Consider the following 144,179-nt stretch of genomic DNA (forward strand, 5'->3'; position numbering starts at 1 on the left):
AACCATTACAAATATCTACAATGTCTCGCACTAAAAACAAATGATCCATAATAGATCTCTTTGGAATACAATACGATTGATCCTTGTGTACAACCAAACCCAAGTCATTTATTAATCTATTTGCCAGACATTTTGAAAAAATTGTATATTCTGTTGTAAGGATGCCAGTTCTTTAAAAAGGCTAAATCCCCCTTTTTTGGTAATAATGATAAAACAGCATATTGACAGGTAGTAAGTAAAACACCATCTCTTATAGACTCACATAAAACATCAAAATAATCGTGTCCAATGCAGTTCCAAAACTTTTTATAAAAGTCTGCTGGCAGTCCATCTATTCCAGGGGATAATCTTGAACTAAGTTGTCCCACAGCAGCAGTAATTTCCTTAAGTGTTATATTAGCATCTAAGACAGTTTTAGAATCATAGTCCAGCTGAGGAAGACCTTGAAGAAGCTGTGTCATCCATTCATAATTTTTCTGCACAGTTTTCTGCAGCATAAAGACTTGAATAAAAATCCACAGCATGGTTTCTCATTTCTATGGTCTTATATGTTATCCTCCCATCAGGGAGTTTAAGACATGGCATTTGTTTTTGTTGAGCCACCTTATATTCCAGTTTAAAAAAAAAAAAAGAAGTTGGTGCATCCATTTCTGCTAAAGACATGAAACGGGACCTTATCAAAGCTCCCTTTACTTTCTCATTTAGGATCAGACTTAGCTCTCTCTTTTTCTTTTGTAAATCATTGTACAGTACAGATTTATATGCATCAACCATCTGCAATTCCATTGAATTAATTTGCTTTTCAAGTGATTCAATCACATTCTTTATTCTACTACTACAGTTGGCTGAATACTGCTGACAAAAAGTTATTTGAGTCTTACCTACATCCCACCACTGTTTCAAGTTTTCAAAAGAATTTTTTTTTTCTTTTTCTAATTTTCCCAAAAGAAAACTTATCACAAAAATTATCACAAAAAGCAGCATCCTGGAGCAATTTGACATTAAAATGCCAGTAAAATGATTTTCTAGGTCCATTTGACATGGTCATTGTCATAATAATTAGATGTTGATCAGAAAAACCTACAGGAGAAATGCAACATTCAATTACTCTACTATTAAAATGTTTAGACACATAAAATCTATCTAGTCGGGCAGCACTAACTCTATTATTAAAAGCCTTAACCCATGTATACTGTCTATCATTAGGGTGTTTTATTCTCCACATATCCAATAGCTGGAATTCTTTTATAAGTTTTGACAATGCATTTGAGGACTATATATGAGGTTCTTCAGTATTACAGTCTATAGTAAAATTTATTGTGCAGTTCCATTCTCCACCAATGACAACACATTCTTCAATGGAACACTTTTTAAGACTCTCATTAAGTATATTTAAAAAATGTAGTCGTTCCTGTCCCACTGTTGGTGCATAAATATTTATCAGAAAAACAAGCATTCCTTGAATCTGAGCTTTAACTACCAACAAACAACCCTTCACTGGTTCCTCTGTACTTATAATATCCACCCTTATGGTTGAAAAGAAAAAGATTCCCACCCCTCTACTTAAATTTGTACCATGACTAAGTATTTTATGTCCTTTCCACCACAAATTCCACTCAACTTCATTCATTAAATCACTATGAGTTTCTTGGAGAAAGACATTATCAAGCTTTTTTTGTTCAATTGTTTTATAGACTATAGCACGCTTTACACTATCCCTCCCACCATTAATATTTAAAGAGCCTATCCTCAAAACCTCCATACACAAAATTAAGATTGGAAAAAAACAGTAAAGCATAATAGGAAAGTGAAGAAAAGACACCGTGTAATACATGATTATTTTAGTTTTTTTGATTTGCTCTTTCTCCTATTCATTGCTTTACCTATAGTGGTAAGATCATACGATTGCTCCTCCTCCACATCCTCATTCAAGATGCCTAAATATGATTTTTCTTCAGTTCCATTATTTGCACTTTCCAACTGTTTAGTACCACTAGTACTGCTACTTCTTCATCAGTATTAACATCAGAAACTAAATCAGTTACTCTACTCTTTGGGCCTACGTTAGCTACATCAACATCATTTTCAGTGTCAACAGCCAGTAACTCAGCATCTGAATTAGCATCACTCACCTCAACAAGTGGAACAACCTCATCTTGGGCCGCATCAACCAGATCAACGCTATGATCTGCGACCCCATCCTCTGATCCTGCCGTGTTCTCCGCACCTGTTTTCTTATGTGGACATGTAAGGTACTTGTGTCCGATGTCTCCACACTCGAAACATCTTATGCTGCCAGTAGTTACACCATATATAATCTTCTCTCATGTTTCACATGGAAATTAATATCCAGTGTATTCTCAGGTGATTCTAGCACCATGTAAACGTACCGTCTGAAAGACACAACATGCTTCAGAGCCGGATGTTTACATCCAAGCGCAACAGTTTTAAAGGGACTAACAACTTTTCCAAAACCCGCTAACTCACGTTGCAAAATGTCATTAGATACGAAAGGCAGGATATTCGAAACTGTTACTTTCGTTGTCGATGTATACAGTGGAGAAAGTCAAAACTCTCACCACTCAGACAGCATCTCTCACCTCCTCCACCACCACTCTCACCAACTCCCAGCATAAAACAGAGAGAGAGAGAGCAAACTTATCCAAACAACAAAAGATGTGTTCTTATGTGCCCTTTATAGTCCTCCCTCTGAATCTCCATACTGTAATGAGGACCTCTTTGAATCTCTCCACAGTCAAAATAATTACTTCCAGGCCCAGGGAAGTGTGTTAATCTGTGGGGATCTAAATGCCAGAACAGGATCCCTTCCTAACTACACTACAGATAATGTGAATAACTATATTTTTGGACAGAGCTTCCCAAAAAAACATTGTAAACTCCCCAAGGTGTAACTCTGATGCCCAAGTAAATAAAAACGGGAAGCATCTGATTGAGCTCTGTCAAAGCCTCGGTCTGTACCTCATCACTGGCAGGATGAGAGGGGATTCTCTAGGGAGATACACCTATAGTTCATTTCATGGTTGCTCAACAGTTGACTACATGATCACAGATTTAGATCCATTCTCTTTCAGAGCATTCACAGTCAAACCACTAACACCCCTATCAGATCACAGCCATATTATGATTTATCTAAAAAGGACAAAAAATACTAACATAAATTCACAGCCCAGTAAGCTGTACAACATTAGAGAGAAATACAAATGGGAGCAAAACAGCACAGAAAAGTATGTGACAGCAATGGACCATCCAAAAGTATGGTCACTTATAGACAACTTCCTCGACAGAATTTATCCTCATGATGAAGATGGAGTAAATCTGGCTGTGGAGAGCATAAATTATATATTTGATTATTTAGCAACAGGGTTGGGGAGTAACGGAATACATGTAACGGCGTTACGTAATCAGGATACAAAAATCCAGTAACTGTAAATCGTTACAGTTACGTCAAAAAACGTAGTAATCAGATTACAGTTACATTTTGAAAAAAGGGGGAATACTATCAGGATTACAATGTTTTCATTTAAAACTAAATAAATCATTTTTTTGCCATAACACTATATTAAGTGCTGCTTGATTATACAGTATTTTCTGGTTCTGTTGCCAGTGATGACTCACGTGAGCCACCCGCTGGTGCATGCGCAAATAACACCCGTCTACAATCTCCTCAGACGCAGATAATTGCTGCTGCTAGTGTAAACGATGCTTCCCGCGGGGATAAACGCTTTCAATTCATGGAAATTTTGCTGCTATTTTGTTTTCAAAGAAGAAAATGCAAACAACATGGTTGTACAGTGCAAACTCTGCCTTCCAGCTACGAAAACACTTTCTTTATCAAAGAACTAAAAAATAATCTGTAATACCATAATGTAGCCACTAGATGTCTGTATAGCCCTTTATATATATATATATATATATATTTTTTTTTTTTTTTTTTTTCAGGGCTGTGTATTCCCAAGTTGTGGAAATAAGACATGATTGCTTAGTTTTAATAGGTTTTAAAAGTAACCAAAATGCTAAACATTAAAATTAAAGCAGAACAAATATGAACAGAAATGTTTGATCTGAGCTTGTTCAGTTTGTTTATGATCTGATGTCACTTTTATATTTTTAAGCTCTAAACAACAACAACAACGATAAAAATATTGCAATAGATAATTTATCAGATTTTTAAAATATTTTTATTGTTGAGACCCATTCAAAAGTATGGAACGTGTGACATTTAAAAACTTGCAGAAATTGAGAAGAAATAATTAAAATTAAAATTAAAATTAAAAATGCAATTTATCTAGTTCTTTCTTTTTTTATATAGGCCTATGTGACCTTGAAGTAATCCAAACGTAATCAGATTACATTACTTTTATATTGTGGTACTTGGATTACGTTACTGAATACTTTTTTTATGAAGTAATTTGTAACTGTAACGGAATACATTTTTAAAGTAACCCTCCCAAGCCTGTTTAGCAACTTTATCTAACCTCAAATCCTCTAAGAAAATCCATAAAACCAAACAAGATAATTAAAAATGGTTTGATTTAGACTGTAAAACAATGAGGAAAAAATTTAGACAATTATCAAATCAAAAACACACAGAACCAAATTATGCAGATTTGCGCCATCAATATTGTGAGGAACTTAAACAGTATAAAAATACACTCAGAAAAAAAGAGAGAACAGTGCATGCAAAATCAGCTAAAAACTAATAAAGAATCTGTAAATTCTAACAAATTCTGGGACAATTGGAATTCCCTGAATAAAAAACAACATGAACAAACAACCATACAAAATGGATACACCTGGAAAAACGAGTATGCTCAAAATTCCCTGCGGAAACCTGCCACTGGTGTTACACCCTTCCAGTGCGTCCTGGGCTTTCAACCGCCTCTCTTTCCCTGGTCCGGGGAACCATCCAACCTGCCATCGGTAACCGAGTGGTTGCAACGAAGCGAGGAGACCTGGGACCTGGCCCATCATCATCTTCAACGTGCTGTGAGGAGACAAGAGATACAGGCCAATCGACATCGTCGCCCCAACCCTGAATACGCCGTGGGGCAGTGGGTCTGGCTTTCAACAAGGGACCTGCGCCTAAGACTCCCATGCAAAAAGCTCAGTCCCAGGTTTGTAGGGCCTTTTCAAATTACCAAACAAATTACCCCTGTATCATTTCGTCTTGACTTACCTGCTAACTACCGTGTTTCTCCCACTTTCCATGTGTCGCTGCTGAAACCCTCTGGTGGTCCGAGAGGAGAGCCGGAGGGAGCCGACGCCCACGACCCCCCGCCCTTGATGATCGAAGGTGAGGAAGCCTATCAGGTTCGAGAGTTACTCGATTCCCGGCGCCGGGGTAGAAAACTACAATACCTAGTCGACTGGGAGGGGTACGGCCCGGAGGAGCGATCCTGGGTCAATGCGGATGACATCCTGGACCCATCACTCGTGGACGAGTTTCATCGAGCGCATCCGGAGAGACCGGCCCCTCGACCACGTGGTAGACCCCGGCGCCCGCTTCCTCGCGTCTGGAGCCGCTCGCAGGGGGGGGGCTCTGTCACGAATGTGGCTCCCTCGCCTCCTCCTCCGCACCACCGGAGGGAGCCATCACCCGAATATTGACTGTTCCCATTCAGACTACGTTTCCCATAGGCCCTCATTCCTGGGACTGATTGCACACACACCTGCACCCCATCACGCTCACACTATTTAAGCCGCGCACACACTCACCGCGAAGTCTTGATTTGCCCCGGTGATCATTTCTGAGCGTTTTCCTGTGGATTGTTTATTCTGTTACTGTTGGACTGTTTACCCGTTGTGATTCTCTGCTGCCTGCCCTGAACTGCGCCTGTTTACTGGACTGTGTTTGCTTGCCGCCTGCCCTGATCTCTGCCTGTGACCCGTTACTGTTTGTCTGCCGCCTGCCTCGACCATTGCCTGTTCCTGTGTATGTCTTTGCCTTTGCCCCTGTCTGCCTTGGTGTTTAATCTAATAAAGCTGCAAATGGATCCCCATTCTGCCGACCTATCATTACAATGTGTATTATTTGTGTATATTTAGTAGTATAGCCTCTGTATCCGTAGTTTCATATATTAAATACATTATATTCATGCTCGATTGTTTCTGCTGCTCATTCAGAAAACCAAGTCACTTCTACGTTGATTCTGCAACATTGCTTTATGCTTTAATGCTATAATAGGAAGTTATTCTCGTGGCCAGAGAATAACATTTCTTTTATAGTAGTCTATGAAAAACCCATAGTTTTATATTCGCACATTCGGACTTGTAGCATAGGCTACAATAACTTTGTACACTACATTGGACATTCAGTGGACGTTCGCAAGTAAGTATGCCATTAAAATAATACTTGCCCATTTTGATCGATTGTGAAAAATGTTGTAGGGTTACAATCGTTGGTTGTAAATATCATGTCGCTGTTCAGAATTTGCAAACATTTACTTTATTGCACATTATTAGAACGTTCTTAAACGCGGAAGTCCGAATGTGCGAATATAAAACCAAATTTACCCAAGTTTATTCAGCGTGATGTAGCTATGCGTGCAGTTATGCCCTTAAAATTCAAGATACACAAGCATTTTTACACCGACGAGTTTTTGTCATTATATCATATTATATGATGTAGTTGACTTTAAAAATGTGCAGCAACCCTGAAAGAGAAAAACTAAATAAACAAAGTAAAATTTATTTAGACTGATACATTTTTTCTCCCAAGGATTCTATAGATGTCGCGATATATCGATATTGTGAATTCTTTTGGCCACAATAACCGTGGTGTGAAAAATCTAATATCATGACAGCCCTAGCTCTTATGAACTGTCACTGATATTACTAAGATAAATATAAGAATCTTTTAAACTCCAGCCAAGCTCAAGATCACAGTGGCATTGAGAAAAAGATGTTCCATAAGCAGGCTTTTATTAACAAGTCTCGTGGTCAAACAGGCAGTGGTCAAACAGGGGCAGACAGGTACAGCAGGGATAAGGCAGAATTGTAGTAGTAAAACAGGCAATAGATCAGGGAAGGCAGATATCAATCACAAGTACAATAAGTAGTAAATAGTCCAAGGGCAGGCAGCAGAAAATCGTAATCGGGGAACAAACTGGGTCAATAACGGGCAGACAATCAGAATAGTAAACGCTCAGAAATGCAAACCGTAGTAATACAAGACCTCACAGTGACTGTGAGGTTGAGAGTGGCTTAAATAGTCCAGGTGATGCACAGCAGCTGGGTGTGGTGATTAGCGCCAAGGTACGGGGCTTGTGGGAAATGTAGTGCGTGTGTGTGAAAGTAGGAGGGAATCACGGAGTTCGTCTCTGTGACAATGATGAAGTTGATCTGACTGAGATTGATATTCAAACATTTAATACATTCATTTAAATTCATACAGTGTTCAGTCTCAGCTTCACAGGGAGTGTCTTGATACTTGGACCTGAAAGATCATTTACATTCATATATTTATGTCATTTGTAATTCAGGATAAATGCTACTGAATTAAATTCAAGCCTGTGTGTGTGTGTGAGTGCGTGAGAGTGTAATTGTGTGTGCGTGTGTGTGTGCGCGCGCGTTTTTGTGACACGACACAAATGTGTATAATGACATGGGTATGACATAGGTATGACAAGAAGAGGTGACATATGAGGACATTACCCCATGTCCCCATTTTTCAAAAGGCTTATAAATCATACAGAATGAGTTTTTGTGAGAAAGTAAAAGTGTGCACAGTTTCCTGTGATGGTTAGGTTTAGGGGTAGGGGTAGTGTAGGGGGATAGAAAATACAGTTTGTACAGTATAAAAACCATTACGCCTATGGAATGTCCCCACAATTCACAAAAACAAACGTGAGAGAGTGTGTGTGTGTGTTTGAGTGTGTGTGCGTGAGAGTGTAAGTGTGTGTGTGTCTGTGTCAGTGTGTGTGTGTGCGTGAGAGTGTAATTGTGTGTGCGTGTGTGTGAGAGAGGGAGTGTGTATGTGTAAATAATCTTCCTGATCAGTTTCATCGCCTTAGCATACCAGAAAGCTTAGAAGACCTCGATGTTGTAACAGAAACTATTGCCTCTGTCTTTTCCAGCACATTAGACTCAGTTGCTCCTTTGTGTTTAAAAAAGATTAAGGAAATTAATCCAATGCCATGGTACAATGAGCACACTCGGGCCCTAAAGGTAGCAGCCAGAAAAATGGAGCGCAGCTGGAAGAAAACAAAACTAGAAGTATTTCGCATTTCGTGGAGAGAGAGAATGATTAAGTATAGAAAGGCCTTAAAATCTGCTAGATCTGCTTATTTTTCAAAACTTTTAGAAGAAAATAAACACAACCCTAGGTATTTATTTGATACAGTGGCTAAATTAACAAGAAATAAAGCTTCAACTTCTGATGTTTCCAAAGAGCACAGCAGTAATGACTTTATGAACTTCTTTACTTGCAAGATTGATAATATTAGAGGAAAAATTATAACCATGCAACCGTCTATTACAGTATCGCGTCAGATAGCGCATTGTAGTGTCCCTGAGGAAAAATTCAATTCATTTACTGCTTTAGGAGAGGAAGAATTGTCTAAACTTGTTAAATCATCAAAATCAACAACATGTATGTTAGACCCTATACCGACTAAACTATTGAAAGAAATGCTTCCAGAGGTTATAGATCCTCTTCTTAATATCGTCAATTCATCTTTATCACTAGGACACGTACCAAAAACTTTTAAGCTGGCTATTATTAAACCTCTTATTAAAAAACCACAACTTGATCCTAGAGAATTAGTCAATTACAGGCCGATCTCAAATCTCACTTTTCTGTCAAAAATACTAGAAAAGGCAGTATCATCACAGCTATGTTCCTTTTTAGAAAGAAATGGTATCTGTGAGGATTTCCAGTCAGGATTTAGACCGTACCATAGTACTGAGACTACTCTCATTAGAGTTACTAATGATTTGCTCTTATCATCAGATCGTGGTTGTATCTCTCTATTAGTGTTACTGGATCTTAGTGCTGCATTTGACACTATTGATCACAATATTCTTTTAAATAGACTCGAAAATTATGTTGGCATTAGTGGAATTGCATTGTCATGGTTCAAATCATACTTATCTGACCGTTATCAGTTTGTAGTAGTAAACAAAGAGATGTCATATCGATCACAAGTTCAATATGGAGTACCGCAAGGCTCAGTACTAGGACCGTTGCTGTTCACTCTGTACATGCTACCCTTGGGAGATATCATTAGGAAGCATGGCGTTAGTTTTCACTGTTACGCTGATGATACTCAGCTCTATATTTCTTCGCGCCCTGACGAAACTTACCAATTCACAAAATTAACGGAATGCATAGCTGATATAAAAAATTGGATGACCAGTAATTTCCTACTACTAAATTCAGAAAAAACAGAGATTCTAATTTTTGGACCAAAAACTTCTTCACGTAATAACCTAGAATACTGTCTAACACTTGATGGCTGCTCTGTTAAGTCTTCGTCGTCAGTTAGGAACCTGGGTGTGCTCTTTGATACCAATCTTTCATTTGAAGGCCATGTTACTAGCATCTGTAAAACCGCATTCTTCCATCTTAAAAATATATCTAAACTACGACATATGCTGTCAATGAAAAATGCAGAACAGTTAGTTCATGCGTTCATGACCTCAAGGCTAGATTACTGTAACGCTCTACTGGGTGGTTGTTCTGCTCGCCTGATAAATAAACTACAGCTCGTACAAAATGCAGCAGCTAGAGTTCTTACTAGAACTAGGAAGCATGACCATATTAGCCCAGTTCTGTCAACACTGCATTGGCTTCCTGTTAAACATCGTATAGATTTTAAAATCTTGCTAATTACTTACAAAGCACTAAATGGTTTAGCTTCCCAGTACCTGAGCGAGCTCTTAATGCATTATAGTCCTTCACGTCTATTGCGATCTCAGAATTCAGGCCAGCTGATAATACCTAGAATATCAAAATCAACCGCAGGCGGTAGATCCTTCTCCTATTTGGCACCTAAACTCTGGAACAATCTTCCTAGCATTGTTCGGGAAGCAGACACACTCTGTCAGTTTAAATCTAGACTAAAAACGCATTTCTTTAACCTGGCATACACATAACACATTACCAATTTCTATTTTCAAATCTGTTAAAGGATTATTAGGCTGCATAAATTAGGTCAGCCGGAACCGGGAACACTTCCTATAACGCCTGATGTACTCGTTACATCAAAAGAAGAATGGCATCTACGCTAATATTAGTCTTTCTGGTTATCCCGAGGTTCACCGTAGTCAACCGGATCCGGGCCGTATCCAGGTGAGACCAAGGACCTGCACCTTGACACGACCACAACGCAGCCCTGACGTATCAGCAGAGATTGAGTCAACTAGATCATCCACTGTGAGGGCCTCATCGACATGACAGCCACGACACATTTCCTCAACAACCGTCCATACCGGCGTGATGAATACGATCCTCAATTGGATGGAACTGGAATAAATACTTTGAATGTTGCGATCCTATTGGACTTATGATAGCTGCCTGAATCGTAACAAAGCACTGTTGGCCAGAGGAGAACTGGCCCCCCGACTAAGCCTGGTTTCTCCCAAGGTTTTTTTCTCAATTTGAACACCAATTTGCCACTTGTCTGCCACCTAATGTCACCTGATGGAGTTTGGGTTCCTTGCCGCTGTCGCCTTTGGCTTGCTTAGTTGGGGACACTTGACATTTGACTTGACATTTGATATTCAACAGTGCTTTGATCTGCCTGCATTGACACTATTCTTTTAAGAGCTGCTGTGCAGCCAAATAATGTACCAGTTATCAATGTAAAGCTGCTTTGACACAATCTACATTGTAAAAAGCGCTATATAAATAAAGGTGACTTGACTTGACTTGACTTCAGCCAGGAGCTAAGATTGTTTCACGTAAAAAGTGCGCCAATGTACACACAGGGTGCCGCTGCACTTCCTTTTCCAGACTTCAAAATAAAGGCATGTGTGGTAAAAAAAAAATGTAAATACTCTTGTAAAACAAATAAGAATACAATGTCCACATTAAGTATGCAGCGAGAATTATTAGTCAACTAAAACAAAAGGTTTTTTTTTTGTTTTGTTTTTAAGTAACATTTTCAATAATAAAGTCCTTTCTTGTGAAAGCCTTTCTCAGGTATTCTATGGCAACACTGCCCTCTATGGTTGGAGGTAAAGATGACGGCCTACTTCAGAGATTGGGAATTTAATGGTCATTTACACAAATTATTTTTTGATTATTTGTTTAACACTGAAATTAATTCCAACCACTGCAGAAACTCTCCTCAGTTCACAATTCATATAATTGATATTTTTATTGGATTGTATTTCTAATCCAAAGAAAACTACTAACAACATTTTTTATAACCCAAGATTGACACTGTGTCCTATAACTTTAACATTACAGTTCCTATTCATAATTCGTATTTCAATTGAAGACCTGTAATACTGTTACTCTCCAACCCTGCTAATTTTGTCAGGTATGATCGCTTACAGTCATACTTTTAAATTTCAGTTTTCACAGTTATTTATTCAGGTCTCTCTCTCTCTCTCACACACACACACTCACACACACACACACACTATAGATATCGTCTTAAAAGACGAGTGGGAAAGGTTAGACATATTATGGTATATATATTGGGAACACAAAACTCCGTGTCAACATACTGTATGACTTGTAATCCCTCAATTGCCGTACACAATAAATGTTACATCGCGAATACGGAAATGTTTGGATTCTTCCCGAATGAGAGAGGTAGGCTATGTGAGCCCAATTCAGTTTTTCTTTAAATAAATTCATTTCTGCTTTATAATGAATGCCACTATAGCCTAATTTGTGTTTCAATATATAGCCACTTATTTTTATTCTTATTCTGTTATGAATAAAATAAATTTAAAGGACTTTCTGTGGAGTGAGGTACTAAAATAACCAAGTTTATATATATATTAATAATGTTTGTAAGTATTTAGTTTTATTTACCGGTAGTATTATTATTTAAATTAATTTTATTGTTTGAAATTACGAGGTGGAGTAGTGTTTTTAGAGTAAGATACATTTATTTTTCATGCGATTACTTACTCTTCATGGCCGGGTTACGTTTCTCTGTGTCATAAACTATAGGGCAAGACTTCTAAAATTTGGGGCGTGATATTTAAATGACGATTGTTTTCAGACCCCACATTTATCGGTCATTCGTGCGATGGAATTGGCCGCTTACGAAAGTTTAATGAATCACACGTGAGCATTGTCGTAAGCGGATTTTTCCGTTCGAATGTACGCTGCTTTCTACGTTCGTTTGATAAATGAGGGCCAGTATGTTGTAGAATATCCTCGCTCCAGTACAGCAGGTGGCAGTATGCAACTGTTCAGCAGGTTCGAAACCAAACCTGTGAAACCAAGAAGAAGAGGAAAACGAAAGTAACTTCACATCACTGTAAACAACAGATCAACAGAGATACGAAATAAACCTGTTGCTCGCTGGATTTGATCCATGCGATGTTCCAGAAAACATTTTTACAGATGTCAGATGTTGATACCAGCAAGAGATTCTGAGAACGACTAGTGCTGACAGACAACAAGCGTAGGACGTAAAGAGTTTTTAAATACTCATAAATTCTCTTCTTTTAGTGAACAAGTAAAACATTTCTTCTGCCAGAAATTACAATCTTTTGAATGCTACGGATGTCTAAACAGGTTTTTTGAGAAACGGTTATTGAAAACGAATATTTTTCTGAAGGTTTCCTCTTCCGGTTTAGGCTGTTGTTTTTGTGATGCGAAATCGAAAGTATTTTTGAACCAGACATTTACAGACATGTAGATGAAGCCTAACGGTTTTTTTGTTTTGTTTTGTTTTTTGTTTTTTTTTATTAAATTGAATATTTCGGTTCATAATATGACCATTATAATTCAGGTTACTTTTACTAAATCAGTTATTTTAGGATCATTTGAAAGTAATAAATTCAACCATCGTGAAATTGAAGTAATGTTTAAATGACGATTGAATAAGTAATAAAGATTGGGTAAATATGATTGTAAAATTATATTAAACTGCCATAGAAATTTGGTTTAAACAGTGTAAATTTCTGTTCCCCAGTGAATTCATATTTAAAGTCATGAGTCAGTTAAACTCATTAAACAATCTGAAATTATTAAGACCATTCAATTATTTTACATGACAATATATTTGTAACTCACTTTATTTTATTCATTGTTTTTGCTGTTGTTTCTAACTCATCATTCTTCATTATTTTCTTCAGTAACTGCCATGTTCTTCATCTCTGTAAAATCTTGTCATTTCCAGGTCCTGCTGAACGATTGATTGTTTTCTCAAACCAGTGCTGATCAGAGGAGCGAGGAAAGGACTCTCTCTCTAAGATGAGTCTCTCAGAGAAACACAGGTAAGACTGCGTCTGTTTCACACAATCATTTTAAACTACTGGAGTTTGTTTTTTCCTGTGAATAACAAAACTTTAAGCATTTTTTTATATTTGCAAATGCTTTGTATACCTTCAGTTTTAAACTTCTTAAATTAACTCTGACATTGTCTATAAAACTGTTTTTCACAGGGCTTTATAGACAGTATCACAGTTAATAATTTGTTAATTACCTTCTAGACGCGACCACACTGAATTAATCCAAATACATGACTTTGGTTTTTAGATCATAAAATTTTTGAAAGACATTAGGAAACAACTATACACTAGATTGAATTGAAGTATGCTAACAAAACAGATATTTCATCAGAGTTGTCACACAGACATTTCTGCTCTCCATTTTAGTCAGTAAACAAAAACTTGACATGTTCTCTTAAATTAGTTAAGTTTTTTTTTAATATATACTCATGTATATTAAAGAAATCATTAAACCAATGTGAGCCAGTAAAATAAAATGATCGATAACTATAAATTGTGTGAGTGTGTGCATTTCTGTGGAGGATTAGATAAAGACACAGATGTGTTTCAGACACAGTTTACTAAAGTGTTTTTCTCTGTTCTTTGTGTCATTAGTGTAAGATCAGGATCACATGTGTCCAGCTCTGTGTCTCTGAAGAGTGACCGGTCAAAAGAAGGAGAACCACCAGAGTTCAGTGAGAAAACACCATCATCTAAAAAAAGGTATTTTGTGTGTTTACATTATAGTGTTGCATTATTTGCCCACAGTGGTGTATGTGACTGAACTTGACTGAATAAAACAATAATTCACAATAAACTTAATTCCTGGGAACCTTATGAAACTCATTCCAGTAACACAGTTACACAGGCAGCTACAAGGAGGCATAAATTCACTATGGAAAATAGTTAATGCAAATATAAACATGTAAATATCCATCCATCCAGCCATAGTCATAAATGGACAAATGCACAGCTATACTGCATTTAATTACTATTTGCAACATTAAACCTTTTCAAATGAGACTAAAGTATCTCTTGTAATAAAGTGTTTTTCTCTGTTCTTTGTGTCATTAGTGTAAGATCAGGATCACATGTGTCCAGCTCTGTGTCTCTGAAGAGTAATCGGTCAAAAGAAGGAGAACCACCAGAGTTCAGTGAGAAAACACCATCATCTAATAAGAGGTATTTTGTGTTTCTAATTTTTGGTCACACGTTGACTGTTAAAAGTTGTATCAGTGAATACCAATCATGAAACATTTTTTTTTTAGATCAAGTATTTATCAGAGTATTCACAGCTAATGCTTTTTTCTCTTTCTGTAATATTCTGTCTGGGAAATCAGTATTTTATTGTATTTATTTGATTACAGGCTTCAATATGAGACATTAGACTCAGACGTTCAGACTCACGGGAACCACACGAATTTCAAAGACAATCTCCTGTGGATCTTCCAGGTAGGAAAATACATTTTCATAAATGTTTAATATTTTTGACAAACAAATATGTTATTGAATAAAGAAATTGAATTTAATTCCTCTAGTTCACTTATTTTTCCTTTTAAGCAAATTTTTTTATTTGTTTTTTTAAACAAATAATATAATAATTGAATAAATAGTGTAGACCAAATGTAGACGTACGACTTGGTTTAAATTGTGTTATTCTTCTTTTTTTCCCCTTACATTTGTTTGTAGGATCTTGAGAGCAAAATAATTAAATTTCTGAGGAAAGAGCTGGAAAAGTTTAAGAAAATATTACAAAATGAGAACACAGAAAACTTTGTGAAGGACTTTAATGAGAATAGATGCAGTATCAAAGCAGCAGCTCTTGATCTCACACTACATTACCTGAGAGAGATGAAGCAAGATGAAGCTGCTGATGCTCTAGAAGGTCAGAGACTCATGACCATCTGTCAGATTGTCACTTATTAATGTAGACTAACTATAAAACTATAAATTAAGACTAAAACTATCTATTTTTTGTTCCTGTGTTTAGATGAGCTGCTCTTCATTCATCAGCTAAAATGTGGCCTAAAGAAGAAGTATCAATGTGTGTTTGAAGGAATTGCGAAGCATGGTGACTCCATACTTCTGAATAACATCTACACAGATCTCTATATCACTCAGGGTGGCAGTGAACAGGTCAATACTGAACATGAGGTCAGACAGATTGAAGTTGCTTCCAGGCGTCATGAATCACAAGAGATACAGGTTGAATGCAGAAATTTGTTTGAAGCTTCTGAACAAGACAAGGAGATCCGAACTGTACTGACAAAAGGAGTCGCTGGCATCGGAAAATCAGTCTCTGTGCAAAAGTTTGTTCTGGACTGGGCTGAAGGAAAAGAAAATCAAGATATCAGCTTCATATTTCCTCTTCCATTCAGAGAGATGAACTTAAAGGAGAAAGAAAAACTAAGTTTGATGGACCTTATAACTAAATTTTTCCCAGAGACGAAAGGACTGAACCTTACAAGAAGGAATCAATTCAAAGTCCTGTTCATCCTTGATGGATTGGACGAATGTCGCCTTCCTCTGAAGTTTGATTGTAATGAGAGGTGGAGTGATGTATCGTCACCAGCCTCTCTGGATGTTCTCCTAACGAACCTCATGAAGGGAAATCTGCTTCCTTCTGCTCTCATCTGGATCACCACCAGACCAGCAGCTGCCAGTAAGATTCCTCCTGACTGTATCGACCGGCTGACAGAGATACGAGGATTCAGTGACGCTCAAAAGGAAGAGTACTTCAAAAAAAGATTCACGGATCAGAATCAGGCCATCACAATCATTGATCATGTTAAAAAATCAAAGAGTCTCTTTATCATGTGCCACATCCCAGTCTTCTGCTGGATTTCAGCCACTGTTCTCCAGAACATTCTGGAGGAGAAAAGAAATACTGATGTGAAAAACAATCAGGCTGATGAGATCTCTAAAACACTGCAGGAATCAAATACTGAAGACACTCCCAAGACTCTGACACAAATGTACACACACTTTCTCCGCTTTCAGATCCAGCAGAGCCGCAGAAAATATTATGGAGAATATGCAGCAGATGTTTCCTGGGATAAAGACGCCATCCTTTCACTGGGGAAACTGGCATTTAATGAGCTGGAAAGAAACAATGTGATCTTCTATGACACAGACCTGGAAGCCTGTGGTATTGATGTTTATAAGGCATCAGTGTACTCAGGCATGTGTACCCAGATCTTTAAGGAGGAAACAGGGATCATTCTTGGTACCATGTACTGCTTTGTTCACTTGAGCATTCAAGAGTTTATTGCAGCCCTTTATGCACATCTGTTTGTAAACATCAACAAGACAAATGTGCTTGTTGATGAGTCTACAGAACAGGAAAACGAAAATGAAACCATGATTGATTTTCTCAAGACTGCAGTGGACGAAGCGCTTGAGAGTGACAATGGACACCTGGACCTTTTCCTTCGCTTCCTTCTCGGTCTGTCACTCCAGTCCAATCAACGACTCTTACGGGGTCTGTTGACACAGCAGGAGGACAATGACCAGAGCAACAAGGAAATAATTCAGTACATCAAGCAGAAATTAGAAGATAATCTGCCTGCAGAGAGATCCATCAATCTGTTCTACTGTCTGAATGAACTGAACGACCAAACTCTGGTGAAGGAGATTCAGACCCACCTTAGCAAAGGAAGTCTCTCATCTGGTGACCTTTCACCTGCCCAGTGGTCTGCTTTGGTCTTTGTGTTGTTGACATCAGAGGAAGAGCTGGAGGAGTTTGAGCTTCAGAAATTCAAGAAATCAGACGAGTGTCTCATTAGATTATCGGCAGTCATCAAAACCTCCAGAAGAGCTCTGTAAGTCATTTAACATGTTTTGTCATGTTTTGCTCTCATCTGAAAAATGCATTTATCTACATTATTCTATAGTGATTCCCCATCATGAACATGAACTTAAAGACCCCGATATACTTCAAGCGAAGTTCTTTTTCAATCTTCGTTTAGGGGTAAACGAGGTTCGAAATACGTGAGCAGTGATATACTGTAATCGAACATCTGACTCCACCCACACTGCTGAGAGTGACGGTTAAATGAATATGTACAAATGTTACGCGCTTTCCTCTCAGTAACAAAATAAACACAATAAAATTGAGAAACTAGCAAGGATTTGTGGATATGTTTGTTTGCACAAGCTCTGTAATTCGGCACTCCAGCAAAGTCACGTTGCATTTATATTATAAAAGTGAAAAGTGAAAGTGACACATGAAGGCCAATTAGAACACTTTATATATTCGTTTCGGCCTGATTTTGTTTGAAATGACGTCACATCATTTCATTTGAAGTGTATCGGGGACTTTACCCATTAAAGCCTGACATATGAAACTAGATGAAAAAAGTTCGTTGAGACAAACTTTAAGTTGGCTTGAAAAAGCCGGTTCAGAAAGTTTGAAGCAGTTATAAAAGTTTTAAAAGTTTTCAGTTTGAAAGTTTCAGTTTTAGTTTAGTAGTTTTGTTAGTTAGTTGAGTTTATGAGTTTCAATGAGTTTAGATAGATTTAGCATTTTGCTAGCATGATTTAGCACATTACTATCATGTTCCTAGCATGATTTAACATGTTGCTCGCATTATTTAACACAATGCTAACATCATTTAGCATGTTGCTAGCATGATTTAACCTGTTGCTAACATGATTTAACATGTTGCTAGCATGATTTAGCATGTTGGTAGCATGATTTAACATGTTTCTAGCATTTTTCTAACATGATTTAACATGTTGTTAACATGTTGCTAGCATGATTTAACATGTTGCTAACCTGATTTAACATGGTGCTAGCATGTTGCTAGCATGATGATAGCATGTTGATAACATGATTTAGCATGTTGATAGCATGTTGCTAACATGATTTAGCATGTTTGTTAGCATGTTGGTAGCATGATTTAGCATGTTGGTAGCATGATTTAACACATTGCTAGCATGATGCTAGTATGATTTAACATGTTGCTAGCATGATTTAGCATTTTGTTGGCATGTTGCTAGCATGAATTAACATGTTGCTAGCATGATTTAACACATTGCTAGCATGTTGCTAGCATGATTTAGCATGTTGCTAGAATGATTTACCATGTTCCTAGCATGTTGCTAGCATTATTTAGCATGTTACTAGCATGATTTAACATGTTGCTAGCATGATTTAACACATTGCTAACATGATTTAACGTGTTACTAACATGATTTAGCATTTGCTAGCATGTTGCTAGCATGATTTAGCATGTTACTAGCATGATTTAACACATTGTTAGCCTGTTGCTAGCATGATTTAACATGTTGCTAACATGATTTAGCATTTGTTAGCATGTTGCTAGCATGATTTAGCATGTTACTAGCATGATTTAACACATTGTTAGCATGTTGCTAGCATGACTTAGCATGTTGTTAGCATGATTTAACACATTGTTAGCATTTTACTAGCATGATTTAACACATTGCTAGCATGTTGTTAGTATGATTTAGCATGTTGCTAGCATGATGCTAGCATGATTTAGCAAGTTCCTAGCATGTTGTTGGCATTACTTAGATATTAGTTAGATAGTTATTTGTTAGATATTAGTTAGATAGATAGATATTACATAGATAGATAGATAGATAGATAGATATTACTTAGATATAAATTACTTAGATAGTTATTAGATAGATAAATAGATAGTTATTAGTTAGATAGATATTAGTCGGATAGATAGATATTAGTTAGATAGATATTACTTAGTTATTAGTTAGATATTAGTTAGTTAGAGAGTTAGATATAAGTTAGATAATTAGATAGTTAGATATTAGTTAGATAGATAGATAGATAAATAGATTGATAGATAGATAGATAGAGATGAGTTTCAATGAGTTTCAATGGATTAGAAATAGTACATAGAATGGCAGTTTAATTGAGTCTAATGGGCTTCCGTAGTCTTGGCTCATTTGAACAGTTCGTCAATGAAAATCAATGGGATTTTTCCGAGTTTTAATAGTCACTTTTAGGAAAACCGTAAGTCGGATCAGTTAGAAAAGATATAGCACACCAAGTCAGAACAGTTTGAAGGTCTGACCCAAGTTTGGAGTTTGTGGAGTTAAAGCTCTAGGAGGAGTTAGAGTTGGAAATTTACGGTAAGAAGAAGAATAACTAGAATGTACATTTCCTGAAGAAAATGTGAATGGTGCTTGCAGTGGCAAAATTCGACACTCTTGATTAGCATGAAGCTAACATGATTAGCATGTTGCTAGCATGTTTTTAGCAAGATGCTAACATGATTAGCATGTTACTAGCATTTTGCTAGCCTTGATTACCATGTTGCTAACATGTCTTAGCAAGATGCTAACATGATTACAATTTTGCTAGCATGTTTTTAACAAGATGCTAACATTATTAACATGTTGCTAACATGATGGTAACACGATTAGCATGTTGCTAGCATGATGCTAACACAATTAGCATGTTGCTAGCATGGTGCTAACACGATTAGCATGTTGCTAGCATGGTGCTAACACGATTAGCATGTTGCTAACGTGATTTTGGCAAGATGCTAACATGATTAGCATATTTGTTAGCATGATGCTAACATGATTAGCATGCTACTAGCATGATGCTAACACAATTAGTATGCTACTAGCATGATGCTAACACATTTTTACTTGTTTGTGTCATGTATAAACCCAATATAATTGCTATTAGCATGTAGCTATTCACTGCTAGCATGTGTAGCATGTTGCAAGTCCAGTTTTGCTAGCATGAGTAAAAAAAAAAACAACCACCATGTCTCTATGATACTCTGATGCAGAGATATAGGTCTTTCAAAACGGTTGCTAGGGTACTCTGTTTGGTTGCTAGGGAGTGGCTTGGCAGCTGCCAATGATGATACTCCAAAGGCTGCTTGCCAATATAAACCAACCCCCATGTCTCTACGATGTTCTGATACAGAGAAATAGGCCTTGCAAAATGGTTGCTAGGGTACTCTATTTGGTTGCTAGGGAGTGGCTTAGCAGCTGCCAATGATGATACTCCAAAGCTGCTTGCTAGTATGAATGATATAAACCAACCACCATGCCTCTATGATATTCAGAATTGAAGATATCCCTCTATGCTTTGGGTTGCTAGGGTGCTCTAAATGGTTGCTAGGGCGTGGCTATGAAGTCTTGAAGGTGACTCGTGATTGGCCGTATGCTGCCCCGAGTTAAATGAGCCCACCCTCATGTTTCTATGACACTTCCATCCAAAGATATTCCTTTGATCTTTTTCAATGGAAGTCTATGGAACTTGTTGCTATGGTGCTCTATATGGTTGCTAGGGCGTGGCTTGATAGCTTCACAATGATCCTGAGAGACTGATTGGTTGCCTCAGTAAAATGAGCCCGCCCCCTTGTCTCTATGACACTGTGATCCAGAGTTATGTTCAATACAAAATCCCTATGTAATTTACCATAGTAGGAAAAACACACTGTTTCATGGGCACGGCTTCACCATAGTAAGTCTATGGGGCCACTTTGGGCAGCTCTTGTGCCCCAGGGGTACAACTTACACCCCATTTTGAGGTATGGTCTGACAGAGACTGTCAGCCTCTTGTTGTAACCCACATGTTTCTACGAAATTCTCGTTAGGAGCTATGACTCGTCAAAGTTCGTCGCAGTGTTAAGTCTATGGGATTTTTCGGCCGATTTTTCGCCCGCCGGGCGAACATCGTACACCCGATCGCTTAGAAAAGTCATAGCACACCTCTCCTCAATGAGCCGGTCAATTTGACACCTCATTCATGGGTCTATGACAAATGCTGCGGGAGGAGTAGCGCGCAGAAATTTTAGTGGAAGAAGAAGAATAATAAGTATGCAGGAGAACAATAATGATGCTTTGCCTTTGGCAAGCACCATTAATAAGTTTAAATAGCATAACAGTAAGTTGGCTTTTTCAAGCCAACTTAATAATAGTCTGAAAAAATCTATTTTTTTAATAGAGACAGTTTATCAAAACTTTAGACAAAATATAAAATGTTGTATCATATGATACAACAGATTTTTATGACTCAAATTATGTATTGGCTCATATTCCTACTTAAGGAAGGAAAACTAGATACATTTTATTCAGATGCATAAAAAAAAAAAATGTAATTTGGTACAGATGTTATTTATATTGCCAAAAAATAAAATGAAATTCTGAAAGGTTATGATATAAAACAATGAGATTTTTATATAACAGACTAAATAAAGTACAATTATATTATCAGTTGGTACTCTGTATCTCCCAATAATTTGATATTTTAAATGCTTAGTTTTATGAGTAGTACTTTAGTTTTAATTGTGTTTGTACTGCAATACGTAGATGATTGAGAGATTTACAAATCTCTCAATCATCTACCTATAAAACACATTTATCAAAAGTCTGTTGTATCATATTTGATGTATACATTTTAAGATGGTTTTCTACAAATTAGTTTTTTTATCAAGTTTAAATTAAAATATTTATTTCTAATTTAGTAAATATTAAGTAAAATAAATATTAATTTAATTTCAGCAATTGTTATTGATGAGTTTTTACTATTATTCAATTAATGATATTTCACCCATTGGCCACCCTGCTCTCTAAGATATCAGCATCGGCCATTGGTTGACCGCTATGAATAATCAAGGAAACCTAAATTGCTTTAATCCAGTAAATGTTAATCTTGAAATATTAATAACTAGTACAATTTCTTAGGTTCTTAGATTTAAGTAATCTTAGCTTTACTTAAATCATTAAAGATTTCATATCAACAAGACGTAAATATGTGAATGGAGGCATTTTTTCAGACATCACTAACCCTAACATTTACATAAATCCCGCCCCCAAGAACATGCAACAAAGGGGGCGAGGCCATGTTGGGCTGCTTTAGAGAAGAGGAAGAGTTGTTGTAGTAGAGTGTTGTTGTCATGCCGTCATTTTACACCGGACTACTTCATAAATGAGGGTCAATTCAACACTGGATTTGCACAAAAGATAAATATGACGGCACATGCTAGTCGATGAGTTGAATCAGCTCCACAGCAACTACATAAATTTATCCACTAACCGTTCAGAAACGTCCAGTTGCATTCTAAAAGTTGTAACTTCTTCCTGAGTCTCTCCATCAGTGTCTGACTCTGGTTAAGAACAATGTAAGTCTGAACACCGTTACTGACAATCCTCATTTTGGCTGCGTGAGATTCTCCAGCTTTTTTGTTGTTGAGCAACCTCAGCGTGAGCTGTTAAAGCTCCGCCTTCTTTTGGAAAGCAGGCCGTAAGCAGCAGCTCATTTGCATTTAAAGGGACACACAAAAAACGGCGTGTTTTTGCTCACACCCAAGTAGGGGCAAATTTTACAAGCTATAATAAATGATCTGTGGCGTATTTTGAGCTGAAACTTCACAGACACATTCTGGGGACACCAGAGACTTATATTACATTTTGTAAAAGGGGCGTTATAGGTCTCCTTTAAAGGATTAGTTCACTTTCAAATGAAAATTAGCCCAAGCTTTACTCACCCTCAAGCCATCCTAGGTGTATATGACTTTCTTCTTTCCGATGAACATAATCGAAGAAATATTAATAAATATCCTGACGCATCCGAGCTTTATAATGGCAGTCAACAGGGGTCACGAGTATGAGCTGAAGAAAGTGTCTCCATCCACATCCATCCATCATAAACGTGTACTCCACACAGCTCCGGGGGTTTAATCCCTTAAACCCTGAGGGTATTTTCAGAGTTTTTTTTTTTTTTTTTCTGAGTGACAAAAAAAGTAAAGACTCATAATTCCAAAACTATAGCAAGGAGAGTCAAAAGGTTGGTATTGTTTGAAAGGAAACTTTTTAAATTTTAATAACTTTTTAAATCATGCTGAGAAACTGCAAATAAACAGCAAAAATGTGTAAAAAAAATGGAAAATTTACATATCTTTCTAATTTAAAATGGAATATCTCATGAAGGAAATAAGGTAGCGGGAACATTCTTAGTTTGATGATGTTCCTCTAGATGTGAGCTGCATTTTTGTGGTGTGAGCTGTATCGTGGTGATCACATGAAGAAATCAAAAGTTACAGCATTTGGAACCAAGGTAGCCTTTTTTGTTTAGCCCTTGTCGCCCCTTGATGGGCATTTTTAAAATCGTCCTTTCACATGGAGTTACTCATGACCGACACATGGGATTATGTTGATCTTGGACTCATTTCAATCGGGAGCATCCACTGTAAGTAATGATGTGCCATTTTCTACAATCTATGTATGTTTCATGAAGTTATAACCAAAAATGCCACGTGATAGCTACGCTTTAGTTTTAGTTTGCATCTATGCGCCTGTGGGGTTTTATGTGTCATAAATGCGTGAGCAATATCACGTGATCGGCTTATTGGATTATGCTAATGTTGGACTCATTTTAATCGTAAAATAATGTCCAATTTTCCACAATCAGAGCATGTTTCATGAAGTTACGAGCCAAAACCTGCATTGGTTTATTATTTACATATGGGTCCTGCGGGGTTTCACGTACAAAGACTCGCTCAAGTTTAGTCAAAGCCCAAAACAATTATGCTTGTTGTATTCTACTCCATGAGACCTTTCAAATGACATATAACACATGATGATTATCTGAGCTGTATGATTCTTTTGACACATTGGAGTACATAGTACAAAAAATATTTCATAAATTATGATTTTTTTTTTTCTTGGTAAAGTTCAGACTCTAAGCTTTCAAATGACACCTATTTATTATTAATTTTTTTGTAGCTAGGTGGCGCCCCTGGGCGGTACACTCTGTTTTAGAGTGATGACTCATCACTCGTAAAATGGTTGGATGCATTAAACAGCTGAGTTTCTAAGCTTTAAAATGATACCTATTTTGTGTTATTCCTGTCAGTGGTTGCTTACTAATTTGATTATAAATTTTTTCATGGGGGTGGTGTCACACTTCGGGCTTAAGGGGTTAATAAAGGCCTTCTGAAGCGAAGCGACGCATTTGTGTAAAAAAATGTCCATATTTAAACAAGTTATGAAGTCAAATATTGAGCTTCCGCCAGACCACCTTCCGTATTCAACGTACAAAGAAAGTGTAAAGCTCTTGCAGTTCACAAAGCTTACACTACGTCCTATGCCTTCTCATTCAACTTTGAAAAAGTGTAACTGACGCGACGCCAGTTTACACTTTCTTCGTAACTTGAATATAGAAGGCAAAATCAATAGTTTTTAAAGAGTATTCATATTTTAGCTCAGCCTCTTTACTGTATATATGTTTAAGTAAAAATAATAATGGAAAATATATTTTATATGTAGAAAATGTATTGTATGTGTTCCATCTAATTCTGTGATGTGACTTATTTCTCTTGTAGGTTAAATGACTGTAACTTAACAGACAAAAGCTGTTCAGCTCTGGCTGCAGTTCTTGGATCAGATACCAATCTGAAAGAGCTGAACATGAACAATAATAATCTGCAGGATTTAGGAGTGAATATGCTCTGCACTGGACTGAAGAATTTAAACTGTAAATTGGAGATACTGAGGTAAGTTGAGCCACAGGAGTCACATGACAAGAGTGAGGTGCGAAGACTGACAGGATGTTTTCAGAGGCAAAAGCGCAAGAGAACTTTTGTTAATAAACATTGCATTTCTTTGTTTAATATAAGTGAGTTTGTCTTTGTTTTATTGTTGTTGTGTTTTTCATAAAAAAATAATAATGATCTACGAACTAAGCGTTCATTTTAAAATCCAAAAATGTTTTATTTATTTGTTACAATGGGTATACCATATCATCCATCTTATTCATTTTGGTTACAAAAGTCCAATGTTTAAAAAGTAAATTTGTCATTGTACTATTTTATTGTTGATGTGTTTTCATTAATAATAATGAGCCACAAACTAAGCATTCGTTTTAAATTAAGGGGAAAATACAAATACCTTTTATTTATTTGTAACAACGCGAGTATACCATGTCATCAGTGCTATTGTTTTCTTGATAAAAGTTTGATGTTTAATATAAGCGAGTTTGTCATTGTACTATTTTATTATTGTTGTGTTTTTTCATTAAGAGTAATATTGAATCGAGGAAAGTAAAGATCTAACGTTAAAGATCAAAAAGGGCTCAGTGCACATGATGGTTTCTTGGAGCTTTGGCAGTATGAGTGTGTGCATGTCTACTTCCGCTCTTACTTTTACACATTTACTGTAAGAAGAAACCTTTATATGAAACTTGGCTAGGTATAAAAAATGTTTTTTTAAATTAAAGAGAAGATGGTGGTCTATCAGAGAGGTCTATTGAGATATGCAGAGATTATCTTTCATTCTTTCTCCTCTTGTTTGTCTCCATATTCAGCTGAATGTTTTCATTCCTGTTCTAGACTCTCTAACTGCAGTGTAACAGAAGAAGGTTATAAAGCTCTGGCTTCAGCTCTGAGATCAAACCCTTCACACCTGACGGAGCTGGATCTCACAGGAAATGATCCTGGACAATCAGGAGTGAAGGAGCTCAGTGATTTACTACAGGATCCAAACTGTCAACTGAAGACACTGAGGTGAGATGGGATGAAATAATGAACATAATTAACAAAATATGCAGGCTAAATATTCATAACAAATATATAATTTTAGTCATACAATAAGTTGGACAATTTGTTGTATCTGTTGCAAAATGATCAAGATCAGATCAGATGCTGCAGGTTCTGACATGATGATGATAACCGTCAACACAGTTTAGTTGTGGTACAAGCTACAGGTCAAATAGACATTATGGGTCAGTATATGTGCTATTCTGGAGTATGGTATACCTTGACAATTAACATGCACAATTTTGATTTTGTGCACACTTCTCATAAAAAATTTTAGTACTTAAAAATTCAACTGTTCAGATCTGATTTGTGTGTCCATGCCGCTCTTTCATTTTCTGGAATATCTACATTGGTTTCTATGGCAATGATTTTGTGTTCGTAAGCATACGCCCGAAAACAACAACAACAACAACAACAACCACAGGATGGAGGGCCTTGTAATACAGATGTTGTCTTATTTACAACATCACATTGTGTAGCCGCCACGCGCTGGACTACTGCGTCTTCTGAGGCAGTGGCAGTGGCAGAAACGTAGGAGGCGGGCATGTGCGGCTTTATTCCGCACTGTCATTTCTGCCGGTTTCAAAGCATGTCTCCGTTACATTGTTATTCTGCTCGTCCAACACTTTGCAACAACACAACCTTGTTTCTGCTGCGACTTTCAGTATGTTTACATTGTACGTGGCGTGAGAAAGTCACATAAACCACACGAAATCTGATCAGAGCGGTCAGACTGAAACAGATTTCCAGAAATGCAATTTGAAAAGGTTTTTTAAACCACATATGAATGTCGTTCGAAATGGATTCGTGAAAATCACGTTTCATGTGATTTTTGGCCATTCAGACTTGCTAAATCTGATCGGATTTCAATCGGATATGCGCAAAAATTGGATTTGGACTGACAGTCTGAATGAGGCTTATGAGTCTCCAGCCTAAAAGCCAGAAAGATCTTGAGGCCTTAATTTCACACTCTGTTTTCATACTGAAAATCATGATCTAGTGAACTTTTGCCCTTCTGCTCTGTGGGACGTTTCTGTTCTTATGAGTTTGCTTTATTAGGACTGAGTGTCACTGTAGTTTCTTTTTTAAATGTCTCTGACTATTAGATTTTGTTTTCAAGTATTTGTATATTTATTTGTATATTTAAATGTTCAAAGGAAAGTGTTACATCTAAATAACTAACTAGAGCTTGTCTTTAGTACAATAATTGAGTTTTTTTATCTTATCAGTCATGTTTGTAATGCAACAGACATTTAGTTGAGAACTGAATTGACTTTTCTGCAGGTTTTTGAGTGCTGCTGCAGATGAAGCATGTCAGTATATGTGTAACGAATCGTCACACAGGCTGGGATCCATTTGCATGCTTTTATTGAATAAGAGCGTGGTCGTACAGGCAGGGTCAAACAGGAGCAGACAGGTACCAAAGGGACAGGCAGAATCGAGGTCGGGAAACAGGCAGTGGTACACAAGGCAGAGGTCAAAGGCAGGCAGCAGAGAGTCGTGGACGGGTAACAAACAGGATCAGCAACAGGTAATTAGACAGGGTAACAACGCTCAGAAATGTTCACAAAAGCAAAACAAGACTTCGCAATGAACTATGGTACACGGGAGAGCTTTATAGTCCGGGTAATGAGCAACAGCTGAGGTGGTAATCAGTCCAAGGCACGGGGTTGTGGCAAATGTAGTGTGTATGCGGGTGTGTGTGTCAGTACTCAGGAGACGGCTCCCTCCAGTGGCCAGAGGAGAGAACCATGGAGCTCGTCTCCGTGACAATATGAAGAGAGTTGTGGGTAAAAACCCGTTACTCCTGAGAGAGCTGAATCTGAGTAAACATGAACTAGGAGACACACGAGTGAATCAGATCGCTGCTCTACTGCAGGATAAACACTGCCATTTATTTAAAATATTACATTACTTTTAATGGTAATGTTGCTATAGCTGATAATAATTTTTCCTCAGTTATTTCAGTCAGAGCAGTTTTGTTTCTCAGCGTCACACAGAGCCACAACAATGTGAAGAAATACAATTAAACAGGAAATTGAAAACACACAATTAAATGGTGACATCAAGCTTTAAATATTTGACTAAGACAGTTTGATCATGGGTCAATAATTATTTCAGTTACTGTAGAGGGAGAACAATGATTTTCTTCCAGAGCTCAGAAAACTCTGAAAAATAAAATGTGAATTAGGTGCATTTTCATCAAGTTGGTCAAGCGGATGGCGGTGGTATTGGTAATTAGGGGTGTGCCAATACGATATTCAGTATCGGTATCGCTCTGATACTGCCATTTTTTGCTGGATCCAAATCCGATATTTTGTTTGTATACTATTTTGTTATTTTTATACCACACAAAAAGCACAAAAACAATGTAAAGCACCATAAAGTTTTTCTGCACTATATTCCAGGTTTTCTGAAGCCATTCCATAGTTTAATGTGAGGTACAGATCAATTTTTACATTTTTAAATTCAAGTTCACGTGAATGCTGCGGCTGTAGCGGTGTGTTTTCTGCGTTGTGTCGGAATCAAAGACAGACTGTGTAAATTCTTGCATTCAGGTCCTCCTTTTATTCTGGATAACACAAATGGCAATATATGAGGACTTGTGCAGCATATAAACAGTGTGCGGCGGCAATGCACGACGCTGGGAAAGAGAGAAAATTACAAATATTAAAAGTAACTTAAGTAAAGAAAAATAATAAATACATCTGAATGTACATCACAGAGGGGCTTTGAATCACAATCATACAAATATATCATGTGAATTCAACTGTTACATGAAACACGGCCTTAATTGAATCACTTCAAAAACTATGTGCGACCTACCGCTGTGACGTCTCATGCAGACTGGGAAGCAGCAAAGTGCGCCAACCCCCCAAGTCAGCATGGCGGCAGGAAACCCCAAATATGGTCATGGCAAGTGGAATGACAAAATAATTTTCTAAATACATAACTGCTACATTCCCCCCTGCTGACTTCCACTTGCACATGACAAAACAAAAGAACATAAAACGTCCAAATGCCACAAAGTCACCCAAGAAAACAACAACAACCAGGTACATGTAACCAAATTTGAAACAACAAAGAAAATAGTACCTAAGACAATACTGTATATCACATGAAACACTAAATACTCCAGTCTTAAGACTATTCTTCACAGAATTAGAAATGTAAGAGGGTTGCAAAGCCTCTAAACACTCACAGGAATAACATGCCTTTTACACATTACATACATTTAGTGGTCATTTTTGCACAGTATTTCATAGAATCTTATCTACTTTTTTTTGACCATTCTTAAATTCTTTTCCTTGCAAGGCACCACAATCACAGATATTCAAATTTAATCACAGAAGTTAATAACCAGAATTAATCATAGGAATTAATCAACAAATAAGATCATTTTCAAAAGAATCAAACACCTATATGCACTAAAAAAAACTACAACCCAGACAAAACCTTCTGATGCATATTCTGGATCAGTCTAGTGACTGGTTTAACCACCCTCCCACATCTGGTTCTGACAGTCAGTGACCCACCCTGACCGGAAGGAGTCCGGTTCACATGTCAAAGATCTGCATTCTGTCTCAAATGTCTGTCCATTGAGGCTTGAAACACATGGTACAGTCAGCGAAGTAGGCTGTTCATCTACACTTAGCCTTTCTGAATCTGTTTCTGTCCAGTTAACTTCTTCGGAAGCTGGGAGTTCAGACGCCCATGCTGCAGTTCTTTCATCTGGTTCATTGACAGGCAAGCTCATTTCGACAGCTTCACTAACAGACAGACTTGATGAGCATGAGGCAGCATTCTCACATGCATCAACATTAGACACTTCATTCTGGAGAGGTAGGAAGTTCACTGGCATAATGAGATTTCTATGAACAACTTTCTCAGTACCAGTCACACAATTTCTGATATGGAATGTATGGACCTCATCGTTCATTCCTGTCACTATGTAGATGTGACTCTCCCATCTATCAGCAGTTTTCCTCTTACCACGCTCACCCTTATTAGCCAGCAGCACTCTATCGCCGATGTTCACTGGAGCACCTTTCTGCTTTTTGTTGTGGAGATTTGCTTGCCTCAGTTGTTGTTTCGAAGCAGAAGACTGGGCCACTTTCATAGCTTGTGCAAGATCATCTCTCAAAGACTGCACATACTGATTGTAGTCGACCACCTGGTCATCAAGCAACACAGAGTCAAACATCATGTCGATGGGCAACCTGGGAGTTCTACCAAACCTCAACTGGAATGGAGGAAAGGCAGTTGTCTCGTGAATTGTTGCATTATAGCAAAAATTGAGAGGCTTCAACATTTGAGGCCATCTGTGCTTAGCTTTAGGTGGCAATGCACGAATCACGTTGCCTAACGTGCGGTTAAATCTCTCGACGACCCCGTTACCCATCGGGTGATAAGGAGTCGTATGGGATTTTTGAACACCAGCAAGCCGAAGCATTTCAGAAATAAGACCGCTTTCAAAACTGGCTCCCTGATCTGAATGTACTCGCTCGGGAAACCCGTAAATGCAAAAAAAGTTGTCCCAGAACTGCTTCGCAACTGCCTTTGCGGATTGATTAGGACAAAGGTAAGCCTGTGCCAGCTTAGTAAAATTGTCCGTCGCGACTAATACGTCCAGAGACTTATTGGACGAGTCTTCAGCAGACCAAAAATCCACACAAACCATCTCAAGTGGTCTTGATGTTTTAACGTTTTCAAGCGGAGCTCTCGCCTCAGGCTCTGGTGACTTGCTGACAACACATCTTCTGCAGCATCTTACGTACTCTTTAACATCCCTTTCCATCCCTTGCCAGTAGAACCGACGTCTGGTTAGGTAGAGCATCCTGTGTTGCCCCTGGTGCCCAGCTTCATCATGCACTCTCTTAAGCACTACATCTCGAAGAGTGGCAGGCACAATAAACTGAAAAGTCTTCTTCCTTGTGATGACATCTTTAGAGACTTGATATAATAAACCCATTCTTACTGATAGTTTGTTCCAGTGTCTTAGAAACCGAAGAACACTCTGCGTCTCCTTGTTCCTCTCTCTCCTGAACGGCCTATGTTTGCTCTCCACAAAGAAGAGCACTCTGTTCAGGTCAGGATCAGCGCGTTGTAAGAGCACTCTGTTCAGGTCAGGTTCAGCATGTTGTAAGTTAGCTCTTGCCTAGACAGTACTGGATCATCTGACAAATGAGATGGAATAATTGACTCAACCAGCTCTGGCAGCAGGTAAGCACATGGCTGAACTTGACTTTCCTGGTGTCTACTGCTGTCCAGTATGGCAGAAATGTTCTCCTGAGAGATACCAGACTGCCTAGATAACGCAGTATTATTCACTTCAATATCTGAACAGGGCTTGTCTTGAGCATGTACCTGAAAAGGGTGACATGACCAGCGGAACACATCTTGGAAATTCTCTGTGTTCACTATCTGAGACTCCTCCAAGAGAGCACCGTAGGGCACTCTGGTAAGATGGTGGAACACACTGGGACGCACAAACAGATCACGGCTGAGGGCATCTGCTACTACATTCTTAGGCCCAGGGATGTATTTGATGTCGAAATTATATGGAGCAAGCTTTGCGACCCATCTTTGCTCGCAAGCATCCAACTTGGGTTTTGTAAGAATGTAGGTCAGTGGGTTGTTGTCCGTCCACACTGAGAACTGCTGACCCTTGAGCCAGTGACTAAATTTGTCACAAACCGCCCATTTGAGAGCAAAAAACTCCAGCCTGTGTGCTGGATATTTGGATTAGGCATAATTAAGAGACTTACTAGCAAAGGCTATGGGGCGAGCAACCTCTCCACTTGCCCCTACTTGAGAAAGCACAGCACCAAGCCCATTACTGGAAGCGTCAACAGACAGCAGGAAGGGTTTACTAAAATCTGCATGTGCCAAAATTACTCTTTCGAGTAAAGCTTGTTTCAGAGAATTAAAGGCGTCTCTGCATTCCTGGGTCCAGTCTGAAGAGGTAAGTTTTCTGCCTGCTGTCACATGTTTCTGTCCTTTGGTATGCCTTAGTTTCCTCATGCCTGATGTTAATGCAAAGAGGGGTCTACCAATGCGAGAACAGCCTTCGATATACTGCTGGTAGAAAACCACCATCCCCAAAAACGACCTTATTTTTGTCTGTGACGAAATGTCAGTGCCATTCTCCATAAGATCCTGTTCTGTGATGTCAACAATAGCTCTGACCTTTCCAGGATCTGTAGCCACGCCGTCACAACTCACAATGTGGCCAAGGAACTTAACGGAAGGTTAAGTATTTATATACTCATTCATATAAATGAATGAGTATGCAGGATAATTTTTACATCATTTTGAAGCAAAAACTCTTAGTCTACAACCTCCATTACCCAGAAGTCTTGTGAACACAGATTTAATATATATTTTTTGGCTTTATTTCAGTGACTTAAGTTTTTTGTTTTTTCAATAACCATGCATAAACGTTATTCCTTCAAAAACACAAACATGTCCATACATGTTCCTCACATATTATGGTAGCCTATTTTGTGCTGAATACAGTGTAATGACACTTTTTCCATTAATATGTTTATGAACAACTGAAAAAAGCACAAATGTCAGGGCATGTCAAACTTCTCCAGGGCCCCGAAAATCCTCAGACCCCAGAGGGTTAATTGTTGATGGGCAAAATGCTGATCTAATTTTAGGAAGTAATGTCATAAAACATCTCATTCATGACACGAAGATATCAAGTGATTTCTGGGGCAGAGTATCTGACTTGCAGGGCAAAAATTCTGATACAGGAGCTTTGATTCAGCTTTTGTGCAATGTCGAATCATGGAGAGGAACGGACCCACCTACTAAAGTAGGAACTGTAAAACTTAAACATGCTGTCACTCTAGAGCCCATGAAAGAACATATAGTGTGGGGAAGGCTGGTTAGTGACAAAATCCTATCTGCAGGCAGCACAATCATTGTGGAGCCCAGCACAGCGCGAACTGCACCAAGAAATGTGTTGGTGGGCAGGATAGTTGTGTCCTTATGGAGGGATGGCAGTACGCCAGTTAAAGTTATCAACCCATCGAACAAGCCTGTCTGTCTGAAACGCAACTGCAAGCTGGCTGATGTGTACACCTGCATGGCTCTTGAAGACGTTGATGTTGACTGTCTTGACATGTCTTTTCAACAGATGAAAGATTTGCAGTGTAATGTAGTGGAGACTGGAAGCCAGGCTAATTGCATGCCACATGGGCTGGCTGGCTTGACGCTGTCTAGCCTTGGACTCCAAGATATTGACATAAGCTCAAATTCTTTGACAATATATTGATTTAGTTTTTGTAAGACACTTTTTGTCAAGAAACACAGTATGCGTGGAGGCGTGAATCATCATGAATAATGGGTGATTTACACCTGAGAAGACAAAAGAATCGCATAAAGAACCTCTAATGACCTGCATATTAATGAGGCCTTTCAGTCAGGTAGGCTGTGAAAAAACCCTCTGTGATCATGTCTCAGAGTGTATATCAAACATACAGAAAAAACAGCAATACTGTGAAATATTATTACAATTTAAAATAATGGTATTCTATTATATACTTTAAAATATAATGTATTTCTGTGACGCAAAGCGTCTGAACATTCATGTTACCTCTATGGCATTTCATATAGTCTTTTAGCTTAAAAGCATGCACATTTGGAGAAATATTGATGGATTCTCATATGTTTATGTCAATTTTCTATACAGAAAAGCAATATTTATTCAATACTTATTGTCATCACTGTGAGCGCTGGATACTGTTTTCAATTCATACTTGCAGCCGGAGGGCGCTCTGTACACCTTTAGTCCACAAATTACTCTAAAAAAGAACAGGACATTCAGGAACTAACGGCATGTCTTCCAGAGATCGCTAACCATGGCTTTAACATCCAGATAAACACTTTTCAAAACAATAAATACACGATTGAGACGATGTATACATGTATTGCCTCAGAATTTGCGTCTGAATAGCGCTCGCTCCGTGGGCGTGGCCGCATTAACGGATAATGAGCTGAATCACAGGCGTCTGACATGTGTCTCTTTTCATACAGATTACATAAACACAGAATATTTGTTTTCGATTTGACTTACACGATTTAAAACCTGACATTTCAACGTTTTTTTTAGACATAAGTCTCATTTTTGTGTCATTAGTATTCACTAAGTTACAGTTCATTTTCTGAGAACTATCAGATTAAACTTCGTTCAGAGGGAGACGAGAGATCACGCATCATGTTAGTTTTCTTTATTTTGCAAAAAGCACATCATTTTGTTTTTACTCTGAGTGTACACAAATAAAAGAAGATATATTTCACAAATTTTAATGGTGTATAATTCTTAATTATATGTGCAACATTGACGGAGTATTTTGAGTCTCTTTCACACTGGTAAGAAAAAAACCGAGGTGGTATCGCCGGCGTGACCGCCGACCCGAGGGAGTTAAAGCAGGTACAGTGAAGGAGCAGTCAAACACTTTCATCTGTACATCACATACTCCCAACGGGCTTGTTTTCTGACCTCCACAGTCAATTAGTGTCAGCAGTGTTGGAGAAACCTCATCTGTGGAGTATTTTTGCTGCTATGAGTTTGGACAGGGCTTGCGTACTCATAGTGCAGGCCATAGACCCACTGTCAAGCATGCCTCGCAGCAAGATAACATTGTGTATCCAAACATCAGTAAAGAACATCATCATTTGTGTTAAGCCTCTGCACATTTTGAAAAATCACTTTTGTCTTGCCATCAACACTATTGCAAAACTCAGAATACAGACTCCAAATCAATATCTCCATTACACAGGGACATAACGCATGGCCCTCCACTAGTCCCCTCCCTAGTTTCCCAACTGATCAGAGTCAGGACTGCTCTGTTGAACTTGTGGTTTGAGGGCAGTCCCAGCAGAACAAGCTGAAGCTCTGTGGCCAGAGGCATGACAGTTAAAGCACAAACGGTTTATTCGGCAGTGTGAAAAAGTGTCATGACTTGCATCTCCGCATGCTTCACATGCTACATTTTGTTTGGTTACTCCACTCCTTACTTTATGTTGAGGTCTGTTCACTCTCGTCGCATGCTGACAAGAACCCTGGTCCAAAACTCGTTCCAAAAGACTGATCATGCGACTCAAAGACTGATCCTGAGTACAGTGTTCAGTATCCTGAGATGGCGCCACTGCTGTATTCTTCTCCATACCACGACCATGAGCACACAAAACGTCTGTTGACTGAACATGACACGCAATGCCACTCACATGTACATTAGACTTGCGTTGTAGGAGCTTATTCTCCCTCTGATACTCATCCAGTCTAATCTGCACATCAGCTGCGGTCCATTCATCCAGTGGCTTACACTTGAATATTAGAGCCAGCTCTGGATCTGGGCAGTTCCAAACGAACATCACAGTGACTTCTCGTAAAGGGTCATCGAGAGTTTTTCCTTGTCTTTTTAGTCCCTCCCCGGCAATGTCAATAGCATTGTGCAGCCTAATCCAGTAGTCAAATGGTTTCTCATTTTTCAAGGGCAATGTGGCATAAAAATCTGCCAAAGGCATGCACAAATACACAGTATCACTACAATGTTGCTTGAGCAGGTCAAAAATTGGCTTTGGACCATCACTGAGGTTTAACAATAGGTTACTTCTCAGTCCAACTTTTACTACATCATGTGCTTTGCCCTTCAGCTTTGTCAGAACTTCGCCAGTTTGATCTTTCAAGGGTACTTCACGCTTTCTCAAGTACACTTTTATTGTCTCTACCCACTCGTCGACACAAATTTTCTCTTCCCCATCACCTCTGAAGTACAGGGGCTCATTAACATCTTGCTTAACAACTAAGCTGACTTTTGACAGGTCATTCATATTGAGTTGAATCACTATGCTTGTTTTGGCCAAAAATGCCAGACTCAAGACATGTAACAATGTTCTGGCCAATGCTGCTGCCTATCTGTTTCACTATATCATTAATTAGGTTCACTGGCACAGCATTTAAATCAGAGAATTGCACAGAATCATCAGAAACAGCACAAGACTGAGACACAGTAGATGTCGGCACATTAACATGTCTTGTATGAATTGGGGTTGATGAAAGCGGACTAATTTTATCAGCCCCAACTACCTGATTTGTTTCGATGAACCTCAGTACACCTCTACCTCTTCCCATATTTATCTGTCCATTTAAACCCTCCATATTAGTATCTGATTTATAAAAAAAAAAAGTTCCAATCCCTTTTTTTTTCCGTAAGGAGTGAAAAAAAAAAAAAAAAAAATCTTCAGTGCAATTAAATCCAATTATCAAAATATTTCATTTCATTCAGTTTCTTTTTTTGTTTTTCTAACTGTTCAACAGCCTTTTGAACCAAAAATATTTCAGTTCATATTCACTATGTACAAATGGCGAACCTCTCATCCACTCAGTCACGTTGCAGCGGTGCACTCGTTGGCCTATCACCCCGGAAACTTCTCCACTCGCGTGTAATGTGTCCGGTCCCACGACGAGTGTGACGTCTCATGCAGACTGGGAAGCAGCAAAGTGCGCCAACCCCCCCAAGTCAGCATGGCGGCAGGAAACTCCAAATATGGTCAGGGCAAGTGGAATGACAAAATAATTTTCTAAATACATAACAGCTACACGGCTGTCAGTCATTCTCCATTCAGCATTCAAACAGCGCGTCATGTTCGGTTACGACAGTCAACACAATAAAACTCTAATGAAAGATGATTCAATGTTCCTATTATTATACTTGATCTGTAGTTAATAGTCTATGGCTTTGCATAAAAGCACTTTATCTGGATGGAGTTTATTGCTGTTTCACATGTTACTTTCTCCCAGGTGTCTGTTAGATCACAACACTGGAGTAGAGAGCACTATAATTGTTCTTCACGCGCACAGTAACTGAAATTTAAAACTGTTGAAAGAAAAAGCTCAATACACAATTGCATAGCCATAGATATATTACACTACGCATCAATATCTCGTCCCTTTGTGCTTTGAACTTTTCAATGCGAAGCGCTGCTCTATGGAATTACCTTTGTTCCAATAAAAATGAACGTAACTTTTCAAAAAAACTAATAAAAATATAAATTGAAACTAAATAAAATGTCTTTGAAACTTAAAAAAATAAATCACAGTTGTTTGACTTTGTTTTTAATAAAATTCATGTTTTGCTAACTGTTTCTTTCACTGATCTGCATTTACAAATGTGTTTCCAAAGTTTTCATTTATGCTTCTGAAGTTTTCGTTTACGATCCCAGAGTTTTCGTTCGTCTTTCTGGCACAAATCTCTCGTGGGGGCGGGGTTAGCAGTGGTGTTTTCTCAATGGCTACTGAGTTTTTGATTGACAGCTTCTTGACCTGGAAGTGAAGACGTCAGTGTTGCGTTTACAGATAGATAAGCGCCTGTAAGCGCTTCTTATTTCATTTTAGTGATATAAAGATAGGAGTTTTGTTTTTGAATTTTATCTGTATTTATCTGCGGCTTCTACTTTGTTGACATAAGCTTTTAGGAGCGTGAGAGATCAAACGCGTGAGAAAATTAATGTCTTGAGGTTTAATTGTACATTAAAGTATATGATACTGAAAATATTGCATAATGTCCAATGTTTTCGGAGAATATTTGTTTATTCCTGATGATTCTTCTCTATTGTTGGGTCTGATTAGGTTGTGCTATTACAATTTAAAGAGAATACTAGTATCATATACATGTATATATTCAGCCGTCAAGAAAGTCTCACTCTAACCAGGTAATCAAGGATGGCAACCATGGCCATCACACTAACCATTGTTTGCATATGCACATACACCATCACAATTAATGATCACTTAATTCTGAAGAATTCAAAAAATATGAAAATTACCATCGTGGCTTGCTGTAAGATGGTATAGACCTCAAAGGGCATTTCAGTAAATATTCCACTCAAAGAATGATCTTGTTGCCATTTTTTATCATTCTGATCATTTTATTTAGTTATTTTATTTAGTTAACGTTATCATCTAACATATAAAAGTAGAAATACTTTTTTTAACAATCATCAACAGTTTCAATTGTGACTTTTATAAAAACCAGTTGAATAAATGTAAATGAGAATATGAATCAATTCAAATAAATTTAAATTCTTTATTGTCACTACAGCATATACACAAGTATCAAAGTGAAAGTGTTGGATGCAATTATGTTGTGACAGGAAAGACCAGAATCCACAAAAAACTAACTGCATAGAATTCATGTAATGCACAGTATTTTCATGATATACAGTACATCACTATAAAAATGCACAAGCACCTATATAGAATACATGTGTAAAATTCATAAAATTCATTTTATTACCATTTTTTTAAAACTATAGTGAATAAACTGTATTATTGAATGAAATGTTCATGGTATCTGAATAAATTTTGGTTTGACTGTATATGACTTACTTTCTTCTCATAAGCACACATATCTTTAAGAAAATAGTCCATCTCTGTGAGTCCATAAGTGGACTGTAACCCATACACATATGACAGTTGGTGGGAAACAATTGTTAATAATTAAAACAGTTTAAATTATTAGTTTTTTTCTTATTTATTGTTTCACTTCAGAAGACATTGATTCATCCACTGGGGTCGCATTGATTACTGTGTCTTTAGGACACAAAGACATGTATTATTTTCCTAAAAATCCTAATTCGTGTAGAAAAGAAAGTAATATGCATCTGGGATGGCATTTTTATTTTTGGGTGAACTATCACCTTAACATTCATATGTTGGTATGCTAATCCAAGATCAGTATGGACTAATAAGAATAAAGTACAACCTCTTGTGTGTTTGTGAACTGTGTTTGTTTTAATCTAGAGCTCTAAAGAAATTAAAATATTTGCATAATATCAGACCTCCTAGACTTCTTCCAGTTTTTTAAAAGGACAAACTTCTGATCAGATTTTGAAAGTTTTCTTGGTCTTCCAGTCATTTTCCATTCCATTTAGGTTTAAGAGAGCCAGGTTCCTGCTATTGCTCATGTGTAAGGAGAGGTCACTAAATACTTGCCACTTTAGCCTATAGAAGTCATTTTTTTCCGTTTTTTTAATACTGCTTACAAATTTAATGTATTTCCTGGTTATATTCTAATAAAGAATAAAGAAATAATTATATGGTCACTATACCATTGCTAAAACAACATCTAAAGAGTTTTGCACATTACTTTATATTTATTATTATTAAAGACTACTTTTCGCCTTTAAATATGATCTAATCCAAGACTGTAACTGTATGTACAGTACATAACCAGGTTCTATAATGATTGGGTTAAATCAAGACGAAACTGCTCTATAATGTGGGCTCTAAATTAGCTCTAAAATACCTCTCCACCTGAAAAAGCAAAAGCAAGTACTTATATTGATTTTGTAAACTTAAAAAATACTGACTTACAAGCGAGTATCCAGATAACTACTATGATTGATGATGATGATTATATCGAGAGATTTGTGCCAGAAAGACTAACGAAAACTCTGGGATCGTAAACAAAAACTTCATAAGCATAAATGAAAACTCTGGAAACACATTTGTAAGTACAGATTAGTGAAAGAAAGAGGAGAAACATTTAGCAAAACATGCAGTGTATTAAAAACAAAGTCAAACATTTTGCCTGCGATTTATTTTTTTTAAGTTTCATTCAGTTTCATTTTATATTTTTATTAGTTTTTTGAAAAGTTAATTTCATTTTTATTGGAGCAAAGGTAATTCCATACTGCTCGCTGTGACTCCATGTTGCTTCAAGCGCATCATTCTGCACACGAGATGTGCATAAGCGCTCAGTGACGCTCTGTATTAAGCCTTTCATATTATAATACTTTTGCGCAATGTAAGATTACTAATAGCCATTCTTGTTCTGTCTTATCTATCATATGTTGCTGTTTCATTAAAAAAAGCTGCGCTTAAAATTTAAAAGATATATCTTTTAATTTTAAGTATATTTTTATATATATATTTTTTCATACATGACAAAATCATGCGTCATGAATGGAGTCAGTCTGACTCCTGTTTATTTTGAATGTCAACCAAGCTACTGAAGCTACTGGTTTATTTGTAGTTGTTGCACTGGTGCACAATTATTTAATAAATAATTCGGTACATTTGTGTTTGTACACTGAACAAAATTATAAATGCAACACTTTTGTTTTTGCCCCCATTTTTCATGAGCTGAACTCACAAAAGACCTATTTCTCTCAAATATTGTTCACAAATCTGTCTAAATCTGTGTTAGTGAGCACTTCTCCTTTGCCTAGATAATCCATCCACCTCACAGTCAGTATCTGGTGTGATCACCATTTGCCTCACGCAGTGCAACACATCTCCTTCGCATAGAGTTGATCAGGTTGTTGATTGTGGCCTGTGGAATGTTGGTCCACTCCTCTTCAATGGCTGTGCGAAGTTGCTGGATATTGGCAGGAACTGGAACACGCTGTCGTATACGTTGATCCAGAGCATCCCAAACATGCTCAATAGGTGACATGTCCGGTGAGTATGCTGGCCATGCAAGAACTGGAATGTTTTCAGATTCCAGGAATTGTGTACAGATCCTTGCAACATGGGGCCGTGCATTATCATGCTGCAACATGAGGTGATGGTCGTGGATGAATGGCACAACAATGGGCCTCAGGATCTCGTCACAGTATCTCTGTGCATTCAAAATGCCATCAATAAAATGCACCTGTGTTCGTTTTCCATAACATACGCCTGCCCATACTATAACCGCACCGCCACCATGGGCCACTTGATCCACAGCGTTGACATCAGCAAACCGCTCACCCACACAATGCCATACACGCTGTCTGCCATCTGCCCTGTACAGTGAAAACCGGGATTCATCCGTGAAGAGAACACCTCTCCAAAGTGCCAGATGCCATCGAATGTGAGCATTTGCCCACTCAAGTTGGTTACGACGATGAACTTGCGATGAGCGTGCAGATGAGCTTCCCTGAAATGGTTTCTGACAGTTTGTGCAGAAATTCTTTGGTTATGCAAACCGATTGTTGCAGCAGCTGTCCGGGTGGCTGGTCTCAGATGATCTTGGAGGTGAAGATTTGCTGGATGTGGAGGTCGTGGGCTGGTGTGGTTACACGTGGTCTCCGGTTGTGAGGCCGGTTGGATGTACTGCCAAATTCTCTGAAACGCCTTTGGAGACAGTTTATGGTAATGAAATGAAATGAACATTTAATTCACTTGGCAACAGCTCTGATGGACATTCCTGCAGTCAGCATGCCAATTGCACGCTCCCTCAAAACTTGCGACATCTGTGGCATTGTGCTGTGTGATAAAACTGCACAATTTAGAGTGGCCTTTTATTGTGGCCAGCCTAAAGAACACCTGTGCAATAATAATGCTGTCTAATCAGCATCTTGATGTGCCACACCTGTGAGGTGGATGGATTATTTCGGCAAAGGAGAAGTGCTCACTAACACAGATTTAGACAGATTTGTGAACAATATTTGAGAGGAATAGGCCTTTTGTGTACATCGAAAAAGTCTTAGATCTTTGAGTTCAGCTCATGAAAAATGGGGGCAAAAGCAAAAGTGTTGCATCTATAATTTTGTTCAGTGTATATTGTTTTACAAAGTTAGGAAAATAATGTTTAAGTCATGCCTGATGCCTTACAAAAACGAATGATCCCAGTCTCTTCCACATAGTGAGGTATACAGTTTATTAGATAATTAAAAAAAAAAAACAGTGCTGAATTATTATCGGATCGGTATCGGACCACCCCTACATGAGGGTGAGTAATTAATTAATGACAGAATTTTCATTTTTGGGTGAACTAACCCTTTAATTCACCATCAGTGGAAACAGCTGATTAGTCACGTGGGTTTAATGTTCACTATGTCAGAAATTATTCTGCAAATGCATTTCCATCTCCCATTATTCCCATAAACTCTTTTACGCACAAGTCAAAAACCACCTCAAGTGAGTGTAAAAACATTTTTGTGACTCTGTTTCTGTTTTTTTTTCCCCCCGAAATTTGGTCTTTCCATCGCTCGTTTCTGATGCTGTACTTCAAAATGTGCATAAAAACAAGGTGATGGAAACATAGCTAATGTGTCGTCTTTCTCCATGTTACCTGCACCTGGATATCCCTGTTTATTTGTCAGCAAAAGTCTTCTGGATGAAGCTAAACAGATCATTATAGATCTGAGTCATTGTATTTTCTCTTTCTGTCTTCAGTCTGAGTGAATGCAGTATTACAGAGAAACAGTGTGTCATCCTGACTTCAGCTCGTCCTGGCCCAGTCGGAGGCGGAGCTAGTGGCACACAGATCCCTCCTCCTCAGCCACTTGGAGTGCTTGGGGCTCAGGGTCAATTTTCCAAAGAGCTCTTTATCTCCCAGCCAACGTATATTTTTCCTGGGGATTATTCTTGACTCGACCTGCATGAGGGCCATAGTCTCGCCAGAGCAATCCATAGCCATTCAGCAGCTCGCGGAAATTTTCACGCCCAGATCCTCTCTGCCGCTCAGAGCATTTCAGAGGATGCTAGGTCTCATGGGCTCAGCATCACCAGCACTGCAGTTGGGCCTACTTCGTATGCACCCACTACAGTTCTGGCTGAAACCGCGGGTCCCTCCCCAAGCCTGGCAGCACGGTCGCTGCTCACTCAAAGTGAATCAGGCGTGCACTGCAACCCTGGCTCCTTGGATGAACCCCTGCTGGTTTGAGCAGGGCGTGGCTATAGGGACGATGTGCAAGAGGAAAGTCATTTTCACAGACGCCTCCAAAATGGGCTGGGGAGCTCTGTGCAATGGTCACCCAGCCTTCAGTGCTTGGAGGAGCCAAGAAAGCGAGCTTCATATCAAACGCCCTGTAAATGATGGCGGTGTATCAAGCTCTCCAATCTTTCCTCCCTCTCCTGGTGGGACACCATGTCCTGGTCAGATCAGACAATATGACAGTGGTGTCCTTCATAAATCGCCAGGGCAGGCTCTCATCCAAGTCCCATTTTCACTCTAGCAAGAACTATACTAGAGTGGGCCCAGCACAACCTGCTCTCACTCAGAGCAGCGCATGTTCAGGGTGTACTGAACAAAGGGGCGGACATGTTGAACTCTTCGCCTCAGAAGACAACTTTCGTTGCCCAATTTATTTTTCAAAGACCAACGATGCGCTGGCCCAGCCTCCTCCTGTACGCTTTTCCCCTGGTCGCTCTGATTCCCCAGGTTATCAGACGAATCAGGGAAGGTGCCCACAGGGTCCTCCTGGTGGCTCCCCTATGGAGGAGCCAACCGTGGTTTTCAGACCTGTCTCAGCTGTTGTCCATGGAGCCATGGCCAATCCCCCTGAGACGAGACATCCTCTCCCAAGTGGGAGGGACAATTTGGCACCCCAAACCCGAGCTGTGGGATCTCCATGTTTGGCTTCTAGACAGGAGCCTTTAAACCTCCCTGAAGATGTCCTGAACACTATCTCACAAGCCAGAGCTCCGTCAAAGAGACGTCTCTATTCCTTAAAATGGTCAGTCTTTGCGGCCTGGTGCTCCGGGGGGAAGACCCATTTATTTGTGACATATCTCTGATATTGTCTTTCCTCCAGGACTTAATGGCTAAGGGCCATACTCCCTCTACCCTTTAAGTCTATGTCGCAGCTATAGCGGCCTCCCATGCTCTTGTAGCAGGGCAGTCGATAGGGAGAAACAACCTTGTTGTTCGTTTTCTAAAAGGGGCTAGGAGGCTGAACCCTCCCCGCCCCCGCACGGTTCCCACCTGGGACCTGTCTTTGGTTCTCAGAGGCCGTAAGGGCCCTCCCTTTGAACCACTCCAGACTGTCGATTTATGTCCTCTAACGCTAAAAACCGCCTTATTGCTAGCCTTAGCATCGGTAAAGCAAGTGGGAGATTTGCAGGCACTCTCCTTGAGCCCCTCCTGTCTTGAATTTGGGCCTAACGGCTCTAAAGTTGTCCTGAAACCAAGACATGGATATGTCCCGAAGGTCCTATCCACACCCTTTAGGGCACAGATGATCATTCTTTCTGCACTTCCTCCTTCCCAGGATGATCAGGAGTTGAACTTACTCTGTCCAGTCAGGGCCCTGAGGACTTACATTGATCGTTCCGCCTCTTTTCGTCAGTCAGAACAACTCTTTGTCTGCTTCGGTGGCCGTACGAAAGGTCTTCCGGTCACTAGGCCTAGATTATCCAAATGGATAGTCGATGCTATAACGCTCACTTACTCCTCCTTGGGCCTACAATGCCCCATAGGTGTTAGAGCACACTCCATGAGGGGCATGGCCTCTTCTTGGGCATGGTCCACTGGTGTGGCCATCACGGAAATTAGTGAGGTGGCCGGCTGGGCCTCGCCATCCACCTTTGTCAGGTTTTATAATCTTGACGTTCCTGCATTACAAACGCAGGTTCTCTCTGCATAAGCCTCACCAATGTGACCAGCTTATAAGCACTCATTTATTGCCCTGACCAAAGTCCAGGTAAAAACATATTTTTTCCTATTCCCTATATATGTTCCAGGCCCCAAGGAGCTCCTAGAATATATAGAAATGGGAGGACGACTACAGTGTCCTCAAGTCCCCGATCTTCCTGGATACATTATGCTATGTGCATCCGTGCAAGCCCTCCTCAGCGCTCCGCTCAGATGCTCTGTCGTTCCCCCCTTCATAGCACGACATGATTGTATAATCCCCGTTGCGTCTTACCTAAACGGCAGACGACGCAGTACGGAATGTAGTATCGAAAGGGAACATACTCGGTTACAAATGTAACCTCGGTTCCCTTAGATACGGAACGGAGTACTGCGTAATTGGCCATGCTATTCATAGGACGCCTCATGCCGTCGCTTCAGTCGAATTAAGTCAGGCGAGACGGCCGCTTATATAGCCCAAGACCCCGCCCATTTTGGCGGGCTCGCTCGCTTGCGGCTCTGCCATGCCGTCATTGGTTCGTTTACTTAAACTCCAAGAACCAATGGCCGTGCAGTTTCACTGCGTGATTAAAAAGGTTTTTAGAATCGGTGAAAACAGGAGTTTCCCTGTTGCGTCTTGCGTCTTGGCAGACGACGCAGTACTCCGTTCCGTATCTAAGGGAACCGATGTTACATTAGTAACTGAGTATGTTTTTCTTCTTATTTTCTACTCTCTCTTTTTTCTAATGTAGGTTAAGATGTTGTGATATGACAGATGAAGGCTGTTCTGCTCTGACTTCAGCTCTGAAATCAAACCCGTCACACCTGAGAGAGCTGGACCTCAGTGAGAATGAACTAGGAGACTCTGGAGTAAAAAACCTCAGTGATCTACTGATGAACCCACAATTCAAGCTGGAGAAACTAGAGTTAGTATCATTATACTACATTTACTATTTAGTTTATTTTAAGACAACAGGGCACAAGTCACATCATTTGTAGCGCTGCATCTCCATCTGAAGAAAGATTCAGAAATGGTATTAGTTAACGGGTTTGTATGTGTCATGAATGGCTGGTTGTAATGAACCTCACGACGATGGAGAATACAATAACACTGTATTTAATCACAAATCTAACACGTAGAAGAGATAAAACAAAACCACTTCAACATAAACAACACAGAACAATGAACAGACAGAACTAAGATTTTAAATACACAGACAGAGTAATCAAGGTAAAACAGAGCAGCTGCAGGAACTAATTAACAACCAAGAACACTAACTAGGGAACACACACAGGCAGCAACACCATGATAATAAAACACAACAAAACTGTTACATAAATACATTATTCTGAAATGTTACATTTATACTGGACTAATGGTACTTTTCACTAAATCTTCTTTTATTAAACAAAATGTATATTTAAAGATTGTGAATTACACTCTAAAATTACTTAATAATCGATTCAAGTATAATATTTTCTTGCATTAAAAATGTAAAAATAGACCATTTAAATGTAAATTTTTCTATTGTTTCTATATTGATCCTATATATTAATCTACAGTGATAAATTCACTTATTTTTGGGAGTGAGGACGGATCCAGACTTGGATTGTAACTAGTATCCTCAAATGCTCCTGTCTTGGTTTGTTCATTTATGTCATTAAGTTTCCATGTTTTTGCTGGCTTATTAGTGACTGTATGACATTTATTCATGATTCATTTAACTCACACATGAACTGAACATGGATTTGAGTCATTTTCTCTTTCTGTCTTCAGTCTGTATAGATGCAGTATTACAGAGAAACAGTGTGTCATCCTGACTTCAGCTCTGAAATCAAACCCGTCACACCTGAGAGAGCTGGACCTGAGCGGGAATAAACTAGGAGACTCTGGAGTGAAAAACCTCAGTGATCTACTGATGAATCCACAATTCAAGCTGGAGAAACTAGAGTTAGTATCATTATACTGTATTTACCATTTAGTTTATTTTAAGACAACAGGGCACAAGTCACATCATCTGTAGCACTGCATCTCCATCTGAAGAAAGATTCAGAAATGGTATTAGTTAACAGGTTTGTATGTGTCATGAATGGCTGGTTGTAATGAAGCTCACGACAATGGAGAATACAATAACACTGTCTTTAATCACAAATTTAACATGTAGGAGAGATAAAACACAACCACTTCAACATAAACGACACAGAACAATGAACAGACAGAACTAAGAGTTTAAATACACAGACAGAGTAATCAAGGTAAAACAGAACAGCTGCAGGAACTAATTAACAACCAAGGACACTAACTAGGGAACACACACAGGCAGCAACACCATGATAATAAAACACAACAAAACTGTTACACAAATACATTATTCTGAAATGTTACATTTATACTGGACTAATGGTATTTTTCACTAAATCTTCTTTTATTAAGCGAAATGTGTATTTAGAGATTGCAAATTACTCTAAAATGACTTAATAATTGATTCATGTTTAAGATTTTCTTACATTAATAATGAAAATATACCATTTAATTGTTGATTTTTCTATTGTTTCTATATTGATCCTATATATCAATCTACAGTGATAAATTCACTTATTTTTGGGAGTGAGGACGGATCCAGACTTGGATTGTAACTAGTATCCTCAAATGCTCCTGTCTTGGTTTGTTCGTTTATATCATTAAGTTTCCATGTTTTTGTTGGTTTATTAGTGACTGCATGACATTTATTCATGATTCATTTAACTCACACATTAACTGAACATGGATTTGAGTCATTTTCCCTTTCTGTCTTCAGTCTGAGTGGATGCAGTATTACAGAGAAACAGTGTGTCATCCTGACTTCAGCTCTGAAATCAAACCCGTCACACCTGAGAGAGCTGAACCTGAGCTGGAATAAACTAGGAGACTCTGGAGTGAAAAACCTCACTGATCTACTGTTGAACCCACAATTCAAGCTGGAGAAACTGGAGTTAGTATCATTATACTGTACAGCAGTTACAGTGTGATTGAAGTTTAATTATTTTAAGACAGCAGGGCTTATGTTTCATTCTTTATAGCAGTGCACTTTCTGGGTTATCCCTATTGGTCACATTTTATGTGCTTTTTTTAATCTACTTAGTAATTGATAACATTTCCAGCATTTGATATGATGTAATGATTGTGTACTTGTAGAAATCTGCCTTTTCCCCAGAGAATAAAGAATAGAGACATCAAATAAATAGTTAAAAATGAAAGAGAAGAAACAGTATCTTCCAGCACACAGAACTAGTGTAACTGGGTTTCAAAACAGACTATTGGAAACTAAATGCTGCTGAAGTTTTTCAATAAGATCATCATCATAGATGTGAACTATTGTTATTTCTCTGTCTTCAGTCTGAGTGTTTGCAGTATTACAGAGAAACAGTGTGTCATCCTGACTTCAGCTCTGAAATCAAACCCGTCACACCTGAGAGAGCTGGACCTGAGCTTGAATAAACTAGAAAACACAGGAGTGAAGCACTTATGTGACATACTGAAGGATTCACACTGTGAACTGGAGAGATTGAGGTCAGTAACATTCTTCACATACAAGAATCAAAATGATTAAAATCACTTTAACAGTTTAAACTAAAACACTTTATATTCAATATCTCAAAATGAGTCTGAGTTGAAGTCTGGACTTTAAATAGGCCATTCCCAAACTTTAATTTTCTAATTTTTTGACCATTTTCAGGTTGCTTGTTGTGAATCATTCAGATCAAAGACTTTCTTAGCTCTACAGTTTTAGATAATTGAAATCTTGAAAGTGATGTTGATGTCTAACATATTTGTTTGCCTCCATATTCAGTTGTCAGTTTTTACAACTAACTTTCAATACATTTGTACAAAGAACAAAATAAAATTCACTTTGAGGATTTATATTGTTCAGGTTTAACTGATTAATCAGCTGAATGTTTTCATTCCTGTTCTAGACTCTCTAACTGCAGAGTAACAGAAGAAGGTTATAAAGCTCTGGCTTCAGCTCTGAGATCAAACCCTTCACACCTGATAGAGCTGGATCTCACAGGAAATGATCCTGGACAATCAGGAGTGAAGGAGCTCAGTGATTTACTACAGGATCCAAACTGTCAACTGAAGACACTGAGGTGAGATGGGATGAAATAATTAACAAAATTAGTTATATGCAGGCTAAATATTCATAACAAATATATTATTTTAGCTATACAATAAGCTGGACAATTTGTTGAATGAGAATGATCAAGATCAGATCAGATGCTGTGGGTTCAATCATGATGATGATAACCATCAACACAGTTTAGTTGTGGTACAAGCTACAGATCAAATAGACATTATGGGTCAGTATATGTGCTATTCTGGAGTATGGTATACCTTGACAATTAACATGCACAATTTTGTTTTTGTGCACACTTCTCATTAAAAATTTTAGATAATCTTTCAGTCAAATTGTTTTCTGAACACAGTTGTTTTCCATCAAGCCCAGATTCACTGTATCTCTACAGCAGGTCTATGCGTCTTCAGATGTTCACAAACATGCAGTTTCACAAGCCAGTTTTCTCTGCTGATGTTTCTCACACCTCCTGCTTAAAAGTCAGAAGGATCTTGAGACCTTAATTTCACACTCTGTATTCACACTTAAAATCATGATCTAGTGAGCTTTTGCCCTTCTGCTCTGTGGGATGTTTCTGTTCTTATGAGTTTGCTTTAGGACTGAGTGTCACTCTAGTTTCTTCTAAATAACTCTATTAGACTTTGTTTTCAAGTACTTATACATTTATTTGTGTATTTAAATGTTCAAAGAAAAGTGTTACATCTAAATAACTAAGTAGAGCTTGTCTTTAGAACAATAATTAAGTTTTTTTTATCTTATCAATCATGTTTGTAATACAACAGACATTTAGTTGAGAACTGAATTGACTCTTCTGCAGGTTTTTGAGTGCTGCTGCAGATGAAGCCTGTCAGTATGTGAAGAGAGTTGTGGGTAAAAACCCGTTACTCCTGAGAGAGCTGAATCTGACTAGACATGAACTAGGAGACACACGAGTGAATCAGATCGCTGCTCTACTGCAGGATAAACACTGTCAACTCAACACACTGACGTGAGTATTGTTCATTTATTTAAAATATTACATTACTTTTAATTGTAATGTTACTGTAGCTGATAATATTTCCTCACGTATTTCATTAAGAGCAGTTTTTTCTCAGCGTCACACAGAGCCACAACAATGTAAAGTAATACATTTAAACAGGAAATTAAAAACACAATTTAAATGTGACATCAAGCTTTAAATATTTGACTAATTGAGACAGACTGATCATGGGTCAATAATTATTTCAGTTATTGTAGAGGGAGAACTAGAGTTAGTATCATTATACTGTACAGCAGTTACAGTGTGACTGAAGTTTATTTTAAGACAGCAGGGCTTATGTTTCATTCTTCATAGCAGTGCACTGTCTGGGTTTTTCCTATTCACAATTTTTTTTATCTAGTTAGATAAATAGATGTGCAGAAATCTGCCTTTTCAATAGAGAATAAAGAATAGAGAGATCAAATAAATAGTTAAAAATGAAAGAGAAGAAACGTCTCAGGTTACACATGTAACCATGGTTCCCTGAGAACAGGGAACTCAACACGTAAAATACGCTAGGGGAACGCCTCCACGGGAACCGGTGTGTGAAACACATATCCAATCTCGGCAATATCCTATTGACCGGAGACAGCCTATGACATCATATCAATGCGACCCGCATGTATAAAAGGGGTGCCCAAACAACATGTCATCCGCTTATCATCTGAAGGGACTGTAAGCAGGCGGGCCCCAAGGCATGGCTAAGAGACGCAGCGTCTCGTTCCCTGTTCTCAGGGAACCATGGTTACATGCGTAACCTGAGACGTTCCCTTTCGAAAGGGAAATCAATGCTGTGTAAAACACGCTAGGGGAATGATATACCCATGCCGCCATGCTGAGGGGAGTGCATGGCAGTGACAACTGTCAGAATCCGGCAAGTTCAAATGAAATGCCAGACCCACTCACCCTACGGGTCACAAATGAGCTGTCAGTGACAGCGCTCCCAGTGGTCAAAGCCTCAGCTTCAAGCCTCAAAGAGGCTTCTATATCTTACACATGAAAGCCTGCTAAGGCCACACAAAGGCCTGGAACCAACCACTTCAAAGGAAAGGGGTCCCTTTAAGGGAGCATGGCTAGGGGGCCAGAAGAAACCACAGCCAGTCACTTCTCAGGGGAACACAATCAACCCTGAATGCTACCAGGGAGGCTGACCTGGCTTCTAGCTGAACTAGTAACCTAGTCTGCCAACAACCTGTCTGTTTCCTCAGAAACAGAGTCTCTAGACACAGAAGTCTCACGAAGAGACATCCAGAAAGAGGGACTGCAGAAAGGGCAGTAGGCCAACTCAGACCGGATCTTAGACAGCAGGACCTTGGAGAGCAGGAATCAGCGAAGTGCTATCGACCTTTGCATGCGAGGGGAGTTACTCTGCTCAGTCCTAGGATCTACAAAGCACCTATGTTTCAAGGCGCTAAGGAGGCCGTGCACTCTAAAGGAACCCTCGTGAGGGGAATGCTCACAGCCTAAGAGCTGATCTAACTGGGAGGCTTCGAGGGAAGCCTTCAACCACTGACCAGACTTAGGAAGCTAAGTACTCAAGCCCACTCTCAGAGCAAAGAGAGTACCAGCTCGACCTATCAGGTCGACCAGGCTATAAACTAGAAACAAAGGTGAAAAAGGTTAGCCAAGCCAGCAACACGCAGAAGCGTGCGGTCTCAGGGAGGCCTGAAGGCCAACCACCTGATAACAAGTCTAGACTGGCAGAGAAGTAACCATACTGTGGGAGATTTGCCTCAAAAAGGGGCCTACTATGGCCACGCATCTCAATGGCGAACGTTCACTGGCTGACTGTGGCCATCGCTAGCTGCCATAAACCTACTCATTAGTGGCTGGCTCTCAGAGAGGCCTGTTAAGGCCTGCTGCTACGGCCAGCAGTCTGATAGCAAATAGCTAGCTAGCTCTCCAAAACCTACAACCTTGGGCTTGCCCACAGGGAGGCCTGCTGTCTTCCAGAGCAGCCTGCTAAGGCCAAGAAACTGAAAACAAGCAACAGCTGGATTCCAGATGCCCACACTGCTGGGGACTCATCCTCAGAGAGGCCTGGTAAGGCCTGCAGTCTGAAGCAAGTCCACTACTGCCGGGGACTAGCCTTCAGGGCGGCCCATCAAGGCAGACTGCCTGGTAGCCAGTTTTCAGTGGCTAAACCATTCTAAACAATACCCGCACAAAAGGGAGCTCGCTCACAGAGAGGCCTCTTAAGGCCTACTTATTTAAAAGCAAATCATTGCTAGCTGAGCTTTCACATACCAAAGTGCTGGGTACTCGCTCACAGGGAGGCCTGTTAAGGCCAGCTACCCGGAGCGTGTCTTGTTGCTACAACATCCACACTAATGGGGCTGACCACAGAGAAGCCTGCTAAGGCTTACTATCTAATGGCATAATAAATAGCTACCAGAAAACCCATTTACTGGGGCTGCTAACATGAAGGCCTGTTAAGGCCAGCTACCTGACAGTGCAAGTGCTGGCTGCTAGGGGCCCAACATGGTGGGAACTCACTGTGAGAGGAGGCATGTTAGGGCCTACTACCCTATAGCGAGTCTAGTAGCAGAGATAGTTTACTATTCAACAACGCCTGGGACCTACCACATCGCCAACGAGTGGTGTACTCAGTCAAAGCACTTTTTACCCTTTAAGCAAGGGGAGTACAAACATACGCCAACATGCCCTGGAGGAGGCCCACCTGGGCCTACTACTCCAGATGAACACGGGCGTCAGCTCGTGGCAATGCTGAGCTACAAGGGAGCGTACTAAATGACTAGCAAATACCGCTCAACCTGAGCCACAATGGTGCAGGGCAGATAACAGAGCTATAAGCGAAGCACTCAGAAAACACCTTGTTTACAAGGGAAACTACAGGGTGGAGGCCAACCACAAAGACTCCATCATGACAGAAATAATATCTGTACTCAGCCCCAGGGGAATAGGGGCTTTTCATAGAAAAACCACCCACACTCGACCCAACGCTTGAATGCTAGTTCAGCGGGCTTAAGAGGAGCCTAGTGAGGACCTACCTGAGCTCAACTTCCAAAATGCAGGCCGCAGCAAGCATTACTAATCACAATAGAAAAGGGAACCATCTATTCTGCCTCTACACCAATCTGCACCATGCAGAAGGGGGGCGGGCCTTGGCCAAATGACTCTCAAATGAGAGGAGGCCAGCACTAGGGATACAAAAGGGAACCTACACTCACTAATGAGGGGTCAGAGGCAGGAATGTAAAACAGACCACCTTCACTATCCCTAGTACTATCCTAGGCGAGCTATCAGGGTGGCCCGGGTGAGGGCCAGCCTATAGCACATAGATCTACCTGGCGCTCCTCAGAGCAGCGGCCTCTAAAGAGCAACTCTCAACTGAGAGGAGGCAAAATCACTCAAAATGACACTGCTAAGGTGGCTAACGAATACCAAAAAGCCTTAGCTATCCTAAATTAATCTTAGGATGAGTGACGCTAACCAGGTAACAATATCAGGTGGCCCCGTGGGCCAACACAAGACATTTAATTTATCTGAAGTCAAAGTGCTCGTCTCTTTGCAAAAGCAGCCCTCCAAACCTATAGGAGAGGAGACAAACTACTCTACCCTGAGGTGGCTATCAAGGCGGCCTGAAGAGGGCCAGCCTGCAACAGAGCAGCGGCCTCAAAACCACTCTCAAGTGGGAGGAGGCCAGCTTGCTCGCTTATAAAGAGAAAAACAATGGAGTGTGGTCTCACCAGAGAACACACAATAAGCAAAAACCAACACTCTCACCTAAGAAGACCCAAATGGTACTTCTTTCTCTCTAAAAATCGTACTAGCCAACCTACAGGGAACTTCAGGGCCATAATTATTATATTTTATAGATGCAATAAAAATAAAAACCTTCTTCCTAATTTGAGATGAATAGAATGCCCAAGCACATCCTACACAGGGAACAGTGGTCTAAATAAATATATTAGTATTTCAAATAGATAGAAGACCTGGTAACCGTTCCACCTGCGGCCACAGGGTGGCGACCTCCACCATAGAAACATGGTGTCCTCCACCCTTACAAGCCTGAAAGGATCTTCTCACTATCAAACCCAAAGGCAGACCAACAGCCACAGGGCTGATGTAAGAAGTGCCTGGGGTTGAAGAACAGAGCCTTCTGGTCCCATCCACGGCCCTCGGGTCGAGATGGGCGAGGCCCAACCTGTCTGGTTGAGAACTCAACCTAGCAGCATGCACGTCTTGAATGCCGCTGGTCTAAGTCGCTCAGCAGTTCAGCCTGGTGCATCTGCCACACAGCCATTGTGTGCAGAGCAGCACCAGCTTGACCCGTTGCTGCGTATACCCTGCCTTCTAAGCGCGATAAGAGGCTTAGATGGCAGAGTCTGAGCTTTCAGTGTCAGTGTCCGCTCCCTTAATTATTTTTTGCAAGCGCTGAGTAATAACATTTATTATTATTATTATTATTATCATTATTATTATAGTAATCAGTCGGAAGCATTGACACACACCCATATTCCTTCCACAAACCCTACACAGGGAACAGTGGTCTAAAAGAAATACTTTAGTATTTAAATAATAACCAGACCTAAAACAGTTCGACCTGCGGCCACAGGGTGGTGACCTAACAGCATAGAAAATGTGAAGGTCTTTCACCCTTATTAAGCCTAAAAAAGGTTTTTTTTTTTTTCTTTAGGAATTGGGTTCTCCCATACCGCCTCAACCTCAATATGCAGGTCAGGAAGGAATAGAAAGCTCACTTGAGCTGTAGGATTATGGCCAGAGAGAAACTGATCGTCATTCTTTGTGAATGCGTGCAGTCTCTCTCCTAACGCGCTGCCATGACAACTGTAGTCTGCCGGCAGCGCATTCCATAATCTCTAACAGCTCAGCATACGCGGGACAGGGTGGCTGAGAGGATTCAGTGAACTCACCCTCTCTATCCTCCTCAGCCATCTCCTGCTTGGCTGGAAGTGCACTCGCAGCTGGACCTGAGGATGCAGAATACAAAGCGTGTTTTACGCAGCGTTGAGTTCCCTTTCGAAAGGGAACAGTATCTTCCAGCACACAGAACTAGTGTAACTGGGTTTCAAAACAGACTATTGGAAACTAAATGCTGCTGAAGCTCTTCAATAAGATGATCATCTTAGATATGAACTATTGTTATTTCTCTGTCTTCAGTCTGAGTGAATGCAGTATTACAGAGAAACAGTGTGTCATCCTGACTTCAGCTCTGAAATCAAACCCGTCACACCTGAGAGAGCTGAACCTCAATGTGAATATAATAGAAAACACCGGAGTGAAGCACTTATGTGACGTACTGAAGGATTCACACTGTGAACTGGAGAGATTGAGGTCAGTAACATTCTTCACATACAAGATCAAAATGCTTAAAATCACTTTAACAGTTTAAACTAAAACACTTTATACTCAATATCTCACAGTGAGTCTGAGTTGAAATCTGGACTTGAATTAGGCCATTTTCAAATTTTTTGGCCATTTTCAGTTTGCTTGTTGTGAATCATTCAGATCAAAGACTTTCACAGCTGTACAGTTTTAGATAATTGAAACCTTGAAAGTGATGTTGATGTCTAACATATTAAAGTTCTCTGTGCCTTTTGTTTGCCTCCATATTCAGTTGTCAGTTTTTACAACTAAATTTCAATACATTTGTATAAAGAACAAAATAAAATTCTCTTTGAGAATTTATATTGTTCAGGTTTAACTGATTAATCAGCTGAATGTTTTCATTCCTGTTCTAGACTCTCTAACTGCAGTGTAACAGAAGAAGGTTATAAAGCTCTGGCTTCAGCTCTGAGATCAAACCCTTCACACCTGATAGAGCTGGATCTCACAGGAAATGATCCTGGACAATCAGGAGTGAAGAAGCTCAGTGATTTACTACAGGATCCAAACTGTCAACTGAAGACACTGAAGTGAGAAAGGATGAAATAATTATCTAAATTAGTTATACGCAGGCTAAATATTCATAATAAATATAATATTTTAGTCATACAATAAGCTGGACAATTTGTTGCATCAAAATGATCAAGATCAGATCAGATGCTGCAGGTTCTGATATGATGATGATAACCGTCAACACAGTTTAGTTGTGGTACAAGCTACAGGTCAAATAGACATTATGGGTCAGTATATGTGCTATTCTGGAGTATGGTATACCTTGACAATTAACATGCACAATTTTGTTTTTGTGCACACTTCTCATTAAAAATTCTAGATAATCTTTCAGTCAAATTGTTTTCTGAACACAATTGTTTTACATCGAGCCCAAATTCACTGTATATCTCTACAGCAGGTCTATGAGTCTCCAGATGTTCACAAACATGCAGGAATACTTACCTGCTTTATCTCAGCGATTCTCCTGGTCTCCGTGTAAAGTGTCTGCGTGTGTGTTCTCCTACCGTTCCTGTTTGGTCTGTCTACCTCTGCACCAGCCATCCGCCACAAGTCACTCACCTGCAAAGGAAAAGGACAGTATTACCATTCTTATCTACCATCACAAGTATCTACTTCACAGTCACTTACCTGGTCATCTGTTTATCCCACGCTGTTGTTCAATAAAGTCACTCATCATTACTAACCTGTTGTCTCCCGCTCCTCTGTCCGTAACAGAAGACCGGACCAACGTTATCATACAACGACAGTATGAGCTCACCGGACCCCTTCCAAGATCTCGTGGATGCACTTCGCCGCGCACTCATCACGAATCCACCCACTCCTTCACCAGCGCACACTTCCGCCAACAACACCGTAGCTTCTTCACCGCCGATGTATGCCAGTCCCGTGGCCAAACCAGCGCCCTTCTCTGGCTCGGTGGAGGTCTGCAACGGCTTCATCCTACAGTGCTCGCTGGTCCTGGAGATGCAGCCGCAATTATACCCTGATGATCGCTCCAAAGTGGCATTCATCATCTCCCGGTTAAACGGACGTGCTTTGCAGTGGGCAGAAACAATCTGGTCCCAAAATGGACCCGCAACTCTGTCTCTGGCGAATTTTCTCACCCACTTCAGAGTGGTATTCGGAAGGCCCGTCGGAGATTCCTCGGTGGGTGAGCAACTTTATCAACTGAAACAAGGTTCTATGTCTGTTCATGATTATGCCCTCAAGTTTAGAACTCTGGCTGCGGCCAGCGGATGGAATGAACGAGCCCTGCTTACCACCTATCGTCAGGGTCTGGATCCCAGGGTGCAGCTGCATCTCGCTGCATACGAGGACTCCATCGGGCTCGAACGATTCATTCAGTTATCCATCAGGTTCGCCACTTGTATGCATTCATGTCCTGAAGAACATCAGGACCAGCTGCTACGCACTCCATTCCTCCGTCAGCCAGAGTCCATCAGCCCTCCAGAACCAGTACCCAAACCCATGCAACTCAAAAATAATCGGCTGACTTCCACTGAACGGCAGAGGCGGCTGACCCGAGGACTGTGTTTATACTGTGGTGTAGCTGGACATGTTAAATCTACATGTCCCACTCGTCCTCCTCGTCGCATGGTGAGTGCAGTAATACCATCCATCAAAAAGATGAAGCCACTCACCACTGTTGTAACACTTACTGCTGTCAATGTTTCCATTCCAGTCTATGCCCTCCTCGACTCCGGGTCAGCCAGCAACTTTATCTCTGGTGCCCTCTGCCGTCAGCTCAAGCTCAAGACAATCCCCTCGCTGGCAGTCTACCAGATCCATTCAGTAACTGGCAAGCCGCTAGGTCGCAAACCAGTCAACCGGTGTGCCGGTTCCATCAAGCTCCAAATGGGAATTCTTCATATGGAGGATCTTCATTTTCTGGTTCTGGAGGATTCCACCGCTGATGTGATCCTAGGGCGTCCCTGGTTGGAGCAGCACAACCCCATAATTTCATGGACCACCGGAGAGATCCTGAAGTGGGGCGACACCTGTTTCCCTGACTGCTTCCCCCAACGACTCCAACGACCTGTGTCTCCTCCTCAGCACCTTCCAGTGTTCTCCACCTCCATCAAAAGTCCCATAGAGAAGCAGTCAGTGGACATTCCATACTGTTACGCCCCCTTCAGTGATGTGTTCTGCTCGAAGAGAGCCTCCAAGCTGCCTCCACACCGGCCATGGGACTGCGCCATCGATCTGCTTCCAGGTGAGTCAGTGCCCGTGGGAAGATCTACCCATTATCCATTCCTGAGCAGAAAGCCATGGAGGAGAATATTGAGGAGACTCTAAACCAAGGCTACATCCGTCCATCCACTTCCCCTGCTGCTTCGAGCTTCTTTTTCTTGGCCAAGAAGGACGGAGGCTTGCGACCTTGTATATAGAAGTCTGCATTCCCACGGCTCTCCCATGGGAACCGCAGGACCCTGTAAGACCTCTTGCTGCGCGGGATTAAATTTTGAATGAAAGGCGGATTGCGGTCGGTAACTATAGAGTGCATTAGGCGGGAGCGGGTGGTCTGACAATAACCCGGTCGCTCCCGAGATGCTTTGACATCTGCACATCTGTGCTTGAACTTGAAGTGAACAAATCTTTCTGCAGTGGTGGCGTTCACACAGTCACCAGTTCCCTGTCCTGAGAAACCTGGCAATATATGTTCTTTGCATTAGAGGTCTGCGCGAGTGCACCTTCAGAGAACATTCAACCTTTGTGATCGGATTTTGGAGGAGAGACGTTCTGAAACGGTTGTCAGTCAGCGTCATTCTGTTCTTGCGTGGATGTTAAAAAAGATTTCATTATGCAGTATAGCTAGTAAGCCAACATTTTTTCAATGACATTTTTTAGGGTGTTGACAGCATCATAGACAAATAACAAATCTTGTATATATGCAACATTTTATATTTGTTATCCCCAATCACTCTCTTTCTTTAGGGGAAGTTTAAACGCGAGATTCTGGAAACGATCTTTAGCAGGACCCGTCGGGTCGGGAAGAAAATTACTATATGCGGATAGCGGTTGAACCCAGAGTGAATTTTAGGCGGGAACGGGTTCGTGCGGAATAGAACCATTGCGGGAGCGGGACGAAAAAAACAGTCCCGCGCAGACCTCTACTTGTATAGATTACCGGGCACTCAACAAGATAACCGTCAAGTTCAGGTATCCTCTTTCCCTCGTCCCAGCGGCCCTGGAACATCTCCGTGGTGCCACTGTTTTCACTAAGCTGGACCTCCGCAGCGCGTACAACCTCATCCGGATACGTGAGGGGGACGAGTGGAAGACGGCATTTGTGACCCCTACCGGCCACTACGAATATCTTGTCATGCCGTATGGCCTGGTCAACGCCCCCTCCGTATTCCAGGATTTCATCCACGAGGTGCTCCGGGAATTCCTCCACCGATCAGTCCTGGTATCTATTGATGACATCTTGATCTATTCCCGGAGCATGGCCGAACATCGCCACCACGTTGCGGAGGTCCTCCAACGCCTCTGTGAGTTCCAGTTGTTTCTCAAGGCTGAAAAATGCTCATTCCACCAACCCTCAGTTCAATTCCTCGGTTACAACATCGATAGCAGTGGCATCTGGATGGACGAGGGGAAGGTGGAGGCTATCAAGACCTGGCCCATACTATCCACCATCAAAGAACTCCAGAGATTTCTCGGTTTCTCCAACTTCTGTCGAAGATTTATCCAGAACTACAGCTCCATAGCCCATCCACTCACCAACCTCCTCCGCAACAAGCCCAAGTCTCTGTCCTGGACACCAACTGCCAACGACGCATTCAACACCTTGCGAGAAGCCTTGCTCCTCATCCATCCAGACCCCGATAAGCTCTTCGTCGTGGAGGTGGTCGCCTCACACACCGGGGTAGGAGCGGTGCTCTCTCAGCAGCAGGGGAAACCAGCCAGACTCCATCCATGTGCCTTCTTCTCCCGTAAGCTCAGCCCGGCGGAGAGGAATTACGATATTGGCAACAGAGAACTACTGGCCATCAAGCTGGCACTCGAGGAATGGAGGCATTGGTTAGAGGGCGCCAAACATCAGTTCACCGTACTCACTGACCACAAAAACCTGGAGTATTTGAGGGAAGCCAAAAGACTCAACCCCCGTCAGGCCCGTTGGGCATTGTTCTTCACCCGTTTCAATTTCAATATCTCCTATCGTCCTGGCCCTAAGAACGTGAAGGCCGATGCTCTATCCCGGCTCTACGCTCCAGAAGAAACCAACGAGACTCCTAAGCCCATCCTCCCAGAGAACATTATCGTAAGCCCCATTCAATGGTCAGAGACCTCAGTACCCTCTACCAATGCCTCAGCCAATACTCCGCCGGGCTGCCCACCTGGATTACAGTATATCAGCAGAACTCAACGCACTCCATTAATTCACTCTTCCCACACGTCGCTGGGCACTGGCCACCCAGGGGCCAATGAAACCCTCTCTCTGCTGAGAGAACGCTTCTGGTGGCCAAACATGGCCAGGGATGTGAGAAGGTACGTACGGGGATGTAAGGACTGCGCCATTTCCAAGAGCTCACGCCATCTACCATCTGGCAAGCTTCTTCCTCTTCCCGTTCCCAACCGACCATGGTCACACCTAGGAGTGGATTTTATCACCGATCTGCCTCCCTCCGACAACTGTACCTGCATACTGGAGGTTATCGACAGGTTCTCCAAATCCTGCCTACTGATAACCCTCAAGAGTCTTCCTACGGCCATGGAAACAGCAGAGCTTATGTTTAACCACATCTTCAGGTATTATGGTATCCCCAAAGATATCGTGTCGGATCGTGGACCCCAGTTTATCTCACGTGTGCGGAAAGACTTCTTCGCCCTCCTAAGTGTGACCTTCAGCCTCTCCTCCGGCTACCACCCGCAATCGAACGGGCAAATGGAACGGAAGATCCAGGAAATCGGCCGCTTCCTACGTACCTTCTGCCATGGCCACCAGGACTCCTGGAACCAGTTCCTGGGTTGGGCCGAGTACGCCCAGAACTCCCTGCGTCAACCTACCACTGGACTCACTCCCTTCCAGTGCGTACTCGGTTACCAACCCCCTCTGTTTCCCTGGTCTGGGGAACCATCAGACGTCCCTGCAGTCAACTACTGGTTCCGGGAGAGTGAGAGGGTCTGGGACGCAGCACACCACCAACTGCAACGAGCTCTCCGCAGGCGCAAGATGACGGCCGACCTTAGACACTCCAAGACCCCCGTATACCAACCAGGTCAGAAGGTTTGGCTGTCCACCCGGGACATCAGGTTGCGCCTGCCCTGCAAGAAGCTCAGTCCCAGATTCATTGGCCCCTTCAACATCGTGAAGCAGATCAACCCCGTCACGTATCAGCTCCAACTTCCTCCTCAGAATTCACCCCACTTTCCATGTCTCTCTCCTGAAACCTCACCACCCTTCTGCTTCTATCCCCACAGGGCCCCCCCCGATCCTGGAGGATGGAGCTGCTTACCAAGTTAAGGAGATCTTGGACTCCCGGCGCCGTGGTGGTCAACTGGAGTATCTCGTCGACTGGGAAGGATATGGCCCCGAAGAGCGCTCATGGGTCCACAGAGTCGACATTCTTGATCCCTCTCTGCGCGACACGTACCATGCGGCTCATCCTGATCGACCTGCTCCCCGTGGACGAGGACGACCACCACGACGTCGGGGTCCTCGGGCCGTGGAGGGGGGGGGTACTGTCACAGACCTGCCAGGTTCATCCATCTGCCAATCACAGCGCACTCCTTCACCCGAGTACTAACCACGCGCACCTGATCCCCATCACCACACAATCACCGCCAGACACCTCGGTTCACTGTCCGGTCTCGACTGACACAAGGACTGCTACTCCCATGTTCTTGCATTGTGAGGAATACTTACCTGCTTTATCTCAGCGATTCTCCTGGTCTCCGTGTAAAATGGCATTACCATTCTTATCTACCATCACAAGTATCTACTTCACAGTCACTTACCCTGTCATCTGTTTATCCCACGCTGTTGTTCAATAAAGTCACTCATCATTACTAACCTGTTGTCTCCCGCTCCTCTGTCCGTAACAGTTACATCTAAATAACTAACTAGAGCTTGTCTTTAGAACAATAATTACGTTTTTTATCTTATCAATCATGTTTGTAATGCAACAGACATTTAGTTGAGAACTGAATTGACTCTTCTGCAGGTTTTTGAGTGCTGCTGCAGATGAAGCCTGTCAGTATGTGAAGAGAGTTGTGGGTAAAAACCCGTTACTCCTGAGAGAGCTGAATCTTAGTGAACATGAACTAGGAGACACACAAGTGAATCAGATCGCTGCTCTACTGCAGGATAAACACTGTCGACTCAACACACTGATGTGAGTATTGTTCATTTATTTAAAATATTACATTACTTTTAATTGTAATGTTACTGAAGCTGGTAATAATATTTCCTCACGTATTTCTTTAAGAGCAGTTTTTTTCTCAGCGTCACACAGAGCCACAACAATGTAAAGTAATACATTTAAACAGGAAATTAAAAACAATTTAAATGTGACATCAAGCTTTAAATATTTGACTAATTGAGACAGACTGATCATGGGTCAATAATTATTTCAGTTATTGCAGAGGGAGAACTAGAGTTAGTATCATTATACTGTACAGCAGTTACAGTGTGACTGAAGTTTATTTTAAGACAGCAGGGCTTATGTTTCATTCTTCATAGCAGTGCACTGTCTGGGTTTTTCCTATTGTTCACAATTTTTTTTATCTAGTTAGATAAATAGATGTGCAGAAATCTGCCTTTTCAACAGAGAATAAAGAATAGAGAGATCAAATAAATAGTTAAAAATGAAAGAGAAGAAACGTCTCAGGTTACACATGTAACCATGGTTCCCTGAGAACAGGGAACTCAACACGTAAAACACGCTAGGGGAACGCCTCCACGGGAACCGGTGTGTGAAACACATATCCAATCTCGGCAATATCCTATTGACCGGAGACAGCCTATGACATCATATCAACGCGACCCGCATGTATAAAAGGGGTGCCCAAACAACATGTCATCCGCTCATCATCTGAAGGGACTGTAAGCAGGCGGGCCCCGAGGCATGGCTAAGAGACGCAGCGTCTCGTTCCCTGTTCTCAGGGAACCATGGTTACATGCGTAACCTGAGACGTTCCCTTTTGAAAGGGAAATCAACGCTGTGTAAAACACGCTAGGGGAATGATATACCCATGCCGCCATGCTGAGGGGAGTGCATGGCAGTGACAACTGTCAGAATCCGGCAAGTTCAAATGAAATGCCAGACCCACTCACCCTACGGGTCACAAATGAGCTGTCAGTGACAGCGCTCCCAGTGGTCAAAGCCTCAGCTTCAAGCCTCAAAGAGGCTTCTATATCTTACACATGAAAGCCTGCTAAGGCCGCACAAAGGCCTGGAACCAACCACTTCAAAGGAAAGGGGTCCCTTTAAGGGAGCATGGCTTGGGGGCCAGAAGAAACCACAGCCAGTCACTTCTCAGGGGAACACAATCAACCCTGAATGCTACCAGGGAGGCTGACCTGGCTTCTAGCTGAACTAGTAACCTAGTCTGCCAACAACCTGTCTGTTTCCTCAGAAACAGAGTCTCTAGACACAGAAGTCTCACGAAGAGACATCCAGAAAGAGGGACTGCAGAAAGGGCAGTAGGCCAACTCAGACCGGATCTTAGACAGCAGGACCTTGGAGAGCAGGAATCAGCGAAGTGCTATCGACCTTTGCATGCGAGGGGAGTTACTCTGCTCAGTCCTAGGATCTACAAAGCACCTATGTTTCAAGGCGCTAAGGAGGCCGTGCACTCTAAAGGAACCCTCGTGAGGGGAATGCTCACAGCCTAAGAGCTGATCTAACTGGGAGGCTTCGAGGGAAGCCTTCAACCACTGACCAGACTTAGGAAGCTAAGTACTCAAGCCCACTCTCAGAGCAAAGAGAGTACCAGCTCGACCTATCAGGTCGACCAGGCTATAAACTAGAAACAAAGGTGAAAAAGGTTAGCCAAGCCAGCAACACGCAGAAGCGTGCGGTCTCAGGAAGGCCTGAAGGCCAACCACCTGATAACAAGTCTAGACTGGCAGAGAAGTAACCATACTGTGGGAAATTTGCCTCAAAAAGGGGCCTACTATGGCCACGCATCTCAATGGCGAATGTTCACTGGCTGACTGTGGCCATCGCTAGCTGCCATACACCTACTCATTAGTGGCTGGCTCTCAGAGAGGCCTGTTAAGGCCTGCTACTACGGCCAGCAGTTTGATAGCAAATAGCTAGCTAGCTCTCCAAAACCTACAACCTTGGGCTTGCCCACAGGGAGGCCTGCTGTCTTCCAGAGCAGCCTGCTAAGGCCAAGAAACTGAAAACAAGCAACAGCTGGATTCCAGATGCCCACACTGCTGGGGACTCATCCTCAGAGAGGCCTGGTAAGGCCTGCAGTCTGAAGCAAGTCCACTACTGCCGGGGACTAGCCTTCAGGGCGGCCCATCAAGGCAGACTGCCTGGTAGCCAGTTTTCAGTGGCTAAACCATTCTAAAGAATACCCGCACAAAAGGGAGCTCGCTCACAGAGAGGCCTCTTAAGGCCTACTTATTTAAAAGCAAATCATTGCTAGCTGAGCTTTCACATACCAAAGTGCTGGGGACTCGCTCACAGGGAGGCCTGTTAAGGCCAGCTACCCGGAGCGTGTCTTGTTGCTACAACATCCACACTAATGGGGCTGACCACAGAGAAGCCTGCTAAGGCTTACTATCTGATGGCATAATAAATAGCTACCAGAAAACCCATTTACTGGGGCTGCTAACATGAAGGCCTGTTAAGGCCAGCTACCTGACAGTGCAAGTGCTGGCTGCTAGGGGCCCAACATGGTGGGAACTCACTGTGAGAGGAGGCATGTTAGGGCCTACTACCCTATAGCGAGTCTAGTAGCAGAGATAGTTTACTATTCAACAATGCCTGGGACCTACCACATCGCCAACGAGTGGTGTACTCAGTCAAAGCACTTTTTACCCTTTAAGCAAGGGGAGTACAAACATACGCCAACATGCCCTGGAGGAGGCCCACCTGGGCCTACTACTCCAGATGAACATGGGCGTCAGCTCGTGGCAATGCTGAGCTACAAGGGAGCGTACTAAATGACTAGCAAATACCGCTCAACCTGAGCCACAATGGTGCAGGGCAGATAACAGAGCTATAAGCGAAGCACTCAGAAAACACCTTGTTTACAAGGGAAACTACAGGGTGGAGGCCAACCACAAAGACTCCATCATGACAGAAATAATATCTGTACTCAGCCCCAGGGGAATAGGGGCTTTTCATAGAAAAACCACCCACACTCGACCCAACGCTTGAATGCTAGTTCAGCGGGCTTAAGAGGAGCCTAGTGAGGACCTACCTGAGCTCAACTTCCAAAATGCAGGCCGCAGCAAGCATGACTAATCACAATAGAAAAGGGAACCATCTATTCTGCCTCTACACCAATCTGCACCATGCAGAAGGGGGGCGGGCCTTGGCCAAATGACTCTCAAATGAGAGGAGGCCAGCACTAGGGATACAAAAGGGAACCTACACTCACTAATGAGGGGTCAGAGGCGGGAATGTAAAACAGACCACCTTCACTATCCCTAGTACTATCCTAGGCGAGCTATCAGGGTGGCCCGGGTGATCTACCTGGCGCTCCTCAGAGCAGCGGCCTCTAAAGAGCAACTCTCAACTGAGAGGAGGCAAAATCACTCAAAATGACACTGCTAAGGTGGCTAACGAATACCAAAAAGCCTTAGCTATCCTAAATTAATCTTAGGATGAGTGACGCTAACCAGGTAACAATATCAGGTGGCCCCGTGAGCCAACACTAGACATTTAATTTATCTGAAGTCAAAGTGCTCGTCTCTTTGCAAAAGCAGCCCTCCAAACCTATAGGAGAGGAGACAAACTACTCTACCCTGAGGTGGCTATCAAGGCGGCCTGAAGAGGGCCAGCCTGCAACAGAGCAGCGGCCTCAAAACCACTCTCAAGTGGGAGGAGGCCAGCTTACTCGCTTATAAAGAGAAAAACAATGGAGTGTGGTCTCACCAGAGAACACACAATAAGCAAAAACCAACACTCTCACCTAAGAAGACCCAAATGGTACTTCTTTCTCTCTAAAAATCGTACTAGCCAACCTACAGGGAACTTCAGGGCCATAATTATTATATTTTTTACAATAGATACAATAAAAATAAAAACCTTCTTCCTAATTTGAGATGAATAGATGAATAGATGAATGCCCAAGCACATCCTACACAGGGAACAGTGGTCTAAATAAATATATTAGTATTTCAAATAGATAGAAGACCTGGTAACCGTTCCACCTGCGGCCACAGGGTGGCGACCTCCACCATAGAAACATGGTGTCTTCCACCCTTACAAGCCTGAAAGGATCTTCTCACTATCAAAGCCAAAGGCAGACCAACAGCCACAGGGCTGATGTAAGAAGTGCCTGGGGTTGAAGAACAGAGCCTTCTGGTCCCATCCACGGCCCTCGGGTCGAGATGGGCGAGGCCCAACCTGTCTGGTTGAGAACTCAACCTAGCAGCATGCACGTCTTGAATGCCGCTGGTCTAAGTCGCTCAGCAGTTCAGCCTGGTGCATCTGCCACACAGCCATTGTGTGCAGAGCAGCACCAGCTTGACCCGTTGCTGCGTATACCCTGCCTTCTAAGCGCGATAAGAGGCTTAGATGGCAGAGTCTGAGCTTTCAGTGTCAGTGTCCGCTCCCTTAATTATTTTTTGCAAGTGCTGAGTAATAACATTTATTATTATTATTATTATTATTATTATTATAGTAATCAGCCGGAAGCATTGACACACACCCATATTCCTTCCACAAACCCTACACAGGGAACAGTGGTCTAAAAGAAAAATACTTTAGTATTTACTTTAGTATCTCCCATACCGCCTCAACCTCAATATGCAGGTCAGGAAGGAATAGAAAGCTCACTTGAGCTGTAGGATTATGGCCAGAGAGAAACTGATCGTCATTCTTTGTGAATGCGTGCAGTCTCTCTCCTAACGCGCTGCCATGACAACTGTAGTCTGCCGGCAGCGCATTCCATAATCTCTAACAGCTCAGCATACGCGGGACAGGGTGGCTGAGAGGATTCAGTGAACTCACCCTCTCTATCCTCCTCAGCCATCTCCTGCTTGGCTGGAAGTGCACTCGCAGCTGGACCTGAGGATGCAGAAGACAAAGCGTGTTTTACGCAGCGTTGAGTTCCCTTTCGAAAGGGAACAGTATCTTCCAGCACACAGAACTAGTGTAACTGGGTTTCAAAACAGACTATTGGAAACTAAATGCTGCTGAAGCTCTTCAATAAGATGATCATCTTAGATATGAACTATTGTTATTTCTCTGTCTTCAGTCTGAGTGAATGCAGTATTACAGAGAAACAGTGTGTCATCCTGACTTCAGCTCTGAAATCAAACCCGTCACACCTGAGAGAGCTGAACCTCAATGTGAATATAATAGAAAACACCGGAGTGAAGCACTTATGTGACGTACTGAAGGATTCACACTGTGAACTGGAGAGATTGAGGTCAGTAACATTCTTCACATACAAGAATCAAAATGCTTAAAATCACTTTAACAGTTTAAACTAAAACACTTTATACTCAATATCTCACAGTGAGTCTGAGTTGAAGTCTGGACTTGAATTAGGCCATTTTCAAATTTTTTGGCCATTTTCAGTTTGCTTGTTGTGAATCATTCAGATCAAAGACTTTCACAGCTGTACAGTTTTAGATAATTGAAACCTTGAAAGTGATGTTGATGTCTAACATATTAAAGTTCTCTGTGCCTTTTGTTTGCCTCCATATTCAGTTGTCAGTTTCAATACATTTGTATAAAGAACAAAATAAAATTCTCTTTGAGAATTTATATTGTTCAGGTTTAACTGATTAATCAGCTGAATGTTTTCATTCCTGTTCTAGACTCTCTAACTGCAGTGTAACAGAAGAAGGTTATAAAGCTCTGGCTTCAGCTCTGAGATCAAACCCTTCACACCTGATAGAGCTGGATCTCACAGGAAATGATCCTGGACAATCAGGAGTGAAGAAGCTCAGTGATTTACTACAGGATCCAAACTGTCAACTGAAGACACTGAAGTGAGAAAGGATGAAATAATTATCTAAATTAGTTATACGCAGGCTAAATATTCATAATAAATATAATATTTTAGTCATACAATAAGCTGGACAATTTGTTGCATCAAAATGATCAAGATCAGATCAGATGCTGCAGGTTCTGATATGATGATGATAACCGTCAACACAGTTTAGTTGTGGTACAAGCTACAGGTCAAATAGACATTATGGGTCAGTATATGTGCTATTCTGGAGTATGGTATACCTTGACAATTAACATGCACAATTTTGTTTTTGTGCACACTTCTCATTAAAAATTCTAGATAATCTTTCAGTCAAATTGTTTTCTGAACACAATTGTTTTACATCGAGCCCAAATTCACTGTATATCTCTACAGCAGGTCTATGAGTCTCCAGATGTTCACAAACATGCAGGAATACTTACCTGCTTTATCTCAGCGATTCTCCTGGTCTCCATGTAAAGTGTCTGCGTGTGTGTTCTCCTACCGTTCCTGTTTGGTCTGTCTACCTCTGCACCAGCCATCCGCCACAAGTCACTCACCTGCAAAGGAAAAGGACAGTATTACCATTCTTATCTACCATCACAAGTATCTACTTCACAGTCACTTACCTGGTCATCTGTTTATCCCACGCTGTTGTTCAATAAAGTCACTCATCATTACTAACCTGTTGTCTCCCGCTCCTCTGTCCGTAACAGAAGACCAGACCAACGTTATCATACAACGACAGTATGAGCTCACCAGACCCCTTCCAAGATCTCGTGGATGCACTTCGCCGCGCACTCATCACGAATCCACCCACTCCTTCACCAGCGCACACTTCCGCCAACAACACCGTAGCTTCTTCACCGCCGATGTATGCCAGTCCCGTGGCCAAACCAGCGCCCTTCTCTGGCTCGGTGGAGGTCTGCAACGGTTTCATCTTACAGTGCTCGCTGGTCCTGGAGATGCAGCCGCAATTATACCCTGATGATCGCTCCAAAGTGGCATTCATCATCTCCCGGTTAAACGGACGTGCTTTGCAGTGGGCAGAAACAATCTGGTCGCAAAATGGACCCGCAACTCTGTCTCTGGCAAATTTTCTCACCCACTTCAGAGTGGTATTCGGAAGGCCCGTCGGAGATTCCTCGGTGGGTGAGCAACTTTATCAACTGAAACAAGGTTCTATGTCTGTTCATGATTATGCCCTCAAGTTTAGAACTCTGGCTGCGGCCAGCGGATGGAATGAACGAGCCCTGCTTACCACCTATCGTCAGGGTCTGGATCCCAGGGTGCGGCTGCATCTCGCTGCATACGAGGACTCCATCGGGCTCGAACAATTCATTCAGTTATCCATCAGGTTCGCCACTCGTATGCAGTCATGTCCTGAAGAACATCAGGACCAGCTGCTACGCACTCCCTTCCTCCGTCAGCCAGAGTCCATCAGCCCTCCAGAACCAGTACCCAAACCCATGCAACTCAAAAATAATCGGCTGACTTCCACTGAACGGCAGAGGCGGCTGACCCGAGGACTGTGTTTATACTGTGGTGTAGCTGGACATGTTAAATCTACATGTCCCACTCGTCCTCCTCGTCGCATGGTGAGTGCAGTAATACCATCCATCAAAAAGATGAAGCCACTCACCACTGTTGTAACACTTACTGCTGTCAATGTTTCCATTCCAGTCTATGCCCTCCTCGACTCCGGGTCAGCCAGCAACTTTATCTCTGGTGCCCTCTGCCGTCAGCTCAAGCTCAAGACAATCCCCTCGCTGGCAGTCTACCAGATCCATTCAGTAACTGGCAAGCCGCTAGGTCGCAAACCAGTCAACCGGTGTGCCGGTCCCGTCAAGCTCCAAATGGGAATTCTTCATATGGAGGATCTTCATTTACTGGTTCTGGAGGATTCCATCGCTGATGTGATCCTAGGGCGTCCCTGGTTGGAGCAGCACAACCCCATAATTTCATGGACCACCGGAGAGATCCTGAAGTGGGGCGACACCTGTTTCCCTGACTGCTTCCCCCAACGACTCCAACGACCTGTGTCTCCTCCTCAGCACCTTCCAGTGTTCTCCACCTCCATCAAAAGTCCCATAGAGAAGCAGTCAGTGGACATTCCATCCTGTTACGCCCCCTTCAGTGATGTGTTCTGCTCGAAGAGAGCCTCCAAGCTGCCTCCACACCGGCCATGGGACTGCGCCATCGATCTGCTTCCGGGTGAGTCAGTGCCCGTGGGAAGATCTACCCATTATCCATCCCTGAGCAGAAAGCCATGGAGGAGAATATTGAGGAGACTCTAAACCAAGGCTACATCCGTCCATCCACTTCCCCTGCTGCTTCGAGCTTCTTTTTCTTGGCCAAGAAGGACGGAGGCTTGCGACCTTGTATATAGAAGTCTGCATTCCCACGGCTCTCCCATGGGAACCGCAGGACCCTATAAGACCTCTTGCTGCGCGGGATTAAATTTTGAATGAAAGGCGGATTGCGGTCGGTAACTATAGAGTGCATTAGGCGGGAGCGGGTGGTCTGACAATAACCCGGTCGCTCCCGAGATGCTTTGACATCTGCACATCTGTGCTTGAACTTGAAGTGAACAAATCTTTCTGCAGTGGTGGCGTTCACACAGTCACCAGTTCCCTGTCCTGAGAAACCTGGCAATATATGTTCTTTGCATTAGAGGTCTGCGCGAGTGCACCTTCAGAGAACATTCAACCTTTGTGATCGGATTTTGGAGGAGAGACGTCCTGAAACGGTTGTCAGTCAGCGTCATTCTGTTCTTGCGTGGATGTTAAAAAAGATTTCATTTTGCAGTATAGCTAGTAAGCCAACATTTTTTCAATGACATTTTTTAGGGTGTTGACAGCATCATAGACAAATAACAAATCTTGTATATATGCAACATTTTATATTTGTTATCCCCAATCACTCTCTTTCTTTAGGGGAAGTTTAAACGCGAGATTCTGGAAACGATCTTTAGCAGGACCCGTCGGGTCGGGAAGAAAATCACTATATGCGGATAGCGGTTGAACCCAGAGTGAATTTTAGGCGAGAACGGGTTCGTGCGGAATAGAACCATTGCGGGAGCGGGACGAAAAAAACAGTCCCGCACAGACCTCTACTTGTATAGATTACCGGGCACTCAACAAGATAACCGTCAAGTTCAGGTATCCTCTTCCCCTCGTCCCAGCGGCCCTGGAACATCTCCGTGGTGCCACTCTTTTCACTAAGCTGGACCTCCGCAGCGCGTACAACCTCATCCGGATACGTGAGGGGGACGAGTGGAAGACGGCATTTGTGACCCCTACCGGCCACTACGAATATCTTGTCATGCCGTATGGCCTGGTCAACGCCCCCTCCGTATTCCAGGATTTCATCCACAAGGTGCTCCGGGAATTCCTCCACCGATCAGGCCTGGTATATATTGATGACATCTTGATCTATTCCCGGAGCATGGCCGAACATCGCCACCACGTTGCGGAGGTCCTCCAACGCCTCTGTGAGTTCCAGTTGTTTCTCAAGGCTGAAAAATGCTCATTCCACCAACCCTCAGTTCAATTCCTCGGTTACAACATCAATAGCAGTGGCATCTGGATGGACGAGGGGAAGGTGGAGGCTATCAAGCCCTGGCCCATACCATCCACCATCAAAGAACTCCAGAGATTTCTCGGTTTCTCCTACTTCTGTCGAAGATTTATCCAGAACTACAGTTCCATAGCCCATCCACTCACCAACCTCCTCCGCAACAAGCCCAAGTCTCTGTCCTGGACACCAACTGCCAACGACGCATTCAACACCTTGCGAGAAGCCTTGCTCCTCATCCATCCAGACCCCGATAAGCTCTTCGTCGTGGAGGTGGACGCCTCACACACCGGGGTAGGAGCGGTGCTCTCTCAGCAGCAGGGGAAACCAGCCAGACTCCATCCATGTGCCTTCTTCTCCCGTAAGCTCAGCCCGGCGGAGAGGAATTACGATATTGGCAACAGAGAACTACTGGCCATCAAGCTGGCACTCGAGGAATGGAGGCATTGGTTAGAGGGCGCCAAACATCAGTTCACCGTACTCACTGACCACAAAAACCTGGAGTATTTGAGGGAAGCCAAAAGACTCAACCCCCGTCAGGCCCGTTGGGCATTGTTCTTCACTCGTTTCAATTTCAATATCTCCTATCGTCCTGGCCCTAAGAACGTGAAGGCCGATGCTCTATCCCGGCTCTACGCTCCAGAAGAAACCAACGAGACTCCTGAGCCCATCCTCCCAGAGAACATTATTGTAAGCCCCATTCAATGGTCGGAGACCTCAGTACCCTCTACCAATGCCTCAGCCAATACTCCGCCGGGCTGCCCACCTGGATTACAGTATATCAGCAGAACTCAACGCACTCCGTTAATTCACTCTTCCCACACGTCGCTGGGCACTGGCCACCCAGGGGCCAATGAAACCCTCTCTCTGCTGAGAGAGCGCTTCTGGTGGCCAAACATGGCCAGGTATGTAAGGACTGCGCCATTTCCAAGAGCCCACGCCATCTACCATCTGGCAAGCTTCTTCCTCTTCCCGTTCCCAACCGACGTTGGTCACACCTAGGAGTGGATTTTATCACCGATCTGCCTCCCTCCGACAACTGTACCTGCATACTGGAGGTTAATCGACAGGTTCTTCACATCCTGCCTACTGATACCCCTCAAGAGTCTTCCTACGGCCATGGAAACAGCAGAGCTTATGTTTAACCACATCTTCAGGTATTATGGTATCCCCAAAGATATTGTGTCGGATCGTGGACCCCAGTTTATCTCACGTGTGTGGAAAGACTTCTTCGCCCTCCTAAGTGTGACCTTCAGCCTCTCCTCTGGCTACCACCCGCAATCGAACGGGCAAACGGAACGGAAGATCCAGGAAATCGGCCGCTTCCTACGTACCTTCTGCCATGGCCACCAGGACTCCTGGAACCAGTTCCTGGGTTGGGCCGAGTACGCCCAGAACTCCCTGCGTCAACCTACCACTGGACTCACTCCCTTCCAGTGCGTACTCGGTTACCAACCCCCTCTGTTTCCCTGGTCTGGGGAACCATCAGGCGTCCCTGCAGTCAACTACTGGTTCCGGGAGAGTGAGAGGGTCTGGGACGCAGCACACCACCAACTGCAACGAGCTCTCCGCAGGCGCAAGATGACGGCCGACCTTAGACACTCCAAGACCCCCGTATACCAACCAGGTCAGAAGGTTTGGCTGTCCACCCGGGACATCAGGTTGCGCCTGCCCTGCAAGAAGCTCAGTCCCAGATTCATTGGCCCCTTCAACATCGTGAAGCAGATCAACCCCGTCACGTATCAGCTCCAACTTCCTCCTCAGAATTCACCCCACTTTCCATGTCTCTCTCCTGAAACCTCACCACCCTTCTGCTTCTATCCCCACAGAGCCCCCCCCCCGATCCTGGAGGATGGAGCTGCTTACCAAGTTAAGGAGATCTTGGACTCCCGGCGCCGTGGTGGTCAACTGGAGTATCTCGTCGACTGGGAAGGATATGGCCCCGAAGAGCGCTCATGGGTCCACAGAGTCGACATTCTTGATCCCTCTCTGCGCGACATGTACCATGCGGCTCATCCTGATCGACCTGCTCCCCGTGGTCGAGGACGACCACCACGACGTCGGGGTCCTCGGGCCGTGGAGGGGGGGGGGGGGGGGGGGGTACTGTCACAGACCCGCCAGGTTCATCCATCTGCCAATCACAGCGCACTCCTTCACCCGAGTACTAACTACGCGCACCTGATCCCCATCACCACACAATCACCGCCAGACACCTCGGTTCACTGTCCAGTCTCGACTGACACAAGGACTGCTACTCCCATGTTCTTGCATTGTGAGGAATACTTACCTGCTTTATCTCAGCGATTCTCCTGGTCTCCGTGTAAAGTGTCTGCGTGTGTGTTCTCCTACCATTCCTGTTTGGTCTGTCTACCTCTGCACCAGCCATCCGCCACGAGTCACTCACCTGCAAAGGAAAAGGACAGTATTACCATTCTTATCTACCATCACAAGTATCTACTTCACAGTCACTTACCCTGTCATCTGTTTATCCCACGCTGTTGTTCAATAAAGTCACTCATCATTACTAACCTGTTGTCTCCCGCTCCTCTGTCCGTAACAGTTACATCTAAATAACTAACTAGAGCTTGTCTTTAGAACAATAATTACGTTTTTTATCTTATCAATCATGTTTGTAATGCAACAGACATTTAGTTGAGAACTGAATTGACTCTTCTGCAGGTTTTTGAGTGCTGCTGCAGATGAAGCCTGTCAGTATGTGAAGAGAGTTGTGGGTAAAAACCCGTTACTCCTGAGAGAGCTGAATCTTAGTGAACATGAACTAGGAGACACACAAGTGAATCAGATCGCTGCTCTACTGCAGGATAAACACTGTCGACTCAACACACTGACGTGAGTATTGTTCATTTATTTAAAATATTACATTACTTTTAATTGTAATGTTACTGAAGCTGGTAATAATATTTCCTCACGTATTTCTTTAAGAGCAGTTTCTCAGCGTCACACAGAGCCACAACAATGTAAAGTAATACATTTAAACAGGAAATTAAAAACACAATTTAAATGTGACATCAAGCTTTAAATATTTGACTAATTGAGACAGACTGATCATGGGTCAATAATTATTTCAGTTATTGTAGAGGGAGAACTAGAGTTAGTATCATTATACTGTACAGCAGTTACAGTGTGACTGAAGTTTATTTATTTTAAGACAGCATGGCTTATGTTTCATTCTTTATAGCAGTGCACTTTTTGGGTTTTCCCTATTGGTTACAATATTTTTTTTATCTAGTTAGATAAATAGATATGCAGAAATCTGCCTTTTCAACAGAGAATAAAGAACAGAGGGATTAAATAAATAGTTAAAAATGAAAGTGAGGAAACAGTATCTTCCAGCACACAGAACTAGTGTAACTGGGTTTCAAAACAGACTATTGGAAACTAAATGTTGCTGAAGCTCTTCAGTAAGATGATCATCATAGATGTGAACTATTGTTATTTCTCTGTCTTCAGTCTGAGTGGATGCAGTATTACAGAGAAACAGTGTGTCATCCTGACTTCAGCTCTGAAATCAAACCTGTCACACCTGAGAGAGCTGGACCTGAGCAGGAATAAAATAGGAAACACAGGAGTGAAGCACTTATGTGATGTACTGAAGGATTCACACTGTAAACTGGAGAGATCCAGGTCAGTAACATTCTTCACATACAAGAATCAAAATGCTTAAAATCACTTTAACAGTTTAAACTAAAACACTTTATACTCAGTATCTCACAATGAGTCTGAGTTGAAGTCTGGACTTGAATTAGGCCATTTTTCTCATTTTTCGACCATTTTCAGGTTGCTTGTTGTGAATCATTCAGATCAAAGACTTTCTTATCTCTACAGCTTTAGATAATTGAAATCTTGAACGTGATGTTGATGTTTAACATTTTAAAGTTCTCTGTGCCTTTTGTTTGCCTCCATTTTCAGTTGTCAGATTTTGCAACTAAATTTCAATACATTTGTACAAAGAACAAAATAAAATTCACTTTAAGGATTTATATTGTTCAGGTTTAACTGATTAATCAGCTGAATGTTTTCATTTCTGTTCTAGACTCTCTAACTGCAGTGTAACAGAAGAAGGTTATAAAGCTCTGGCTTCAGCTCTGAGATCAAACCCTTCACACCTGATAGAGCTGGATCTCACAGGAAATGATCCTGGACAATCAGGAGTGAAGGAGCTCAATGATTTACTACAGGATCCAAACTGTCAGCTGAAGACACTGAGGTGAGATGGGACGAAATAATTAACAAAATTAGTTAAATGCAGGCTAAATATTCATAAAAAATATAATATTTTAGTCATACAATAAGCTGGAGAGTTTGTTGAATCAGAATGATCAAGATCAGATCAGATGCTGCGGGTTCTGGTATGGTATACCTTGACAATTAACATACACAATTTTGTTTTTGTGCATACTTCTCATTAAAAATTCTAGAAAATCTTTCAGTCAAATTGTTTTCTGAACACAGTTGTTTTCCATTAAGCCCAGATTCACTGTATTTCTACAGCAGGTCTATGAGTCTCCAGATGTTCACAAACATGCAATTTCACAAGCCAGTTTTCTCTGCTGATGTTCTCACACCTTCAGCTTAAATGCCAGAAAGATCTTGAGGCCTTAATTTCACACTCTGTATTCATTCTGAAAATCATGATCTAGTGAGCTTTTGCCCTGTTGCAATTTATTATTTGCAGTTTATCGATATTGAACAATGTTAAATATAAATTTAAAATGATCATCATTGCTTTAATGTTTATGATCGTTTTGTTGTTTACCTTCACAATATGTTCAAACGAACTACATTTCCCATGAGCAGCAGCGCGAGAGATGATCGGCAGTGAATGCTGGGAACGGTCTGCTGCACGCCCTCTATGTTTTGCTTGCTAAGCGTATACAGTTGTTTTGTTTCTCATCAAACTTTGTTCAGTAAAGTTCCCGCAAAAACAAGATGCTTCCCGTCTCATTATTTCACTCCAAACTAATTCATGGTGTCGAAACCCGGGTGTTAACCGTTCCTGCTCTATCCCTGATCGTGGTCGGAGATAACAGGGGAGACTTTCACTGCTCCAGGGCCGAAGTAGCTTTCTATTTAAACTTCGGGGTTAACTCCCTTTCCCTTCGTTCAGCGGCTATAGTGAGTAAACAAATTACAACTTGATTTGGTCAGAAGACTTATTGTTTACTATAGTTGAACGGCGATTAACAGTACAGCCATATAACAGTGCTCCGGTCGCAACAACACGTTCGCTCTGCCCTCCCTCTCACTCTTCTCTAAAAACAAAACAGAAACTGCTATTAAAGGACCCGCACCGTTTTACAACACTACCCCCACTCTGGGTGGCAATTGCTTAACTCAATGCCACTCCAGCATTTTTCTTAACGTGCACAGTCCTCATTTGCATTAAGAGTCCATGCATTAGTTAGTTATTTACAACACCTAGGCGACCGAAGCATATAAGAACAATTCAAAATGAAATATCCAAGTTTACAGTAAGCAGTTTCCTATTATAAAACACTTTTTCTATGAAATAACTCTTTAACTTCAATCACTAAAATAAACAGTGTACTTTAAGCATTGCCTGACAACCTTTATCTCTGGAACGGTCCATAAACCTGATCAACTCTGAGCTACCCATTCACCAAACCTGTCAGGAGGTCTCAGTCTGCGTTTCGGCCTATGATGCCATTGGGGAAGTGGTTCTGTTGTACCACCCCCACTGTCCTGAGCATCCTCGGTGGAAGAAGATTCCATGTCGAGAGGGTTGAGGGGAAGCAAGGTTTCATTGGCAGTAGCGCTCCCTGCTGGATCTAGAGTGTTGCTGGATGGTCTTTCCTCTCCTGCATTGGAAAATAGGCCTGACAGCTCTGCAGTATCCATGTCAATGACAGGGGGTGGCACCTCCACCGGTGCCCAGGTCCCGGCCAGCTCCATAGCCCAAATGTTGTCCAGTGGTTCACGACTACGATAGGGTTTCAGTTGATCATGATGAACTACCTTTGCTTTAGTCCTTGGCCCCTTTTGTATACGATACACAAGATCATCCAGCTGTCCCAGGATAAAGAATGGCCCCTCGTATGAGGGAAGGAATTTCCTGATTTTGTTCTTGGCCCTCCGTGTGCCCTTAATGAGGTACCACACAGCATCTCCGACTTCAAACTGTGTGCGGCAGCAATTCTTGTCATACTGTTTCTTTGCCCATTCCACTGACTCACCGAGCACATCTCTGGCGACCTGATGTGCCAGCTCAAGGCGTTGTCGGAGGTGTAGGACATACTCAGGGGCAGTAGAAACTACGTCAGAGTGAGGGGGTAAACCGGCTACCAGGTCCACTGGTTCACTCACCTCCCGTCCGAACATCATATAATTAGGGGTGAGGTGAGTAGCACTATGCTTGGTTGCTCTGTAGGCCATACCTGCATAAGGAATCATAAGATCCCAATCCCAGTGGCAGCGTTCAGCTGTTGTTGCCAAGATCTGTTTTAGAGTGGAATTGAATCGTTCCACCTGGCCATCCGATTGTGGCCGAAACGGTGCGGTGCGTGTCTTTTCAATGCCAAACAGCGAGCACATTTTCTGAAACACTTCAGACTCAAAATTTCGCCCTTGGTCGCTGTGCAACACCTGTGGCGCCCCATAACGACACACCCACTCTGAAGCAAGAACTTCAGCCACGGTTTCAGCTTTATCATTAGCCAGGGGAAAGGCTTACACCCATTTCGTGAAGTAGTCCTGTATCACCAGTACATAAGACTTCTGTCGCTCCGTCTCATTCAGTGGCCCCATAATGTCCAGTGCAACACGTTCCATAGGGGCTCCTACTCTGACGGGGCTAGTTGCCTCTCTACCCCCAGTGGACTCTGCAGCTGCTTGCTGACAACAGAGTCCAAACTATCCTTCACAGCTTGGTGACAAAGGTGCTTGGGTGAGAAGCAAGGCCTGGAAGCTTACAAGGGCAGGACTGACGGCACAACTGTCTAGAGAGGCTATCTGCATTACTGTGGAACCGACCAGGGCGGTGAATGATCTCAAAATCATACTCCCCAAGCCTCTCCAACCACCTGGCGAGCTGACCTTCTGGTTCCCTCATCTTGGTGAGCCAATGAAGACTGCTGTGATCAGTACGTACAGTAAAATGACGTCCCAGGAGGTACTGTCGGAAATGTGAGACGAATTCCACTACGGCCAATAACTCCTGTCGTGTAGTACAATAATTCTGTTCGGTTTTGAACAACTTACGGCTTCAGTATGCCAATACACACTCCCTCCCTTGCTGTACTTGGGACAGGACGGCGCCAATGCCAACATCGCTGGCATCAGTGTCCAGCATCATTTCTCCCTCATCCAATGGGTAACTCAGGACTGGTGTGGTAGTTAGTAGTTGTTTAAGCTTATCAAAAGCCTTTTGACATTCTTCAGTCCACTGGAAACGGGCATATTTCCTGGTCAGGGCATGGAGTGGCTCAGCTATCTTTCACAAATCTTCGATAATAGGACGCCAGACCAAGGAATTGACGAACCTCCTGGACGGATGTGGGTGTAGGCGACTCCTGTACCTTTTGTATCTTAGCAGGGTCTGTGGTTACTCCCTGTTCAGAGACAATGTGACCCAGGTAAGCTACCTGGCGGCGAAAGAGACAGCATTTTGCTGGCTTCAGTTTTAAATTGGCATACTGCAACCTATCAAAAACTTGACCCAGACGATGCAGCATCTCTGGCACATCACGGCCCAGCACAATTATGTCATCCAAGTACACAAGGCATGTCTCCCACTGAAGGCCAGCTAACACCCGGTCCATTAGCCTTTGGAAGGTTGCAGGAGCGTTACACAATCCAAAAGGCATAACGTTCCATTCAAACAGTCCATTCCTGGTACAGAAGGCTGCAGCTCGACGGGCTCGTGGTGTCAGTTCAACCTGCCAATAACCTGAGGCGAGATCTAATGTGCTAAACCATTTAGCAGTGGAGAGGGTGTCAAGTGTGTCCTGGATCCGGGGCAATGGGTACGCATCCTTGATAGTACAGTCATTTAAAGCACGATAATCCACACAGAGACGGTAAGTGCCATCCTTTTTACGTACCATCATTATAGGTGAGGCCCAGCTGCTATGGCTGCGACGGGCCAAACCAACCTCAAGGCTCTGCTTTATTTGTTTGTCAGCATCCTGCTGCTTTTCTCGTGCCATCCGACGTGGAGGTTGCTTGACAGCAGCTCCTGACTGAGTCATGATATCATGTTGCATCAGGCTGGTTCGGCCCCAAATCACCGGGTCCAGTCGAAAATACACTGCCATAGGTGCGCAACAATTGGGACAGCTGGAGCTGTTCGTTTGGATTAAGTTCAGTTGCACTCTGTTCATACAGCTCTTGCAAATGCTGGGGAACGGTAGGTTGGCCCGACATTTGGGCACTGGCTGTAGTACTGGCAGGCTCCAAGGCCTCAGCAGGTTGGAGGAAACCCGCAATAGCCCCCCTCCTAATAGTTACAGCTGTATTTCCAGGATTAAAGATGCGAAGAGGAATACCTTTGAAGGGCTGGGCTTCCACCAGCACACAAGCAACCAATACCTTATATTTTTCCACGAAGCCCTTAGTAGGGCTCAACATCACTTCTCCTTTGATGTGGTCCTTAAGATGGGTGTTGCCTCTGACTACATATTCCAATCCAGCTTCAACCACTACTGTCCTGGCCACTCTCACTGCCCGTGTCTTTGACGTGCCCATAACTTGGAAGTAGGTTACTTCCTCTCCAAAGAGTGTGATACAGTTATTTCCGAAATCAAGACGAGCTTGAGCTTGAGCGAGAAACGGATGACCCAGGAGTGCCTCCTGACTCGCAACGTCAGCCACCAAAAAGTGTACATTCACTTGCTGGTTGTTTATCTGGACCGGAACATACACTTCACCGATTACTGGAATATCACCAGGCCCAACACCTAGTAGTGTCTTCACTACTGATGGCTGAAGCGGGGTCCTTGCGTCGGGGTGGATGGCATCATAAAGTCGTAAGGGCAACACACTCTTTCGTGCTCCGCTGTCTAAAACGGCACAGATATCTAGTCCATGGATGGTCAGATAAATACTAATTTCTTGACTGTGAGTTTTAAAATGAATCGCAGTGGGCTCTGAGCTGTTGTGGGCAACAGCCGAAGATTGACCCCTGGTTGCTTTCCTAGGTGAAGGGCAATTTCTCTTCATATGGCCGATCCCTGTACAGTTATGACAACGTATTTCTTCCCACTTAATGTCCTTATAGACTCTCCGTGAGGCTAACATGCGCTGGCGTTCAGGTACAGTTGGTTTAAAACCCACTGCTGGGGTGGTCCCTACAACCTCTGCTTCCCCTCTTTCAACTCCTTCCCTCACCACAGCAGTACGGGGCTTCCGTTCGGACAGGCCATGTACACCTGCATGTGTGAGGCTGGTGACGTGTGACGCTGCTCGCTTGGTGGTTTCATAACGGTGAGCAATGTCGTAGGCTTGGGCTAGTGTGAGTGGTCGCTTCTCTAATAACTTCTGTACGATCTCCGTATCCCCAATAGCATGAGTGAAAACTTCTACACCTATGCCATCTTGCTCTCTTTCAGTCCTATCACTATAGGCCACTGACACCTTCTCATATATGTCATCCCTTAATAAATGGAGAGATTCCCCTGGTTTGCGAACACGTTGTCTCAACTCAATGGCTACTGCAGCAGCATGTTCTGAAGAGGGACCATAGGCAATTTCGACTTCCTCTACCAGATGGCTGTAGTTCCACTGAGCCAACCGTGGATTCCTATGGACTATTGCCCCAGCTGCACCCATCAAGCAGAACTTTAACTGAATGGCCTTGGTCTCTTCAGTCCAACGGTTCGCCTTGGCACAGCTCTCAAACCGGTGAAGGAACTCCCTCCACGGGGTGGTACCATCGTATTGGCCAGGGCGCAGAGTGGGGACTCTCTCTCTAGAGTCATAGTCATCCTCACTCTCAGAGGAAGCCTAATAGTATGTGGAACGTGGCCGCCACGCGTGTGATTTATGTGGCTCATATATGGGGAGAGAGTGTTCTAATGTCTTGGTGGCATTATCACATCGATGCAATGGATGAGCATATTTAATATGCTTAAGTGAATTACAGCATGGGGTGTGCAACTGTGAGCTGGGCATAGGAGTGCTATGAATGAAATCCCCTACATAAGCAGAAGTAAAGGGGTTTGTACTTGGAGTTGCCACAGTGGCAGTTAATGGCCAATGTGCAGCTGCCAGGATGATATATGTGGGAGCATGGTTCTTTACATCGCACATCTGCCCAACAGCCTCTTTCAACATCAACTTTAAATGGATTAGTGTCCGATAATTTCAATGGCTGAGTGGGTATGTAACAGGTTTCACTTGCATTTGCATCCATCTGTCCATCACAAGAAAAAAAATTATAATGCCCCTCATTTTCGTTTCTTATTTGCAAACAGTCAGTTTTTATTTCAGTTTCCTTCACTGCAGTGAATGACATTGGACGGACAGAATGGCTGGTCACTTTTTCGAGTGAATTTTGTTTACATTCAGTGACGAGATGTGGACGGGAAGCCACCATTTTGGCTAACTCTTTAGCGCTGTACAGTACAGCACTGCTATGTTTACTGCTCACGCTCCGGCTTATTCCACCGGTTATTTCGCTGTGCGCTCACCACTGCCGGTGCTACCGTTATATCCGCGTCGGTCCTGCCGGGGTCGCCAGTGTTAACCGTTCCTGCTCTATCCCTGATCGTGGTCGGAGATAACAGGGGAGACTTTCACTGCTCCAGGGCCGAAGTAGCTTTCTATTTAAACTTCGGGGTTAACTCCCTTTCCCTTCGTTCAGCGGCTATAGTGAGTAAACAAATTACAACTTGATTTGGTCAGAAGATTTATTGTTTACTATAGTTGAACGGCGATTAACAGTACAGCCATATAACAGTGCTCCGGTCGCAACAACACGTTCGCTCTGCCCTCCCTCTCACTCTTCTCTAAAAACAAAACAGAAACTGCTATTAAAGGGCCCGCACCGTTTTACAACACGGGAGTTTGGACTTTTAACGGACTTTCACAAGAAGTTTGGAGTTAGCTCGCGGCTGCGAGTGAGTGAGTGGCAATGGCTGAACGCTACGAGCGAATGAGACGGAAGCGCGGAACGATTAGAGCTTCCACTGTAAAGCTTTTGACTCGTATAGAAGAGGAGATCAACAAGTACGAGAGAGGAAAGTTATTGTGTTATGGAAAAGACATGATTCAATGCAGCAGAGATTCAACTGCTCGTCAAAGTGACGTAAGTGCTGACAGATCACATAACAGGCAGTCAGTTAAATTGCCAAAGTTGATAATTGACAAATTTGATGGAGAAATAAGTGCTTGGCAAGAATTTCGGAACCAATATGAGACTGCCATTCACTTACATGATGCACTGTGCAAGAGAGAAAAGTTCACCTACTTGAAATCCTACTTACCTGGAGCTGCAGCTAAGGCGGTGGCAGACCTTACATTGAGTGATAATAATTATGATGCTGCAGTTACATTGCTTAGTGACAGATTTGGAAGGAAGGACCTTGTAGTGAATGCACATATGTCCAAACTGCTAAACCTTACTCCTGTGAAGACATCATTTGACATCACAGCATTAAGACAGCTGTATGATGAATGTGAGATACAGATTCGCAGTTTAGAGTCTTCCGGCATTCACTGTGATACTTATGGCAGCCTTTTCTGCCCAATACTAATGCAGCTGATTCCAAATGACACTGCACTCAGTTATACATGAAAGGCTGGCACAAATGATGTATGGAGTGTATGAGTTTATGGCATTTTTGCAGCTTGAAGTTCAGAGCAGAGAAAGAGCACAGCAGCTCACAAGACCCAATTGCGTACAAAGGGAAGCTGTTCAGAAACCATTTAACAAAGCAGTGCCAGGTAGTGAATCACGACCCAAAAGACTGAACGCTCCATCAGCTGCTGCATTGCACACAGCTTGCCCTACAGTTCCAACAAACTGTCAGAGCACTGTCCCGATTATTCAGTAGCTGCATGCAAAATAGAAATTTAAAAAATTTGGCAGATGTTTTGTGTGTCTTGGCACAAGACACATAGCAAAATACTCTAAAGCTAAGGGCTAAACCATTACATGTCCACTCTGCAGCTACCAGTACTGAGACAAGAGACATTGAACCTCCACACCTTCAGTTCTCCCAATTTTGTCATGACCAAGCGTAACACTGTAAAAATGATATTGGAAAATGTGTGGAACACACAGCAGAAAATTGAGATTGATGCTACTGAGACCCCACAAGTGTCTTCAGCCATCATGAAGGTACCTGATGATCAAATTCAAAGACTGATGAAGGAGAACGGACTGCAGCTCGCAGATTTTCTGCTTGAGGGTGCTGATCCAGAACTTCTAGTGCTCATTTGAGCAGATTTCTACTGGAAGGTTGTATCTGGGAAGATTGAGAGGTTAACAGATTCCCTTGTGGCTCTGGACAGCGTCTTTGGCTGGACCATTCAAGGTATTGTTTCAAACTCAAGCGAGATGGAAACCACATGTATGCACATTAGCGTGGCAGAAGACGATCAGATCTCAAGGCAGTTACACGCGTTTCGGGAAATTGAATCTCTCTGCATCGTCTATGACAAATCACCAAGTGTAGAAGAAGCTGAAGTGCTAGAGACATTTGAACAGACGGTATGCTTTAAAAACGGACGCTACCAAGTTGAGTTGCCATGGAAATGTGGCAGAGACACATCAGAGCTTAAAGACGATGGCAACGTTGCAAGAAAGAGGTTTAAAGCTCTCAAGAAAAGATTTAGAACTGACAATGTGCTCTATGAGAGATACAGTGATGTGATTCAAGAATATCTGCAGCAAGAGATATGTGAGGAAGTAGAGGACACACAAATAGCAGAGCAGACCAGCACAGCGAAGTATTATATGCCACACCATCCAGTAATCCAAGACGATAAGGCAACAACCAAATTGAGAATAGTGTTTGATGCGTCTTCACACGAAGAGGGTTCGCCCTCCCTCAATGACTGTTTGCTTATCGGGCCTAGCTTAAACCCAGACTTACTCCATGTACTTATTAAGTTCCGCCTTTACAAGGTTGCCTTCACAGCTGATATTGCAAAGGCTTTTCTGCAGATCGGACTGAAAGAGAGGGATAGAGATGTTGTGAGGTTCTTATGGACCTATGATCCCTTGTCGCAGAATTCTGAAAGGGAGCTTCGCATCATGAGAATGAACAGAGTTGTATTCGGAGTTGCGTCTAGCCCTTTTCTGTTGGCAGCGACAATTAGAACCCATCTCAAACAGGAATGGAGCTGCGGAAATGGACAACCAACTCCTCTGACCTGAGAGCGAGGTGGATGAAAGACCAGATTGAAAGCCCAGCAGATTCAAAGACGCACAACGTTGCATTGAAAGTGTTGGGATTAATATGGAGGCAAGACCATGATGACTTTATGTTCAACTTGCGGCAAGTGCTGGATGTTTTGAAAAGGAAAGGGACTACTAAGCGGAGTGTCCCGTATCTTTGATCCAATAGATTTCCTAACATCCTATGCCATCCGTGTAAAATGTCTCTTCCAGGAAATGTGGGAGCGAGGTCTCAAGTGGGATGAGAAACTACCCCCAGATTTAGCCCACAAATGGAAGCAGTGGTGTGACAAGTTGCCACAGCTACACCTTGTGGCCATTCCTAGATGGTATCACATCTTAACAAATCAGCAAAGTGAGACAGTCAGGCTCCATGTTTTTTGCGATGCAAGTGAAAAGGCTTACTGTGCAGTTGGATATCTGCAAGGCAAGAGTGAGACTGCAGAAATGATTTCGACTCTGGTAGCCTCAAAGTCCAGAGTTGCGCCTCTAAAGAAAATGACGCTTCCTCGACTGGAGCTAATGGGAGCCTTGATAGGTGCCAGGCTAGCCCATAACCTGTCAAAAGCTCTTAAAATCGGAGAAAGCCAGCTCCATATGTGGACAGACTCAATGATAGTCTTGAGCTGGATCCGCAGTTCGGCGCAAAAATGGAAGCCCTTTGTGGCAAATCGAGTGACTGAGATTCAGAGCCTCACTAAACCAGAGTCATGGTCACACTGCGATGGAAAACATAATCCAGCAGATCTGCCAACAAGAGGACAATCTGTTGACAATTTGATTGATAAACACTTGTGGTGGAATGGACCTGATTTTCTCCAGTCGTAGAGCTTCCAGAAGAAGAGGTAAATGCAGAACTCAGATCTAAATTCCAAGTTGCAGTGCAGTTTAGCAGCACAGACAAAAGAGAGACACTGCTTGACCTATGCAAATACAGCAAACTTAGTACTGTTCTCAGAATAACTGCTTAATTAAAGAGATTCCTCACCAATACACACTCAAGCGTAAAGGAGCATGGAGAGCTTTCTGCTGAAAAGTTAATGACAGCTGAATTGTATTGGGTCAGAATGACTCAAGAGGAGACATTTGAAAGAGAGATGAATTTGCTCAGGGAAGGACAGAGTGTACATAAAGACTCAAAAATCAAAGAACTTAAACTATTCTTTGATGAGCAAGGCCTGATTAGGGTGGGAGGAAGGCTGCAGCAATCTGATCTCACCTTTAGAGAGCAGCACCCATGGATACTACCTGCTAAACACAGGTATTGTGAACTGTTAATTCAAAACTGTCATGGGAAGGTTTTGCACTCAGGTACAATTGATACACTCATGCAAGTCAGAGACAGATTTTGGATTCTGAAGGGTAGACAGCTCGTTAAGCAGATAGGAAGGTGTCCCGTCTGCAAGAGGTTTAAGGCTAAGCCAGCCCAGCAGGCCACTGCACCCTTACCGAGGGACAGAGTCATTGAATCTCCTCCATTTGAAACAGCTGGTGTGGGTTTTCCTGGGCCGCTCATGGTGAAGACCAGTAATGGTACGAGTAAGGCGTACATAGCACTTTTCACCTGTGCTGTCACTAGGGCCATACATTTGGAAGTAGTCTCAAGTCAAAGTACGGAGAACTTCCTTTTGGCACTAAAGAGGTTTATAGCAAGGAGGGGACTTTGCAAGGTCATATACTCAGATAATGTGAAGACCTTCAAACGAGCAGATCAGGATCTAAAGGAGCTTTGGAAGTCAATCAAAGAGCCTGATCTCAGAATCTTCTTCGCTGAAAGGGAAATAACCTGGAAGTACAAAGTCAAGCAAGCAGCCTGGTGGGGAGGTTTCTGGGAACGTCTTGTGAGGTCGACAAAGTCATGCCTTAAGACAATCTTGGGTAAAGCCTCATTAAATTTTGAAGAGCTAACCACGATTTTAACTGAAGTAGAGGCTGTGCTAAATTCAAGACCCCTCATTTACGTTCACAATGAATTGGATGAACCTCAGCCATTGACTCCTGCTCATTTTCTGGTCGGTAACCGACTTACATCTCTACCACCCAAGACCATTGCATCTAACACTCAGCCAGCTGCTCTGAATCGATAAAACTTGACAAAGAGATGGAAATACAGTCAGAGGCTGTTGAATGAATTTTGGACTCGTTGGCACAGGGACTACTTGATGAATCTAAGGTCTGCTCACCATTGTGTAAACACCACGGCAGAGGTACTGAAGGTGGGAGATGTCGTTCTCGTGGCAGAGGACAAGATGCCACGACAGACATGGAAGACAGGAAAGATTGAAGATGTTTTCCTGGGGAGAGATGGATTAATACGCGCATGTTCTGTGTTGCAATTTATTATTTGCAGTTTATCGATATTGAACAATGCTAAATATAAATTTAAAATGATCATCATTGCTTTAATGTTTATGATCGTTTTGTTGTTTACCTTCACAATATGTTCAAACGAACTACATTTCCCATGAGCAGCAGCGCTAGAGATGATCGGCAGCGAATGCTGGGAACGATCTGCTGCGCGCCCTCTATGTTTTGCTTGCTAAGCGTATACAGTTGTTTTGTTTCTCATCAAACAGTAAAGTTCCTGCAAAAACAAGATGCTTCCCATCTCATTATTTCACTCCAAAATAATTCATGTCCTTCTGCTCTGTGGGACGTTTCTGTTCTTATGAGTTTGCTTTAGGACTGAGTGCTGCTCTAGTTTCTTCTAAATAACTCTATTAGACATTGTTTTCAAGTATTTATATATTTGTTTGTGTATTTAAATGTTCAAAGAAAAGTGTTAAATCTAAATAACTAACTAGAGCTTGTCTTTAGAACAATAATTACGTTTTTTATCTTATCAATCATTTTTGTAATGCAACAGACATTTAGTTGAGAACTGAATTGACTCTTCTGCAGGTTTTTGAGTGCTGCTGCAGATGAAGCCTGTCAGTATGTGAAGAGAGTTGTGGGTAAAAACCCGTTACTCCTGAGAGAGCTGAATCTGAGTAGACATGAACTAGTAGACACAGGAGTGAATCAGATCGCTGCTTTACTGCAGGATAAACACTGTCGACTCAACACACTGAAGTGAGTATTGTTCATTTATTAAAAATATTACATTACTTTTAATTGTAATGTTACTGTTGCTGATAATATTTCCTTGTGTATTTGAGTCAGCAGTTTTTTTTCTCAGCCACAACAATGTAAAGAAATACAATTAAACAGGAAATTAAAAACACACAATTAAAACGTGACATCAAGCTTTAAATATTTTACTAAGACAGTTTAATGATGGGTCAATAATTATTTCAGTTACTGTAGAGGGAGAACAATGGTTTTCTTCCAGAGCTTAGAAAACTCTTCAAATAAGTGATAGATTGAAAATACAGCTGCACTATAAACAGATATGTCTTTCCTAACTTTCACAGGTTAATTCTGTGTAAATTAAATATAAGTGTGTATATATTGATTGCTCTTTTTGAACATGACTGCTGAATGTGATCATGCTGGTGGATTGCTGGTGTGGAACAAGTTTTTTTGTGACATCAGAACTGTTCATAACTGCTTTCAGTTTAATGTTTGTATTTCACAAAATGTAAAATGTCTAATTTTGGTGCAGCATATACTGTAACTTTTGAACAAGTGCATTTTAAAAATCTGTGATCAGTATCTGCCTGTAATAAGATCCACCGAAGGCAAGTTGACTGAACACAAGTGCAGCTTTATTCTAGTGATGTTACTCCTGATCACGAACCATATAACACATTTTGGCGCTGTCACATTAAAAAAAAAAGTTTTTTCCTGCACCATATTTCCATTGACCAGCATGTGTCTCTGTGTGAAGCCTAGAGAAATGAACCACTTTTCAAAATATCTGGCTGAAAAGATTCAAAGCTTCATGAAGCTTCATCTCACCATCACTACTTTATTCAAGTAATCATGAACAAAAATTAAAATAACAAAGACTTGACTTGACTAAGGAACATGAAAATAAACCTCACCAACAGCATTTAAAGGGAACAAAGACAGACAAAAAACAATGATAACATGAGGGCTATATATACACACAGACACTAATGAACAAACAAGAAACACCTGAACACAATGAACCAATCAGAACATGACACATGAACATGGGGAGCACATGACAAGATCACATGATGAGCAAGACTGTGAGAATTATACAAAATAAAAGACATGAAAACATAAACTAAACCTAGAACAGACGTGACACTGCCTCACGGTGCAGAACTAAAGCAGATGAACCTTTTCCAAAACTTGTTTGATTGTCTTTTGCTTCAGTAAATACTTTCATTCCTTAATCTGTTAATGTTAGTTTATACAATTATTCATTGTTCATGTTCGTTCACAGTGGATTAACTAATGTTAACAGAAAACTTTTGTATTTAAAAATGTATTAGTAAATGTTGAAACTTACATTAAGGTTATTAAATGTCGTACTAGTATTGTCCATCATTGGTTCATGTTAACTAATGTAGGTAATGTTAACAAATGAAAGATTATTGTAAAGCGTTAGTGAGTCAACAATGTGTCTGAAAACAACCGACATAAACACATTTGTCCCAGTGATCAAACCAAGGGTGACATTGTTTTTGGCTTATCTGAAGGACATCACTGGACCCTTAACTGGACCCCCTGCAGTTTGTTTACCGAGCAAACAGGTCTGTGAATGATGCAGTCAGTATGGGACTGCATTATGTTCTGCAGCATCTGGACAGACCAGGCACTTATGTGAGGATCCTGTTTGTGGACTTCAGCTCTGCTTTTAACACCATCATCCCATCACTCCTCCAGCCCAGATTAACTCAGCTCTCCGTGCCCACCTCTGTCTGTCAGTGGATCACCAGCTTCCTGACAGACAGGCAGCAGCTAGTGAGGCTGGGAAAATTCACATCCAGCACCCGCTCCATCAGCACCGGCGCCCCTCAGGGCTGTGTTCTCTCCCCACTGCTCTTCTCCCTGTACACCAATGACTGCACCTCTAAAGACCCCTCTGACAAGCTCCTGAAGTTTGCAGATGACACCACACTGATCGGCCTCATCCAGGACGGTGACGAGTCTGCTTACAGACTGGAGGTTGAACAGCTGGCTGTCTGGTGCAGTCTTAACAATCTGGAGCTGAACACGCTCAAGACAGTGGAGATGATCGTGGACTTCAGGAGAAACGCCCCTGCTCTCCCCCCCACTCACCATCATGAACAGCACTGTGACTGCAGTGGAGTCATTCAGGTTCCTGGGCACCACCATCTCTTACGACCTGAAGTGGGACAACCAGATTGAGTCCTTTGTGAAAAAGGCCCAGCAGAGGTTGTACTTCCTTCGCAAGCTGAGGAAGTTCAACCTACCACAGGAGCTGCTGAAACAGTTTTACTCTGCCATCAATGAATCCATCGTCTGCACTTCTATATCTGTCTGGTTCAGCTCAGCTACTAAATCTGACCTCAGAAGACTACAGAGGGTAGTACAGTCTGTTGAGCGAATCATTGGTACAACCCTCCCCACTCTCCAAGATCTGTACTTATCCAGAGTAAGAAAAAGGGCAAAGAAAATCACTCTGGACCCCTCACATCCAGCACACTCCCTCTTTGAACTGTTGCCGTCTGGTCTACGCTACAGAGCTCTGAGCACCAGAACGACCAGACACAGGAACAGTTTCTTCCCTCCGGCAATCCATCTCATGAACACTTGACAAACACACAACACACAACACTATTATACATTATTTACTTAAAACACATACTTATTTATATTTCAAATTTGCACACATAATAACTGTACATACAAATTGCCTATATTATATATTGTTTTTTGCACTTTGTCTATCTTGTATATTGGTATATTATTCTTTTATTCTTTTTATTATCTGTATCTTGTCGTTGTCACTCTGTTGCACTGTGGAGCTTCTGTCACTAAAACAAATTCCTAGTATGTGTAAACATACCTGGCAATAAAGCTCTTTCTGATTCTGATTCTGACAAGAAACAACCTTAAAGATGATAGGAAATGAATGTGTAAACTAACATAAATAGATCAACGATTTCAACCTTTGTATTGTTACAATGTCGGTAATATATTTAAATGAACAATGTGTAGTCTTTCTCCATGTTACCTGCACCTGTATATCCCTGTTTATTTGTCAGCAAAAGTCTGCTGGATGAAGATAAACATGTTAGTTGATCATCATAGATCTGAGTCATTGTCTTTTCTCTTTCTGTCTTCAGTCTGAGTGGATGCAGTATTACAGAGAAACAGTGTGTCATCCTGACTTCAGCTCTGAAATCAAACCCGTCACACCTGAGAGAGCTGGACCTGAGCGGGAATAAACTAGGAGACTCTGGAGTGAAAAACCTCAGTGATCTACTGATGAATCCACAATTCAAGCTGGAGAAACTAGAGTTAGTATCACTATACTATATTTACCATTTAGTTTATTTTAAGTCAACAGGGCACAAGTCACATCATTTGTAGCGCTGCATCTCCATCTGAAGAGATTCAGAAATGGTATTAGTTAACGGGTTTGTATGTGTATCAGTAAAAAGAGCATTAAACTTTGAAGCATTTTAAACTTTGTGGATTTAAAATAGTTTCATATGCTGGAATCTGACAAATCTTTGCTGTGAAACAAGACAGAAGTGAGAACAGACTAAAAAACAGTATAACAAATTGTCATGAATGGCTGGTTGTAATGAAGCTCACGACGATGGAGAATACAGTAACACTGTCTTTAATCACAAATCTAACATGTAGGAGAGATAAAACACAACCGCTTCAACATAAACGACACAGAACAATGAACAGACAGAACTAAGAGTTTAAATACACAGACAGAGTAATCAAGGTAAAACAGAGCAGCTGCAGGAACTAATTAACAACCAAGAACACTAACTAGGGAACACACACAGACAGCAACACCATGATAATAAAACACAACAAAACTGTTACACAAATACATTATTCTGAAATGTTACATTTATACTGGACTAATGGTACCACTAAATCTTCTTTTATTAAGCAAAATGTGTATTTAGAGATTGTGAATTACACTCTAAAATGATTTAATAATCAATTCATGTAAAAGATTTTCTTACATTAATAATGAAAATAGTCAATTTATGACTATTTGTTAATTTGTTAACACATTTTTCATTTTTTGGGTGAACTACCCCTTTAAATGGAAACAAATCCATGAATAGCTTTGAATAAAGACAGAATTATGAACGAAATTAAATGTCACGGTTGAAATGCAGAGACATTTTGTCATATATGTATATATATGCTGTATAAAAAAATGTCCTTCCAATAAACAACATTCACATTTCCCACTCCAACATCCCAGACTGAGCATTACATTAGTCCTTAAGAATCCTGAGAAGCATTGTAAACTCTCTGTACCCCCATATATTAACTTCACACTACCTCCATTAAAAAAAAAAAAAAAAAAAAACCTTGATTCGATTTGAGCATCATACTCAGGGCACAGGTCCCTGGCCACCCCTGTTTGTCACTCTGGTACAGGAGCTTGTAGACAGGTGCTGGACCAGAGGCAGGTTAATTTTTCTATTGTTTCTATATTGATCCTATATATCAATCTAGAGTGATAAATTCACTTATTTTTGGGAGTGAGGACGGATCCAGACTTGAATTGTAACTAGTATCCTCAAATGCTCCTGTCTTGGTTTGTTTGTTTATATCATTAAGTTTCCATGTTTTTGCTGGTTTATTAGTGACTGTATGACATTTATTCATGATTCATTTAACTCACACATGAACTGAACATGGATTTGAGTCATTTTCTCTTTCTGTCTTCAGTCTGAGTGTTTGCAGTATTACAGAGGAACAGTGTGTCATCCTGACTTCAGCTCTGAAATCAAACCCGTCACACCTGAGAGAGCTGAACCTGAGCGGGAATAAACTAGGAGACTCTGGAGTGAAAAACCTCAGTGATCTACTGATGAACCCACAATTCAAGCTGGAGAAACTACAGTTAGTATCATTATACTGTATTTACTGTTTAGTTTATTTTTCAGCAGGGCACAAGTCACATCATTTGTAGCACTGCATCTCCATCTGAAGAAAGATTCAGAAATGGTTTTAGTTAAAGCTTTACTCACCCTCAAGCCATCCTAGGTGTGTATGACTTTCTTCTTTCTGATGAACATAATCAAAGAAATATTAATAAATATCCTGACACATCCGAGCTTTATAATGGCAGTGAACGGGATCAATGAGTATGAGCTGAAGAAAGTGTCTCCATCCACATCCATCCAACATAAATATGTGCTCCTGGGACAATACATTTTTGAATATCATTTTTTATTATTATTATTATTATTATTATTATTATTGTTACATTAATAATTATGATTTAGTTTGATTATTAGGATTTTTGTTCTGGTTTTAATACAATTCACCAAAAAACTATTGCACTATTAATAGTAACCATTGTAAAAGCAGTTCAAAACAATATGCCTGTTATGTTATAACAAAAGTATGACTTTACAAAAGCACTTTACAAAAAAATAAAACAACATAAATATAAGAAGATGAGATAAATAAAACGACATTTAACAAATATTTGTTTTCATTTTCACAAGCTGTTTATACTTAGGCCCTATACAACTTTTTTAAATTTTTAAATATTTTTAACTATTATTTTGCATTTTAGACACATTTTAAGCACCAAGTGTATTATTATTTACTTTATTATTACTATTTTATATATTCATATCTGATTCTACCTTCACCACGTGATATAGTTCAGATGTGTGTGTGGAAATGATACGTTGTGACTGCAGAACATTTAGAGACGTTTAAAATTGTGTAAAACAATCCCGCACCCTGTTGAGGCCCTGTTATAAAACACATACAAACAGTATTACTTTAATTTAACATGAATAGTTAGTATGTTACTACATTGAAACCATTAACAATATTTTTTTTTATAATTGATAATAATAACGCTCTGCTCTGGTCCAGGTTACGTTCTTCATGAAGTAGTGGCATAAAATTTATTTAAATTTATGCACAGCCCCCTCTATTGGTGAATATAATCACTACACGATTGCTCCGATAACCAACAGGCTGCTGTATGCTGGTTGGTCGGGCTTTTTTGCAATACATTTGCTGGTTGTTTTGAACGAGCTGTAAAACAGGGACATTTCCGGGGACAGCTCCAGTCGGGGACAGAACAAGAAAAAACGGGACCGTCCCCGGAAAATGGGGATGTCTGGTCACCCTGCCCTGGAGCCGTGTGAAGTACTTTCATTATGGATGGATGTGGATGGAAACTGCCATTATAAAGCTCTGATATGTCAGGATATTTATTAATATTTCTTTGATTATTTTCATCAGAAAGAAGAAAGTCATATACACCTAGGATGGCTTGAGTCAACTTCCTGAAATGCTATTTAAACTTATTTTTCTGAGACTAAAAATTCTGACTTTAACTCCTGCTAGAGCTTTAAAGCTAGAACTACCAAATTCGGCTCAAACCTTCAGACTGTTCTGACTTAGTGTGCTTTATCTTTTCTAACTGATCGGACTGAGCGGTTTTCCTAAAAATGACTATTAAAACTCTGAAAAATCCCACTGACTTTCATTGATGGAATGTTCAGATGAGCCACGACTGTTCAAACTCCAACTGTCAAAATTCAAATTTAAACACACTGAAGCCCATTACATTCAATTAAACTGACATTCTGTGAACTATTTCTAATCCATTGAAACTCATTCAAATTCATGAACTCATTTAATCTACACTAAACAAAATTATTAACGCAACACTTTTTTTTTTGCCCCCATTTTTCATGAGCTGAACTCAAAGATCTAAGACTTTTTCTATGTACACAAAAGGCCTATTTCTCTCAAATATTGTTCACAAATCTGTCTAAATCTGTGTTAGTGAGCACTTCTCCTTTGCCGAGATAATCCATCCACCTCACAGGTGTGGCATATCAAGATGCTGATTAGACAGCATGATTATTGCACAGGTGTGCCTTAGGCTGGCCAATTAGGCTGGCTTCACCTCCAAGAGACCAGCCACCCGGACAGCTGCTGCAACAATCGGTTTGCATAACCAAAGAATTTCTGCTCAAACATACTCAAGCATACTCACCGGACATGTCACCTATTGAGCATGTTTGGGATGCTCTGGATCGGCGTATACGACAGCGTGTTCCAGTTCCTGCCAATATCCAGCAACTTCGCACAGCCATTGAAGAGGAGTGGACCAACATTCCACAGGCCACAATCAACAACCTGATCAACTCTATGCGAAGGAGATGTGTTGCACTGCGTGAGGCAAATGGCGGTCACACCAGATACTGACTGGTTTTTGGACCCCCCGGACCCCCCCCCCCCCAATACAGTAAAACTGCACATTTTAGAGTGGCCTTTTATTGTGGCCAGCCTAAGGCACACCTGTGCAATAATCATGCTGTCTAATCAGCATCTTGATATGCCACATCTGTGAGGTGGATGGATTATTTCGGCAAAGGAGAACTGCTCACTAACACAGATTTAGACAGATTTGTGAACAATATTTGAGAGAAATAGGCCTTTTGTGTACATAGAAAAAGTCTTAGATCTTTGAGTTCAGCTCATGAAAAATGGGGGCAAAAACAAAAGTGTTGCGTTAATAATTTTGTTCAGTGTATCTATCTATCTATCTATCTATCTATCTATCTATCTATCATAGCAACAAACCAGAACACCCTAGAAACTGCAGAGTAACCACCCAGAACACCTTTAATGGGTTTCTATGTGTATCAGTAAAAAGATCATTAAACTTTGAAGCATTTTAAACTTTCTGGCTGTAAAATTGTTTCATGTGTTGGAATCTGACAAATCTTTGCTGTAAAACAAAACAGAAGTGAGAACAGACTAAAAAACAGTGTAACAAATTGTCATGAATGGCTGGTTGTAATGAAGCTCACGACGATGGAGAATACAATAACACTGACTTTAATCACAAATCTAACATGTAGGAGAGATAAAACACAATTTTATATTAATCTACAGTGATAAATTCACTTATTTTTGGGAGTGAGGACGGGTCCAGACTTGGATTGTAACTAGTATCCTCAAATGCTCCTGTCTTGGTTTGTTCATTTCTATCATGAAGTTTCCATGTTTTTGCTGGTTTATTAGTGACTGTATGACATTTATTCATGATTCATTTAACTCAAACATGAACTGAACATGGATTTGAGTCATTTTCTCTTTCTGTCTTCAGTGTTTGTGGATGCAGAATTACAGAGAAACAGTGTATCATCCTAACTTCAGCTCTGAAATCAAACCCGTCACACCTGAGAGAGCTGAAACTGAGACTGAATGAACTAGGAGACTCAGGAGTGAAGCACTTATGTGACGTACTGAAGGATTCACACTGTAAACTGGAGAGATTGAGGTCAGTAACATTCTTCACATACAAGAATCAAAATGCTTAAAATCACTTTTAACAGTTTAAACTAAAACACTTTATACTCAATATCTCACAATGAGTCTGAGTTCACATTATATTTGTGCAAATTTCTTCACATTAATGATTTGATTGTAAGATAATCTCTTCCTCTGTTTGTGTCTTTCTAGTCTATATCACTGTGGCATTACAGATGTTTCTTCTTTAACTCAGTCTTTGACTAACTCAAAAGCACTGCAGTTTTTAAAAGATCTTGATCTGAGAGAGAATATGATAGGAGACTCAAAGCAGCAGCTCAGTGACATGCTACGAGACTCAAACTGTGTCCTGAGGTGAGAAAACATCGATGTGATATTAAAGAGATCTTCATTTACCTCTGATATGTGAACAAACCTTTGACATGTTTGTGAAAGGAAATTATCATTAAGCTTTATTGCAACAAAGGGTTTGTGAAAGAACAAAATGTGAAGTTATTAAAATGTTCAAGACAAAGAAGGAAAGCACACTGTCACAGCTTTATACAACACCTGCTTTATTAACTGTGTCAGTAGTGAATCATTTCAGTTTGAAAATAGACTTGGTCAGATTGTAGGAAAACGCTGCACTCCTGCTAAAATCAGTGCGTTCAGCTTCAGCTCACAGCCGTCCAGCCTCACATGAGAAATGTCTCTGTCTCTAGTGTGTTTTTACTTTGACAAGCAACACGTCACACTACTTTACACTCACTTTACTTTCAGTTATTTACTAAGAGCCCTACAAACATGTTTAAACTAGAGGCTTTAACTAAAGGTTTTTGTTTTAATTCAGAATATCATTTGTATTTGCTCCCTGTGGTTTATTCCATACGCCATACACTCATTAGTTTCTTTTTTACAGTCACTCAATAGTACTTTACAATATTTTACAATACTCAATAGAGTCACACCAACACAAACACACATATCAACATGATTCATTGTTTAAATGTATTATATTTAAAACACAAATATCTCTGCAAGTTCATATAAAGTCAGTAATTAATCAGATTTTTTTTTACATTTTTTTTCTTTTTTTTTTACTCAAAAAACAGTTTTTTAATAATATAGTAACTTATTTGCACTTTGTTTCACTGAACACTGATTGTTTTCTCTTCTGTTTCACCTTATAGAGTAGATTATCAATTGCCAAAGTTCTCTAAACGAGATCAATCACCAAACATCCCTGATAGAGTTCAATCGCCAGAAGTCTCTGAACAAGTTAAATCTCCAAAAGTCTTTAAACAAGTAAAATCACCAAACACCTCTGACGGATGCTTTATATCATAGTGTGAAATCATCATGAGAGGAGCAGTAATCATCAGGTGATCCACAGAAGAGTCTCACTACTGTGTCTATGAGGAGAAATAAATGTGTAATTAATGTGTAAATGTGTTTCATACAGATGGAAGAGACTCAGACTTTACAATGAAATAAAGCAGCATGTGTGTTAGCATGTGTATTAGAAACGTGATATTAAATGATTAATGTTGCTTTAGTATTCAGACAAATGATGGTTTTGTTTTATTTAAAGGAGGAACAGGAGGAAGAAGCTCAGATGAGTCTGTCAGCAGAAATCTTCAGGCTCTTCAGTATCAGACCTACAAATATAATAATGTTTAAAATGTTTCTAATCATAAATGTGATTGTCAAGTATAGCACATAAATGTGTCAAAAGATATAAAGTCTACATGTTACTTCAAACATCTATGTGATCTCTCTTACATTTTAAGCACAGAATATATTTGTTTATTTTTGTTATTCTGTTTTACTTTATATTATCTATGTGTCTGTCTGTTAATGCACAGATATACACTATATTGTCTTTAACATATTGCTATATGCTGTATATATTGTATATTGTACATTTTTTAACAGTTAACAGCATTTGTGTGTTAAAGAAGTTCAGAACATTGGTTTTTGTTTCAAAAGTTCACTTGTCTGTTGTATTATTGAAGCTACATGAGCAGATGCAGAGAGATTGTCCTTCTTAAATAAAGGTGAAGTTGTAGATGTTAACCATAAAATCATATGAGCGATCTTTAGGATTGTTGGAGAAGAAATCATGCTGGGCTGCGGTTCTCTAAGCATTGTGAGTTAAGTTGAAGGTACCCCCCCCCCCAACATTCATTCAGTTGCCAACATTCTTCTTTTATTACATTCTTCTATAAAATATCTTCTTTTATGTTCCACAGGTGAAAGAGTCAGAAAGAAAAATGCAGGTTTGAAATTACATGAGGATGAATAATTAATGACAGTGTTGTTATTTTGGGTTGAACTATCCCTTTAAGGCATTAACACTTTATCTTAGCAACTTTTCCAAAGAAAAATGTAATTATAACATCTAAATTATATCATGAATTATATCAATCTATAAGGATAAGGGTTTGCCTGATGAAATGGGTTGAAATCTCTAACAAAGTAAGAGGTCCTCACTGGCGAACCTGGGGAACATTCAAGCTCAAACTGGTGCACAATGTTTTGCTACAGTTTCCGGGTTGAACGACATGTTTAGTGAGGTTCAACAATAAAAATAAAGGATCTAGAAAAAATCTGATCGTGATCAAACCAGAATTTCGCAAAATTACTGAACAAAAACAATTTCTAAAGCTAGGGCTACTAAACATTAGATCGCTGACACCTAAGGCGGTTATTATAAATGAAATGATCACAGATAATAGTCTTGATGTAATTTGCCTTACTGAAACATGGCTTAAACCAAATGATTATTTCGGTCTTAATGAGTCTTGTCCACCTGGCTACTGTTATAAAAATAAATGCCGTCCGGTTGGCCGTGGCGGTGGTGTTGCAACAATCTATAGAGAGATTCTTAACGTTACCCAGAAAACAAACTACAGGTTTAATTCATTTGAAATTCTCGTGCTAACCGTTACACTCTCAGATATAAGTAAAAAGTCGCTACTATCTCTTGCTTTGGCTACTGTTTATAGACCTCCAGGGCCTTATGTTGATTTCCTAAAAGAGTTTGCAGACTTTCTCTCAGACATATTGGTCAATGTTGATAAAGCGCTGATTGTTGGAGATTTTAATATTCATGTAGATAATACAAATGATGCGTTAGGGGCTGCGTTTACAGATTTACTAAACTCGTTTGGGGTCAAACAAAACGTCACTGGACCCACTCATCGTTTTAATCATACTCTAGATTTAATTATATCACATGGAATCAATCCTACTGATATAGAAATTCTACCGCAAAGTGATGATATCACTGATCATTACCTTGTAACATGCGTACTGCATACTGCGGATATTTGTCAAATTGCGCCACGATATCGACTAGGTAGAACAATTCTCCTGACAACTATAGATAAATTCACAAATAAACTGCCTGATCTGTCTCACCTGCTCATTGTACCCAAACACACAAATGATCTTGAGAAAATTACTAGCAGTATGTGCACCACTTTCACTAGTACATTAGATACTGTTGCACCAATGAGATTAAAAAAGGTTAGAGAGAAAAATACTGTACCATGGTACAACAGTATTACTCACGCTATCAAAAGAGAAACTCGTAATCTAGAACGCAAATGGAGACAAACTCGTTTAGAGGTCTTCAGAATCGCGTGGAAAGACAGCTCGTCCCGTTATAGAAAGACTCTAAAAGCAGCCGGAGCCGAGCATCTCTGCAAACTCATAGAAAATAACCAAAACAATCCAAGGTTCTTATTTAGTACAGTGGCAAGATTAACAAATAAACAGACATCACCAGAACAAAACATTTCATTACAGTTTAGTAGCGATGACTTTATGAATTTCTTTACTGAAAAAATCGAAAGCATCAGAAATACAGTTGTAAATGTACAACCCTTGACAGAGTTTTATGATTCAGCCTCAATTATCGTCCCTCAAGAACAGTTGCAGTGCTTTACAACTATAGGACAGGAAGAGCTAAATAAACTTATCACAGCGTCTAAACCAACAACATGTTTATTAGATCCAATACCCACTAAACTACTGAAAGAATTGTTACCTGTAGCAGAAGAGCCCCTTCTCAATATTATTAACTCGTCTTTATCTCTAGGTCATGTTCCAAGACCGTTCAAGTTAGCAGTTATTAAGCCTCTCATTAAGAAACCACAATTAGATCCAAATGTATTGGCAAATTACAGACCCATTTCAAATCTACCATTTATATCTAAAATACTAGAAAAAGTGGTGTCGGTCCAATTGTGCTCCTTCCTGCAAAAAAATGCTATCTATGAAAAATTTCAGTCAGGATTCAGGCCTCATCATAGCACAGAAACTGCGCTCGTTAAAATTACAAATGACTTACTTCTAGCTTCTGACCAAGGCTGTATCTCAATACTAGTGCTACTTGATCTCAGTGCTGCGTTCGACACTATAGATCTTAAAATACTCCTAGATCGACTACAGAATTACACTGGTATTCAGGGACAGGCATTACGGTGGTTTAGGTCTTATCTATCAGACCGTCACAATTTTGTTTATTTAAACAGGGAAAAATCTAAGATAACGATAGTAAATTATGGAGTGCCTCAAGGATCTGTGTTAGGCCCTCTGCTATTTTCAATATACATGCTGCCACTTGGTAATATTATAAGAAGACATGGAATTAGTTTCCACTGCTATGCCGATGATACTCAGTTATATATTTCAACACAACAGATAAACTCTAAATTATCCAATCTGACAGAGTGTGTTAAAGAAGTAAAACATTGGATGACTAGTAATTTTCTTCTATTAAATTCAGATAAGACTGAAGTATTACTTATTGGGCCAAAAACCTGTACACAGAATCTCTCAGACTACAATCTGCATTTAGAAGGATGTACTGTTACTCCATCCTCGACAGTTAAAGACCTGGGTGTTATATTAGACAGCAACTTGTCCTTTGAAAATCATATTTCATATGTTACAAAAACAGCCTTCTTCCACCTCAGAAACATTGCTAAGATACGGAATATGTTATCTGTTTCTGATGCAGAAAAGTTAGTTCATGCTTTCATGACGTCTAGACTAGATTACTGTAATGCATTACTAGCTGGTTGTCCTGCTTCCTCAATAAACAAGCTACAATTAGTACAAAATGCAGCTGCTAGAGTTCTTACCAGGTCAAGAAAATATGATCATATAACACCAATTTTATCATCTCTACACTGGTTACCCATTAAGTTCTGTATTGATTATAAAGTACTGCTAATGACCTATAAGGCTCTAAATGGTTTAGCTCCTGTGTACTTAACCGATCTTTTATTGCCCTACAATCCTTCACACTCTTTAAGATCACAAAACTCTGGACTTCTGGTTGTACCTAGGATAGCTAAGTCCTCTAAAGGAGGGAGAGCGTTTTCACATTTGGCTCCTAAACTCTGGAATAGCCTTCCTGATAATGTTCGGGGCTCAGACTCGCTCACCCAGTTTAAATCTAGATTAAAGACACATCTCTTCAGCCAAGCATTCACATAATGCATCTCATATCAGATCAATTGCACATGACTATCTTTGCTTAATGTTATGAACAGCAGCTACGCTAATTTTCCATTTGCTTTTCTGTTTTACCTCGGGACGCCCGTCCCGAGGTGACTAGAGAGTACATCAGTTTCAGTTTGGATCCAGCCTCTTAAGAAGACCTCAGATGACTAAAACTTTGGAAGAGACGGCGCCAACTCCTGCGATGACTTCAGAAGATGCAACATCTGGATCAACACGCACATTCGCAAATTTCTATATATCCTAATTATTGTTAATATGTAATTCATTTTTCCAGGAGCTCTTTGCTTCTACCTTCAATTAAATTGCTAACAGTGATTGTATATTAATTGCCTAAATTATTACATTATTAGCTACCTGCATTCTCTAAATTGTAATGTTGACATACATTCTCTGTAAAGCTGCTTTGAAACGATATGTATTGTGAAAAGCGCTATACAAATAAATGTGAATTGAATTGAATTGAATTCAGCCCTGCAGGCGTCATTGGATGTGCTTCTGTGAACCCCTAAAATGTTTTTGCCAATTTCCATTTGTTGTTTTTCTACTGAAGTTTTATCCCAATTAAAGTTTTATCCCTAAAATGTTGTACTGGTCCCCAAATTTCACATCCATATAAAAGAATTGGTTTTATTATTGAATTATATAATTTTATCCAAGTTTTAGTGGGTAATTTAAGTGACCGCATCGTGACTTTATAGCATAAAAAGCCCTCCGAGCCTTTTCGCTCAGTGTTTTGACAGCCAGACCAAAGCTTCCCGATGTCAATGCCCAGGTAACTGTAGCTGGTGCTGTGCTGTAGGACCTGGCCTTTATAAGTGAACTGATGTTTGTTTCCCTGAGATCTGGTCTTCTTCTGGAACACCATGACTCTGGTTTTGTCCAGATTGACTGTCAGGGCCCACTCATGACAGTACTGTTCCAGCAGGGACAGGCTCTGCTGGAGACCCTCAGGTGTGTGGGACAGCAGACAGCAGCATCCGCGTACAGCAGACATCTGACCTCTGTGTGGTGTAGAGTGAGGCCAGGGACAGTAGAGTGACCTCTGACCTCTGTGTGCTGTAGAGTGAGGCCAGGGACAGTAGAGTGACCTCTGACCTCTGTGTGGTGTAGAGTGAGGCCGAGGACAGTAGAGTGACCTCTGACCTCTGTGTGGTGTAGAGTGAGGCCGGGGACAGTAGAGTGACCTCTGACCTCTGTGTGCTGTAGAGTGAGGCCAGGGACAGTAGAGTGACCTCTGACCTCTGTGTGGTGTAGAGTGAGGCCGGTGACAGTAGAGTGACCTCTGACCTCTGTGTGGTGTAGAGTGAGGCCGGGGACAGTAGAGTGACCTCTGATCTCTGTGTGGTGTAGAGTGAGGCCGGGGACAGTAGAGTGACCTCTGACCTCTGTGTGGTGTAGAGTGAGGCCGGGGACAGTAGAATGCTCCAGCGCGTCTGCCAGATCATTTATGTAGATGTTAAATAGAGTTGGACTCAGACTGCATCCCTGCCTCACTCCACGTCCCTGCCGGAAAAACGCTGTTCTGTGGTTATTGATTTTCACCACACATTTACTGTTGCTGTACAGGGATTGTATTGTATCAAAAGTTTTCCCGCCAATGCCAATTTGTAGGAGTTTGTACAGTAAACCATCATGCCAAATTGAGTCGAATGCTTTTTTAAAATCTACAAAACATGCAAATATTTTCCTTTGTTTGTCCTTGATGTTTTTGTTAATTAGAGTGTGAAGAGAATAGATGTGGTCGGATGTGCGTTATTTTGGGAAAAATCCAATTTGTGCTTTATTTAAAATGTTTTGTGTGGAGATGTGTGTGACAGTCCGGCTGTTTATGATGCTGCAGAACAGTTTTCCTAACGCACTGCCCACACAGATGCCACGATAATTATTGGGGTCAAATCGATCACCTTTTTTAAATATGGGGTGATCAGTCCCTCAGACCAGATCTCAGGGAAGTTACCGGACCATAAAACCAGATTAAATCATTTGGCTAGAGCTTCATTCATGCTGGGACTGTTGAGTTTAAGCATTTCATTGCTAATGTCATCTTGGCCACATGCTTTCTTTAATTTAAGTCTTTTAATATGCTCTGTTATTTCAGATACTGTTATAAATTTATCTAATGGATTTTGATCATTTTTAATTGTTTTCTCCAAGTCTACTAGTGTTTTCTTTATTTTACTCTGAGGCTGGTTAAGGTCAGTATGTTCAATTTTTTGATAAAGATTTTCAAAAGAAGTTTTCCAAATTGTGCCACGCTGTAATGATATTTCTGATTTGGGTTTTTCAAGTTTTTTTATATAGATTCCAGAAAGTATTTTGATCTACTGATTCATCAATTTCATCAATTGGGGTTTTATAATAATTTTCTCTTTTGTTCCACATTAGTCTCTTGTAATTGTTCAGACAGTCAGAATAAGTAAGCCGTAATGTCTGGATGGACGGATCTTTGTGCTTGTTGTTAGAAAGTCTCCTTAGTTCTTTTCTGAGACATTCATCATCAAACCAAACATCCTTTTTTATTGTCTGTTGATTTGTTTTACGTTTGCGTTGTCGTTTAATGTTAGATAGAGTTGCCAATGTTTTGAATATGTAATTTAAGTTTTTTGTTGCTAAATTTATCCCATTAACATCTAAGGTGAAATTAGTGGATATAAAGTCATCCAGCATTTTTAATATACAGTGGGGCAAAAAAGTATTTAGTCAGCCACCAATTGTGCAAGTTCTCCCACTTAAAAAGATGAGAGAGGCCTGTAATTTTCATCATAGGTACACTTCAACTATGAGAGACAGAATGGGGGAAAGAATCCAGGAAATTACATTGTAGGATTTTTAATGAATTAATTGGTAAATTCCTTTGTAAAATAAGTATTTGGTCACCTACAAAAAAGCAAGATTTCTGGCTCTCACAGACGTGTAACTTCTTCTTTAAGAGGCTCCTCTGTCCTCCACTCGTTACCTGTATTAATGGCACCTGTTTGAACTCGTTATCAGTATAAAAGACACCTGTCCACAACCTCAAACAGTCAGACTCCAAACTCCACTATAGCCAAGACCAAAGAGCTGTCAAAGGACACCAGAAACAAAATTTGTAGACCTGCACCAGGCTGGGAAGACTGAATCTGCAATAGGTAAGCAGCTTGGTGTGAAGAAATCAACTGTGGGAGCAATTATTAGAAAATGGAAGACATACAAGACCACTGATAATCTCCCTCGATGTGGGGCTCCACGCTAGATCTCACACCGTGGGGTCAAAATGATCACAAGAACAGTGAGCAAAAATCCTAGAACCACACTGGGGGACCTAGTGAATGACCTGCAGAGAGCTGGGACCAAAGTAACAAAGGCTACCATCAGTAACACACTACGCCGCCAGGGACTCAAATCCTGCAGTGCCAGACGTGTCCCCCTGCTTAAGCCAGTACATGTCCGGGCCTGTCTGAAGTTTGCTACAGAGCATTTGGATGATCCAGAAGAGGATTGGGAGAATGTCATATGGTCAGATGAAACCAAAATAGAACTTTTTGGTAAAAACTCAACTCGTCGAGTTTGGAGGAGAAAGAATGCTGAGTTGCTTCCAAAGAACACTATACCTACTGTGAAGCATGGGGGTGGAAACATCATGCTTTGGGGCTGTTTTTCTGCAAAGGGACCAGGACGACTGATCCGTGTAAAGGAAAGAATGAATGAGGCCATGTATCGTGAGATTTTGAGTGAAAACCTCCTTCCATCAGCAAGGGCATTGAAGATGAAACGTGGCTGGGTCTTTCAGCATGACAATGATCCCAAACACTCCGCCCGTGCAACGAAGGAGTGGCTTCGTAAGAAGCATTTCAAGGTCCTGGAGTGGCCTAGCCAGTCTCCAGATCTCAACCCCATAGAAAATCTTTGGAGGGAGTTGAAAATCCGTGTTGCCCAGCGACAGCCCCAAAACATCACTGCTCTAGAGGAGATCTGCATGGAGGAATGGGCCAAACTACCAGCAACAGTGTGTAAAAACCTTGTGGAGACTTACAGAAAACGTTTGACTTCTGTCATTGCCAACAAAGGGTATATAACAAAGTATTGAGATGAACTTTTGTTATTGACCAAATACTTATTTTCCATTATAATTTGCAAATGAATTCTTTAAAAATCAAACAATGTGATTTTCAGGATTTTTTTTTTTTTTTCTCATTTTGTCTCTCATAGTTGAAATGTACCTATGATGAAAATTACAGGCCTCTCTTATCTTTTTAAGTGGGAGAACTTGCACAATTGGTGGCTGACTAAATACTTTTTTGCCCCACTGTAGTATGATTGTTTATGTTTTCTTTAAATTGTTCAGAGCTGGATTGGTTCCACTTTAGTTTAGGTTTCAAAGGAAACATTTTTTCAGATTCGAGTGGAGAAGTGTTGCTCCTTTCACATGGTAGTTTTAGGTAAAGCACTGTTTGGCAGTGATCGGAAATCGGGAGCTGAGGTCTGACTGTGAAGGCATTAATAAAATCTGGATCAATATCTGTTATTGAATAATTAACCACACTGATTCCTAATCTGGAGCAATAGGTGAATCTACCTAATGTATCTCCTCAAGTTCTGCCATTAATGATGTATATCCCTAAACCTTTACAGAGTTTTAATATTTGCTTTCCATTCATGTTGACTAAACTATCATAGCTGTTTCTTGGTGTGATACTTGAGGAGTGAAACATGGTGTCATTGAGTATATGGTCATTATCTACAATATTTACATAATCAATTTCTCTCCCTGTTCTGGCATTTAAATCTCCACATATGAGGATATTTCCTCTGGACTGAAAGTGTAAGATGTCAGTCTGTAGTTTGGAAAAGCTTTGCTCTTCATCATGAGGTGGAATATAGACTGCACAGAGGTAAAGATTAGACTGTGATATGACAGATTTCACTTCAAGCCAAATAGAAGATTTTTCAATTTTAACAATTTTAATCGAATGTTTCAAATTGTCTTTGTGCCATATAAGTATTCCACCCAAGTCTCGGCCACATTTTATTTTAGAATTTTTTGATGAAGGAACAACCGTTTCCTTGTATCCTATTGGACAATGTAAAGTCTCATTACTACAACACTACGTCTCATGAAAGATACAGATGTCCATATCTGTTACACTGCTGAGTAAGTCTTGGTCTGCAGTCTTGTTACCAAAGTAGAAGAGTGCAGACCCTGTATATTCCAACTGATTTTAAATCATTTCATGGATAAGTTTTTCTGTAATGTGTGCGAGTGTGTGTGTGTTTGTGTGTGTGTTATGCAGGTCCTCAGTCTGGAGCAGATGATGTTCAGTAGATGTCTTATCTGGTTGAGTTCAGCAGCTGCAGGGTTTTGTGGCTGTTGAACTGCCGCTGCGTAGCTCTTGTGTTGTGATGGAGGTCCTGTGGCCGATCAGTGGACTGACTGACTCACTCACACTCACTCTCTCTCTCCCGTTAGTCGGGCTAGAGGGACAATTTTTGAAATTTTTCGCAAATCCGACTGGGCACAGGGATATGGGGACACCGGGTTCCAGTGGTGCTAGAGCTACAAAAATCATGAAAAAAATCTGAGAACCTATTCACAACTTAAAATTAAAAGATTTTCTTTGCACAACTGAGATATAAAGAAAGGCTAATTTTCAGACTTTCTGGTGGTTTGTAAAGACTTTTCTGTAACACGGTCTATAAGGACAGTGTTGAGTACAAGGCCAGTGATGTCACCATACACACACACCGAGTATAACCTGCTTTGAAAGGACACAAGGATTATAAGACCAAAGTGACTGAGGCACACCATTATAATAATATGGAATATATTAAGAGTTTTTGTTTTCCCTGTTGACCTCTGTTGTGCATTACAATTTGGCACATAAGTTGTAAATCACATCGGGACATACTTTTCAGATAAGAGCATATCCACTAAGCATGGATAACAGCAGGAAGAGCAGCAATAACCCCCCTAAGGGTAAACAGAACAGAACCAACATAATGTATTGCAGATATCAATGTTGGTATTAAATGTACAAAATAATTCAGGAATTCAGTCTGATTCAAGGGGAATTAGAATACCAAATCCTGACTGGACAAGAGGAGGAGCTGGGGATGGAGGAGGGTAAATGAGCTCTGGAGAATGCGATAGCAGCTGATAATACTGAGGAGCTATATTATATATGTATGCTGTGATAGACGTCGTATTCCTATAGGTAGATGTGATCAGCTGACAGTCAGCTGATGCAAGCTTGACTAATGTTACCTGCCAGAACTGACGCTATACGCTTGATTTATGCTTCCTCTTTTGTTGTTTTGTGGAGATTGCGAATAGGATCACAACTTGCTGAGGTCTCATAGTATATTTAGCTCATTAGTTGATTTCATTATGTTTGCCTACTAAACTTAACATCTGCATTTCAGCTAAAAATGTTGAAAATAATAATCTAGGTTTGTCATTATTAACACACAACACAACATTTGTTGAATCACTGAACTGTATTTGGATTTAGTCACCTCAAGAATCAATTCCTTAAAAGGACAGCATTGTAAAAATTAAGAAAAATAAAAGTGAATCCTGACATTAAAAGGCCCAGGCTAACCACATAGCAAAACAAACAAAACAAAACACTGCCTGTGAGCAAAATAAATGAAGTTACCTAAACCATTTCTGAACACAGGTCACCAACTTTTAAAACATGCCTAGAAAGGTAAAGGCTCAGGCTGTCCAAAAGTGCATTTGAATGCCTTTTTAAGGCCAAGCCTCTGTTGCGTACAAAATCTTTAATGTTTTGAATGGATCTTGTTTCCAAGATAGGTCGTTCCTTTTCCTTGCACTTCAGGCACTGCTCATTGGTGACAGTGACACCATTTTCAATAAAAGGCCTCATATGTTTCATCACAGCTTGTATCTCCTCCTCAGACCATGGTCTCTTCACACACCGCCTTGATGAAACACGGAAACCTGAACGATTAAAAAAAGATTAAAAGATAAAAAAAGATAAAAGATTCTGCGAGATGTACTTGCAGGTAGGGATATTGCTGTTCAAAATTGCCAAACAAGCCGGAACTTGTGTAGACAAAATGTGTGTGAAAATAAACTGACTTTAGATCTCTGAAAATCAAGTTTGATTGTTTTCATTAACATGATATTTCATTACACTGCTTGTTAAAAACAAAATACATGCAGCTTCTTTATATGCTTTATATGTCTAACCAAACATAATGTAAGTGTTGACTGCACATTAGCAAATGTGCGTAGAGATGGACATGACACCGCATTTAAATAATACCTTGAGTAACTGAGTCAAGGAGATGAGGTGAACCAGAAGTTACACAGGCAGCGTTCCCCTGGTCATCTACAAAAAATACTGCACGGTATAAATGTATGGGCTTAAAGAGCCTGTCTGCCTACCAATCAAACACCTTGGGCATGGAGGGGATACATGTAAAACTGCAGACAGCCAATTCTATTATAATAACTATACTCATGGCAAAGTTGTTGAACCGGATGAAGTCAGGAGAGCGTGAATATGTGCAACAATACTTTGAGTGATAATTTTACTGGGAAATTGTCTTCCCTATTGATTTAATGGTGCCCTAGAATTGAAAATTGAATTTACCTCTGCATAGTTAAATAATTAGAGTTCTGTACATGGAAATGACATACAGTGAGTCTCAAACACCATTGTTTCCTCCTTCTTATGTAAATCTCATTTGTTTAAAAGCCCTCTGAAGAACAGGTGAATCTCAACATAACACCGACTGTGACGGGATCATTAATATGTACGCCCCCAACTTTTGCATATACCAGCCCATGTTCAGGGCATTAGACAAGGCAGTATTAACGTCTGGAGCAGCACAGCCGAATCAACAGACTTTATGCAGGTAAGCAAGCAAGGACAATACCAAGCATCCCAGAACACCTGAATGAGTTGAAGTAGATTATAGTGATTTCATATAGCCTAACAGGGAAAATAAATAAATAAAATATTGTTAAAAACATGCAGCTGGCATTTCAATGCTATGTTCTTCTATGTTACCTCAACTTATGAAGATTTAAAACGGGGTCATCCCTCTGGAAATGAAAGAAATGTCCAAAATCAGTGGCCTAATAAAGATTTTTGCAACCTTTTGTTATTCTCTGCCATATGTTCTCTTGACCATGTGTGACTTGTGTACCTGGATATACAATGATGATCAATGATATAAATGGACAATTTATTCTGATACACAAACATTCATTAGGCTATTTGGTATTCAGGTTGATCGGGAAACATTTTCCCAGTCATCTCAATGGCAAAAACTGTCCCAGTCAACCTGAATTCACTGGTCATTAATGTTCATAAACATACATTTTCTTCATGGGTGTAATGATGGGTCGGCAGAGCGGGGATCCAGTTGCAGCTTTATTAAGAATAGTAGATACACAGGTAGACAGGGGCAAAGGCAAGAACATAAACAGGGACAGGCAAGGGTCGAGGCAGGCGGCAGACAAACGGTATCAGGAAGCAGGCAGAGATCAGGGCAGGCGGCAAACAAACACAGTCCAGTAAGCAGGCAAGGATCAGGGCAGGCAGCAGAGAATCACAACGAATAAACAGTCCAACAGAAACAGAGTAAACAGTCCACAAGAAAACGCTTAGAGTTGATCACCGGGGCAAATCAAGACTTCGCAAAGGGCGTGTGTGTGTGTGTGTCTTAAATAGTCCAGGTAATGATCTGCAGGTGTGTGTGGCAATTGGTGATTGGTGCATGTGATTGGAAGGGAGGATTATGGGAAGTGGAGTCCAGGAACTGACAGGAACAGACAGTGATCGTGACATAACGCCCCCCTTCCGGAAGGCGCGTCCTCGCGGCGTAAATGGCACAGATAGGGAGGGGGGGGGTGGGTACATTGGAGACCTGTTGGCAGACGGGAACGGGGTCTCCAATGCAGGTCCAGGAACTCGGGCAGCCACGGGGGGTCAGGTGCCACGGGCAGCCACGGCGGGTCAGGTGCCACGGGCAGCCACGGCGGGTCAGGTGCCACGGGCAGCCACGGCGGGTCAGGTGCCACGGGCAGCCACGGCGGGTCAGGTGCCACGGGCAGCCACGGCGGGTCAGGTGCCACGGATAGCCACGGCGGGTCAGGTGGCTTGGGCAACCCCGGCGGGTCAGGTGGCTTAGGCAACCACGGCGGGTCAGGTGGCTTGGGCACCCACGGCAGGTCAGGTGGCTTGGGCAACCACGGCAGGTCAGGTGGCTTAGGCGGCCACGGCAGGTCAGGTAGCTTGGGCGCCCACGGCAGGTTAGGTGGCTTGGGCGACCACGGCAGGTCAGGTGGCTTGGGCGACCACGGCAGGTCAGGTGGCTTGGGCGACCACGGCAGGTCAGGGTCCGTAGCTGGCCACAGCAGTTCACAGGCGGTTGAAGGCCGTGGGCGTGTAAGGTCCCCACCCGCAAGCTCAAGCAATTCGGAGGCCGCTGATGATCGCGGCCGTGCAGGGTCCCCACCCACAAGCTCCCCACCCTCAGGTATATGGCCCCCCCCCAAAAAGTTCTTGGGGAATTCAACGGAGGCCGTGGCGGTTTCGTGGGTAAGGATCTCGGGTGGCGCCGGCAGGGCGAGGAGCTCGGGTGGCGCCGGCAGGGCGAAGAGCTCGGGTGGCGCCGGCAGGGCGAGGAGCTCGGGTGGCGCCGGCAGGGCGAGGAGCTCGGCGCCGGCCTCCGTGGCCGTATCAGGAAGAGCGGGCTGCTCTGGGACGGCAGCGGGCTGCTCTGGGACGGCCTCCGGGCCTACAGTGGGCTCTGGGAAGGCCTCCGGGCCTTGAGGGCTGGAGGAAGCCTTCTTCCTCCTCCTCCTCCGTTTGCATAGTTGAGGCGGTGGCTCTGTGCCTACCTCCTCGGTGGGCGCTGCAGCGGGCTCACGGGTTGGAGCGGACTCGCGGACTGGAGCTGGTTCTGGAGTGGACTCACTGGCTGGAACGACCCCTATGTTCCCAGACACTGGCGGGGCGGCCATCTTGCCCGTGGGCACTGGCAAAGCGGCCATCTTGTCCATAGCATCCAGAGAATTTGAGTGCGTCGCAACCGGCGAGCTTGAGTGCGTCGCAACCGGCGAGCTTGAGTGCGTCGCAACCGGCGAGCTTGAGTGCGTCGCAACCGGCGGAGGCTTAGGAATGCCAGCCGCTCGTACTGAAGTCAGCGCTGGATCAGCCACACTGGAACGCAACCCACTCCGCTCCCAAACAGATCCAGAGACGTGATGTAATTCTAGAGGATCAACGGAGACTTGACTTGGCTCTGGAAGATCAGCGGAGACATGATGTGATGATGTTGTGGCCGCCATTTTGTGCAGGCTCTCTTTAGAGGCAGCCATTACATGGGGGGACGAGGTGTCGCGTTCCTCCGCGACACCCACAGTAAAAAGTGAACCAACAGTAAGCAGGGCAAAGTCCAGAAATTCCACGAACGACCCTCGGGGACCATTAATAAGTAAGTAGTCCTTCAATGGTTCGTTTAATCCATAGCCAAAGAAGTCAATGAGGGCACAGTCAGGCAGGTCAGAGAAATAGGCAATGTCTAAAAACTTCTGAATGTGGTCCTCGAGTGTACAATTACCTTGCCGAAGGCGGACGAGGCGTATTGCTGGGTCCATGCTAAGGCTGGAAGCGCTTGTAGAAGCTGCTGGATCGTTTGATGGCGAAGTCTTCTGTAATGATGGGTCGGCAGAGCGGGGATCCAGTTGCAGCTTTATTAAGAATAGTAGATACACAGGTAGACAGGGGCAAAGGCAAGAACATAAACAGGGACAGGCAAGGGTCGAGGCAGGCGGCAGACAAACGGTATCAGGAAGCAGGCAGAGATCAGGGCAGGCGGCAAACAAACACAGTCCAGTAAGCAGGCAAGGATCAGGGCAGGCAGCAGAGAATCACAACGAATAAACAGTCCAACAGAAACAGAGTAAACAGTCCACAAGAAAACGCTTAGAGTTGATCACCGGGGCAAATCAAGACTTCGCAAAGGGCGTGTGTGTGTGTGTGTCTTAAATAGTCCAGGTAATGATCTGCAGGTGTGTGTGGCAATTGGTGATTGGTGCATGTGATTGGAAGGGAGGATTATGGGAAGTGGAGTCCAGGAACTGACAGGAACAGACAGTGATCGTGACAATGGGGTTTGGCCTCATGAAAATTAAAAAAAAAAAAAAAAAAAATTAAACTATGTCAAAACAAATCCTGGAATAAAGATGGGAATATGGTCTTGATTTGCTTTTGATAACTAGATGCTTTGTATAATGTGTGATGGAGTGAACATTTGATATTGTGTGAGACATTTAATGACATTTTGTTTTTGTACAAAAAGATAGGCATGGACTTACCAACAACAAACTTCAGCTACTGTAGCAATCCCTTAATATATGAAAATATGACACATAAGAAAGCTATTCTCAGATCAAAAAATTACATTTTTAGTCTTAAAGATTTTGACATTTTTTTTTACCACTCTTTGAATTTTAATGACATTTTTTTTATTTACTTAAAACTATTTTTATAACAACAAAACGTTATCTTTTTACATACAGTGGCCCCCAAATTATTTGCACAAATGCATTTGCATTAAAATACTATTCGAATGTCTGGAATCACTGTAGTTTTTTTGTTTTTTAAGAAATGAATTTCACAAGGATGAAGTTTATTCAACAAGGATTAATTAAATACATTAAAAAAAAAAAGAAGAAGGAAAAAAAGACATTTCTAATGTTACAAAATATTTCTATTTCAATAGTCTTTAAACTTGCTTTTCTGTGAATCAACAGAACAGGCACTGGATCACGGTTTCCACTTTCATTCAGCAGCACAGCTGTTTTCAGCACTGATAATAATAGCTAAGAATGTTTCTTGAGCAGCAGATCAGCATATTAGAATGATTTCTGAAGGATCATGTGACACTGAAGACTGGAGTAACAGGAATAAACAGCCATTTAAAATATATTAAAATAGAAAACAAATCACAATATTACTGTTTTGCCTATTTTTGATCAAATAAATGCAGCCTTGGTGAGCCTAAACATGAAGAATTTTATTAATCCTTTTGAAAATTAATAGGCCTCATATCAAAATGAACAAGAATTTAAGAACAATACCAGAATAGATATAGCCTAAGTCCTCAGAAACATTTATACAGGTTTATTTCAGTTGTTACAGGCAGTGATGTACTTAATGATAACAACTAATAAAATACAGAGTTTTTAAACATACATAGGAGGAAGAGCACAACGAGCTGAACTCGACAGCTGAAGGTTGCTCTGCTGTTACACAAAGTTTCTGTCATTCAGTTACAGACGACTGCACAAAACGTGCACACTAATGAGAACTTTATAAACTGTTACCTAGAAGTAAACAACTGTAGTTTAGGCATAAGTCCGCCACGACGCTGAGAATATAGTTACCTTTATGGAATAATCCACTATTGTCCTGAGATAAATGTGAACTAAAATTCTCAGTTCCACATGCAATCGCGCAGGTCTGGGAAACTCATTAATATTCATATATGCTCCGCCTTGCTTATACACAGACTGTAAAATTTAATAAGTATAGACAAACTTAAAAAAAAGTTTTAAACACATTGGTCAATGGAAAAAATTTTGCTGTTAAACACATTTTGTACTTAGCAAAATAATGAGCTGAAGAACTTAGCTGAACTCTGCAGGCAGGTAGATCTCCAGGAACAGGATCGGGCACCTCTGCAGGACAACTCAAAAAAACAAACAAACAATAACAAAAAAACTAAAATAAATAAAATAAACCTTCAGCTGTACAATTGCAGATTTTTTTTTTAAGATTAGTTTTTTTATTTTTAAAACCCTGTGACTGTGTGAATAAGTGCTTCTGAACATGCCAAAACTGAAGATCATCTTCTATAACAACTGCAGTGCTTGAAGGACTTGTGCTTTTGTTGACCACAATGACAAAATCAGTGATGTCTGGCTCTCCCAACGCCTCCTGAAATAAGCATAGAGGGTCCAACTGTAAGTTTCACTTAGTAGACTAAAAGTAGACAGTTACATTCACCGATACTAGCAATTCTGTTAATGCATTGAATACTTGAAGAATTGTGGGTCCTCCTCACAGGGACACTGAGGAGCATGGAGGGCTACAGTGTGTTTCATGTTGACATCATGCACACCCTTCAAAGTCAAGCAAAAATTAACACGTTAAACAAGCAAGCCAACTTAATTTTATATACAGTGAAGACAGTGATGGAGGTAGTAAGTGTCGACAAGTTTCAACTCACCTGAAGATCATAAACATTTAAAATGTCACGCAGAGTCTCTGAAAGTAAAGAAAGATTGTAAAGGTGTACTAATCATAGATAAAGCTACTGCTGGTTTATTCACATGAATGTAGGGATAAAATCACATTTCTCAGATCAGAGCGCTTAACAAAAAGCAGCAACAAACTTATAAAATGTAGGACTGCAATGACGGGGAAAAAAAGGTAGCTAACGTTAACATTGTTGCCCTACATTTTCTTCATTAAGATATCCTTACAAAAGCAAATAAGAAAAAAAAAAAAATCAGTAATGTTTTGCTTTACTTACATAAGTTGGTTCCAGACACTTGCGAATATCTGCCACGCTGAAAGGATTCTTCTGGTAATGTCAGTTAGGACAATGATGTGATGTGGATGACAGCAGTTTACATCGCTCAGTAAACTTAGAAATAATCATTAAAGTAGCAGCGTTTACTCAGGTTTACATTCCACCTGTAAAGAGCAAATAGTATACAAGTATCTCTTAATAAAGGTAACATGGTCTACCTGAATGTGCCAAACTTGACTTGAACTTACCAACTTTCTCATTGGCTCCAACAGCTCCTTCCTAGTTCAGTCAGAGAAGTATAATAAAGATGATGTCTATGGTCTTATTTCTTCAGGGCTTGCACTGCTCGGTGTCTGGGGATTAAAATCTGCCATTTCTTCAGCGATGATAACACTTCTCCTGATTACTACAAAACAGAGAAATATTAAAAGCAATTTATGGCATGTTATGACAAATAACCACTTATTCCTGTGCATCTTAACATGCTGAGTGAAAAAGCAACTAGTAGCAACAAAAGCTGATTGTGTGTTTGTGTTGTCCATGCTTTAGCAGTCCTGAGCATCTGTAAATGTAAAATCTGCTTACATTTAGCAACTGAGGATGATCTCAGACATACTAACGCATAGGACTGCAGTACATTCTCATCATAACAAAAAAAATCAGTGAAACTAGCTTATGTATTTACAAACCCGATTCCAAAAAAGTTGGGACACTGTACAAATTGTGAATAAAAAAGGAATGCAATGATGTGGAAGTTTCAAATTTCAATATTTTATTCAGAATACAACATAGATGACATATCAAATGTTTAAACTGAGAAAATGTATCATTTTAAGGGAAAAATAAGTTGATTTTAAATTTCATGGCATCAACACATCTCAAAAAAGTTGGGACAAGGCCATGTTTACCACTGTGTGGCATCCCCTCTTCTTTTTATAACAGTCTGCAAACGTCTGGGGACTGAGGAGACAAGTTGCTCAAGTTTAGGAATAGGAATGTTGTCCCATTCTTGTCTAATACAGGCTTCTAGTTGCTCAACTGTCTTAGGTCTTCTTTGTCGCATCTTCCTCTTTATGATGCGCCAAAACTTTTCTATGAGTGAAAGATCTGGACTGCAGGCTGGCCATTTCAGTACCCGGATCCTTCTTCTTTGCAGCCATGATGTTGTAATTGATGCAGTATGTGGTCTGGCATTGTCATGTTAGAAAATGCAAGGTCTTCCCTGAAAGAGACGATGTCTGGATGGGAGCATATGTTGTTCTAGAACTTGGATATACCTTTCAGCATTGATGGTGCCTTTCCAGATGTGTAAGCTGCCCATGCCACACGCACTCATGCAACCCCATACCATCAGAGATGCAGGCTTCTGAACTGAGCGCTGATAACAACTTGGGTTGTCCTTGTCCTCTTTAGTCCGGATGACATGGCGTCCCAGTTTTCCAAAAAGAACTTTAAATTTTGATTCGTCTGACCACAGAACAGTTTTCCACTTTGCCACAGTCCATTTTAAATGAGCCTTGGCCCAGAGAAAACGCCTGCGCTTCTGGATCATGTTTAGATATGGCTTCTTTTTTGACCTATAGAGTTTTAGCCGGCAACAGCGAATGGCACGGTGGATTGTGTTCACCGACAATGTTTTCTGGAAGTATTCCTGAGCCCATGTTGTGATTTCCATTACAGTAGCATTCCTGTATGTGATGCAGTGCCGTCTAAGGGCCCGAAGATCACGGGCATCCAGTATGGTTTTCCGGCCTTGACCCTTACGCACAGAGATTGTTCCAGATTCTCTGAATCTTTGGATGATATTATGCACCGTAGATGATGATAACTTCAAACTCTTTGCAGTTTTTCTCTGAGAAACTCCTTTCTGATATTGCTCCACTATTTTTCGCCACAGCATTGGGGGAATTGGTGATCCTCTGCCCATCTTGACTTCTGAGAGACACTGCCACTCTGAGAGGCTCTTTTTATACCCAATCATGTTGCCAATTGACCTAATAAGTTGCATATTGGTCCTCCAGCTGTTCCTTATATGTACATTTAACTTTTGCGGCCTCTTATTGCTACCTGTCCCAACTTTTTTGGAATGTGTAGCTCTCATGAAATCCAAAATGAGCCAATATTTGGCATGACATTTCAAAATGTCTCACTTTCAACATTTGATATGTTATCTATATTCTATTGTGAATAAAATATAAGTTTATGAGATTTGTAAATTATTGCATTCCTTTTTTATTCACAATTTGTACAGTGTCCCAACTTTTTTGGAATCGGGTTTGTAAATATAATAAATAAATGCAGTGACATGTTTGACCAAATATAACTAAAGCTTAAATATAATAATTCAATTTATTGCATTAGACAAATCGAATGCAAGCACATAAGAACAAATAACTAAGGCTACTAATAAAAATTAATGCAACACATCTCAAACAAGCGTTTATAACCATGCAATATATTTGTTAATTTCGTTGTGCTAACCTTAAGGTTTTTTTATGCCATTGCAGCAAGTAGTTATATGCTGCACCTTCTGTCAAAATGATGGATCGTGACCTTTGACCTTTCTGACCCCTGTGAACCTTGGGGCCACCCACAACGTTCCCCTCCCCCCCGGGCCACCCACGAAGTTTTCCCATCCCCCTACCATGGTTGACCGTAGTATCACCCCAATGACCTTTGACATTGTTGGTGATCCTCCGGGGCCTGATATGACCTTTGTCCACATATTTTGAATAGCGATGGTGCCCTGTGAACCTCTGGACATCTTCTGGGTGATCAAATGGCAGACGGATGATTTTAAGGCTTTTTGAACTCTGACACGCCATATTTGAGGATCACATGTGCATCGCACACGTGTGGGAGAACACATCTATATAAATAGACACTGCAGCATTCTGTGTAGACAGAAAAAAGAGTTGTGAAACATGGCTGGATTATACTCACCTAAAACCCCCGAGAGAGAATGGGATGAAGAGATGATGAAAAGTCTGACTCTGGCTCCGAGAAAAGAGCGCTGGCATGTCTATTTGACAAACTTTCTCCACGAGAATAAGGAGTATGCGAGAGACGAATTTACGTTGAATAGTAACCGTGTATTCGGTTACATATTCCATAAACCGTCACGAGTCGTGACGCTCTACACCACTGACAGTCCCGGTGAATTTATACCGGGAAGAGACCCCTGTCTGGTATTTCCTGATAAGGACTGGACTTTATTCTACACCTGTGTCTGGAAAGATCTGAATGACAGTAGAGAAGAACCTTTGTACATCTCAGAGTGGGATGGGGTGACACCTAATCATCGCTACCGAGTGGTCGGTGATCACTCTAAAAAGAAGCCTGATGAGTGCGTTTACATATTCTGCTGCAAAGACAAGACGAAGCTCAGCGATCGCTCAGGATTCATCCTACAAAATGAGCATCACACTATGTACGAAATGCGTTTTTTGTTCAAGTGGAGCGATCGGGATCTGCTGAGTTGTCTTTTTTCAATCATAAACAAAATGTTCAAATGGTGTGACATGCGTGATGGATACAATAAAGTTAAACTGCAGCTGTTCCACCCTGAGAGATGCGCACGCAGCAGTACATACTCTTTCACTACGCCCATAAAGCAAGTGGTAAGCCAACCCCACCCCACACAACATCTTTATAAGCCATGTCTCAAGACGGTGCTCACGGGTGCAGCTACAGCGTCTCTTTCAACCCTGGGGTTGACCCACCTGATGACAACGCTACTGATACTATTCTGACGAGTGAACCTGGGGGATCTGATACCGATAAACGATGGTTGGATAAATTCTGCAAAGAACTTGGATATCGCAACCTGAGTTTCCTAACTGGTCTGTCTGACACAGCCTCAACCGAAAAAGGGATCGATGCCCCAGACGGATGCTTCACCGACCTCAGATTCAAAATCATAAAAACTCTGATTGCTGTACTTCTGCAACATCTCATCAGCGATAAGCAAAAGGATGAATGTGAAGGCTGTGCGATAAATCATCCGAGTCAACTGCAACATTCCTGCCTGTTTGAACCACCAGCATACTTTTTCGACACCCACTTTGACGATCTGACCCAAAAACTGTTTAAACTCTACGCCCTACGCAGGTACGGGTTAAAGTCTCATCCTCAGCGAATTCAAGGAACAGCCAGAGCTATTCTGCATGAATTAAAAGACGAACCATTCATCACTGCAAAGCTACAAGAAATCAGAGACAAACTTCTGGACAAATCCTGTGAGAAAGTTGTGCACGACACCGTAGATCTCTGGCAAGGTTTCTCAATTGTGAATGGAGAGTAACCAAGCATCCCCCAGCATGGGTGCGGCATGCAGCCAAATGAACATCATAGAATTTTTGTTTAAAGGTCATTACAAAAAGCAGATGATCACAATGCTGAAAAAGATCATCGAAGATGCATCCTACGCAGATAGTGATGGCGATGACGACGAATGTACAGATGACCCCAAACGTGTGAGAAATCTCAAGAAACAGATGCGTCTTGTAAGAGGACTGGCTGAATCGTGGGTTGAATTGGTCGACATTTGCGTTGAAGGGACCGAGCCGTATAGTGTAACGATAAGAAAAGTTCTGGATGTGATGTGCGATTCCCCCGCAGACTTTCGTGTTGCTGACATCATATGTATTTGTACATATGTATCGGATGTTTGTGTGTCACTGCATTCAAAAGGTGTCGTTGCACGCTTCACCATCAATGATATTATTGAAACAACGGTCGGTTATATCCTAGACCGTGATATTAAGGGCTGCAGAGAATTTCTATACTTTCTAGAGAACCACTAATGGTATTTGATTCATTTTTACTTAGTATGTAACACAGTTTTAATTACTTAGAGCATGCTGTCATTATGTATCCTGTTTAAAATATTTTCTTTCACCATCTGTAACGTCATCATATTGTTTTCAATAAAAGATTGACTCACTCTGCTTGTATGACTTATTCTTTTGTGCATGTTGAAAACGACAACATGTCGGAGCTTATGAAAAAAGCTTATTACACGCCGTCCAACCCCGGTTCTTTAGGTGGTAAAAAACGATTGAAAGACTCAGTCTTAAAGGATAGTGGAGTACGTCTAACCGATAAAGAAGTTTCGGATTGGTTGGCAGGGGAGGATGCTTACACATTACACAGAGCCGCTCCTATAAAATACAAACGCAATAGAGTCGTCGTGTACGGAGTAGATACCCAGTTCCAAGCGGATCTCGTTGACATGTCGGCCTATTCCAAGGACAATGATAATAATACATATCTGCTAACGTGCATCGATGTATTTAGCAAGTATGCATGGGCTCGCGTGTTAAAGAATAAGAGCGGGGTCGAAGTAACTAAAGCGTTTTCATCTATACTCCAAGATGGCCGCGTACCTCAGAAATTGCAGACGGACCAGGGAAAGGAATTTTTCAACAAACATTTTCAAGATGTGATGAAAAAGCATGATATTAATCATTTTGCAACGGCTACTGATTTGAAAGCCAGCGTTGTGGAACGATTTAATAGAACACTAAAAAGTCGAATGTGGCGATTTTTAACAGCTACAAATTCCCGGCGTTACATAGATGTTTTACAAGATATTTTGCAGGGCTACAACACCAGTTATCACCGCAGTATTAGGATGAGACCGGTAGACGTCAACAAAGAAAATGAGGCATTGGTGTTTCAAAATCTGTATGGAGATATAAAGAAGAATCAAAAAGCTGTATTTAAATATAAAGTCGGAGACATAGTTCGAATTTCTAAAGTGAGAGGACCGTTCACCAAAGGATATGAACAGAACTACACAGAAGAATTTTTCACTATAGCCGCATGTATTTCGCGCCAACCACCCGTCTACAGACTATCTGATTATGAAGGGGAGGTCATCGACGGAGTTTTTTATGAAAAAGAGTTACAAAAAATAATCGTGAGCAAAAACAAAACTTTCAAGGTGGAAAAGATTTTAGGGCAGAAAAAACAGGGGAGATCCACGCTTGTTTTAGTGAAATGGTTAGGATGGCCGGCAAAATTTAATAGTTATGTAAACAAAAAAACTCTGGTGGACTTGTAATCGCCTTAAAACACTTGAACGCATACAGGGTAAGATCATTTGAGTAAACGGGGTACCATGGGCGACAATGGATTCTATGTTACACTGCCGTGCAACGCTTCTTTGTCGGTTTATCCGGAAAATCGTATCTCTAGTTATAGAACAAGGTTAGCGAGTCCTATCAACTTGAAAGGTAAATGGGAGGTCGCACTCGTTGAAATTGAATATCCTAGAAGTTGGTACTCCTTTAATGATGAAGATGGAATTTTCGCCCTAAACACCTCACCTGCACCAGTCCCAAAACATACACAACCTAGACCTGACGTTGCACCATTTAAAGAATTATCAGGGTTTTCTGTATCGAGGAAGGTACAAATAGATGGTGGGTACTACGCAAACGTTCGTGATGTGGTCTGTGCGATAACTAATGTTCTCGTACCAACGGCTGTATTGACTCACGATCTTTTAAAAAACAAAGTGTATCTGGTTGCGAGACCTAACGTCTCAGTAACCTTCTCTGGGAAACTCGCCACTATTTTAGGATTGAATCCGGATGATGCTATCGGCCGTTCGGCCTACCATAAAGATGCTGATTTTACGAGGAGTCAAACTACATACGCTCCTCATCAAGCCGATATCAACGCGGGTTTCTATACTATGTATGTTTACACCGACATTATCCAATATCAATCGGTCGGTGATTCGTATGTCCCCCTTTTGAGATGCGTACATATAACCGGTGAAAACAATGATATCGCCAGTGTTAGATACGACAAACCGCATTACGCATCGGTCAACGAGGAGCTCATCACAGATATCACCATCGAACTGAAGGACGACCAAAACCGCGAAATACCATTTTCTTACGGCAAAGTCGTTGTAAAACTACACTTTAAACCATCTAAACATTCCATTTTTTAAAAATGACGTATTACAACCCCCGCGGGATGGACGCTACGGAATATGTTAACTATTACCAAAATCAGGCCGGTGGTGGTCTACCAGGATATTCAGGGGGTAGTGTTATGTACGGGGCGGGGTTAGGGGGGTTGTTTAGAGGGCTGTTTAGGATGGCCATACCACTGTTGAAAAGGGGATTCAGTATCGCTAAACCCCACCTAAAATCGGCTGCTAAAAATATAGTATCCGACGTCGTCTCAAACGTGTTGTCAAGAACGTATAGCGATAACGCTAAATCTCAAGACGGTTCGGGTCTGATGGTCATGGCTCGTAAGAGAATGTTTAAACCGCCGGGTATAAGAAGGCGGGGTCATTCGAAAAAGAAAACAAAGCACGGACCCAAGAAACATTCACTCGCACGCAGAAAGCGTAAGAAGACTGTAAAGCGAAACGTATCAGTTAAGAGAGCCGTACAAACCATATTCTAGCATGGCATTACTCCACCGCATGTCGGGAGAGTGCATCAAGTCCGAGTTGGACTTATTTACGCTTCCTCTGACGCAGACGGTGATTGAGAAAAACGGTTATTTAGAAGTACCTCCTTTATCGGCTATATCGGACTCTTCACCTTTGGAGTTTTTTATAGCAGGGAATGGCGATGACTATGTCGACCTAAATAACACACTGCTGTATCTACGTCTTAAAATCACAAGACCTAATGGTGCCGATTTACCAGACGATGCCAAGGTCGGCCTGATAAATTACCCCGGGGCTACTATATTTTCACAAGTCGATGTGAGCCTGGGTGATCGTTTGATATCTCAGAGTTCGAGCACGTATCCTTATCAATGTATCATCGAGAGTCTGATCAACTACAGTAAAGACACACTGGAATCGCTTTTCTCCGCAGGCTTGTTTTACAAAGACACAGCCGGGCATATGGACGCGACTGACCCTAGCGGACATAACCAGGGCCTGAAAAAGAGGGCAGCCTACACAGCGAACAGCAGAGTGGTGGAACTGCTGGTGCCTATTCACAGCGATAGTTTTTCTTAAAGTACCCCATAGATCGAGTTTGTCTAAAAAACTTCTCCATACCAGCGGGGTCCCGTGTTTCAAATCAAGAAAATTTGTTTTTAGGAACACTGCCAAAATCTATCGTCCTGGCTATGATCGATAACGATGCATTCACAGGAGCCTACAAGAAAAACCCTTTCGCATTCAAACATTACAATTTGGAGTTCCTAGCAGTCTATGTCGACGGGCAGCAATTTCCCGCCAAGCCTCTACAACCAAATTTTGAATCAGGGGCTGCGGTACGAGAATTTTATCAACTGGCTATGGCATCTGGAAGACATCTTAAAAACCAAGCGCTCTCTATCGACAGGAATGACTTTCTGAATGGATACACCCTTTATGCCTTCAACCTCACGCCTGACGAAGAGTGCGGTCAGCACATATCGCTCATCAAGTCTGGCAACATCAGACTCGAGGCCCGCTTCAGACAACCGTTACCGCATACTATTAATTTATTAGTCTACGCTGTATTCGATAGTATCATTGAGGTCTCTAACCGCAGACAGGTCCTGGTCGATTACTATTGAAATGAACACCGTACAGCTCACTGGTATCATGGCCAAAATTTCATGCAACGTTCATTTTCTTGGGGTGCTCCCAAGCGATCAACTACCTGAAACGCCGTTAAGGAACTCACCATCCGCTGCAATAATTAACACTCACCCCGCACTGCTGCCGGGTGAACACTGGTTGGCTGTTTATTTACATAGCGGTGGTACCGGGTATTTTTTCGACAGTTTTGGAAATCCCTCCGACAACGACTGCTTTCCAGGGGCCATCAAAAACTTTCTGCTAACCAACGCATCTGAAGTAGTATATTCATCCAGACGAGTCCAGGATTTCACATCGGATACTTGCGGGCAACACTGTTTGTTTTTTCTGTATCATTTGATCAACGGGGCTAGCTATAACGATGTAATGAAGTTGTATAGCGATGATTATATTAAAAATGATAAAATGGTAGGGTACTTTGTGAAAAGATTAAAACCAAATGAGTGTAAAGAAAAATTCTCATGTATTCAGTGTGTGCAAACGTGTAATACTCATTTGAACCATGTTTGAGTTTTGAATTTGCATTGATTATAAATAAAGACTTAAAACTGAAATCTTTTTATTGTTTTTATTTCAAATTTTAAGCAGACAGAGCATATACACAACATTTCATGATTCGAATATTAACAAACAAGACATTTCAAAATTCTAACCATTGAGTTCGATCGACAGACGGCGATTTGAATATGGGATCTTCTGAAGCACCTGATCTACGCACTCTTTTTCTTCTTGGTTTTTTAGAAACCGTTTCACGCTCTGCTGTAACAATATCAGAAGGACTTCCATATTCCGGGGTAGCAGTGCCATGTCTTTTTAAAGAATTAATTGTCTGTCTAACAATATGATTCGGCACAGTAGAAAACGGGATGTTTAATTCGGCAAACGCGTGTATAAACTCCGACCATCCTGGGGGTCTTCTGTCATCCCTGACCTTTTGTGGTGCAGTGACATTTTTTATCAAATCGACCATGTGCGATCCAGGTATGGCTTTTCCCCTGAACACAAACTCCCCCGACTCGTTCCATGCGCTGAGTCCTTTAGCTTTAGACATTTTGTCTAATATGTACCTGCTGTTTTTCACACTTCTTGACGGTACATTCTTCAGAACTTCAGTCACAACGTCATCCGTACCTCCGTCATCTTCAACAGCAGTGTGGGGTTGATCGTCTTTACGGTCGGGTTCAGAATTCGGTAGCGACAACGTTAAAATGTTACTCTCCCGATCGCCTTGTTTAACAATCGTCAAAAACCTGCTCAGGATGTTCGTGTAGAGTTTGGCCTTTTCGTATTGATTCAAATCAGACCTGAGTAAGATTTTTCTTATGGATGTATCCAGATCGTTCTCTACAACCTGTTGAATATTTTCACGAACATTCTCATTTTTCAGCTTTTCCAGCTGATGTTGCGGTACTAAATACATTTTCTCTGCATACTCCATCCTCAACCCCGTCTAGATGATATTAAGCTGGAAATAAAGGGTACTGCGACACTAAGGAGCGGTAAAAGAAATCCTCCAGTCTGATTGAAGACTCGCTTCTTGGCAGATAGACCAATTTTTTTATTGGCAACAAATGTAATTTCCTTTTTTCTCCTTTTAAGTTTTTGGTACTGTTGCCGGTTTATAGGAATCGTACCATAGAGAATGTTAAGGGCCACTTCGCACAATGTTAAAATGAGTTCGTCGGACGCCGATTGTAAAATAAGCCGTCGTTGTTTAGGCGTAGCTTTATGTATCAGTTTTAACAGCGGTAGATGTTTACAAAGTCTGGCAGACATGACGACCGATCACGTTCTTCTTTTTTTCGGGAGATAATAAATATCCGAAAGGCCTGCTGGTAGCGTCTTGATAACACTCCATAAAGTATTTTGCATTTCCAGGGTACATTTGACGTCCTAGCACCGCTACTTGATTGGCATCCCGAGGGTTTTTAAACAAAATCATATAATTTGTGTTTAAGCTAATAGTTCTACTGGTTTTGCCTTGAGCGAATAAATTTTGCACGATATAAATAGCGCTGAGATTACGGTGATGTACAAATTGGACTACTAGCTGTGAGATATGCGAGCGGGCTAATTCCAAGCCACATATCGTCACTTCTTGTTTGTTGCTGCCGCGCTGTTTGAGTTAGAGCTCCGTCGAGTTGATTCCTAATTGCTTGTTTTTTTCTTAAAATCAAATTTATAACCTACCATTCTCTCTTTTACGGCGGGGGAACACATCCCCGACACTATTTTATATAAAAAACACTCGGATTGCCTTGATATCGCTAGTTTTATCCGACTTCTCGAACATTCGCTACTAGCTTTAGCCCGTTAGCAATAGCGGCGTGGTCACACTAGCGTTTGTACTCTTCTCACTCACAATATTATTGTTCATCAATACTAATGGCGGGCGTACCGAATGTGTCTCTATCTTTGAGTGCAGGTGAGGACACGTTCGAGCTGCATGCGGTGCAGTTGGAGCTGGAGGCCGTGGAACGACAGATCCGGACCCTTCTGGAGAAACAGGCCGAGCTACGGGAGCGGCGAACAGCGCTGGAAACATCCCGTGCTGACGCTCACCAATCCTCGGTAAGTTTGCAGCGCGATATTAACATTCCTGCTTCCTCTACGCCGTGTACTTCTCTGCACAGGGCCCGAGAACCCAGAACGCGTTCATCCCAGCCCTCGTTCACTCCGGCGCCGTCACACCAGGGACCTTGGGTTCTTCAGCAACGGAAGGCGCGAGCCAGGCCTCGGACCAGGACCTCTCCCCCTCCGCCGCCCCCGGTCTTCGAGGTCTCGACGAGGAACCGCTTCTCCCCTCTTCGTGAAGCAGAACGAGACGCCGTGGTCATCGGAGACTCCATCGTCCGTCACGTCCACGCTACCACAACCAAAGGTAAGGTGCGCAGTCACTGTTTTCCTGGTGCTCGTGTCCTCGATGTCTCTGCGCAGGTTCCCGCGATCCTGAATGGCGCTGAGAGCATCGGAGCTGTTGTTCTGCACGTGGGGGTGAACGACACCAGGCTGCGGCAGACAGAGGTGCTGAAGCAGGACTTCAGGAGCCTGATCGAGACGGTACGAGCCACATCGCCCGCGACGAGGATCATCGTGTCCGGACCGCTTCCGACGTACCGACGTGGACATGAAAGGTTCAGTAGATTATTTGCTTTAAATGAATGGTTAATGTCTTGGTGTACTGAACAGAAGCTGCTCTTTATAAATAATTGGAATCTTTTCTGGGAGCGACCTAGGCTCTTCCGTGCTGATGGCCTGCACCCCAGCAAAATCGGAGCTGATCTTCTGTCGGAGAACATCTCCAAGACGCTTCGCACCGTATGACTAGTAAGTCAAACCTCAAATCACAGTCTGTGTTCTACCCACTTAATTGATAGAAATGTGAGTGTAATACAGTCTATAGAAACTGTGTCTATTCCCCGAATAGTGAGGTTCAACTATAAAAATAAAGGATCTAGAAAAAATCTGATCGTGATCAAACCAGAAATTCGCAAAATTACCGAACAAAAACAATTTCTAAAGCTAGGGCTACTAAACATTAGATCGCTGACACCTAAGGCGGTTATTATAAATGAAATGATCACAGATAATAGTCTTGATGTAATTTGCCTTACTGAAACATGGCTTAAACCAAATGATTATTTCGGTCTTAATGAGTCTTGTCCACCTGGCTACTGTTATAAAAATAAATGCCGTCCGGTTGGCCGTGGCGGTGGTGTTGCAACAATCTATAGAGAGATTCTTAACGTTACCCAGAAAACAAACTACAGGTTTAACTCATTTGAAATTCACGTGCTAGACGTTACACTCTCAGATATAAATAAAAAGTCGCTACTATCTCTTGCTTTGGCTACTGTTTATAGACCTCCAGGGCCTTATGTTGATTTCCTAAAAGAGTTTGCAGACTTTCTCTCAGACCTATTGGTCAACGTTGATAAAGCGCTGATTGTTGGAGATTTTAACATTCATGTAGATAATACAAATGATGCGTTAGGGGCTGCGTTTACAGATTTACTAAACTCGTTTGGGGTCAAACAAAACGTCACTGGACCCACTCACCGTCTTAATCATACACTAGATTTAATTATATCACATGGAATCAATCCTACTGATATAGAAATTCTACCGCAAAGTGATGATATCACTGATCATTACCTTGTAACATGCGTACTGCATACTGCGGATATTTGTCAAATTGCGCCACGATATCGACTAGGTAGAACAATTCTTCCGACAACTAAAGATAAATTCACAAATAAACTGCCTGATCTGTCTCACATGCTCATTGTACCCAAACACACAAATGATCTTGAGAAAATTACTAGCAGTATGTGCACCACTTTCACTAGTACATTAGATACTGTTGCACCGATGAGATTAAAAAAGGTTAGAGAGAAAAATACTGTACCATGGTACAACAATATTACTCACGCTATCAAAAGAGAAACTCGTAATCTAGAACGCAAATGGAGACAAACTCGTTTAGAGGTCTTTAGAATCGCGTGGAAAGACAGCTCGTCCCGTTATAGAAAGACTCTAAAAGCAGCCAGGGCCGAGCATCTCCGCAAACTCATAGAAAATAACCAAAACAATCCAAGGTTCTTATTTAGTACAGTGGCTAGATTAACACAAAAACAGACATCACCAGAACAAAACATTTCATTACAGTTTAGTAGCGATGACTTTATGAATTTCTTTACTGAAAAAATCAAAAGCATCAGAAATACGGTTGTAAATGTACAACCCTTGACAGAGTTTTATGATTCAGCCTCAATTATCGTCCCTCAAGAACAGTTGCAGTGCTTTACAACTATAGGACAGGAAGAGCTAAATAAACTTATCACAGCGTCTAAACCAACAACATGTTTATTAGATCCAATACCCACTAAACTACTGAAAGAATTGTTACCTGTAGCAGAAGAGCCTCTTCTCAATATTATTAACTCGTCTTTATCTCTAGGTCACGTTCCAAGACCGTTCAAGTTAGCAGTTATTAAGCCTCTCATTAAGAAACCACAATTAGATCCAAATGTATTGGCAAATTACAGACCCATTTCAAATCTTCCATTTATATCGAAAATATTAGAAAAAGTGGTGTCGGTCCAATTGTGCTCCTTCCTGCAAAAAAATGCTATCTATGAAAAATTTCAGTCAGGATTCAGGTCTCATCATAGCACAGAAACTGCGCTCGTTAAAATTACAAATGACTTACTTCTAGCTTCTGACCAAGGCTGTATCTCAATACTAGTGTTACTTGATCTCAGTGCTGCGTTCGACACTATAGATCATAAAATACTCCTAGATCGACTACAGAATTACATTGGTATCCAGGGACAGGCATTACGGTGGTTTAGGTCGTATCTATCAGACCGTCACAATTTTGTTTATTTAAACGGGGAAAAATCTAAGATAACAATAGTAAATTATGGAGTGCCTCAAGGATCTGTGTTAGGCCCTCTGCTATTTTCAATATACATGCTGCCACTTGGTAATATTATAAGAAGACATGGAATTAGTTTCCACTGCTATGCCGATGATACTCAATTATATATTTCAACACAACCAGACGAAAACTCTAAATTATCCGATCTGACAGAGTGTGTTAAAGAAGTAAAACATTGGATGACTAGTAATTTTCTTCTATTAAATTCAGATAAGACTGAAGTATTACTTATTGGGCCAAAAACCTGTACACAGAATCTCTCAGACTACAATTTGCATTTAGAAGGATGTACTGTTACTCCATCCTCGACAGTTAAAGACCTGGGTGTTATATTAGACAGCAACTTGTCCTTTGAAAATCATATTTCATATGTTACAAAAACAGCCTTCTTCCACCTCAGAAACATTGCTAAGATACGGAATATGTTATCTGTTTCAGATGCAGAAAAGTTAGTTCATGCTTTCATGACGTCTAGACTAGATTACTGTAATGCATTACTAGCTGGTTGTCCTGCTTCCTCAATAAACAAGCTACAATTGGTACAAAATGCAGCTGCTAGAGTTCTTACCAGGTCAAGAAAATATGATCATATAACACCAATTTTATCATCTCTTCACTGGTTACCTATTAAGTTCCGTATCGATTATAAAGTACTGCTAATGACCTATAAGGCTCTAAGTGGTTTAGCTCCTGTGTACTTAACCGACCTTTTATCGCCCTACAATCCTTCACGCTCTTTAAGATCACAAAACTCTGGACTTCTGGTTGTACCTAGGATAGCTAAGTCCTCTAAAGGAGGGAGAGCGTTTTCACATTTGGCTCCTAAACTCTGGAATAGCCTTCCTGATAATGTTCGGGGCTCAGACTCGCTCACCCAGTTTAAATCTAGATTAAAGACACATCTCTTCAGCCAAGCATTCACATAATCCATCTCATATCAGATCAATTGCACATGACTATCTTTGCTTAATGTTATGAACAGCAGCTATGCTAATTATTCTCCATTTGCTTTTCTGTTTTACCTCGGGACGCCCGTCCCGAGGTGACTAGAGAGTACATCAGTTTCAGTTTGGATCCAGCCTCTTAAGAAGACCTCAGATGACTAAAACTTTGGAAGAGACGGCGCCAACTCCTGCGATGACTTCAGAAGATGCAACATCTGGATCAACACGCACATTCACATTCTATAAATCCTAATTATTGTTAATATGTAATTCATTTTTCCAGGAGCTCTTTGCTTCTACCTCCAATTACATTGCTAACAGTGATTGTATGTTAATCGCCTAAATTATTACATTATTAGCTAACTGCAGTCTCCAAATTGTAATGTTGACATGCATTCTCTGTAAAGCTGCTTTGAAACGATATGTATCGTGAAAAGCGCTATACAAATAAATGTGAATTGAATTGAATTGAAAATTGAGTAAAAACCTTTTCGACCTGGTTGTTCCCACCCGCTTCGTTCATTAGATCATCCAGAATCAAAAGATTTGTTTTGGTCACGGGTAATAAATCATCATCATTGAGACTCTCTGGTAATCCTTCCACAAATTTAATATCATACAATTTCAGTAATTCATAATACAGAGGTTGCCAACAACTGTAAATATATACGTTTTCAATTTTTTTAGAAATCAATTTCATCCCATTTTCCAGCAGACTTTTTACAAAATAACTCTTCCCCGAATTTGAAGGTCCACTGATTACGGCAGAGAATGGATGCTGAAGTCTGAAATCAAAATCAGAAGCATCCCGTAGTCCCCTGTGTAGCGTCGAATCAGTAGCCATAAGGAAGAGTGGTGAAATCGGACAAAAGCCGACGTTTATTATACACCACCTTAAACCTTTTAACGACTGATTTGTTGTGCAAAGTAAGAGTCTTTTTATTCCTCACAATGTTTTCAGTGTGGGCCAGGATGCATTGCGTGGTGTCACGGGCAGTCACATAGCTGTCAACCAGACCAATAAGACTCTCCAACCGAATAGCTTAGGAATTTTTAGCGTTGAGCGTTATACCCTTTGCCTTCATGCATACTTTACCTTTGGCGGTGCGATACCCATAGGATTTTGGCCCGCTAGAGCAAAATTCCTTAATATAATCTCCGTTGTCTAACTCATTTGTCAGCTCTCCCAAATGATCCCCCAGAGGTGGGTCCCAGTCGCCCTCCCTTGATACAAAAATAACTCTGTCCGTGTCTGAGTATAACAAACGGTCACCGAGTTTGTCCATGAGTTCGTACAACTCCAAGCGTGCGTGAGTTGTAGTAAACGCACCAACAAACACATTAATGTCACGAGTCTCCCGAACTTCATCTTTTGCGGAGCGATGCTGGACAAGAGCCACGTCATCCGAGACGAATGTGAAATATGACAGACTGTCGGTTTCACCAAAAACAATTCTGGTGAAATGCTCGGGGTCTTTCACAAGAGTAGTCTGAGGTAGATTCTCCCTCATAGAGAACCGTCCCCAAAGACTATTCAACAATAACTTGTTGATAGACCTCTGAGCGGGGTTGTGGGAGATCTTTTCGGGGTCGAGACGAATACTCTCTTTCTCATAATACTCACGTATGTAAGACTCTTTGTCAGCATTGGTGACAATGTTTGATGGGTAACCGGATGCCTGCTGTTTCAAACGTAAAAAAGTCTTTACGTAATCACGAAACAATGTATCCGACCTTTGTGGAAAATGCCAAACTTCATCGATCTTGGCTACCACGTAACCCTTCTCTATGGCTTTTAAAAGTTCGAGACTGACCCAGCAGCCCGTGAGCGCCCTCTCTTCATCCGTATGGCTACAGTTCGTTGTCTGGTTTTGAACGTGAGCGCATGTACGGCATATTGGAAACATCAGTTTTCCGCCGCATCTGTAAGGGAGAACAGGGTGCAGTAATTTGCGGGGCGGATAAACTGTAGCTCTGATAAGACCGTAATAATTTTCGATCGGCTCAAAATCTTTGAAAATGATTTGGGGGTGACCGATCGGATAGGTTTTCCTAGCCTGACAGAAAGGATATAAGCTTGTAAAATCTACGTAACTTATTTTCTCACCATCGGCCGTTTTGTGATAGAGTTTATAAGCATTAGTACGTCCCCCAAACAACGCGTCTCTCGGTCTCAGTCTCTCAGGGGCTGAATAAGTACTCATAAATTCCATCACAGAAGGGTCGGTCCGCTTCATCTTTTCCCATTCACACTCCCAAAGAACTTCAATTTGCAAACCGTACGCATTCCGCAGAATATCAACCTTATCGTCAAATTGACTCCTGAGAACCCCATAGGGCACTCCTGACATGGGGTGCGTCCGATAGGGTTCAAAGCGGCATTCGTGACCATGATGCAAACATCCGTTGTATTCTAGCCCATGTTTTATCCCTGACTTTTCGTAGAAACCGTCTAAAAAGAAACGACCGATTGACACTTCACCGTGGTTTACGGCATGATGAATATCCACGTCTCGAGTCTTTTTTACATACTCGAGCCATTCGATCGAAGCGTTCGAGTAGGTCTTACTCTGACGGACATAAGCCTTATTGTGCGTCAGTGCCAAAGTATCTCTTTCGAGATAATGTGTTTTGAAGACACCCATACAGCACGATGCTAAAGTAGTAAAGCTGAATGGATCAACTTCGGTACATTCTATGAACGCCTCTCTGTATTTCATGCATGCTTCACGTAGCAAGACAACATCGTTCACGCCGTATTCAGACAACTCTTTCCTGAAGTTAAACAATTTACCTGAAACTCCGGTGTACCACGCATCAAACTTTACACGGTCTTTATCAGACATGTTTAAATAGTTGTAAACTTTTTATCAGGGTAATGTCCTATATAATTCTCATTTTCCACCCTATTGAAAAGATGGGGAAAATATCCTTTTTCCGTAGTCGTTAAGTTTAGCGCCGCGGGCATCTTAGACAGAGCCATTGGTATGAATGCGTAGCTGTCAATGTATCGCTGTGCGAAAGCTTCGTCGTACATGAAGATTAATTTACAACCTTGCATTATGACATCTAACGCAATCCCTGCTTTGCAAAAATACTCCAGAATTAGAAACGAATCAAATCTGGCCGCACAATGAGCTATGAAACAGTATCCTTTGTATTGCGGCTGTCTGAAGTGTGTAATTAACTGTGCTATACAGCCGGGGCCTTCTGCCACAAATTTTTCTCCTTCAAAAGTGATTGCGCAAACAAAATTGGCTATATGTTTTCCATTTTGATAACGTGTTTCAAAATCATAGAAAATGTAATTCTTGTTAGGTTCCTTGGGTACTATGGGCTGTATGAAGCAACGGTGTAGCCCGTGATTGTGCAGATCTTCGCCGCAATGGTCGCAACGGTTGGGACTACATTTGTGTTGAGCTCTCGTACCTTGACCTATGACGTTGTATCGTTTGTTACACAGTCTGCAATATTTTATAGCGTCGCACGGTGCTTTTTCCCATACAAGGTGTGTTTTTATATGGGCATTGTAACAGTAACTCGACTTACAAAATCGCAAACAATCGGGGCAATGCATGTTTCTTTTAGGATGTTTGTAACAATCAGCAACAAAACATACATTGCAGACGTGTTTGCACTGATGATTTCTAGGGTTTGAGTAGCCTTTGAAACAAAATTCGCATACATAGGATGTGCCGATGAATGATGTCAAATTCAGAATCCTATAGTAATGATCATCGTGCAAATAGAGACATACCATTTTAGGGTGAGCTTCATTGTGATTTTTGTACGTTTCTAACGCACCAGCATTCGTCCTGTAAAACACAACGATTTTAATGTCTAAAAGACTTTCAAACGAATTTAAATCACCAAAACCAATTTTGTCTTGAATTGAGAAGCCTGCGTCATTGTGGATGGACACAGCCAGTCTTTCTAACTCATTCTCGGGCGCTTGCGGATTGAGGAAATGCGCAAGGCAGATAGAGAAGCATAATTTATTTGATATATTCATGGGTGAAAATAATGACATCTTTTTGCGTTTGATGACCTGATCAAGCGCTAAATCTGTAAGTTTACAACGACCGCCTCCTTGTCTGTTCATGGCCATGTCAACTTCGACCGCGACTGCATCGTCCGTCAATATCTGTTCATTACTTTGTAAAACTCTCTCAATTTGATCGGTAAATAGATTGACATCGTAATTATTCCGATCTGTTAAAATGGTTTGAATGGGTGATGACAGAGAAGACCCTGTAAGGGACATATTGATCACACTAGCATCACCGCCAATGTCTCTAGCAAATGCCACTATTTCGCTAAAAGCATTGTGTAAAAAAATGTGGTACGACACTAAATCTGTAGAGTTAATCTCTATCAGATTCAACGGTCTTCGCAATTGTACGCTATTGAAACAGGGTCTCGGTAATATACGGTAACCATTTACTTCCCCACCGTCACGAATCAAAGTATCAATGTTTGGTTGTGTTAGTCGTGACGTACCTGTGGGGGGTGCTGCATTGCTGGTTGACGGTCGCACCGGAACTGCAGACCGAGCCGTGACAGTAGATGCGTTACCTGTTGATCCGTGACTATTATTTAAAGCCCCGCCGTCTTGTGCAAAACGTATGTTGCATGTGTTTAATAATATCTGTAATCGTTCAGACAAATTAATATCAGGAAATTGGTCAATAGACGATTGCAAATGTTCCAAATTAGAAGTTTGTTGTAATGGTACATCATTAAAAGTTGTTTCTACAAAATCTGGATACATATTTTTCAGTTGTTGTAATCTTTCACACAAGAGATGCGGATTTGCATTTTGTATTTCAAGCATGCTCTGTAACAAGTCTGAGAGAGTTTGATCTGGTTGACAGTTGGGTGCTTCAGCTGTGGAAAAAGATTTCTCTGCATCCATTTTTAATCTTTATTTTTAGGCCAAAAACGAAAACATAATATGCAATATCACAAAATGAAAGAAAAAAACACAAATAAAGGTACTACAAACAGAAAAATCATGACATGTCTGTTCTGAAAAAGGTACTACAATCAGATGTAGCTAATACATAATCCATCATACATTTCTAACTTGGATGTGCGCAGGTAACCATGGCGCTGAGAAGACTAACGGTTAATTGTCTTTCTCTCAACTGATCATTTAATTCTCTAAGGATACGCTCATGATTCTCTTCGACACATGTCTGCAATCTATGGAGAGATTCCTCTAATGACTGATTCAGTTGATATAAACAGTCTAATATTTCAGGAACCAATGCATTAAGATGCTTCAATCTGTTATGAACTTCAAAAAACTCTGACGCTATTCTGTCACAATTTATTTGAAAGTGGTAATCCAATTTGTTATGAATCGCTAAAAATTCAGAGGCGATTCTGTTTTGATTCTCTTTGAAGTGACCATCCAATCTGATACTAATGTCATCCAATCTGCTATTAAGTTCATCAAAACGCCTATTAATGGCGGATGTACTGTTACGTTTCTCTATGGCCTGGTCATCTAATCTTTTAATGATTTCACGACACAGAGTCCAAATATCATCCTGCACATCATTTCTGTTCTCCGTCCCCCGCACTTCTTCTTTTTCAGCTTCTTCTTCTTCCTTCGTCGCTACGTAAAAAGGATACGGCGTCTGCCTGGCTCTCACTGTAGCCTCGTCGTATCGATCACTGGTCCATGACGAACGATCCCATTCGACGACCTGTGATTCCGTCCATGTTAAAATATCATCCACGCTGCTGCCGTGTCTATCTGTATAGAATATTTTTAAAAACCATTAAAAACAGATTTTCCACATTAATGGTTGTTATGCTGTGGAATACGTTGATAACTATAAGTGTAAATCTAAAAATAAGATAGTCTTACCCTGAGGAGTTTGATGTGAATTAGATCCTATTATGTGTTTACGTTTCCTCCGAGGTTCAATGACGGATACGTCAGACTCTATGTCAGAATCTGATCTGAGCTCGATTATTTGTTCAAAAACATCAAAAACTACTTTCTATATCAAAGGTAATGCTGTGAATATCGTAGAAATTTCTATAAAATAATAAAAGAAAGATAGTCTTACCATTAATTAGCTTAACCTGAGGAGTTTGGCATGTGGTAGAGTCATCTATGTTTTTCCGTTTCCTGGGAGGTACATTGACGCACACCTCAGACTCTTCGTCTGAATCTGACGTGAGGTCTACCAATTCAGCAGTACTGATTTGTTCAGCCGGAGATCTCGCTGCCGTGTAAGTAGGCAGGGCGTCTCTTATCCTATCAGCATCGCTGGTGCTAGGACCGTGTTCTTCAAAATCCTGCGTCAGATCAATAAACCCTGGTTGTGTCACTAGAAGTGCTATTTCTATAAAAGATAAATATGATTAATATTTTACATTAACATTATATAATATTATTACAAGACCAAAAAAAAAAAAAAAAAATTACCTGTGTCTGAGACATGTACGTCATCCGGGGTTCCCGTCACTGTAAACAAATAACAAATTGTTAAATTTCATTTTGTATAAATAAATAAAATAAATAAATAAAATATGCACTTACAGAGATTTATGGCAGTGAATGCATCCTGTTCAACATTTGATCCTATTAAATATATAAAAAGCCTGTTATGAATTTACACAAATAATAAGATTCATATTCAAACATTACAATTAACAATAAACCAGAATTTATCTCAATTAAAACAATGATTAAACCAGAATTTATCTCAATTAAAACAGAGCAGCAAAAAAGCAGCAGTTTGTCGCCATCTCGTGGTTCAATGTAGAAACAGCAATACAGAACCCAAGCATACTTTTAACAGAAGCAAAAATTTTATTAAATGGCTAATATTATGTTTAACATTTACAAAATGAAAAAGGTAGAAAATTAGTGTGTGAAATATATAACATTTAAAACAGATTAAACCAGAATTTATCTCAATTAAAACAGAGCAGCAAAAAGCAGCACTTTGTCGCCATCTCGTGGTTCAATGTAGAAACAACAATACAGAACCCAAGCATACTTTTAACAGAAGCAAAAATTTTATTAAATGGCTAATATTATGTTTAACATTTACAAAATGAAAAAGGTAGAAAATTAGTATGTGAAATATATAACATTTAAAACAGATTAAACCAGAATTTATCTCAATTAAAACAATGATTAAACCAGAATTTATCTCAATTAAAACAGAGCAGCAAAAAAAACAGCACTTTGTCGCCATCTCGTGGTTCAATGTAGAAACAACAATACAGAACCCAAGCATACTTTTAACAGAGGCAAAAATTTTATTAAATGGCTAATATTATGTTTAACATTTACAAAATGAAAAAGGTAGAAAATTAGTATGTGAAATATATAACATTTAAAACAGATTAAACCAGAATTTATCTCAATTAAAACAGCGCAGCAAAAAAAAAAAAAAAAAGATCACTAGCAGTTTAAACACAAGTGTAAAATCACAGGATCATTAACCCCTTGCTTAGCGTGTATGAGAAACTACATGTACAAAGCGTAATCGGAATGAAAAAACTACATTTTATCTCATAGAATTATACGTCACCATGGTCTACACACGAGTTATGACGTTGCGTTGTCTTGGTTGTCAATAACAACCGGATGGGTAATTCGTGACAAACATAACGATGCAATCTTAACAAGCTAGTCCATAAATATCAACGCATAAAAACAGAAAAGTCAAACAGACAACAAAAAGATGAATAAAGCTTTCGCCAATTATGAAAACAATTATGTTGAGTGAATAACGAGCGTAGGTCATTAAACAATAACGTTAAGAAAATGTAGATCGTCATTACAGAAAAACAATCTTTCATTTAAATATAGGCTATCGTTAGCTGGTACGTAGTATGACCTAGAAAAATTAATGATAAATCGGTAGAAACTTTTTTTTCCTCTTTTCAATGAAATACATCCATCCTTACTAAAACACATGCATTTCAAAAGCCACAGTTTAAATATTAAAAAAAGAAACTCACCGATCGTTGTCATCTTTTTCGGAGACTGGAGAAAAAGCGGCAGAAGGTTTCGTTTAACTCGCAGAAAAGTGTAGCTAAGATATGAAACAGGCCGACTTATATAAAGACAGCCCCACAGCAGGGGACGGAGGCTTGTTTTATTTTTCCACGTTGGGGGGTGAGCATGTGTTAAAGAAATTAACTCACCAGATAATTGCTTGCATATCATGTTTAGAATATTGTATAGCGATTTTTTTTTTTTAAATTTAAATTACGTTTGATCTACATTGATAGAACCCTATACCATGATATTACTATATGGAAATATATAACAAGATATGTAGGTTAGAATATAGATGTTAGACAATTGCGTGTGTGTGTGTGTGTGTTTGTATATATACACATTTGAATTATTGGGTTAGAAACTGTTTTAAAAAATCTACGTACGAAACATAATATCAAAGTCTAAGAGAGTTTTAAACAGAAAATATACTGAATGTTTTATCATACAGAACTAATTTTTCTTTTTTAGTCAAATAATTTTGAGTTCCATTTTAAAATCTAAAGAGATTGCCATTTTCATCAATGACCAAGAGATGGCGCCAGAGCTCTATATATTGTATCTGAAAGACCAGGTGTTTTTTCCATTTTTTCACCCCCGGGGTGAAAAGGCAAAATACAACACCCCAAATGTCAGAGGGCAACCGAAAGACAACAGAAGATGCTTTTGGAAAGGATTTTTTCCATATGTGAAAGGTGACAATCTCCCTGGCAACATGTTATTTAAACAAACTTTTAAAATACGCGTGACAGCTCTGACACAGATGAGTTTGTATAAGACGACAGTCGTAAACATTCCAGAGCATATTCTGTTTTGTCTCACACTGCTAATGGTTATTCAGTTTTAATAAAAACTATAAGAGCGTGAGGGACAACATTATCCACCACGACCTGCAGAGGTCCATAGCGATCTTATAGCGGGCAGAGCGAATAAAATGGTTATGTCACATGTGTTTGCTTAGCTCAAACGTTGTTTTTACGATCCGAAAAGGCCTCAGGTACCCTTAGAATAAATGAAGTATTTAAAAAACATATGTTGAGGCGACATATGTTTGCAAAAATTCCAAATGCATCCAGACTTTCGTGGGAAATTAGTCTGTAAACATTTCTCTACCCCATCACCCTCTGCTTTGAAAAAACATAATTTTTCTCAGGTTTCACATTACGGTCGCTTAGAAGTTACTTGGAGAGAGAGATTTTTAGACTTCATTGCATTCGTGTTAAGGACATCAAAAAAAAAGTAAGGAGTGTTTTTTTCCCCTGCTCTCTGAAAAACATGAGTTGTTTTATAAATAAATGTTTAATACTGTTTTAGAAGCATGTTTAATTTTATACAATTTATTTATAAACTTTTAAAAGAAGTGAATGTTATTCAATGAACTTTTTGAAAAATACTAAATATACTAAACACCATTTATAGTAATCAACTGTTTGAATTACTGTGATGCGGGAGTTTAGGGATAAGTGATAAAAAATAGTCATGTCAATGGAAGGTCTCCACAAAAACATGGACATGTCCACAAAAACCTCTTATGCTTTGACAAAGTTAAAATGAAAATTCAACTACTTGATGAACCTCATTTTGGGTGTTTAATATTTCATAAGCATTTTTCATTTAGCTAAACTATAATTAAATGGTCTCAGTAAATTTAGTAACTGTTTGTAATTCAGTGTATTATAATTTTATCACCAACTTCCTTAAAAGAACAGAATGATTGAAATGTAATCTATTTCATAAAATATGTTTATTATTTTGATCCGACTGTTTCTAGACTCGTGTTGCTTATCGTTTGCACAGACAGAGAGATGAGAGCATCATAAAATGACCACAAGCAAGCTGGAATGCGGATGCCATCACATCACACCCTCAAATATGGCGTGTCAGAGTTCAAAAAGCCTTAAAATCATCTGTCTGCCATTTGATCACCCAGAAGACGTCCAGAGGTTCACAGGGCACCATCGCTATTCAAAATATGTGGACAAAGGTCATATCGGGCCCCGGAGGATCACCAACAATGTCAAAGGAAAACTTTGTGGGTGGCCCGGGGGGGAGGGGAACGTCGTGGGTGGCCCCAAGGGTTACAGGGGTCAGAAAGGTCAAAGGTCACGATCCATCATTTTGACAGAAGGTGCAGCATATAACTACTGCAGCACTTTTACATTATTTTTCTAAGTAAACATGTGCTTTAAAACAAAAAAACAAAAAACATGTTTGACCGTCGAGCACGTCTCTGTTGTGTTTTATTTGTTTAGCTGCTTCAAGCCAAGCGCGCACTTTCAGTGTTACCATGGCCACTTATATGCATTTTTGGGCTTGTTATTTTTTTTTATTATAATTTTCCATATTAACAGGTGAAGGCCTTAGTTCAGCTGGAATGGCCCTTGTGCCGGTGTGTCCTTCAAACGGAGAAAAGTCAGCTGTCTTGCGCAACAGAGGTGGCCGGAGGAATGGCCAAGCTTCAATCAGGGAGACGGATTTGTAATGCTTCCTCCAACTTATTAACATTTACACCTTAAAGCTTCCTTTGGGCAAAATAGGAATAAAACTAAAATATCAATGTTATCCACTGTTATCCATTGTTTATAAGTAAAAAATATGCTTTCTCAACTACGTCGCCGCCATCACCGCCGCGCACTTTGAGCGCAGCTCCAACACGTGACCGTGACGTCGAACGTCTCATATCTTGAGATACCGCCTAGTATACCGCCTGAATACTATGGGATTTTGGCCAGACGGCTGGCGTGCGTGTACACGTTAGTTCTCCTCTTAGTTTGGTTAGCGATCATCGCATTTTATAGAAATCACCCCTCATACGAGGGCTTGATCTGAGCGCAGAGGAGTTGTCATGCACGCGCGGGTTTAAAATGAGCTCGCGGGCTCCCGTTTCCTCGCGTGCAGATCTGTTATCCTCTCGCGGAAGTGATTTACTGCGGGCGCAAGCATCAGTTGTGTGCTCGGTCATTAATGGCATTATAATGCCGCCATAGATTTAATTATTGCGCACTTAGAGGCACTCGAGGGGCAGTTTGGAAAGTACTTTTCTGAAGCAGAGTCCTGGCGAAAGGACAAGACATGAATACAGTTTCCATTTAAAAACAATGCATCGGATGGATCAAATTTGACAGTGACAGAGTAGGATCAACTGATTGATTTAAGCACTGACAGTACATACAGAAATATATACGAGACAAGCCCTCTCGCCCAGTTCTGGATCTCCTGGAAGACTTTCCTCAACCGGCAACAAAGGCAATGATGAGCATTCTGCCTTTGTGAAAGTGCATTCTCCTCCCTCTCCTTCCTGAAAAGCAAATATCGTGCAAAACCGCAGCCTGAGTCTGACATGATACTCTGCCTAGCAACATCGATATCCCCCAGAATAGACAGCCTTAGTGTAATTCACCAGGGTCAGCATCTCATTAAAGACGTCTTAAAGTTAAAACTGAAGGTCAGGTACTGTAAATATTATTGTACACGACCTGACAGTAAAATGAACATGTAAAGTTCTATAAAGCTTGAAGCTGAAGGTTATGTAAATGTATAATTATCTACCTGACAGTAAGATTAAATGTAAAGTTCTATTAAAATTAAGGCTGAAGTTCATGTAAAATGTATAATTGTCCACCTGGCTGTAAAATTAAATGTAAAGTCCTATTAATTAAAGCTGAAATTCATGTAATTGTATAATAGTCCACCTGACTGTAAAAGGAAAATGTATGAAACTGCAAATAATTAAGACAACTGTGAACAACTTAATAAACTGTGATTTTAATTGCAAAATATTTTTGTTATGATGCATAAATCTTTTGCAAAATTTGAAAATTTATGAAAATATACAGACAATGAGGCAACAACAACATTAAAATAATATAATTAGCGTAATATGATTGTTTTCTATTAATATCAGAGGCTATGTTTCACACATTTTGTATCGGGGGTCCCTGCCCCATGTCTCTTTATCACCCCTGATCTAAAGAATTAAATGTTTTTTTTCTTTTGAAAGTGTGTAGGCCTATGCTTTTATATTATGATTATATATTCAGTGGCATAAAATTGTCTTTAAAAGTACTTATCGTGACAGGTCTAGCGAGCATTGGCTTAGGTCTACTGTAATTTAGATAACCTAATTACTCATCGTCTTCATACTATAGGCAAGCAACAGATTTAGCAATTTGCTGGTCTGTATATCTAGGTATCAATAATTTGTTTAATTGGTCAACGCTTCACAATTTGAAAAAATAACAGTTTATAAAACAAGCTATTGAACTAAGAGCATACAAGACATGGACAAACAAACCAAGCTGATGATTAAACAGCAGTATAACTTGCCTTTCATATAATAGTTATAAATCAAATACTTAAGGCGAACTGGTTTTTTTTTTTTTTTCATGGTTTTATAGTAAGAGTTTAGTATGGTTAATTTTTGTACGAGAAGTATTGCTTGCGTTGGTGCTCTTTAATTCCAGTGTTTGAAATAGTTCAATGAATGTGATAACTGCCTTGAATTAATTCATCTTAAAGTATTGTGGCATTCTGCTATCAAAAGCTTAACACAATTAAGCCAATTATGGCAATAACTGGACTACGCCACCCCGGAAATTGGCCGGGGACCCACAGGTACACAAAGTACCACAAGCACACAGATACGTGGTGGCTGAGACGGGTATCAGACGACAATGTAATGTTTCACACAATTTTATTTAATAAACATCCAAGAAAATACAAGACCAGTCTCTTTAATGTATAAAAGTTAAAAAGAGTACAGTCACTCGTAAAACTTCTATGAAATGTGCTTGTGCAAAACGCTACACATACACGGTTTAGCATTACAGACTCGCGCGTGCCTAATGTACATCTGCTGTATGCCATTTTAATCTGGTCATTTTAAAGGCCTTTACCTTGTTTACAATTGTAATCCATCCAAAAATGATTCATTCATAATTACTATTATTATGCATTGAGACCACAGCAAAGATTCTGTCATAATTCACTCGCCTTGTGTCTTTCCAAACCTGTGTGCATTCCTGTGGAACACTAAAGACGTTCTGAAAAAATCAGAATTTTTGTTAATGCAAAATAAAATGGGATCATTCTCAGAATATTATCTTCTGCGTTTTGCAGAAATAAGAAAACCATTTGGGTTTGGAACGTGTTGAGTTTATCAGTGTGTATCGGTTTCAACACTTGTCAGTCCTCACTGGTCTATTCCAGACATCCCACCTCTCCCAGAAGATCTGGGAGTCTCACTATTCCTTTATCCCTCCCTATTCTAGCTTGTACTATCCCGAAGGATGGCTGAAACTCTGTATTAATAGCACTTCTTGTGTCTATTGCCTCTTTAGATTAATCATTTGTTGTGTTCCTCAATCGTAAGTCACTTGCGTGAAAGAAAAAAAATAAAGAAAACGTACAAAAAAGAGGATAACGAGGAGTGTTACATTAAGACTCTTTATTTTCTGACAGAATAAAACAGCATTCCTTGTCTCTTTCTCAGCATAATATAAATCCAAAATCCCTTTCAATATTTCACTCTCATCAAACAGGGAAAATACAATCAAATACAATAGGATCTGTACTAGAGCAGTAACAAGTCCAAGACTGTATTTTATTACATACTTTAACTGATACTGATTGCTACTGATGATAAGCCAATTAAACAGCAGCATAAAACTTTTTCTAGTAAAATTCATCCTCGTTATATAACATTTGCCAAGTTAACATGTACAGTATGTCTTTAAACAGATATCCTTAAATGATAAATTTGAATCTGATTGCATGAAGTTTCTTCAGACTAATTGCAGTCACAGTCAAATTAAGTTTCTGGTCATAATCAGTCATTCCCCACCACCTGCCTCATTCTTTCCAAAAGGATTCCAGTTCATGTTCAGCTGCAGAAAGCGTACTTCGAATGATGCTGTCTATGGCTTCGGCAGCAAGGGGCGCACACAGCTGACCACATCGTTGAAGGAGAGCGGCACATAGCTGGGAACTTCCTCGCCAGGGAAAGAAATAAGCTGGGAACCCTGACGATTGATGTGCTCGTACAGCACCCAGACACCACCGCTCACTTTGTGGGAAGAAGCTACATCACTGAAAGCAATGTCGTGAAGATTGGTTTCATTGTGTAGGGTCACACATCTTCCTTGATAGTTGATGTGCTCGAACAGCTGGATTTCAGGGTTGTCCAGGTCATCTGTGACTATCTTGAGGGATGAAAACTTGCCCTTGTCATCAAGGGTGGCGTACTCTCCTTCCTCAAACACCCGCTGCTTTCCAGCAAAATTCTTGTCATAATACGCTA

General features: G+C 41.1%; 2 protein-coding genes across 51 annotated transcripts; one reads left to right on the forward strand and one right to left on the reverse strand.

Annotated features, from left to right (window-relative positions):
- The first annotated feature begins 12,439 nt into the window (after positions 1-12,439).
- LOC127508712 (NACHT, LRR and PYD domains-containing protein 12-like) lies at positions 12,440-97,777 on the forward strand. 47 transcript variants are annotated; one of them, XM_051886922.1, is made up of 32 exons: positions 12,441-12,618; positions 13,332-13,428; positions 14,038-14,145; positions 14,497-14,604; positions 14,790-14,874; positions 15,112-15,307; positions 15,413-17,243; positions 24,756-24,926; positions 25,761-25,934; positions 45,079-45,252; positions 46,104-46,277; positions 47,125-47,298; positions 47,703-47,876; positions 48,281-48,454; positions 49,256-49,426; positions 54,602-54,775; positions 55,183-55,356; positions 55,734-55,943; positions 61,507-61,677; positions 66,728-66,901; positions 67,296-67,469; positions 67,847-68,056; positions 73,706-73,876; positions 74,498-74,671; positions 75,081-75,254; positions 87,309-87,479; positions 90,635-90,808; positions 92,223-92,396; positions 95,647-95,820; positions 96,003-96,164; positions 96,980-97,171; positions 97,381-97,777. In XM_051886922.1, exons 2-31 carry the CDS (start codon positions 13,406-13,408, stop codon positions 97,134-97,136), a joined length of 6,555 nt encoding a protein of 2,184 aa, XP_051742882.1. In that variant the 5' UTR covers positions 12,441-12,618; positions 13,332-13,405; the 3' UTR covers positions 97,137-97,171; positions 97,381-97,777. The 47 variants fall into 47 exon arrangements, with proteins under 47 accessions (XP_051742887.1, XP_051742886.1, XP_051742888.1 ...); XM_051886924.1 differs by having other exon boundaries at positions 67,850-68,056; XM_051886925.1 differs by having other exon boundaries at positions 55,737-55,943.
- A 32,624-nt stretch (positions 97,778-130,401) lies between these two features.
- Positions 130,402-137,912, reverse strand: LOC127508773 (uncharacterized). Of its 4 annotated transcripts, none has more exons than XM_051887141.1 (5): positions 137,842-137,912; positions 136,406-136,447; positions 136,292-136,330; positions 135,725-136,208; positions 130,402-135,610 (listed from the first exon to the last, which is right to left on the reverse strand). In XM_051887141.1, exon 5 carries the CDS (start codon positions 134,759-134,761, stop codon positions 132,695-132,697), a length of 2,067 nt encoding a protein of 688 aa, XP_051743101.1. In that variant the 5' UTR covers positions 134,762-135,610; positions 135,725-136,208; positions 136,292-136,330; positions 136,406-136,447; positions 137,842-137,912; the 3' UTR covers positions 130,402-132,694. The 4 variants fall into 3 exon arrangements, with proteins under 4 accessions (XP_051743103.1, XP_051743101.1, XP_051743104.1 ...); XM_051887143.1 differs by having other exon boundaries at positions 135,725-136,161; XM_051887142.1 differs by lacking the exon at positions 137,842-137,912 and having other exon boundaries at positions 136,406-136,626.
- Between the last annotated feature and the right edge of the window lie 6,267 nt (positions 137,913-144,179).

This window comes from Ctenopharyngodon idella, chromosome 3 (genome assembly GCF_019924925.1).
Source record: "Ctenopharyngodon idella isolate HZGC_01 chromosome 3, HZGC01, whole genome shotgun sequence".
NCBI lineage: Eukaryota > Metazoa > Chordata > Actinopteri > Cypriniformes > Xenocyprididae > Ctenopharyngodon > Ctenopharyngodon idella.

Bases quoted from the DNA above. Each gene is read 5' to 3' on its own strand.
- LOC127508712 (XM_051886922.1), top strand. From the start codon at position 13,406: ATGAGTCTCTCAGAGAAACACAG. The intron at 13,429-14,037 runs GTAAGACTGCGT...TTGTGTCATTAG, and splicing joins AGTCTCTCAGAGAAACACAG to TGTAAGATCAGGATCACATG. The intron at 61,678-66,727 runs GTGAGTATTGTT...CTCTGTCTTCAG, and splicing joins TGTCGACTCAACACACTGAT to TCTGAGTGAATGCAGTATTA.
- LOC127508773 (XM_051887143.1), bottom strand. From the start codon at position 134,761: ATGGATGCAGAGAAATCTTTTTCCACAGCTGAAGCACCCAACTGTCAA.